The following is a 144,179-nucleotide window of genomic DNA, read 5'->3' as shown; positions in this document are numbered from 1 at the left end:
GCTCTGGCAGCATCCCTCCTCTCTGGAGCTGTGAGCTGGAGGAGCAGGAGCTGCAGGGATGGGGGAGTGCAGGGCAGCAGGGCAGGGACTGTGTGGGCAGCTCTTGACCCCGTGCTCTGCCTCTCTTTTCCAGATCAGGGAGCTGGGGAGTGGAGGGCAAGGAGCAAATAGGACTGAGGCCAAAGGCTTCAGCAAAGGAGTTGCCTTCCTCTTACAGACCAATTCAATTAGAAACACTTAATGGAGACTTGTTTCATAGCTCCCACTCAGCCAGGCAGGACTAAAGGACATGCAGGACTTGCTGCTACATTACAAGTCCGGGGTCTTCACCCTGGTCCCCTGCAGTTGTCCAGGCAAAAGCAAGAAATAAATACAGAAAAAAAAAGGTCAGGTTTAATAACTCATCTGGAGAGATGGCAAACCTTTGCTCTGACCTGGCACCCTTCTAACCCCAATTCTACTCTGTCCTTAATAACAGAACTAACTGGAATACCAGGAGATGATCAGAGTTCTGATGGATAAAGCAGCAAAAACACCCCTGCTTTTAGATGCTAACTTCTCCTGCCCCTGTGTGCATCAGCAGAGAAATACATACATGTTTGCAAGCTTTGGAGAGTGTCTGCTTTTCCCTATTTAAAGCCCTGTAGAAATTCTCCAGTCAAGATGAGGTTGCCTTGGAGAAGTGGGAGAAATGGGAGAAATGGGTTATTTTTGCCTTTTGAATACATTTTGTATGTTTCCCAAAAGATATTATTAGGCCTTAATATTAAAAAAAAAAACCAAACCACACAACAAAAACAAAACCAAAAGAACAAAATAAACACTAAATAGCTTAAGGTGGTTTGATAGCAAGCAAAGGCAAGCAAGAGCTGAGGAAACTGTCTTGTCCAAATTTTTTCCCCCTGTTCCAGATAAATGGCTTCCTTGTACTCTGCACAGTGCTTGCAGACAAAGTTGCAGTATTATTAGTAAGGTTTATTATAGCATCTTGCCTTGAATGGCAGCAGCAGAGGAATCCCCACTGGGTGACCCGGGGTGTAGATGAGTGTAGGAGCTGTGTGATTCATTGTACACAGCTCAGTGTGAAATAATCACAGCAAACTGTTTGGCTGGGGAAGAACTGGGCCTCTTTCTGTCTTAGGGAAGCTAAGACAGAAAGCCTCTGATCTAGATGGCATTTCCCAGGGTTGAATTATGCTTCATGACCCTGTTTCCCAAACACATTTTTACCTTTTGAAAGTGTCCGTACAGTGAGACTGCCTAACACCCCAACCTTTAAACCAAAGTGCTTAAAAGGGAAGATAGGTCAGAAAGAGCTATTTCTGTTCCTCAGCTATGCAATCAAGTACTTCTAGGACATGAAGTACATAGAATAATGGAACCACAACATGGTTTGAGTTGGAAGGGGCCTTTAAGGTCATCTCATTGTACCCCTTGCCATGGGCAGGGACACGTCCCACCAGACCACTTTGCTCAAAGCCCCATCCAGCCTGGCTTTGAACACTCCTAGGGATGGAGCAGCCACAGCTTCTCTGGGCAACATCTAGAGCATTCATTCATGTGAACGAATTTTCAAATAATTGCCTGAGAATAATAAAATGTTTCCCTTTTTTGTGTCTTCAGAAGTTATTTCAAACTGGGTGGACTATATTTCTTCTCTGACAGCACTTGCACCAAATCTGCTGCATTCAACTCAGAGCTAAACTCAGTCATTTCATTGCTTAAAAAGTCAGTAATTATTTGATCACTAAGTTGATGTATCAGTGAACTTTGACAGTTTAAAAACAGAAGGCCCAGGTAAGGGATAGACAGCAATCTGACTGGTCTTGTTAAGGCTGAGGTGCCTCTGAGTATGGCATAAGAATGAGCTTTAAGCACCTCTGAAATCTTAGTTTCAAACCCAACAGTGCTTGGTTGTAATACAGCAGGTACTTCCAGAGAACAGCAGCAAGAAGGAAGGTTCTGCCCTTCCTCCTGATCACACTGTATTCAAGATGCATGGACCAGGCTCTTCTCATCTCTGTGAGAGATACCAGCAGGAACAATTCCACACCCACCGCATTCCTTTCCTTTATGGAGAAATGGATGCTCAAGTTGTCCATAATTTCCATGTAGGCAGTTCCATCATTGCAGCAGTTGTTTTCCTCTTCTATCAGGTAAGAACACATAAAATTAGTTCTATTTCCTCATACTGAAAATCATTCAAGAATGAGACCAAAGCAAGAATGACATCCTGAGGACAGAGGAGAGCATCCAGACAGTCCTTTTCTCTGTGACCTCGACCTCCCTGTCTGCTGTACTGCAAATACTTGTTTCAGGTTGAAGTACTCCATTTCCTTCCTAAAATCTCTTTCTTGTGCTTGTAATCAGGGCAATATAAAATGTTCCTTTTAGACCATCTGGAAGCCACAGGAAACATCAATTAACTGCATATATTTGAATCATAAGTACATTAGGCTAGAAATTTCTACATATTCTAAAAATGAAATCCTATAAAGATTTTAAGCTGTGCAATATTTAATTAAGTGGTGGCTCCAGAGTGTGCAGAGCAGAATCATGTCCCTGGGCCATGGAGCGGGGTTTGCCACAAACCCACACAAGCCAGTCCCCATCAGCAGTGCAGCTATAAAGTTTCTTTCACATAGCGAGCTCCCTGTCTAGCTGGTGCAGCCACATCACAAGCATTTCATTTATAGCCTCTTTTGAAATGCAGGGGATTTTTTTGGGTGGCTCCAGCTGAGCTGCTGAAAAATAAAGGAAGTGTGCTCCCTACTGTCTGGAAAAGCTCTCAGTGGAGCCTGCCAGTTTGATTCAAGCAAACTGGTCTAAAATAGCAGCAACAGTTTAAAATGTAAGCCAAGCCCTTTCTGTGTGTGCCTGCAACCCATGAGGATGTCTGTGTGCATCAGAGCCCTGCTCTCAGCTGCAGCCAGCCCAGCCAGCAGCCAGCAGCAGCCCTTGGGTGGCCTCACGTTGCAGTGGGAAGGTGAAGAAGAAGGAAGTGTGCCATTCCCACCCTTCCTGTGGGGAGCATTGGCTTCAGCCTTGCTCAGTGACCTCGAGCAAGTCACCCCACCTCGCTCTGCCCTTCCCTGTGGCCAAAGCAGGATTTGAATGCTGTTGGTTGAGCACAGTTCCATGATCACTCCTGGAGCTCTGACTGTGAGCTGGCTGCTCTAAGAGCAGAGAGGTTTCTCTGCCAGCAAGGGCAGCACAGGAGCCAGCACACCAGTTACTGGTTGCAGCGTTCCCTGGTTCCCTGGAGAGCAGGAGGGAGCTCCAAGTGAGAGGCTGACCACTCCACCACCACTTCCGTGGCAAAGCCTTCTGTGCAACAAAATGGATAATGAACAGACTCTACTCTACTAACGTAGCGGCTGGATTTGCTGTGTTGACACTGCCCTGTTCAAAAGTAGGGTGAAAAGTCACCTCTGTTTGACTTTAATTTCACTTGGGAGCAAGCCACAGGAAACCCTAACTACTGTTATGGAAAGTGTATGGTGGAGAAGGAGTTGGCTAAAGGGATGTGGCAGTGGCTGATGTTAAGGTGAGAAATATGTCCGAGAACAGCTGTTAGTGGAGATCATCAGAGGTGATAATGAGTAATATTTGCATTAGTGAGCTGAAATAAATATTAAGGGCATTACAAATGGCATCTTTTGATGACAGAAAGGTATGAGGCATCATCCACGGAGAAAAGAATTAGGGATGCAGTATGAGAAAAACTGAGTGAGTTTAAGGAACTGGAGTATCAATAAAAATACTATGAAATTCACAGTACATAATTTACAGTACAATGTTCAGAGTCTCACAATGAGGAACTGATGACAAAACCTTTTCTATAAGCTGTGAACTCATCTGCTAGAATTGAGTGAAGCAGATAAAGACCTGTGCATATGAGGTTATTATGGGATGATTACATGCTGCCAATGTGATGTAGCTGTGTAAAAAGAAAATGTGGTCTTAAGCGGTGTCAGGAGAGGCACTGACTGTTGTACAAACTGACAGTAAAACGTCACCCCCGTGGTATGCAACAGACCCTGATGGAGACGGATGAACCGCGCTGGGAAAGTCGCAGCGATCGCGGGGGAGGAAAGTGCGCTCCGAAGGGAGGCTCCAGCATTTTCCCTCGCACAGCCAGGTGCAATGACGGCAACGCGGCTCTATCTGTACACAACCCGCGCTGGAGACGGACGGGACCTATATATGTCCTCTCCCAATGCTGTTCCGAGAGGGAACGGGCGCAAAACCCGCAGCAAAGTGAAGCTGGAAGTCAGGCGTCAGAGCTCTGGGCAGGAGCGGCAGATGCAGCAGGAGGGGACAGGCGATGCTGCAGTGCCATCCTCTGTCCCTTTAGAGCATCGCAGCGATCTCGGGAGCAGGAGCGGCGCTGCCAGGGTCCGGCAGGACACGCTCGGTGAGGAAACAATCCGTGTGTGCTGTGTTTTGGTCACCAGCAGGGCAGCAGGTCCTGACTCTCACCTGGAAGAGCAGCTGGATGTGCAGCTGTCCCAGGAGGACACCAGAGGGGACAGAGGGACAACACACGAGGGAAAACGCAAGAGGGACTCTTCCAGCTGGCTTCTGCTAACAGCTGGAAGAATCTGTATTATGTTCTGAATGAAATCAGCAGTGAGAAATAATAGCAAAATACCCACAACCTCTGCAAGGGGGGAAAAAAAAAGGAAAGGGGAAAGGGGAAAGGGGAAAGGGGAAAGGGGAAAGGGGAAAGGGGACAGGGGAAGGGGAAGGGGAAGGAAAGGAAAGGAAAGGAAAGGAAAGGAAAGGAAAGGAAAGGAAAGGAAAGGAAAGGAAAGGAAAGGAAAGGAAAGGAAAGGAAAGGAAAGGAAAGGAAAGGAAAGGAAAGGAAAGGAAAGGAAAGGAAAGGAAAAGGAAAGGAAAGGAAAGGAAAGGAAAGGAAAGGAAAGGAAAGGAAAAGGAAAGGAAAGGAAAGGAAAGGCAGAGTGAATAAGCCCAACTCCATTCATATGTCTAACATCAACTTCACCATGCAGTGTCTGAGCTGACACTTGGTTTGCAGCAGACCCTCACACACCAGACCGTGCCACCTTTTGCTCTGATAGTGGGGACAGCACAGAACAAGTGTCTTTCTGACGCTCTTCCCTTTGGTTGTTATCTTACACGAGGCTTTATGTTAAAGAAAAACTGCAAACATTTTCACTTCAAGTACATGCTTCGGCTCATTAATCCTCAACAGTATTGATTTTCTGTCATGTTTTTCCCATGTTAATTGTTCCAAATGGAGAGGAGCTGCCAAGGCTGCAGTGCTGATACATCTCCCCCTAACCACACACCTCAGGAGAGGATGGAAGGTCCATTTTTTAGCTACTAAGTGTAGCTGTAACACAACTTGAAACCAGCTGTCTCTGTTTTGCATTTGCAAATGTTTTTCAATGTAGGTTGATGTTAGGGCCTGCCAGCATCTGCAGCAATGCTGCCAGCAGCTTATTAACAGGCCAATTGCCAATTGCTCAACCTTGTCATATTACACCAGAGCCTAAAAGTCTCTGCAATCAGAGCATCCATTTTCAACATCCTTTGCATATATTTATGATATTTTCTTCTTTTAAAGTGCCCTGCTATTACTCTGTTAAATATCCATCAACCATTTGGTGAAGAAAAGCATTAAGAATAAAGAGAACTGTCACTCAGTACCACATTTCTGAAAGCAAACCTGTATGTGATAGATCTTTACTTAGCACTGTGTCCGAGTTGCTGTGACAGGAGTGCCCATCCCAGGAAGAGCTTTCTGGGGTTTGCCAGGTAAGGAGATCAAACCCCTGAGACCCCAGGTCCTGTCAGCTGCATGCAGCACTGACAGCCCTGGGAAGGATGCTGTGGAGGAGTGGGGGAATATGTCCCTCCTCACAAAATTCATTGGAAGCCTGGAATGCAGAAAAGCTCACAAGAGCATGCAGTCTGTCTCTCTCTGAGCACAGCCAGTGCCTCCACTCCTGCCTGCCCACCATCCCTGACGCTGCTTCTTCTGACCTCTGCAGCCCCTCCTGCCCTGTGGGACAAACACTGCACAAGCTCCTGGGCAGAGTGTTGGTCCTCATGCCAAAAGTGCCATTTGGAAAAAAAAACAAACCACAAAACCAAAGACCCTGTGAAGTGGTCACCACTGCTGACAGCACTAAACTCCCTTGTTGCCCTGATTTTTTAAGATTCTCTAAGCCTTCTGATGTTTACATTCTTGTAATGAACTTTCTTACACACTTTATGTAAATAACTTATTGTTTTGCATTCTTTTATAGAAGAAGAGAAACTTGATGGACTGTTGGTTTGTCCAGCATCATTGGAGAGGTGGCACGATCACCCTCCAATCCTCTGTCACTTTTGGAAAACTATAAATGTTAAAATCAGAAAATAAATGGCCTCTCTTTGCCTCGAGAACCGCAGAGTGATCGTGTCATGGTTTTTTTATGCCTTATAGTGACACTCCCTGACTGTGAGAGGACACCCAGGCCTTTCAGTCTGTCACCTTAGCCTGGCATCCTTGATACCAAACCCCCATCTCTGCAGGATCATCCCATGGCACCATGCCCATCTCTGCACTGGCAGGTGAGGGAGAACAGCCCTGGTGACCTGAGGGGAGAAGGCCTGGATGAATTCAGGAGAAGAGCCCTGTGACCTGAGGGGAGAAGGCCTGGATGAATTCAGGAGAAGAGCCCTGTGACCTGAGGGGAGAAGGCCTGGATGTCTCCAGGAGAAGAGCCCTGGTGACCTGAGGGAAGAAGGCCTGGATGTCTCCAGGAGAAGAGCCCTGTGACCTGAGGGGAGAAGGCCTGGATGTCTCCAGGAGAAGAGCCCTGGTGACCTGAGGGAAGGAAGGCCTGGATGTCTCCAGGAGAAGAGCCCTGGTGACCTGAGGGAAGAAGGCCTGGATGTCTCCAGGAGAAGAGCCCTGTGACCTGAGGGGAGAAGGCCTGGATGTCTCCAGGAGAAGAGCCCTGTGACCTGACAGGAGGGAGGCCTGGATGTCTCCAGGAGAACAGCACTGTGACCTGACAGGAGGGAGGCCTGGATGTCTCCAGGAGAAGAGCCCTGGTGACCTGAGGGGACGAAGGCCTGGATGTCTCCAGGAGAAGAGCCCTGGTGACCTGAGGGGACGAAGGCCTGGATGTCTCCAGGAGAAGAGCCCTGGTGACCTGAGGGGATGAAGGCCTGGATGTCTCCAGGAGAAGAGCCCTGATGACCTGAGGGGAGAAGGCCTGGATGTCTCCAGGAGAAGAGCCCTGTGACCTGAGGGGAGGAAGGCCTGGATGTCTCCAGAAGAGCCCTGGTGACCTGACAGGAGGGAGGGCTGCTTGTCTCCAGAAGCAGCACGTGCCTCCCTTAGACATTAATTAACCATTCCCTCCTGTGCTGTATGCCACAGATAATTGCCCTTAATTTCACATGCTTATGCAAAGGAGAAGTAATGACTCCAGTGCCTTTGTTAGCTGCCAAGGGCCTCATTACTCTCAGGGGATGCAGCCCTGGACGGGTGCTGAGGTGCACCATGGCAGGGCACCCTGACAGGCCCCGCTCTTCACACCCTCCCCTTTCCCCAGGGCTCTTGGGGGCATGTGGGGACTGGTGGTGTCAAATCATCCCTCATGGGGGCCCTGAGCTCCTGCTGGGACATCAGCCCTGGAAAGAAGGCAAGGATTTGCCAGCAGGCCTCTGGCTGGAGCCACCAGTGTTGGAGTGGGATGTTTTCAGCCAGAGAGCTTTCTCCAAAGCATTCAAACAGAACCACCTTTGGTGGGGGGAAGAGGGCTGAAGGACATCCCTTCCAAGGATGCGTGCCAAGACCATGGGGAAAGTGCTCCACACATTTGTTTATAGTGTTGAAGGTGTAAGAGACCACACACCAACCCACGTGGGTCCCATGTAAAAGGGTTTATACACCCCAGCAAAACCAGAAATGAGAAGAAATTCAGATTATCCACACTCCTTAAATCCTTTTCTGCATCTGTTACTCACCTTTTACACTTAACCATCCCCTCCATCCTACCAGGCATTCCTGTTGATCCCTTCCCTTCACAGCAGCCCCATTCTGTCTTCCAGCTCTTACTTCTTTGCCTGTAAATCTGCTTTCTGTTCCCTCTCCTCTTCATTCATGACAGTTCAGGTGATGACAGCCATGAACACAGTGTGTGAACCTTGTACTATGCTCAGAATGGGTCAGGAAACAGGAAGCTGGAGATGTTCCACAGGTAATTCCCTCAAGCTTAGTTTCTCTGCCTAAGCTAGAACAACCATTCATTACAATACTCCTGGCTGATCTGAATGATGTCTCAAGCACACAGAAATCCTTCCCTGGACACTCTCCTACCCCCCTCTTGCTTCTGATGGCTCAGGAAGTTCCTGAGCCAGAAGTGGCTTCTTTGTGATAGGACTCAACTGCCAGGGACCGTCACTTATTTGCTAAGGCTGTGAGAGAGCAGGCAAAGAGGTTAATAATACAGTCAAATTCTCTTTAAAATTATTTTTATGATATTTTTTTTCTGAGGGTGTTTCATGTTATGCATCTGTGTCTTACCTGCTACAGATAACAGAGTAAAATTCTCAATTGCAAGGTGAAATATGCAGAAAATGGCAGCCAGACATGTTTACTACTGAAGGAATCCAGTAGTGCAATATCTGGTCAAAGAATTGGGATCTTTCTGCAGCCCATGTTTACAGCTCAGCCCGAGTTGCTGAGATCTGTGGCTCTGATCCAGCAAAGCACATATTTGTCTCTCAGCATGTGAGTAATCCCATTCACTTCATTTGTAGCACTTACGCACTTCAAGATAAACAAATATTTGTGTGACTTGTCAGATGTGGGTCTCACTGAGCCAGAAGCAAAGAAAGAGAGGTGATTATTCAGTTCCACGGGGAAGAATGTTTTGAGATGTTTTTCTCCCCTTCATCCTTGCAAAGGATGCTGTATGAATCAGAACCCTAGTAAATGCTCAGTTAGTGTTCATAGTTCCTGCCACTGAATCTGCTTTGGTTGATAGTGACAGGAGTCTTTAGGGATTACCTTTTTTTTTTCTTTAAATGTTTGCAGTATCATGCTCCTTTTAGATCTCAAGCCTGGGAGAAGTCTTCATGGGTGCTTTTCATGGTGTTCTGTCACTCCTATAATTAAGTAAGCACCCTTCTTGAGCTCTGTGAGAATATGCTGAACTGGTCCTTGTAAAATGAGGATTTTTTAATGCATTAATACAGGTGCCAGTGTTCACACAGCTGCAGCTGGTGTGTGTGTGTTTATGCAGATAAGAGGGAGAAGCCTCTGTTGGCCGCACACTTGATCTCCCTGCTGAAATGAATGACGTGAAGTGCTGTAAGACACATTATTGCCATTCCTGCCCCAGGCTGAGATTGCCAATGCTCACATTACAGGACACCACTTGACCCATCTCCACTTCTGCACACAAAGTACACTTCATGATTTTACTACAGAGTCAGCTGATCATCTTTCATAAATTCCAAAAAGAACAACATCTTCTGAGTGGCAGCCAAAATAAGGACTGCTGGGGAATCTGATATTTGTTTCATGTTTATATCAGGAGGAGTCAAGCAGTGATAGATCTTCTATCACTTCATTCAGGTTTCTTGCACTGGGTTATGGGATGAGAAGCCGGTTGTTCCAAGCAAAGTTGTGCAAACTTGTAGAAGCTGGTAAACTCACAACACACAAGAATAAAGAGTTATTAAAAATCTCCATTCTCAATTGGTATCTGTGCTTAAAACTGAACATCTTCTCTTTCACTTTCCCCTTTTCTCATTTTGGGGAAAACAAAAAAATACATAAACCCAGATTTTAATGCATTTTTTATTCACTTTCTGTGACCGAGTTCATTCCAGAAGCTTTTTGGGATCTCCTGACTTCTGTTTCTGCTGGAAAGACTCTCTACCCTCTTTGCAATTTGCAATTTAGTTTTTCTCCATAGCTACACCATTTCTTTGTGTTTGCCCTAAAGACAAAGGAAGAATGCAAGACAGTTATATCCTTCACTATCTACTGCAGCTGCAGCTGGAATAGTAAGAAGTGATTTCTTCTGGGGTACATAAGTTAATTTTTCTCCAAGAGCTCAATGATGTACAATTAAATTTTTGGTTTAATGAGACAGAGAAATGTCATATCATTCCCATGAATTACAAAGGTAAAAAGCACTTCCCAATGGGCCAAGTCAGACTTATCAAATTTTAAATTAACCATCATTATCGTTCAGAAATTATCACAGATTATTCTTCCAAGACCTGTTAAAATGAAAATTTAAAAGATCACATGAATAATGCCATGTGCACAGTTTTAACTCTTGAATTTTAGGCCAATAGAAGGCCTTGGATGGAGCCTAATTAGGCACATGGGCCATAAGTGAAATGCAAAACCCCAATCACTGTCAATGGAGCCAAAATTCCAGTTCAAACCTCTGACACTTTGATCCTTATACAAAACTCTCATTTTAACCACAATTTTTTTCATTTATTTATGGTCCAGTCTAAGTGCCTTATATAACCTGGGCTGCTCTCTTACTCAAACATGACTAATTGCCTTAATTGTACCAAGTTCCTGATTCAAGGACGTCTGGTACAGTAAGGACCACAGGCCAAACCTAAAGTACATGAAAGCTATTTTTACCAACCTGAAACTTCTGATCAAATGAAATTGTGCTTATAAAATACCCTCTGTGCTAATTTAAAAGAATTTTGACTGTCTACATAGAAAGCATAATTGCCATGTTAACTGCCAAAGTGGTCAAGAAGAATGGTCATTTCATAGAAACTTGTTTGCATTACTCATACTTTAATTTCTTTTCCATTTCTTCTAGCAACTCTATTAATCTATTGTTAGTCTTCAGATCTCTTAAACACTCTTTGCAATGCTTTTGTTCAAAGGCAGCCCTACATCAGTATAATTCAGTTTACCCTAACTATAACTGAAAAGTCTGTGGACAATATTAAGTTTTAGTTCTTTTCATAGTTGGATAGATATTATCTTCGTCTTACACATTGAAAATCTAAATCTCTGGTATTTCTTTTTGTCTGCTTTGCTTTGCTTTCATCTACAATGTTTTCACATGTACAATCTGGGGTTTAGCTTCCAAAACCATAATTATTTCAGGAACAGTGAGGGTTAAGTAGTGAATACTACAAGAGGAAATTTAACCTAGAGATTTCTTCCTTGACATCCCGCCAGCCTCCGCTTTTCACATGAATTTCTCTCCTGTTATCCCAACATTACCCATGTCTGACCTGTTCCCCACCCCAGACTCCCTCATCAGGTAGTTTCCACCATGGCCTGGGCAATTTGTGGGCTATGCAACCAGCCCATGAAGGGGAGAGTGAGTCAGCCTAGAAGTATCTGAGGGAAAATGAATCTTTAAGATATGGCACTTTGAAAAGGATAGATATGGGTTATCTGAATCATAGGTTATACCTGTAAAAATATGGCATCAAAGAAGCTCCATTAACAAACATTCTCTCCACCTCTGCTTGCACCTTTATCTGACTGAGGAGCAAATTAAGCTGCAGCAGCAGGAACAAGCAGCAAGGCTGATAGTACAACGCTGAGCACCTCTGAAGCACCACAACCCCCAGGGACCACCGCAGTGTGAATGCTCTGCAGCAAAAATTCCAGATCAGATGTGCTCTCTTGCCCTTTTCAGAGTCTGCATAGATCTTCAATGCTCTCTTCAGATCTCTGAGATAGCAAATTCCCCAGTCTAGATCTGCAGTGGTGGTGTGTGGATCAGCTTTCTTCACGTTAATGGAGATTAGGCACGTAGGAATAATCAAACCTCCCAGGTTACTTATTCCACGCCTTTGCCATTGCTGCTAACCTTGCCATCCAATCGCCAACACAATCTGTTTTAAGAGCACTTATCTCATTTGTGAGAATATTCCAATACTTTAAACAAACTAGTTTTTTTTTTAAAAATTATTTTATAAATTTCCACTATCTCAATTTTTCCATTCTGAGATATCCTGCACATGCAGATTGTGGTTTCTTAAAATGCTTTCCAACTACTTACTTTTTTTCTTTTTTTTTTTTTTTTAATTTAGGAAACATTATCCCTAGCCCTTTAATTAACCACACTGCCCATCTGCTCCAAGCTCTCATCAAATAACACCATTCTCATGGCTGTGCTCTTCATCTAGAGTTCAGAGCTATCACACTATCTGGCCTCCACGATAGGCAGCCTGCTGTTCCGGGCCAAGGAATCATCTCTGCTTCCATTCCCATGGCTGTGTTACTCTCAGGCACTTTGCTATTAAAAGGCTGCTTTCTCCAGTGGATCATTATCCCCATCGTGAGCACAGGCAGGATGCAGCCTGGTTCTGAGGACCCTACCCAGGAGCAGAGACAGGCAGTATCGGTGGGAGTCAGTAGATGGCTCTGTTTCAAGCCATTGCAGCAGGTTTTGGGTCTGTGTGTGTCTGTGTGGGATGATCTTTCAGTCCTGCTTCTTTCTTTTTGCAGAGTGGGGTCATATCCAAATCCACCTCTCCTCTGCATGCATCCACTGCAGGCAAACTGTCCTAAGAATAGAGCTCAAAATCCAAAGCAAGTCAAATATGTCAAAACATGACAATCCCCATATATCCCAGGTACTTTTCAGTCAAATGCTAAGAGAAAGTGCTGTGACACCCCTGAGTATTAATTCATCAGAATGACAAAATTAATTACCTCCATCTCCCCTCAGTTTGTCCTTGCTGATGCTGCCCAGAGTTTGAAGGTGCTCAGAGAGGTCACAGCTTTTTAGTATCACACTTGAGACATTGATCTTTGTTGCACAGCATCATTTTTAATTGCACTTAACTATAAGAAGGGCCATACTGGATTAGATTAATTACCCATATTGTCCAACATACTGTTTCCAACAGCAGCCAACAGTGAATGCCTAAGGAGCACTATAGGAACATGTCAAGGAACTATGAGATACCCTGAGTAATTGCAGCCCTCAGCCATTCCTGCTCCAGGGATATTCTAATTTGGAGTAGTCTTTATCTATTCAGTAACCTTCAACAGATTTTTCTTGCATGACCTTGTGCAGCTTCCTCTTGCCTCCATTTGAGGCTTTTCCATCAGCAACACCCCGCACCAAGCTCTACAGCTCATCTACACCATCTGCAGTGTGCCCCTTTTCATTTGTTCAGGGCCTTTCCCTGCCATCTTCATGAGCCATGCCTAGCTCCTGGATTAGAAAGCTGAGTGAACAGGCAGGCTCTGCTCCCCTTCTTTGTGTAGCTCCCCATCTAAGAGATTTGTGTTTCATTTTGTTCAGTATGCCCATGTCCACATCAAAGGTCCTGTATGAGGGCTGGAGATACACCCTGGCCAGGTAATTCACATCTCCCTGCACCTTGCTCAATTACCACAGCTCAAAAATCAGGATATTCTACAGCTGGGCTAAAAGACTGAGGGGAACTGTGGTGCAGTTCATGACATGGCTTATAAACCCATTGCTGCCAGCACCACTGCACTGTCTAGCCCTAATAATGGTTTTTCCCCCTCCATTTTCCGCCTTGAGCACCAGTTCAATTTGATTTCTGCCCATGAGCAAGAGCAATTCTCACCACAAACTGGAACCAGGTCTTAGACTGTGTTTCTTGTCGGGCCAAAATGACATTTGGTGCCATTAAAAGGCAGTTTTAATGGTAGTTCCTGCTGAGTAATCATGGACACCAGGCACGTTGTACCTTTGGAAATGTCTCACTAACAGCAGCATGGGGGAGGAAGGAAGTGTTCCCTGTGGAGCCTGACACATCACTAATTCAAGTATGATTAAGTCTGCCTATCCATCAGAGCCCTGTTCCCTGCACTCTGTCCTTCTCACTCCTCTGGCTTTACCTGTTCCTTCTCTTCTCCAGGTTTGTGCCTGACTCTGCTCCTGGCTGTGGTTCTGTCCTTTGGGAAACCTCAGGACCTCTGGATTTCTTTGCATAGTGTATTGAAAAATTACCAACAAACTATCCTAGATCTGCTTTTAGCAAGTGAAATTTTAAAGTCCCCACATCTAATCTTCTGCATGGTAAAAAAGCCTGTCCAGAGAGATATGGTTACACCAAAATCCATCTGTGAAGTGCTCAAACTAATACTTAAATACCTGGAAGTAGGGGACACTGGCACTGGGCACATTGCAGAGGTTTCAGTTCTTGTCTTTGATATGAGAAAACATGCAAAAGCTGGCAGGAGACCTTTACTAAAGAGTATTTCAGCTCCTCTGGTTGTTTTGCTCTGTGGACAGGCTGCAAGGCTTTGTGCTGAACTGCAATAAACAGGAAGCATTAACAATAGCTCTGAGACAAGAAGGCTCCCCTGAAAGTCTGTGGCCCAGATATTTGGCTGGTGCTAATCAGAGCCATTCAACGGGGCTTTGGGGAACTGCAGTGAGTACATCAGAACTAGTCCCAGCTCACATGTGGAAAGAACGGGTGACAGCAACAGAAGGTGCTGGGGAAACATTTTATTGTCCAGCTGGGTGTTTCTCAGAGGTCAGAAATGAGCTTGCTTTCCAACCTCATTGCGATCTATGCAGTAAATATCTGCTGGTTTGTTGGCATTTTTGAATCCCCCACAGTAGATGTTGGCCTGGTGCATCCTCTGGAAGGCTGGGTCACCCAATTAATCATTTCACCACAGGAAAATTATTCTTTTCTCTGTCAGTTCCCAAGTAGCACCCAATTTATAGTGTGCAAAACAAACCAAAGGAGCCTGGTACCCATGGCCAGCTTTGGAAGGAGTGCAAAAGGTGCAAGGCAGGAAAATCTCTAATTACTGAAGTAAGTAAATAAACATACATTTCCACTTCCAGGGGTCAGCTCGCTCAGCTCAGCCACCACTTGTTCCCGCAACAGCATTTTTATCCTTTATCTACTTCATCTGGAGGCAAGGGATTTTATCTTCAGGCAGATGCTGGTGCCTGTCACAGGCTGGCCCAGGCTCTCGGCTGCCTTTAGGTGCCGCTACAGCCCAAATAAACACAGCAGGGCTCAGCCTGGCCGTTCTCACGAGTGGAACCCAGCCTTTGCTCAGGCTGCCCTGCGTGTCAGAATCACCGGCAAAAAAGCACCGAGTCCATCACAATTACACCGAGCAAGAGTCATGAAACTCTCGGGGCTCCCCGTGAAAGAGGCTGCTGGTTTGGTGGGTTTTTTTAATTTTTATTTGTATTTATTCCACAAACTGTTAAATTCAAATGACCTGATCTTTGCCAAACTATTCCTTTAGCCTGTGTTTTTTGGTAATTAACTCCATCCTAGAAATGGGGCACTGCAGTTCAGCTGTCCTGTGCCTTGTGTGGGCAGCCCCACTGATGTCCATCTGCTTGATCAAACACTTCCCTACCTCCAGCCTTGCAGGTGCTGTGGGTTTCAATTTATTCCTTCAGGGAAGTGACAAAGTTCCTCCAGGCTTTACAAAATGTGCTAAAAGCAGTGATCCTTCATCCTCACCAGTGCAAGAACTACGAAGATTGAGGCGAAGTGGTAGGAGAGCAGGATGGGTCTGCACTCTCGAGACTTCTGTAGGTTTTGGTCAGTGTCCCAAGATGGCCCTCGCTGCAGCTGCTGGCTTTTCCTGATCAGGGATCAGTTTCTCCATCCTATGCAGCCAGTTTCTCTGATCCTCTGCTGTGAGAACAGCTCCTTTGCTAAAAATGCTTACCCTCCTGTTTCTCTCTTCTGCCCCAGTTTCTTCTCCCCCTTTACATTTTCTTAAAGTGAGAGCATCCTGGTTTCTTTTTTCCCCATCTGAGTATTCTCCCTTTCTCTTCAGACTGCAGAGTTTCAGATCCCAGGCCAGATTCATCCTCTGAATCTCTGGCATTCAAGCAGAGCCTGGAATGAGAGCCTCCTTTCCTTTCTGCATAGCATTTTGCCATGATATGGATGGGAAGAGTGGAAATATCTCAAGAATACTTCCAGACTACAACAAGCTCAAGCATAACATTCAATAATGCAGCAATTTCATCAAAATAACCCAAATTCATCAGTTATGCAAAGACTCTCCACAGCACACCAATTAGTGAGGTTAAACCAGAACAAAACCCTGTCCCTGGGATAGGCAGTGACTTGCCCACAGCCCCGGAAAGAACAAGAGGGAGATTTGTTTTGTGCCCACGGATACACAATTTCTGCCCTTGAAATCATTTCCTCGAAGGAAAGGGATAAATTAGAGGCCCTGCTTCCCTCTCACGATGAGGAAAGCTCTGATGTTGTTCTGCCTGAGGCAGGCCATGAGCCAGGTTGGAATTGTTTATGTGGGCATCTCCTGCTCACCTGTAGGACCAGTCCAGAGTGTAGGTGCTGCCAGGGGATGCCTGGGCAGCAGCAGTAGCCAGACCAAGACACATCAGTCCATGAGCATGTGCCAGACAGGTGTGGCAGAAACCAACCCTGTGGAACACTTCTTTCTATGAGTTCGGTGCTCTGGGGGCATCCTCAGGAGTCTGATGCCAGGACCAAGGCAGTGGGGCCTGTGGGTGTGGAGGGAGCATCTCTGGGGAACCAAGTGCAAGTATTGGTGCTTAATGCTGTGCACCCAGCTCTGTAAACTGTGGCTGTTAACTGGGCTGGGTAAGGGCTTGCTTCTCTTATTGCTTCCTGTGCTTTTGTGCATTGTTACTTCTCAAGTTATTCAAAACATCTAAAGGAGGCTGAAGCAATTACACGGCAACTAAAATAAAGTCCTAATTTTGTAACCCACTTCCCCCCTTCACCCACACAGAAAAAATCCACAATGAAATATAGTGCATGAGAAAATACAGAATATTCCACCTACCCTTCAACGGAGCATGTATGAGCACAGCCCTACCACAGCCAGCACCAGGCTAGAGAGCTTTTCATTAATTTGGAATATATAGGGGCAGAAGCTTGATAAGCAAATAGCAGTGTTCCCAGCACACCAGCCAAGCCCTATGAAAACTAAAAACAATAAATTTATTGAAAGCTTTTTTAAAATTGGAGGAAATTATTACTCATTTGAATTCTGTTCATGTTAAGGTCAATGGTCTTTTTTTCAGATTCTGATTGTTAATATTAGATGAAAGGACATTTCCTTTACATTGTATTTATGAACTCTGGTGGCACAAGGAGGATAACAGCCACATACATTGCACACCAGAAACATTTCTCAATTTTGCATTGTTTAAGAATTAGTTCATTACTCATTTTTTCCTTTGACCTTAAAGTTAAAGCCAGGGCTATTTAAATACATTGGACCTGATTGTGGTTCTAGAATTTGTGTGTGGATACATGACTTGCATTCACTAAATGCAGCTTAGACTGTGCACATGGATAAGACTGTGGTTTGAAAAACACTGTTCTGAGGGGATTCAGTTCTGTCATGTTCTGTATGATGGAGGCAAAAATCCCAAGAGGTTGTAGGATGGGATGAGTATGTTCAGTATCTTCTGTTGAGATTGACAGAACAAGCCCTGTTTATGCCCCTAAGGTGGAACACCACAGCATTCAGCTGAATGTGCCTGGCTTTGCATGCTAAAAGTTGCCTGTATTGCATAATGCTGTGGGTATTCAGGAGGAAATTTTTGATTGCTCAGGTGAGAGCTTTCACAACTCCACACGAGCACAAAATTATGGTCTTAGATTTGCTGTGGCTTTCTGCGAACAGCAAACATAATTTGACAAGTGAAGGTACCCCAGAGCCTTTTGTGTGGTCTGTTCCACGGAATAATTATCCACAAAACAATATACTAGTGACACTTCCATTGCCCCCCAGATTGCCTCCTTTCACTTTGCTGGTGTTGCTGTCATTTTCATGCTAGTCAGAAGCTTTCTGTTCATGTGGCAGAAAAAAAAAAGATGCAAAATTCTCTCAGATTTGCCTGTGTTTAGGTGCTGGCTATTGCTCAAGGTACATTCTTGCTCTGTGTGATTGCTAACAGGGCCCAAGGAGCTATCAACACTGTCAAACTTCCACTCAACAGTGGAACCATGTCAGATCTGCCCTGATGTCTGTGAGAACCAGGTTTGGCTCTGGGTTTTCCAAGTGCTCCCTCCCTTTACATCAGCTGCCAACTGTGTGTCTTTGTCAGCCAGACAACAGAACTGTGTGCTGAGCTCCAGCAATGCTGGCAGCTCTGAGACTTCCACCAAACACCTGTGAGCAGTGGCTTCCTCCTCACGTGGCTGCTGAGACACTGCTCTCATTTTTCTGGTGACAGTGACACCAGAGTATGTCCTTTTCCTCCTGAAGCCATGGCAGCCTGTGAGCAGTTGAAACACCATAACATTTTAGCCCAAATCCTTTCCCCCATCTTTTCCTTTTCTTTTAATGATAGGATGAATGTGGCCTTCTCTTGCCATGTCCTCATGCACACACTTCCATCCCAGCTTTGACAATTCTGAAGGAAATGGAGAGTATATTGACACTTGTGAGTGGTTTGGAAAGATTTAGAAGTCTCAGAACCATTCTCCATCACAACTGATGTCAACACAGCAGCAGCTCAGTCTGTGTGCTGCAGTAATTGTTAAAGGCTTCTAGAAAATGCATGAAATTAGTAAAGGCATTTTCTGGTTTGATTCAAAAAAACTCTTGTGTTCTCAGAGTCAGAATTTAGCAACAAACTCCATGTTTGGCTATCACTGAGAAATGTTAAAATATAGAAAAAAATTATCAGCATTCTAACAGAACGAGGCAGGCAGCCTTCTCCTTTCTAATCTCCTCTGCTCACACATGATGCACAACAGCAAAGCTGCACAGAATATTTTGAACAATTCTAGTTTGTGAAGAACTGTAAAATTGTAGTTTCAAGTAAAGTTTTAGGGCCTCATTCAGATTTCAGAGTTTTGGCCTAAAAATAACACAGGTTGCTAAATTATTAGCAATTACCTGGACAGCCACAGCTCATTTCAAAGTAGCAGTAATATTGCCATTGTGAGAAACAGTCATGGATTTTATGTGAAAATTTGCAGAAAAGGCGTTTGGGCAGTGCTTTGCAGTTTTTTTGAAACAGTGCAAAGAACACTATTTTTCCCATTAGCCTTCCAAACTCACATGTCTAAGGGCAGCTTAAAGTGAAAGACACAGTAAGGGCATCTTGAGGCCGCCCCCGCTCCAAAATAACAATAACACACAAATAGTTCAGCTATTGAATAGGTTTGGGTAATCCTTTGTACTTTTAGTATTTCACCATCTGCCATGTCTAAAAAGAAGTACATGTAGCCAGGAGCAGTGTGAAAGACAGGCAGGCGAGGGATCATGACCCCTGCTTTTGACCTTGATGCTGAGCACTCCCATCTCAAAAGAGATCTAGGGCTGCAAACCCGTCACTAGCCCTGCCCTTCGGGGCCAGACAATTGGCAGGGCAGATTCGTCTCTGTAAAAATGAGAAACTGTTGTGGGGGGCTTAAGGGGAGGAGGGAATGAACACCAGAGAACAACAACTGCATTTCAAATAACCTCACTTATTCCTCTCAGCCCTCCTATCAGCATTTCCCTTGTCTCATTTCCATACCGAAGGCAGATATAAAGCTGTGAAAGATGTTCAAGATGTGGCACCCATTTGGAAACCTCCCAGGCAGTTGCACTGACATGTTTTTAAAGACTGCCTGTAGGTCTTTCGTCTGGATTAGCTGCACATTCTTCCCTTGGCTCCTTTTCTGTACTGAAGAGCTCCCTCACTTTTATCCATTGCAGGACAAAGTTCCCCTTAAATCCCCACCTTAGAACTTGCTCATTTACACAATAGAAGAGACTTGCTTACCACCACTTTGCATCTGTATTTACACACGAGGGGCACCTGGATACAAGTGAAGTTCCTTTTGGGGATTGACTTCCCTTTGCAAATCAGGAGTACATTCCAGAGCTTCACTCACTTTAAGTTCACACCAAATATGCAAGTTCAGCTGGCTTGTTCATGGGAGTAAGGCAAGCAAGAGCTGGCCTCCTAGTCGACCTCACATACGAGCAAGGTCTGTCTTTTTTATAGGTTTTTCTTGAGTGCCAGAAGTAAGCAGAAGTTTCTACTTTCAAAGGAAGGACTGGTGGATGCAACACACTGATCTTGCTGTCCTGGTCTACTTCTCTTTCATTTGATTGTTTTTTCATTATTGTAGAAGAAAATAAGATTGATGGAGAAAAAAAATCAGGAAGGTCTATGCCAGACACGTAAAGATGAGGTGTTCATGTTTTGCAAATTGTTTCTTCTCCTGTTTGCTCATAGATAATGGAGTTTTTGACATCGAGCCACAGAAAAACAGAAAAAAAATGTTGCCTGCCTTGGCCAACCTATTGAAAGAAATAATCTCCGCTTTCCAGTTTGTTTCCATTCCCCTCATTAATCCTTCTTTCCTGCCCAGCTTAACTCTCCCATCCTGTTATCTTCACCTCATGATGTTTCACCCAAGACAAGGCTGATGCCTACCAAACAAATTCCTCTGAGAGACCTGGCAAAAAGAGAACATGACAAGAATCTGCAGGCAGATAGAAACCTGAATGGCTGGCCTTAAGCTATATTGATATTTCTGTAGTGATATATACAGAGACAGCAGTAAAAACCTAGACCTTTGACTCACTAGGGCCAGTTACTTGTTTTTAGATGTGGCTGCTAATCAGTCTTTCAAAGGAAGATGAAAAGTCCCTTTATTACACTGAGCTCTGGTGTATTGCTATAGAGAGGAATTTTTCCTTGACCTTACAAATCAGCAAGATATGTCATGCTTATTCTGATATTCTGGTATCCAAGTACCTACAAATATTATCAATCAACATCAAATAACCAAGTCCTACTCAAAATCCAGGGTAACAAATACATGAATGAGACTACGTAATTGGGTTTTTGGTCATCATATGTTGTCCTTTTAAAATGTTGTTTTCCCTTCATCATGGAAAGGTTGAAATAAATGATCTGATTGTCTCTGACCTAGTGAAAGGAAATAAGAACAGCTGGGTAGGTCAAGAAGGAGATGAGTCATGTTACATTCAACTCATCAGGAAGGGCCAGAAATCTGGACTACAGGAATTAGGACAGCTGAGAGGGAGTAAAGCAATTGCAAGTGTATTAGACTTTTATCCAAATCCCTTCAAATGGCCTTTGGTTCTCGCAAAGTCAGCAGAAAACTGGCAATATATTGCTGGAAATGCTTGACAAAAGTGGAAAAGAAATTGCTTTTAACAAAATGTTCAGTGGAAAATGTCAGTGCTTCATTTGAAAATATGGGCTGCTGTCTTAAAACCTGGAAGGTTTTAGCAGAGAAATTGTAGCAGCAAAATACAAATTAATTTAGGTGAAATCAACAATCTATCAGAAATGTTAGAAGATTTCTTAACCTGACTCAATGTAGACTTTTTGGATTTCTTATCACTGAAATATATTGTATAGTCCTAAATCAATGCACTGCAATACTGGCAAGCATCAACAACAACACATATGCTTTCATTTTACTATTAGTGGCATTAATGTTAGAAAGAGCAAACTGTGCTCTTTTATATGTATCTGATTACTTCCATTTATAAATATGGATTTGCTTTAATAGTTTTCTAGAACAGGACACACCCTGCACACTTTTCCCCCTATAAATCATGCATAAAATCCTTCCCCTGGCCAAAACTGACTGCAGAATGTCTCCCGATCACTTCCACTATTTCTGCTTCTTATCCACTCAGTTGATTCCACAGTGTCCAGAGGTTATGAATGTCCTAGTGATGTCCCAAACCAAAACCAAGCCACTGTGGACGAGTCAAAAAAGCTGAGTCCACAAGACCACAGATAATGCTCAAAATTCAACTGTGCAGCAAGGCAGCAAAATAACTGAAAACTTTTTTTAGGTCAATGAAGATCAGGTAAAATTGGAGGCAAGCAAAGGCAGGCAAACAGTTTTTGGATTAAGCACATGGGTTTTTTGCTCTATGATTTTGCCTCAGGTTCATTTTGAAGTTTATAAGTTTTTATTTTTTTTAATTATAGCTCCAGTGTTTGAGGTTTTATTGGAATTTGGGGGGTTCTTTTTTCTTTTTCCCGGGTAAAAAGAATATCAAAATAGGATAAATGCTCAGACAAACTGGCAGGAAATATTTTCTGAAACCAAGGGGAACAAAGATGAAGATGAAAGTAGCAGCAATTCACATTGTCTTAACTAGTCACTCCAGCACTGAGGGTTTTTTCATGAGGAACAAGAAGGAATGCAAATCCTCTGAAGGACCAAGGACCGGCGCTGTGCTGCCCAGCACACAAACTCCTTCTAGCTCAGTGCTGAATAGCTGCATGTTGGGATGCACTCAGGTACCCCACAGCATCAAGAGAGCAATGAGTGCTTCAGAGAGCGACTGTTGTGGAGTCTCCATCCTTGGAGGCACTCCAGTCTCAGCCAGGGATGACCCTGAGCAACCTGATCTGGCTTTGAAGTTGCATTTGGCTTTGAAGTTGGCTGTGCTGTGAGTGGGCGTGTGACCAGGTGACACTGAGAGGTCCCTGCCACTCCGAGATGTTCTGTGATTCTCTCTAAAGCTGCTCAAATTAGCTCCCTGTGCAGCCAGAGTGGCACAAAGCGAGGCAGTGATAATGCTTTAGCACAGAACCTGTAGCCAGCAGCACGAGCAATGTCTCTCTTTCCAAGGGTGAGGACAAGATGTGAGAGTTGCTAAAGTGATGAAGATCTAATGACATAAACAAGGCAGTTGTTTGGAAGGTGAGATAGCATCTCTTTATTAATCCAGCTGATAATGGTGGGAAAACAAAGATAAGGTTGGGGGAATGTAAGACTTTTTCAGGTCAGCTTTTTTTCATGTCAGGTCATCTTCAGTTGATCTTGTAAATAATCATAATTATTGCAGTGCTAAACTACGGAGAGATGGTGACTCCATGCATATAATTACTTCAGAAAATTAAGAATGTGAGATTAGGCTTTAAAATATGCATTAAGGAGATGTACAGACTGACAAAAAAGGAAATTTGAGTTTGTTTTGAAATAAAATACAATGTAAAGGGAAATTCTGCAAGCTGGATTTTTAATTTACTTTCAAAAGTAATTTTAATTTTCATTTCCCTGGGAGACTCCAGTTTGCACAGAGTAGAAAACTACAGTCCATTTCATTGGAAATAGTGGTGACTGGGGAAGAGAATTTCTTGTCTGGGACAGCAGAGGACATTTCAAGTCAGAACTAAGAACTTTGCTACCAGTGATGGCCTTCAAAGAGCTCTTGAAAGATGCACTTGTCTCATGTCAGCCCTGTGAGTCACTCTTTTACACAAGTAATAAATGTACCCAGATTATATATACTTAAAGAAAGAAGCCAGGTTTTATATCTTGTTTTGTTAAAGATGTCTTATTTCCTCAACTGTTCAACATGAAGACATCTCCCCAGTGCTGTGTGGCAGCTGTGTGTATCCTGAATCCAGAGGGCTGTCTGACCCAGTCAGGGCAGGCTTGTAGTTCAGACAGATCCAAACCTCCCATAGTTTTGCCCTTAGATTACCCTCTAGATTATTTGTGAAAAAGTCCCTGCCATTCAGCAGCAGAATAAATTATTTGTTTAGAGTTTGAGGAGAACCCCAAAGCTTTCTTTCCTCTTGTTCCATGCAGCTCAGCACCTCTCTTTTGCTGCCCTCATTCTGTGTGGATCAGCTGAGGGTCACGTTATCTCGACAGGTTCCTGGGGGGCCTCTTGAGCCTTGTTTCCAAGTGTTGGTATTTTTAAAGAACCCAAGATTATGTGAGGGGTGGGCTACCTGTGTCCAAAATAAGGCAGGCATTCTGAGAGAAGTCGAGATGTGCTGGTTGGAGAAGGCACAAAAGACCCACATCCAAAGCCCAGCGGATCAATGGAAGGATGTGCAACGCCCATATCTGATGAAGCGCGGCGCAGTGAGATGCTCAGAAACTGAAGACTTTGATACCTGAGCCCTGTAGCAAAGATTCCCTGGATGCCATGAAGGTGAATTGAGGTTAGCAGGGAGCAGATAAATACAGGAGGGTGCAGACTTCCATACACCTGATGAGGGAGCACAGTTTGCTTTCATCTCAGCGGGGCCCTGTGTTTTCTAAACACTTCAGATGCTGCGTTCTTGTTTTGGTTTGGTTTTCATTATTAAAAACGCAGCAAATGAAACCCCCAGAGAAGAAGCTGGAGGGAGGGCTGCTCCCACATTTTCACCTCTGGGTGGATTGCTTGACCCTGCCCACAGTCCCACCTCGAGTGAGTAACAAAAACATAAATCCCTGTGGGACATGGGAAGATGCAGGTTTTACGTACCAGCAGAGTGTGCCTCAGGAAAAGGTATGAAATCATTGCCAAGGAATTTCAGCGTTTATGTGCAGCTCCAAAGTAATCATCTTCTGTTTATTGCCTGGGTAAAACCCTATATTTCTTGGGTGCTGCATATTTGAGTTCCTACCTATAACAGACAAAACAGGCATTTTGTTCTTGCAGCTGCTTTCTGTATACTCAGAAGTGCCCTGTGCTCTCTCAGATTTTCCCTTATTATCTCTTTATTGGCATAATTTCCTTCACTGAAGAACTATAGCAACATACTTTTTGCACAGGAAACAATGACATATACCAGGGCTACCATGAACATCCTGTTATATGTAAGAAATGCTCCCTATCTTATTTTTCAACTAAGAATACTTCCAATTTTCGGACTAAAATGGCTTGAAAACTCATTAGTTTACACAAAGCTGTCCTGTCTTATCAGGCCTGATATTTTTCTGAGGATAAGGCTATGAAATCCATTCTCAGTGAATTGTGTCTGCAGGGTATCAAAGGCCCTGTAGGGAGGGAAGAAAGTTCTCTATAACTCTCAGCTCATGATTTAGGCAGTGACACTGGTGCCAGGTGTCCTGCCTGAGGAGAGCAGTCAGCAGCACAAAGCCCCCTGTTCTCTGTGTACATCTACTACATGTTCCAGTGATGCACCAGCTTCAGCACACTTCCCGCAAAGAAACAGCTGATGGAGAACAACTTTTTTAACCCCTCCACAAACTCCAAAGACTTAAATCTTTAAGAATATGGTCTCTTCAGTATGGGATGAGAAGCAGCATCTCAACTGACAAGTGATTTGTGCCTAACTTGTGACTATCGGTCCTTGGGTGCCAAGGCAAGGAACACCCAGGCGAGGAAGATTGTTCATGTCCTAGACACAGACACCCTCAGCCCTGGCAATGGCAAATTAAATGAGTTGAGGGCATTACAGACAGAGAATCTGTTCCTGGGTGGTGCCAAATCTGACTTGAATAAGGCTCAACACAAAACACCATTGACTGGAGAGATTTACTTCAGCAACAAACCTTGGCATTTCTTATCACAAGCAAGTTGTGTACCAGACAGTGCTTTAAAAAAATCAGATCCATCTGATTTTTTTAAAGCAGTGTGGCCAGTGCCTCCTGCACAGCCACAGTACAGTCCATCCCTACACGAATTTGTGGCCACCATTGGCACGACTCAAGCTGTCCAAGAAGTTTGCTGATTAATCTCTGCATGCCAGCTAATCAGAAGCCACCTGGGTGCAGGTGGTGGGTGCATTTGCTCAGCCCACAGCACCCAGGATGACTTGGATCACCCTTTCAGCAGTGTCCTATGATGGAAACCCCATAAAATGTTGGCAAATACAAGTGTGCACCGTGTGAATGTTACAGCCACCAAATTTGTTGTGGGTCCCTGTGACTAACCAGAGTTCTAAGATTTAAGTAGGGATTTAATTTTGTAGTATCTCCCAGGGGCATGTGAGAAAGTCATCCTTCCTATAATTCCTTAGACCTTGGAGGGAACTGAGACTCGTTCCTGTAGTTCTTCTACAGGATTTTGCTAGAAGAAGGTACCGAGATTTCATACTTGAGCACTCTAGGGCTAAGGAGAGCTGACCTAAATTCCAATCTTCCACAGACCCTGACTCACTGGTTCTAAAGATATGCTGGGGTCTGCTGAATGGCACCATCTCTTCCCTGGTTATACTCCAGGAGTCTGGCAGGGATGACATGACATCCCCTGTCTGCCCTTCCCTTCATCCTTCTCCTCCATCCTCTGCCTTCCCAGCCCAGCGCTTGCTGCCTCATCTGGCAGTCCCAGGAGCTGGGCACAGCCTCCCTGCTTCAGGGTTGCACTCCTGGACATGCTCCTGCTCTTAGGGGGCTGCAAAAGGCTGCTGTACCAAATTAATGCCTCTTGCAGTCTCACTCTCCAGCCATGCCATTTCCAAAGCACAAAGAAAGGTTTGTTAACACAGCAGCAGCTACTGTGATTTTTAAAAATCACACCTTTTGCCTTGTGCTGGGAAATCTGTGGGCGTTGGGGCGAGGTATATATACACATGCACTCACAGTGTGTGCATGCCTGTTATAGAGGTTCTGCATATCTACATATATATGGATCTGTATCAACTTACACATATGTGTACATGCACAGGTTAAGCCTTATCTGTACAACAGGCTAATATGCCCCCTTTTTTTAAAAAAAAAAACCAAACATTTATTGCTGACTTGTCAGGCGTATTGCTTTGTGTTGTTTTTTTAACTTGGCCAGTTCTTAGAGTACAATAGTACATTGGCCATCTGTGCAGAGGAGAAGAGGGGTTTAATGAATAGACAAAGCAGGGAATGATTGACTGATTGGGACTCTTTCCCAGTCTCATTCATACCAGCCATACAATGGAATCACTCCCCATTTACACCGCCAGAAGTGAAAGGAGAATCACGTCTGTTTTGAGTTCATTCCTCAGAAGCTCAGATCATCCTCCTGGGCAAAAGACTTTAAAGCACGTGCTGCTGAAGCCAGGCTATCTGGTTTATTCAGAACATGCCCCAGCCTTTCATACATGCTAGTAAAATTAGCTTCTCCTCGGCCCCTCTGATGGTGTCATGCAGCAGACGTGGCCTTTGTGTAGGGCTAGGACAGTTTGTGTCCGGACAAACTTGTTTATGCAACCCAGTATGCCCCTTCCTTTTTTTGTCCCCATATATAATGACAAAGTTCTAGGCATGTGGGCAGATCACTTACTTTCCCCTTTTGTCAGAGTACAAATTTACAACAGCCTGTTTGCATACCGTGCGCTGGATTTTAATCAAGTTCACTGTAAGGAGAGATAATAAAAATGAGAACCATGATTACTTCACAGTTGATTTCATTTGAATAAAGAACTGCTCAATGACAGATGGTTTCTAGAGCTGCTCTATATGTGAGCTGCCATGATGTTGAATAGTAAGGAGAACAAGAAAGTATGCTGCTGTGGTCTTTGGGTCCTTACTTTGTCTTATCTATGTTCATGTTTTATTCAGAGAGGAAATTAGACTCCACACCATTTTTTATTCAGAAGAGAAGGTTGGAAAGGAATAATACACAGTATGCAAACCTGCCAGCTTCTCTCGGATCAGGTCCACATCCCTCTACTTTGCCAATACAGCTTGAACAGTATTCTCCAGCAGCAAAATGCCTTACTGTGAATGTAGCTCATATCAGGGGAACTGTGCTTTTGGCAGTGTGACTTGTTTCACCTCCACCCGCAGCCCAGGGGCAAATGTGTTAGCCCAGAACAGTAAAGCAATGGGTTTTGTTTGTAAAAACCTGCCTGAGGAAGAGGTGTCTCTATGCACTGCCTGATGTAGCTACACCAGTGACACTGCAGCACAGACGAACTGAGAGTCTATTTCCACTGGCTTTGAATTTGGCTATTTCTGTGGGTTACTTTTGCCATATCTAGTGCAGTATTACACAAAACTGCTGAGGACTTTGTTCTCAGAGTTTTACTCTGGCAGAAATGCTCCTCTGGCATATATTGAGGGAGTATATATAACCTGTACAAACCAAAGATGCTTGGTGACATATCCTCGTATGAATGAGTGGTCTTTCATCACCAATTTACAGCAATTTTAATCTCTCCCTCATTACATGCTTACCTGATCTCACCTGCATTATTCTGAGCTGCAATGGAATATCATTGACTTGGTGAACTAAAATGTTAAGCTTGCTTTGCATTTGGAACAAGTTTACCAGAAAAGGCAAAAATCTACACTTTTCCAATGAATATCTAGGAATGTCAAAATTTGTCAGGAGTAGGAATAGCTTTTCTTAGACCACCTACTGTGCTTGGAAGGGTTAGACAAGTTTTTAAGGACAGCACTGAATGTCAGAAAGTTCCAGTCTTCAAAAACAGGTAAAGGTTGAAAAGTGTTGCTTTGAAATCTGTTAATACAGCAGGAAGAGATATCACTTGAGATGAAAGGCAGCTGGTGCCTGTGGCTTGCTGGTGTCAGGAGGGACTGCTACTAAAAGGGGAGTCCCGAAGGGCATTAGCCTGTGTGGTTCAGAGGGAAAGAGACAGGTAATTTATCACCTCAGGAACACAGAGGTATTTGCTGAGAACAGTTACTGAGGGATTAGAACATGCCATAAAACCACTGTCTTTATTGCATCCACAAATTTTGCATCCAATAATGATTAAAGCCAGGAGGTGAATATTTCAGCTCCTCAGGCCTCATTAATGGGAGTCTTTCCAGTGGCTTTTAAATGCTTTGAATTGTTCTCACATAGAGCACATTCATCTTGTGAGCTTTTGGACTAAACTTTTTTGGCTGTTGAGTCATGGGTTCAGTTAGTGACCACCTGTGACTCTTGAGATCACTGTGATTATTAGCTTAGGCAAATGCACTTGTCTTCCATTCCTCCTTCCTGTCTCCATTTATCCTACCGGGGTATTCACCTGTTGTGTACTGTCTAAATCCTTGATTAGGAGGTCTCTGGGTCAGGGCTTGTCTTTGTTTCCTTTGTTAGATCTCTTCTATATTAATCCCTTTCACATTGGCAGTATATGAAAGGTGGATTCCTCACAAATTCTTATTAAGTACCCAATTAATAAGAGCAAGAGCGTGTTAAGAGCACAGCACAGAGACAATGCTCCATTCAGATGCTGCATGAAATCTTGATGCTGATACTGTCACTTGAGTGAAATCTGTCCAGGACTGGGAAGAATCCCAAGATAAGCACTAGGAAAATATTATTAACAGAGCTGGATATATTTTATTTATTTATTTGGAATTTGGTGTGTGTGTGTATGTATAATAAAATAACAACTGCTTTCTTTGTTTTTCAGTATTCACCATTTATGTAGATTTTAGAAATTCAGACACAAATTTATCCTGGGTAAAAAAAAAAAAAAATTGGCCTAAAGATTAGCCCCTGAACATGAGCATAATATGGGGCTTCATTCTGCCTTACAACTTCTCTAGAAACACAGGACATACAACACAGAATTTTATGGTCATTTGCAGAAAGAAGCATCCTCTCAGGGATAACTGTGTTTCTAGGGGACTCATCAGTTCCCATGTGCCAAAGGATTAGTGAAGTTCAGACATCAGACCCAAAACCTGAGTAGAACAGAATATCTAAGAGCATCAGTGATCTAGTGAATAGCAACCTAGCAAACAACATCCCTGCCCATGGCAGTGGGGTTGGGACTAGATAATCTTCCAGCCCAAACTGTTCCATGAATCTGTGACCAGGGGGAACATTGTGGCCGATAAACACTAAATAAGAGAGGGCTGTATTGGTCCAAGAGATGAGCTGGGGGCATGATGACACTTAGGGGCCAGGGACAGCAGGAATTAGCAAGGGTGAACTGACTGTGAGATCAAGCAAGATGAAAGTGAAGATTCTGGTATTCTTGGTTGTGAGAAAACCCTGTGTTTGACCTGAAATGCCAAATTAAATAAGGTGCTGAGCTACAATATTTGCTTTCATAATAGATGGCTACAAATTTCCAGAAGGAGGCTCACATCTGAGGTGGGTCCAGTGGGCTTATATGGAGAGGGCTGAGAAACCTGGCTCTGCTTCCAGGATCCTTCCCCCTGCAGGCCTCCAGGCTTCCTTCCCTCTCTCCACATCTCCATACACACAAAGAAAGCAGGTCAGAAAGCACAGCCACACACGGAGCGCCTTGAGTTCCTGACTGTGCCGTGGCAGTGCCTCCAGCGAACATTCCCACGCTGCACCTCCGGCTGCGGCAGCGAGGTGATGAAGGCCTGTCTCTGTGCGCTCCCAAAAGGGCTCCCAAAGATACTGGGTGCTCCTGTTGCCATTCATTGCCCTATAGAGCAGCCTTTGGGCCGCTCTGAATGGTAACAGGTGCTTCTGGCCCCATTGTGCCGTCCCAGCTGTCAGGGATTTCTGGGGACCAGTGAGTGAGATTGTGTAGGAGTTGCTTTAGTGGCTCTTTGCCATTCAGGAATTCTTTTGCGCCAAGGGAATCCTCCAACAGCTGTTTGGGCTGGCTTGGTGACAGCTTTGTGCTGCCGGAGCTGGGCAAAGCGGCCCCAGCTGGGCCAAGGATCTGGCTCCTTGCGTGTAACTTGCTTATTTAGGCCTGTGGCCCTGTTTTGGAGGTAATCGCTGCTACTGGTGGTGAATGCAGCAAGCTGCTGAAGCCGGTGGCCTTTGCCAAGGAGCAAAATACCGACTGATGTAATTGGAATGTGAGATCTGCAACGCTTGAAAATTCTGCCAGAAAGCAGTTAAATGGAGATGGCATCTCATTAAAGGGAAGAATGGGGTCTCTGTGCATGTGTTCTGTCCTTAGACTGGGCAATGGATCCCCAGCAAGTTTCCTCTGCAAAATACAAGTATTTGAAAGAGAGGATGGGGAAGAGCTGGATCTGTGGGTGCAATGGGTAGGTGCAGAGCTACATTCAAGGATGTGACATCCAGGTGCAGCAAATGAAGGCCTGGCTGAAGGCTTGCAAACAAAGATAAGCTTTGCCATGCCATGGTTTTGGTTGTGCATGTGACCTGAATGCCTGTCCTCATCCCTTTGTGCTATTGCCTATTCAGGAGCCACGAGGAGCAAATCATAAGGCCAGCTAGCGACTGTCTCCATATCTACTGAGTCACGATTGGCAATGCACGCCCCGAGGATCAGCTGTTTGATTATCCAGAGAGCATGTGGCTTTACTCAGCTGCTCCAGGCAAAAAAAGCCAAGCAGGACAACTGACTGATTGTCGGGAAGTGTGGACAATGAGGCAGGAGCGGGAATCCATGTGACTGGGTTCTGAGTACAGCCCTTCAGCACCCAGTCAAAACAGAATGGGCCCGAGCTGGCTGATGACCTGCATATGTAAAAATATTTGTCCTTATTCAAAAGGGAGTGGGACAACATATACTGTGAATGGAACAATGCATGCAAGCATTTGGAAATCCAAGATGTGCCTTGCAGCTAAATCATATGAAATGACATTAGCTTCCCCAGTGTATTGTTGGTTGGGTGATCAGGTTCCAACAAAGCTGCAAAGAAAATAAAAGTGGCACAAAACGAACTCTTGCTAATGAGCAAGCCCATTATTTGTCAGCTGCTAAATATGTAAATACTGAAGCAGATTAAGCAACAGTAGCTTAAAGATAGGTATTTTTCTGTTCATTTATCTGTATTTTGTAGCCTAATGGATTAAAGTGTAAAGCTGACAGGCTGCTTTAAAGAGATGTTCCTTGGGGGACATTAAAAAGTCTTTATGCATGGCACTAGACAAAACACCCACAGCACTGTCTTTGCTTCGAATGAAAAATCAGCTTTTTTTTTGGGTGTGCTTTCTACAACCAGCTGCTAAAGAATACTCTTTATTTTGGTAACTAGGCAAAGGAAGGATTTGCAATAGAGTTAGACATCACCTAGGAATTACAGTATTTGCCAGTATTTGAAATACGTTTCCCTTAGGACCGTTCACTTCCCTCACCTCTGCTGCAAACACAGTTACGGAATTTTTTGGCCTGGGTTCATCCAAAATAATGCCTTGAATTCCCCAGGGAGGAGCAGTAATTGTGATCCCACACTGCTCAGCTATTTCCTTCTGGACCTTAGTGAAGACACTGCCTGCAGTTGGTGCTCCTGAGGGATGTCAGGCTGGATGGGACAGGAAGGTCTGTCCCCAGACAGCCTCCCAGAGCTGATCTAGAAAAGACTGGAGTTCCAGCACATCTCCACGTCTGGTGGGGAGCAGAAGAAGACATGTGGTGTCCAGCCTGTGTGCACTGCTCTGTCCAGCTTCCCACGGGAGGGGAGAGAGAGGCTGGCTGGGTTTGGAGCCAGGGCTTGAAGCTATTCCAACCCAAGGGTAAACTTCATTTGCACCCAGAGCCAGCACGTGGGGGGGTTGGAAGGAGAGAGGATGGACTCTCCCTGAGGTGATATCCTCTCTGCAAGGGACTCTCCAGGGTTTTTAAGCGTGGGCTGCAGAAATCTTTTTGATTCGTAGATACATGTTGCTCTTCCTTGAAAGAAAACAATTGCCTGGGTTTTTTTTCCCCTCCCTCCCTGGGCTACATTAAAATCTTCTTCTCCCATGAAGACTTTATCCAAAGAGAAAAGGTTCCTCATTTTATTAAAAAGAGCCCTTCTGGGTATGAGCCATTGGACCGAATTAAAAATAAACTTGGAAAATATTGGCAGTAATAATAATAATAATAAAGAGCCTGTATGATGTGAGAAAACACTCTGTGAGCATATTAAAATAGGAAAGCAAGAGAGAGCTTTCCTGAAGTGGATCCACAAGGATCTCTTAGGGCAAAGCCTGAGCATTGCTGGCCCAGCTCCTGCCCCTGCACTCCTACTCTCATGCTGTAGAGTCCTCCTACATCTCCTGGCTCTTCCCCATCACACAGGGACTCCTTTGCCACATGAACTGGTGTGCCAGATCCATCCCATTGCTCCCACACCAGGGAATGTGGTGGTACTGTGTATAAATCTTGGTGTGGATATACCCTGCTCCACAGTTAGAGCATAGCACAGATTAGGAAGGACAGCTCCACACTCCTCACAAAGTCTGTGTCATCACAAGCTGCTACTGAAGGGAGAGGGCCAGCTATTTATTAACTTTTTTGCAGTGCTTTTTGTCAGCTTGAGCATGAGTAATGTCGGCTCACTGATATTTTTCATGCTTTAATAAAATGCATCCAACACTTTGGGAACAGTGTGCATCTACATTTTTTTCCTTCAGTCTCAACCACCCTAAAAAGCAGCAGTACCAAATGCTGTGCAGTTACCACAACCGACCTACAGTCACTGGTGGTGATGGACCAGATAGGAGAAAGAGAATACTGTTTTCTCAACACCACTTTTATCTCACACTTTAAACCCCCATCAAAGAATTTCATACATATTTCTCTACATATTGCAACTTGTTGTAGGGGCTGGACTTGGATTGCCTTTTTAGTTAATTGCTACTTCACTTTACATTTCATTTAAAATACACCAGTTCTAAGAAGTTCTACTAGGAGGTCATTGTCTCAGTAGTGCATAAATGTCAGCTATGTTTTCATTTGCTCCTTTATTTCCTTTTTTTTTTTTCTTTTGGTTAGGATTTTCCTCCAGGCCATTCCTTCTCGAGGTTCAGAGTCCTCGAACCTCTGTTCCAGCTTCTTTACTTTCCAGCTCAGCATCATACTATCATTCATGGTGTAATTCCAAAATGCACACATTCCTTACAGCTGAGATAAGAATCGCTGGGGTTTTCTTTGAGGAGCTGATCTACCTTTGGCCTCACATGAAAATGCTGCCCTTCATAGGAAATAAATTTGCTCTGCTTTGATTCACAAATTCATCTCTCCTGTCCTTGTGGAGCTAATCCTGTAATTGGATCCAGGCACAGAAGCTACATGTACACTGGTAAATTAAACATGGGCAGCAGCACTCCTGGGCACTGCAGCCAGCTGGAAAAGGCAGTGCCTGTGCCTGGACTGCCTGGTTAAAGCTGTTCACATGGCAACCACTTACTGGAAATGGACCCTGGACTGGTCTAAGCGCTGTGCCTGAGAACAGAGTTAGAATGGGCAAATGCCCTGAGAATTCGTGGATGTTCCATCCCTGGAAGTGTTCAAGGCCAGGCTGGATGGGGTTTTGAGCAACCTGTTCTGGTGGAAGGTGTTCCTACTCATGGCAAGGGGGCTGGAATGAGATGATCTTTAAGGTCCCTCCCAACCCAAACCGCTCTAGGATTCTAGGATTCTATGAAATTCCTGTCAGGATGCTCTAAATGTCGGCTAGTACAGCAGACTAGGCACAGCCCAGTACCTGGGGATGCTACTGCCATACCTGAATTTACGAGTGCTGCTGCCTGAGTCTCTTGCTGCAAAGCCCACGCTGTGGGAGCAGCCCTCAAGGACCAGCTCACCACTTTATCTGAGTGAATGGTAGTATTGTGGTGCACGTCTGCTGGGTGTTACAGCACACCACTGGTGTCTCAACTGCTTGTGAAGGTGCTTTTGTCTCAGTTGTGGTAAGATACACCATGAAGCTTAAGCCATTGCTAAGTGACACATATTAGCTGGGTGCAGAGTAGGTAGGTATGCAGATAGCTAGACTGATAGATCAGAAATCCTCATCCTCTGGCTCTTCTCCAAAGTCCAGTTAGAGAAGATGATGTGGAAGGGACCTCAAAGGGACCTCAGTCCTCACTGGAGATCATTGACATAAAAACCCTTACACAAGGCCACCCATGAGTCCAGGTACCCCAGGACCTTCTCTCTGACGGTGATCTGCAGCAGGTTTGTAGAGTCCAGAGCAGGGCACCATGCAGTAATCCTCCTGTGGGCATGGCCTCTTCACAGCTTGTGGCAATCAACAACTCACCCAACTTCTGCTTTAGTAGACTCCAAAGGAATTTTTCATCATGAATGTTTCTGTTCCTTTTCTGGAACCAGTTATATTCTTGGCCCCCATAACACCCTGGGCAAGGAGTTCCACCAACTCATTAGATGTGGTATGAAGCAGTATTTCTTCTTATTTGAGTTTGCTGCTTGATCATTTCTTTGCATGTGTCTCAGTTCTTCTATTGTAAGAACAGCTGTCTTTATTTACCTTTTCTGTGCCATTTGGGATGGAAAACATTTTTTCTCAGATGTTGCCTTTCATCATCACTTTCTTCCCCATAAGGTAGATTCCTTTCTACTTGTTCAGTCTTTGCATAGAAGTTATTTCTCCATAAATATCACACCATATTCTGTCACAGTTACAGATGTAATATAGTTCTGTTCTGAGCTTTTGAGATGGGGGGACCAGGCTATTTGGATTGGAGTATTTGGATTGGAGTAATGGTTTAATAATATCTTTTTTTTTTTTCCCCTGTATTCTCTTTCCTGTAATTACCAACATCCCATTTGCCTTTCTGATCACTACTGAGCACTCACTGGTGGTGTGATAATCTCACAGTACTGTCCCCAGTGACCCCAGTTTCCCTTTCCTGATTGGTAATTGGTAAATTAGAAGCCCTCATTACCTATGTAAGATTCAGATTGTTTTTCTCTGCAGTGCATTACTTTGCACTTTCCAACACTAAATTCCATTTCTGTTTTATCATCCAGCCACTCAGTAACACCAACCTCTTCTGCAATTCTTTGCTGACAGCAGTAGTTCTGACAGGCAGGACATACAGTATTTGGTGGAAACAACCAAAGCTGGCTCTTTATGACACCTTCAATTCCTCTCTTTTAAAAAATAATCAATTCAACGAGGAGCCCATGCATTTCTTTGCAGACTCTCTCCTACCTACATGCTATTGCTGTTGTCCGAAGAGAAGTCTTGTCGTGGACTCACCATTCTTCTCCAGTTGAGGTTGAATTAATGAATTAAATCTCTTAGCAGGTTGCTGGGAATGGGTTGCTGGGAATGGGACTGGACTTCTCCTACTCCATAAGGGACACACTGTGCTCCACTGGCCCCCTGCAGCAGTTTTCATCTCCACACATCAAAGTACTTGCAAACATGGGGGAGTATCAGTGTCTCCAGGTGACAGCCAGGGAAACTGATACCCCCTTTAGCAGTAACAGTATGCAGTGTTCTAGAGTGGCCTGAATGCTATTTGTTGAATAAATTAGTTAATGAGTAACAGCAATAGTTGCTAATTAACATACTCAATGAATATTTATGCTGGCACCTCGCCAGTTGCACATCTTATACAATGTGTCTTTCACTCTCACTTTCCCCTTATTTATTTCATACCGTGAGCTCCCATCGGAAACGACCTATCCTGGCTCTGCCTCCCCAGCATCTGTCACAGGGAAAGCCAACTTCTTCTTCCCACCCTGCAACAGCCAATTCTGACCAAATGTAAGCCTCAAAAATCATCCCCAGCTCTACTCTTTCACTGCTTCCGTAGGCAGCAGTAGATCAATGGCTCCTCCACAGCACCCCTAGGATTTACAGAGTCAAATTGTATAGAGGAAAGAAGATCCCAGCTCATGGAATAAGACAACCAGCAAGTGACCTGAGGGATTCAAGGTCACAAATACACATTTTTTGCCACTGTCGAAGACCAGACTCAGAAGAGTCATGCCTTCAAAACATAACCATTCTGGCATATTTAAAGCTTCATAATGAAAATCAATAACTTAATCTCAAAGTGGAATCCAATCTGCAACCTGCACAGCTCAGGGCCCATTGCTGTACCCCACAGCCTGGACTCATTCCAGAGCCTGGAATAGCCCCAAAGCATCTGCATTACACCCAGCTCACCAATCAGGCATCTCAACTCTGTACTCCCTGGAGCAGGATAAGGCAAGGATTGGTGTTTGTAATTCAAGAAATGAGGTGTTCCTGTCATCTCTACTTCTGAGATGTCCAACACATCTGGTCCTGTGAAGAGCACTCTATAGGCACAAACCCCAAACTTTGGTGGGTTTTATCCAGTACTTCCCTTAAGGATGAGACCCTAAGTATTATCCCTCCACTAATCTTGCCCAGTTGCTAAAAAGTAAGGCTGATTTTGAAAAGTCAAACAGCCAGTGCTGGTTGTGAAGAGTCACAGAAAATCCCTCTCTACCAGTGACTGTGATCTAATATTAGCAAAAGATGAAATAGCAAATAAAAGTTTCTTGATTAAAAAATGCAAACTGACTCTTACAGGGCAAAAACCACAGCCTAATAATGTCTATACAGTAATGGACATTACATTAGTTACTTCCTCTCAGGAAAGACACTGCAATCAGTGTACATAGTGCTTGTAAGTACATAATTCAGGGTCCAGCAGCACTCAGAAAGCAAAACTGAGCATCAGGATCTACTAGGAAAGAAACAGAGAAACAAAAAAAAGACAGCTGTTCTCATCCCTGTGCTGCTGTGTACATTGATGGTGTGTACCCCTGCAGGCAGGGCTGCTCACTGTGCCCAGGGAAAACAGAGCAGGGCCAGAAATGTTCACAGGAGATCAACAGGGATGATCAAAGCTATGGAAAGTCTTCAAAATAAAGAAGCATCACATGGGCTGGGACTGCTCAGCTAGTGAAGAGACCACTGGGACAGCAGATGAGAGAGGTGTGTGAAATCAGGAATGGCCTGAAGAATGGGATAAAAATGTGTCTCCCATCGTGTGAGGACTGGGGAGACTTTACATGATTAAGTGCCAGGTTTGAAGCAAACACACGCAACACGAGAGCACTTTGTGACACCTATTGCCACATGATGTCGTGGAGGCCAAAGGTATAAACGAGTTCCAAATACATTTAGAAAATTCTTGAGAGAAAAGTCAAAGGCCCCTAGACTGCAGAGATGAAGATACAGCTCTGGATCAGGAAGTCCCTAGACTCCAGACTGCCAGAAACTGGAAGGATGAAGTGGAGGAAATATCTCTGTACTTGTCCTGCTCTTGTGCTCTTTTGCTGAGCATTGGCTACAGGCTGGTCAGAGACAGGATGCAGTCTAGGTGACCCCTCAGCCTGACTCAGCACTGCCCTTCCTGCAGCCTGGCTCCCTTCCAGCTGGGCTCATTCACATGATGGCTGCTCAGAGGTTGTATTTCTTCGTGTCCTGCTGTCTTGTGGAATTTGGGTTATCCAGAACACAGGATTTTCTCTGCCAGCCAAGACAGACCCTCACTGGGATCAAGGCAAAGGGACACAAGTTTTCAGACACAATGATCAGAGCTGTGAAACTTGGCACCATGAGGTCAAGGGTCCTGGTGGAGCTGCAAAAGAAAAGCAATGACAAAGAGCTGAAACAGAGCTGCCATGACCTGACCAGCACTCTGGCAGGACTCATCAGAGTGCAGAAATCACACTCGGACTCATTTCTTCTGAGACAGTCCCCATCACAAACCAGTACCATATGGAGTGGGAATATGAACATGTAAGTAATTTTGGATCCATGCCATGCCCAGGACTTAAACAGTTTCTGCCGACTTCACGTTCTACCAGGGTATAACAGCTCTGGGTTTTGCTCTGGAGTTCCTCACCAAAGAAAAGAGGGGGCGAGCCTTGCTCCAGGCTCACACCAGGCTCTCCGAGACTTCCCAGCCTTCCCATGGCAGATGCACAGAGCTGTAGGAGGTTCAGATAAGGCCTCGCTCCAAAATTTAAAAAAAAAAACCAAACCAAAAAGCCAAAACACAAAAACCCACCAAAAAACCAAACTGCTTGAGTACCCAGGTAATGAGCAGCACCTGTGCACCTCAAGGCACATGGCGCTTCCCAGCTGAGCCCACAGACCTGCTCCACGTGCTGGAGACGGAGGTGATGCCTGCACTATTGCAGTTTTGGGGTGAAAAATAGTGCAGAAAATCCCTCCTTTGCCTCACTTTGCAAAGCTACAGCATTTGTGAACACCGTGCAGCAGATAAGCAGTAAGTGCATCATAGCAGGGCGGCTGTTTTTGAATTACTAAAAATCTCAGCACACAAGCTTTGTCTGTGATAAGTCTAATCTTCTCATCATTATCATGCTAGAAATCACGCTGGAGGCCTCTATAATCTGACTTCATTTTGCATTAACCATAATTGTGAGAACTCACTTTCTGCATGCGTGTTTGGGCAAAGATTGTTTGCCAGTGACTTTATACAATTATTTTACTCCCAGAAGTATGCCAGAATTATTTTTTTTCCTTGATTTAAAAAGAGAAGAAAAAGGAATGATCCCAGAGGAAAAAAGAAAGTGAGAAGAGAAGAAAGTTCTTGTACAGCATGACTCTGAAGTGTACAGCAGTGGCACAAATTTCAGAGTTAGAGATACTGAATAACCAGGCTTCACCAGTCAGCTCGGTGTGCATGGCTTCAGTGCACCTTGCTGTCACAGGTGAGGTCCCCAGACACCAGCTCTCAGTGGGGGACACATGCAATGACTTCACCTTTGTTGCTCTCTTATCAGTACAGATACAGTGTTGGGTTTGGACATCCTTTTCATTTTCTTTCACTTCTACCAAAATCCACACAGTCTGCTCACTCCTAACCTTTTCCTCTACAGACTTCCAGGAGTTTACCTTACCTCTGGGGACTGATCCTATTCTTTTCAAACCAACACAAGACCTTGCAGGAGGGGTGGGCCAGGACCAGGGGCTGGGCTGGGAGCTGCAGGGGAAGCTCTCTGGAGTCAGTCAGGAGCTACAGGGATCAAAGGGCAGAGCCAGTATTTGCAGCTGCAAAGCAGACCTGATGCTGATCCCAACTCTTTTAGATCCCAGTCTGATACGAGAAGAGAAATTTTCATAGTCTTCCCATTAAACACCTTATCAGCAATGTTAAAGCATCTGGAGTGACGGGGTGCTAAGGAGGAGAGACTCGTCAGGAGGGGTTTATAAAGAGGAACACCTAAGAACAAGAAACCAAAGGTATTATTATGCCTAATGAAACAAAGGCATTTGATTAATTACTGACATGGCAGAAGTACATTTTTAAAAGTGATTACTGTAACTAGAGATGTCGAATGTGATAAGATGCACTAAACAACATACAATAGTGCAGGAGATTTATGAGATTCCCCTGCACCTTGGCTGCAGCAAAGTTCATCAAATCCCAGGAGTTCACAGGAAGAGACCTGAAGAGCTGTGAGTCTTCTGCAAGGCCCTGGAGAGCCACATTATCTAACCAGGACTGTCAGTGATGCAGATAAAATACTGGGAGTCAGCTAGGAGGGGTAGAAGGCAGCCAGGCTGCTTGGGCTGGTGGTCTGTTCCCAGTACAGGGTCGAGGGTGGTTTGGTCCTGACCAGAATGTCCAGGGAATTGCCTAACAGGGGGCACATGAAGAAATCGTGGTGCTCAGGCTTTGATGTGCCACTTCTTCCTGGCAGCCCTCGTGGAGCAGTTTGGAGGTGGCACGGTGTTCTGCCATGGAGGGGTAAAACTGAGTTTTCCTGAATGGTTTTACCATGAGAAGAATTTCAGCAGACATAAACTTAGTTGTCTGCTGGTGCTTAGAACCATTCTGGCCATGCTGGAGTCATAAAACTTCCCTCTCCTTTTACTTTGCCTTCCAGCACTTGGCCCTGGGCAGTTTCCTCATGGAACATGATTATTCATGAGCCTCTTCCTCTGCAGGGGAGGGAATAAATCCCAGCTCCATTTGCCACTGCGACCCCAAGGAGATGGGGACAAACTGGCCTAGGGAGGGGAAGCCCTCTGAAGACAAACTCTTGTAGCCTCCTGCTTCTGGACCAAGTTGTCCCCAAGAGCTGGATCTACTTGCATTATAGAGACAGGTGATGGGAAATGGGTAATTTTTCACCTTATACCTTACCAGTTGCAGCTCCTGGCTCAGAATAGTCACTGGTGGCTGGCAGAGCAAGCTGGGGGCTATCTGCTCTGTGCTGCCCTGCTGTTATCCTCTTCCTCAGACACCAGCCCCTGGCTTCTCCCTGAGAGCACCAGCACACAGCCAAAACTCAGGTTACACATTGCATGTTAATTTGTAAGCTAATTTTGCCCTCTTGGCTCTGCTGGTGCTCTGGCTCTGAGCTGCTGCTCACAGTCAGAACCAGCCGTGCATATTTAGACAGTGACGGTAAGGAGGGCAGAGCTCAGGACAGGCAGGCAGCTGGGACTTCAGCACTTCCACCTGCACTGAGCTGAGAATATTACCTAGAAACACTGCTCCCCTCTGCATTCTGCGTGGAAATAGGACTTTATTGATCACAGGGGTGCAAACACAATGTGCCTGAAGTGGCAAACAAATGGTGGTCACAGAAAGAAAAACAAGTTACATAGGAAAAAAAAAAAAAAAAGTCAGCTATAAGAAGGCAAGTTGCAACAGTGAACACTGGGGACTTGTCCAAGGGCCAAGAACTAACCCAGTGTTCGTAGGTGCTCTTGGACAACTGTAATGTAAAGATTTGGAGCCAGATTCTCTGTCAGGGTGAGAAAGCAATGAAGTAAGTTGCACTAATGTGATTTACAGCAACAGAGACTCTGCCACTAAAAGCACAGATCCCTCCAGAAGAGCAAGGGGCATCTCTGATGAGTCGCTGCATGACAACAACTCCTTATGCCCTGGAAAAACATCTCAGTGATTTTACTGGCAGACACATGCCCGAAGGGAAGTTTCAAAAGGTGAAAAAAATAACAATATCCTTAAGCTACCTATAACAATTGCTAATTTCCAGCTACTTTCTCTTTTAATCATCGAGACTGGCATATGTTGACACTCCTCTATCATTGCTGTTAATCAGATTTTACTATCTCTGTTTAACTACCACCTTCATAGGCCCCATGGCATTTTTTTGCTTTTGCATGACAGCTCCATTACCTTACCCGTGTTGCCCCGCACTGACACGGAGGGTAATTGAACACCTCCAGATAAAGGTGCTAATAAAAAAAAACCTGTTTGCAGATGCCCCGAATGCTGCCGAGTGGGAGGGAGGGAAGGAGGGAGATCCCGGGGGCTGCCCTTGCCAGCAGAGGTCACTGCAGAATGGGAGTGTGAACGCTCACCCGGGACCCATTTCCAGCCAAATACCTAAAAACGAGATTCTCTATTCCCGGGCATGCACATGATAATCCACACGCATTAGGTATTAAAAAAAAATAAAATAAAATTTAGTCTTGTGGAGATCTGAATCCAAACAGTGCCAAAACCTCCAGGCAGCCCAGTGAATCTCCTCAAGCTCAAAACAAAAGTTTTTCCAGCATTCACTTCTCCCAGCTGGCCAGATCACACTGGTTTTAGGGGAGGGCACCCACTATACCCAAAAATGGTACATTTTCTGAGCATAGCAAGACATTTTAATATCATTGCTAGCAGATTGGCTACTGTTGAAAGCAGGTGGGCTGCTGTTGATAGCAGATCTATTGTGTGAAAATAAAAGGGGGCGATTTTTCTAACTTATTCTTGTTCTTTATCTCAGTTTCAGAGGTGCTGACATTGAATGCTGTAATCTCAGTGAGATTTAATCCTGATTACCCAGTATGGAAACATTTCTCCCATTCATCTCTCTGGGGTACATAAACACACTGTGACTATGGACCATGTGGATTTCCCAGGGCACCCAGGGTCACACAGGGGTTGTCAGAGTAAGGACTAAAGGCACTTTGCACGGAAGGCCAACTCTGCTGTACATTCAGTTTTGCCATGGGAGCTTTCATGATGGTCACCTGAACTGCTGTATAAGCCTGATACAAAATCATCTCCCATGAGATCTTCTCCATCTTCAGATATTGCAGAAGAGATTTCAGGAAGTCATTCACTCTAGATTTAAAAGAGAAACTGAGAATCCAACTTTACTCTAGTTAGTAGTGGCTAATTACTGTCAGTATTTTTACTTGCCTTCTGTTCTGGATGTATCTAGCATCAACAACCAACCACTAGATTTTATTATGGGTTTATTTTCTGCTTGGAACATCTGTTGTATTTTCCCCATGCTCATACTTGTAGACCACAAGCATGTCACCCCTCAGCCTTCCTTCAAACAGAAGAATTCCACTGAGTTCTCACTCTTCTGCCATAAAGTTTTCCAGATCTCAGGCTGCTCATGTACCTTTCCCTGATGCCTTTCCAACCTGTCAACATCTCTTTTGAAGTGTGGGCTTGAAAATGGGACAGTGTTCCCATGGCTGCCCCATGCTGTTGTGCACAGAAATAAATCCAGGTCGTGGCTCCTCCTGTGCATGTTCAGGACATTCTGCACAGCAGCATCACACAAGGAGATGACATTCACCTGGTTGCTCACTGTCACCCCTTACCTCTTTCCAGCTCCCCTGTGGTGCAAGGGATGGAGTCCTTTCCCAAGTGATCTTTGACCTCCCAGCACTGTAACGAAAGGCCAGCCTTGAGCTTGGAGAAGAAAATGGCTCCCCTGATCCTTGGACCATTTGGCTTAGGACCAAGCCCAGGTTTATGTTAGAGCCTCAAGGGAGACTCCCCAGCTGCAGCAGCACAAAAAGGATGGAGCTGGGAGCAAGGGTGGAGCCTGCATTCCTCAATCTAAAAGGAGACTTTTAGTCTATTCCTCACCTCCCTTTCTTTGAAATGTCTCTCAAGAGATGGTTAGAGAACAAAGGCAAGGAATGAATAAAACACACATTATCAGTACTTTGCATGAGTCCTGCAGGGAAAGGTGGCAAGCTCCCTCCTCTTCTCCTCCCTTTCTTGTTCCTCCCTTGCCACAGTGACTTTCTGGCTTGGAGTGACTCTCTGGCTTGGCATCCTCCTTGCCATTCTTTGCAGATCTCTCCTTGGAGACACCAGAGATGCTGGCTCCCTCCTCAGTGGGCCTCACTGCTTTGCTGCTGCTTATTGACATCCCAGTTAAAATTGCCTCATTGGAATGACACAAATGGCAGAAGCAGAGGAAAACACACAAGAATGGGGACAAAATGCTGCACAATGATAAATGAAAAGCCATAAATGTTGTGGGGTGGTGCACACCATTGACTCATTGGTAGAAAAGCAGAGCCCTATCACTCACTGCCATCAGGAAAACCTGGAAGGACTAACATTATACCTTTGAACAATGACATTTAAAAAATTAATATATTCTTTTTTTCTGTTTCTTGCAGCATATTTTTGAGCATGACATTGTCCAGTGCTGCACCTTTTTTTCTTCATAGGATTTTAATGGCAATTACTTCCTTTCCAACCCATAGAGCTTTATACACAGTTTCTCCAAGTATTACACCATTGCTGCCATGCAATGGAAAACCAAGCCCTACGGATGGTTCAAATTGTTCAGTTATTTGTATAGGCCAGAAAATCTTTTGAATGCATTCTTTTATTAGCTCTTGGGGGGTTTGTGCCTTTTCCAAGCAAGTTCTGCAGAAGATGAGCATTTGCTAGTCTGCAATATGCCAGCACAGCTTCATGGATGATGTAAAGCCAAATCTGAATAACGCCATTACTGTTAATTTGCATGGCTGCTTAACATTATCACAGAAAAGTTGGATAGGGATGGACTGTCAGTTGTTTTTTGTTGTGCATGAACTGGGTTCCAAACAAGAAGTGGTAGTTTGCATGCAATAGATAGTAGATCTATGGAATTGCTTGCCAAAGGATGTTGTGGATGATAAAAGTTTATAAGGGTTCAACCAGTGACTGGACAAGTTCACAGCAGAGAAAAGCACTGAGGTTACTAAACAGACAAACCACACCTTGCTCAGGGAGTCCCTGACCTGAGAACAGCTGATGCTGGAAGGGGAATGTATCTTACAGGTTTTATGCTTCCTTCCTCTTCCCAAGACATCTGTTTATGATTTCAGTCCAGAGCTGGATGCCAGGCAAGGTGGACCTTGAGGTGACCTGGTACAGCTGCTCTCCTGGTTTTATGTTTGTGGTACAGGCACTGGTGACAAGGAAGCTGTAGCTCATGGAATGAGAGAATGGTCTTGGGTTGGAAAGGACCTTAAGAACCATCTCGTTCCAGCCACCCTGCCATGGGCAGGGACACCTCCCACTAGACCAGCTTGCTCAAACACATTTACTGAAGTGTTTAGTTTTTAAGAGAAAAATTACTTGGATATTTGTATTTACTTTTACCATTACAGTATGCTTTGGGTTATGCATGGCTTTCAAGAAGTAATGTTGGTTAATAGCACTATTACTAATATTTTCTGCAGATAAATTTTGTCTTCTTTATTCACATTCTTACAAGAAAATTAGGACAGTAAAAAAAAAAGAAAAGAAAAATTAAAAACAAAGAAATCAAGTACACGTGTTATTTTGACCCAAAACAAGTCCATGACAGCTAGTACACACAGACATTTCAACAGGCATGTTGGCTTTATAATCCCTTTTTTTTGGCGTCAGCGTAAGTGATGAAAGGTAGCCATGTGTCCAGATAACTCCATATGAGTGATTAGAAAACCTGGTCATTTTTCCCATGGCACAGGCTCCTACCTGCCTTTTTAAAGACAGCTTTCATCCCAGATGCTTGATGAATGCCAGCTTGTTGCAGTATTAGCAGTAATGTCATATACCTGTGAATGTGCAGCCCAGCCCTGCAAGAAGCAAGTGCCAGGGAAGAAGATGAAAAGCAGACCCTAAAAGCCTGAATACTCCAGATGGGCAGGCTGTCCCCAGGGATTAGCTCTCCTCTTGTTTCTATCAGCAAGCAGAGGGAAACAGTTAAAAGAAACAGGCCTTGTTTGCATTAATATTTAGAGTGTTTTGCCCAAAATGTAGCTAAATAATGAATTCGAAGGTACTAAACACTGTTGTGTGAAGCTGCAGCTCAGACGAAACAGAGGAAGAGAGGTGGCGGGAAGGCAACTTGGGGAAGCAGAGACTCTGTTGGCCTTGTGTGCCATCAAGATCTTCCTGGAGGATTCCACAGAGATCAGACTGCAAGACCATGACAAACCTGACAGCAACCTCAGGTAGAAACACTGATGCCAAATAAATGACCACTGGAGAGCTTCCAGTGAAGCAGGTAAGTGCTGCCCCTCAGCTGACAAAATCCAGCAAGGGCTTGTCTATCCAGCAAGCCAGAATCATGTGCTGAACTAACCACTGAAAGCAGGAAAGATATCACTTTCCTGAAGGGATGGACACACTTCCCTGAAGGGATGGACACACTTCCCTGAAGGGATGGACATCACCCGGGCTTCCCTAAAACTGGTCAACAGAACAGGAGAGGAATGGGCTCTAAATTAACACCCGTCTATGGGATGTTCAAACTGCAGGTGGAGAACTGAGCTCCAGAACTACTGACAAGATGCTTCTGGGGGTGGTGAAGCAGCAAATCTCACTTAGCAGCTTAGATTAGATCTAGATGCAGACACAGATATTGTTGGTTTATTAATGCGCCTGCTCTCGAGCTGGGTGGCAAGTCCCCGGAGGGGCTGGAGTGCAGAGGGTTGAATAGTTTACCTCTGCGAGGGAGAAAGCAAGTGTGAGGCAAAGCCCCCGCACTGCTTCCCTCTGTGTTACTGCTTGGATCAACCAAAGAGGCTCCTCCAGGATGCCAAGCCCCACAGGCCACATCCGATGTCCATGCAGAGCCCCTGGCCCTGCACTGCCTGTCCTTCCCCAGCTGCTCCCACCATAGCCCTGGAGCTGGCCTGGCATTCCCAACCCTGCACCAAACAAGCCACAGCTATTCCTCCTGCTCTCCCAAATTAGGATATTTCCCCTGGGGACTGCTGTCTGACTGTCAGATTTTCCAAGCTGAGGCTATGCCAGCTTTGCATTTCCTCTTTCCTCATACACTAACTCAAGCTTTGTCTGTAGGGAGATTTCTCTCCTAAAAGCACCTGGTGAATATCCTAGTTTTCCTAGGCTTCTGAGCTAGGGCTCAGGCTCATGGTAGCCATTATACCTGATGAAATCACTGGGCATGCCAGTGTCAGCCAACAGGTTGCAATATCAGAGCATACAATAGCAATTTATAACCATGAATAAAGACTGACCAAAGACTGAGGTGCCATGTCTGATGCACAGGTGTTCCCACTGCAGAGAAAGGTAGTCAACACTGATCTGCAATCCTGATCCTCCCAATTCTCTGTCACCTGTTTTATTTCTGTTCATGCAAGTATTTTGTTCATGCAACCTCTGGCGAAAGAGGTTGGTCCTGGATCTTGCTCAGGTGCAGCCACAGCAGTGTCCTTGTCTGTGCCCAGGCCAGAGGCAGAGAGCCATTCCTTGCCACCTGGACAGTTCTGGAGCCACCACATTTGTCAGTGGTCAATCCTCCTTCAGTTTCTGGATCATCTGGAAGAGCATCAACGCAGACGAGTTCTGAGAGTGAGTCAGAATAAAGGGGTTTTTTTGTTTTTCAGTGACTGGATGCTGGCTGAAGTCCTGCTGGAGCCCATAGGTGGTCTATCACAGCCAAATGGTTGGGCAGGAGGTGCCATTGGGATTATCTGATGGGAAACTGAGGCCGGAGGTGGGTTAGTGACCAATGACCACACCAGTTCACCAGGGGCACAGCACTGGAAGTGCACAAGTCTTATAATGAGAAAGATCACCCAATGATGGAGGAAAAGGAGGAAGATATCCTGCCTTAGCCTCTCCTGAAGATCATCACAAGTCTAAGTCCTGAGTGTAGGTTGGAAGAGGGCTCTTAATTTTGCAATGAGGAATGCAGAGACTGGATTTGATGCTGGAGAACTCACCACTGGAGAGCTGGTGACTTTCCATAAACAACCCCAATGAGCCGAGCCTGACGCCACTTCACAAAGAACTGAATTTCATTCTACGCAGATATATTTGTTTTGGAAAGGTGTCTGTAAAGCTGAATGTGGTGCAAGTATGCTGCTGGCGGTGAATTTTCTGGCAGAGTCCCTCTTGGCATGTAGCATAGTAACCAGTCCAGCCCCACCATTCATGCTGGGCCTCAATCACCAGCGTGTTGCTGCAGCTTTGTGCTGGTACCATTCCAGCAAAACAAGGGAGAGGCTCCAGAGAGTTCCTGAGCAATGCCATGTCCTGCCTGCATGGCAAAGCCTGTGGCAGAGCTGCCTGCCAGCGGCTGGCTCTTTGCAGGAATGTTGCTCCAGCCATGTCAGCATCCTCTCAGAGTCATTTGCCATCTGCCTGCCCGTGCCTTGTTTTTCTCTCCTGGTCCTATACCAGGTTGGGTGGGCAGGGAGGAGACAGTGAAAGGGAATAGTGGCTTCTGTGCCTCATCCAAAAAAGCAAGAACTGTGGCCCAGCTGTGCTGCAGAGTGGTGATGACAGCAAGGCCACAGTGGAAAGTGAGGAGAGGCACAGAGCCCTGGTAAGGTTGGCATCTGACCTGTGCTCAAGGTTAGCAGAGCCCTGCCTTGCTGGAGGAAAGAGACAAGTGGCGTCAAGTCAAAGGTGTGTCTTGTACACACAGGCAAAAAATCATTTTGAAGCTAAAACCCTCAACAAAGGCTTGCAATAATGGGATTTAGCTCTCACCACTGTCACAACACCCATGTGTCACCCAACAATGTCATTTCTCCCTGTTTCAATTCCTTCCTCGTGGAATGGGAAAATCTTCTGGCTCCAGCCATTTGCTGCTCCTGCCTATTTAAACTGCAAGTTGTTCAGGCCAAGCATCATTTCTCACAAGGTGTACACACACAACAACATATTCCACTGCATATTCCATACATCTAGGAATAAAAATGAAAACTTAGGATTCCCGTGAAACTGACAATCTGGATAAGGGACATGCTCACCCTGCAGGCTGTGTCTACCAGTGGCTGCATATGTGGCCAGCACTTTGAGAGACATTAATGTGATGTTTCCTTATGCCCTCAGTCTCTTGGACTCCGTGTGCTGCCAGACATCCATGGCTACAGCAAGTCTCCCTAATCACTGGCTGCTGGCAAACACACAATCAGTCACCAGCCACTTTTGAAGTGTGCCAGACACATCGCGGAATATGTGCTCCTCTCAACCCATCTGCACAACGGGCTACAGATGCCAGCTGCTTTTCTTGGAGTGACATGGATGGGATAGAAAGAAGGGGAAAGGAGAAAACAGAGTAACTGAAAACCATGCTCTTCACATTCCTTTTAACCTATTTCCTTCTTCCCTGCATACTGCTTGCAAATTGTTGCCCCAATTCTTCTCTCTTTTTCATTTTTCCAGTGATTAATTAGGCCATCATTGAGTCAATGAGGTTTTACTCACATGACAATAAAATAGGAAATGTTCCGAAACTGACTCTGCAGTTTTCTTTGGGAATATTCACAATTTAAAAAAGGATAAGCTAGAAAAGAGCACTGGGGATAAAAAACTTAACCTTCTTGTCATTTAGACTTTCTCAACACTGCTCTGACTTCACTGACCCTGATGACAGAATTATCGTGTTGCAATACTATTAACAGAGTGATGGTTTCACCAGGATCCTTGTGCAGGATCATACAGATTTTGTGCCAAAATTTTAGGAAGGAAATTCACTGAAAATTTTTATCCCCCCTGTGCAAATCCACATGCAAATTCTCTTTGTAAAAGAAACATAGCTGGGTATGATTCTGCACATGAAGGCACATGAGCATGGCTGAATCACCTGAATGAATCCCACTTCAATGGGATTGAACTAAAAATGCTAAACAAAGTGCATTGGAATACTTGGACATAGGAAAAAAGAGGAAAGAGATCTCACCGTGTGCAACTTTTCCTTTTGAGAGCAAAATGAATGAAAGCAAGCAAAGAATAGTTATTTCAGGTGCCTTCAGTTGAAAGGTGCTTGATGAGCTTGATCCTGGGAACTCTGTATTTTTTAGAGCACAACTTTTTCTGAAATTCTCAATCAATTTTCATCTCCCCCATCAAGCTCCCCAGCTTATCTGGGGGCCCTGCACACCCTCCCCTCATGTGTAATGAATACATCAAGATTGCAAACAGCAGAAACCACATTTCTTCTGAGCAAGGTCTGTCTGCACAGACACACCATATGAATGGAACTATTTTCAATTCACAACTCTTAATAATTTGGTGACAGAGGAACAGAACACAAGACTGCTGGGTACAATGAGCTAATTGGATAAAAGGCATGTGAAAACACCATACCTATAATGTACCTTGTTAGCATATGCAAATGACATAATTATACAGGCAGTTAGGCACAGTAATATATTGTCCATGTGAACTGTCCACATATACTTTCGAGATCAAGAAATAAAAGTAAATTCTTTAAACATCCTAATTGGTTGCCAAAAGGAAATTCATTCCAACTAGAACTCAACCCAGTGTAAAGTAACGTAACTCATTTGATCTCAATGAAGATCAAAAAAACACAACCATATCCAGAGAATCTTGGATTACAACACATTGTTTGTATACATTTACTACATAAAGTTATTATGCAAAAAACAATCTTAGTGAGATGAAGGCTCTGTGAAATCATTCAATGCTATTTCTTACGTGTTATTTGTGAGTCAAACATTGCTCGGTTCATGCAAGAAGACACCAGATCTTCCTATAGTCTGGGTTTGCATGCAGGATTTCTGCAAGCCAAACGGATAGTCAGATGTTTCTCATTCCCTCAATTGCACTCAGTGATTTTGCACTTCAAATTTAGGCCAGCCTCTCACCTCTCAAACTATTAATATACCTCAGAGACATTTTCTAGGGAATTATTCAGGTAGACAACATTTTTTCTACTTGATTTGCTATGAAATGACAAGCACTGTTAAACCAAAGGTTAATCATTGATTGAGTTTAATGACACTAAAAGAAACAGGTCATGTGAGAAAGCAATTGCACTTTCATTTTTGCTGTCACAGGTCATTTATGGCTTTTGATTCAAATTCCACCCCACGCAAAGAGTTGCTAACAACATCCTACTTCAAATTCTAATGTACTACAACTGCAGAGCAAGCATGTGAGCTGGCAGTAATCAGGTCATTTGTAAAGCATACACAGATTCTTTCATTCATCCTGGCCATTAAACTGTTTGAAAAGATTATTTTTTTTGTTGTTCTGCATTAAGAGGCAGTGCTTTTGACAACTTGTTTTACAGAGAGGTGCCCATTTTTATTTGTGTTCAAGGCTGTTCTGCCATTTTCGTGCATTTAAGAACCTCATACTCATCATCACCTGCAGTTCTTCCCAGTTTGGATGGACACAAAACCAAACAAAGCAACAACAAAAAACAAACAAACAACAAAAAAAGGAAAATAGCTTGAAAATAGATAATTTAGTTTCTCTGTGACCAATAGCTCTTGTGCCCCAAAGTACAAGAGGATCTGAAAAGTCAACTGTAAGAGTTTATTATTCTTTCAAGGATGGCTACATCAGCAGGGAGCTGCCCAGACAGTAATAGAAACTCCTCCTGATCTCATCCTCCTTTGTGCCCTTCCATATTCATTTGGTTCCAGGTCATGACTCTTCCTTTACACCACCACCAAGCAGATGAGAATCAAACCTTCCACTTGCTGAGGGAGAATTAGTGGGCACTGTTAATCCAATATTCATCTATGCTTTGGCTCACTAGACAAAATAATTAGCCCTCCAATGAAGAAAGGACCCTTTAGAAACTTAGACATGGGCAGAAAATAAGCTCTAAAATAAATCATGAGGCTTTATAAATCCTCTGTCACCTTTCTTTTCTTCCTTTTGATCCATGTAATAAGACAAAGAAGGGCCTAGTCCTGTAAACTTTTGGGCACTTACATCAGAACCCACATAATTGTACAAGAATTTGCACATACTTACAAGAATTTTCAAAACTGATCTTTTTTGAAATAAGAAAACCATAAAGACAATGACATAAGCTCGACTTAAAAATTCAGGATTTTTGTTACAAAAAGCAGTTATAGGCAAAGGGGAACTGTACTTTCAAAAAAACTAATGGTTGGACAAAGGACATGAGATTGCCTTTATTTGTAGATTGTGCACGAATTCAGGGTGAGCTGGTTCTTTGGAACTAGGCTGTTGCCAGGTGCAAAGCTGCAGAGAACAGTTTGTCTCTGAGGCATAGCACTGATTCTTCCTGCAATGGGCAAACGACTCCAGGTGTGATTTGATGAAAATGGGCTGTTGGTAGAGACCAACTCCAGAGTATCACCAGAGCTCATATCAAAAAATTGGCTTTAAAATGGTAGTAGAAGTGATACAACAAAAGGAATGCCTTGAAGCACTGAAGTGTTTCTCTTTTCAAAGAATGCAGTGAGGATTGTTCAAATCTATAAAACACGAGGAGAGTGCTTGGTCTGCAATAGCAACAAGATTTTTTCCCCCTTTAAATCTGGTTCAGGAATGACCATAAAAAGTCTGCATTAAAACGTCTCATTTTCAGCGTGGCAGAGCTGGACCATTGCCACAGACTTTTTGAAGAGTCACTTCACATCCACCTCTATTTTCACCCTTTCAACCCAATTCTGCATTGTTACTGCTGAGTGGTGGAGCTGCCTTTGAAAACATACAAAGCAGGTGATTTTCAATTGTATAAAGCCATGTTTGACTTTAGGCATTTGAATTCACGGGAAGAGCCTTTCAAAGTGCCTAGTCCAAAGCATAGTGAAGTCAGTGGAAAATCTCCAGGTGACTTAACTGGACCTTGGATCTGGTCCAAACTGTGGAGCCTCAAAGTCTGGAAGTCTCAACTGGGCTTGAAGTTAACCCTGATTGTTCAAAAAGGGAATAAGAATTTTGTTAGGTCAATCTCCTCCACACATGCTGTGGCCTATTTTGCAATGGCTTGAGAGTCTTCTTGAAGGCTGCAGGCATTCAGCACCTTACAAAATGACCCCTCATCTTAGGATAAACCTTCCAGAAAAGCCACTGCAGGAGATATGCAATGGTTTCATTACATTGTCTCAATCCAGCTCTGCCAAAATTCACCCAGCTGTACAGTCTAGTCACCTTTAGCCAGAAGTTGTGGTTGCAACTCATCTGCTAAATTTAGCAAGCCACATGGAAATTCACTTCTAGGGGACTGCTCCCTCCAGGCATTGGCTACTAAAAATAAAGGAATAAAAACAGAAATACAAAAATTTAAATTAAAAATATGATCTGACTTCCAAAACAGTTCTTTATCCATGAAGTTCCCACCCAAGGAACCAGTTACATGTTTCAAGGGACTATATTGTTTTAACAAACTGTAAATGCCACACAGTTAAAAGAGAGAGATGCAGCTAGATTTAGTTAAACAATTGACTAATAACTCAGTCAACATTATTCTTACCCTAGGTAGTAGTTATCAGCTTGGACAGCTGTTACAGTCTTTCACTGTAATACTTAAAAGGCAAACCACCAAATTCAATACCATATTGTTTGTGTAGTAGTGTTTGTTTAAAGGTAAATCACTCATAAAAGTGTAATTTCCTGCTGATACATAATGGTGGATAGCGGCAGGAAGCCGGTCAGAGCAGACAGACCCTGAGATATGCAGTGCTAAATTGCCAGCAGCAGCTACCCCAGCTCTGAAATGACTGTGTTTTTACACCCAGACACACCTAAATCAGCATCAGCATATTAGGCCTTCTTGCAGGCACCTCTTTTCTCTTTGTGCAACAGCACATGATAAGAAAAAGTGCTACAATCGACACAATAAAGTCATGTTTCTCCAAATAAAGGTTCCCTTCCTGCTGGGGACACCCTGCTGGGCAAAATTCCCTCCCCAGTCTGGTTTTCTTACTGATTTTCCAAAGAATCATGCTTGTATTTTGGGAATCCTTCTGCTTGCTCTCAGCTGACACACTACCTCATAGGATTCCATCGTTTTTGGAACTGCAAATTGAAGCTCCCAAATTCAAGCATTTTGCTCTCTGGTTTCCAAGTGTCAGTGGCACAGACAGAGAGCAGCTGCTGTTGGCTTTGGGAGAGCTGCTCTAGATTCATGGCAGTATGACCAAAACCCCAATTGACTTGCCAGCATGTGCTGATCCTTCACCCACTGGCCCCTCAGCCTGTACAGGGCCTGGCAGTGTGAAAGCCATGGGGATGCTCCCAGGGATTAAGCCTGGGACACTGACACATTTATCAATCATGGGATGAAACATGCCCTGAGAGAAATAGCTTTGTGTTTCCATCTTGGTCCTTGGAGCTGAGTGCTTCTTGTCCAAGTTCATCTGCCTAAATCTCAGGTTTCTGAGTCCAAGCCAGCTCACTACATGATTAAATTATAATCAATGAAAGAGAGACAGAAGATAATTCATGCTGGGCATTCCATCTACTGGGGTTTTTTTTTGGCAGAATGAATCAGCATCCATCTCTCAGACAGTCCCTAGTGCCCAGGGTGGGTGGATATGTATTTTACTTTCCTGCATTTCTCTGAAGAGATTTCCTGGGATGCCATCAGGATGCCTTGATGGCCTGCTGCCAGAGCACTCCCCAAGTGCCATAAGAATGCACTGGATAAAATCACACAGCCTCCTGTAGCTCAAGCCCACGCAGAGAGGGGAGGAAAGGACTCTCACTGCATCTCTCACCCTTTCTCTGCCAAAGCCTAATTGCTCAGAGAGATTAAGAGAATAAAAACAATGCATGTCCTCTGCTCACTCTTGCCCATCTATACCTGAGAAGCTGGACCCAGACAAACCTGGACCTAAGCCACAGTGCTCAGAGGAAGTTTTGACAGAATGAGGATGTTGAGCCTCATATGGTAGGAAGGGCAATTGCTGTGGAATTTGTACTGAGATTCTCTTGTTCCTCTTTTGGACAGGAGAGACTTCTGATATGTGTATACACAGATATTTTTACAGAATTCATTTTAGCAGTTCATGGAAAGGAAATAGGAGACCTGCAAAGATTACAGAAGAGTGAATTACTATGCTAAATTTAAATTCATAAAACATTAATAGAAGGCTAAATTGGAAATCAGTTCCATCTTCCTCCATCTGCCAAGCTCTACTTTCTCAGCAGCAATCACGTAGCTCAGGGAAATTCTCCCATCTCCCTCCATTAGGGTTTGATGTTATCAGCATTTTCCTGTCATATACAAGAAATTATCTTTAATTAGCTCAGCTTGCAGCTACACTACCCAGACTTGGAAACTTGTTTTGGGATATGAGGAACTAGTTGTCTTCTCAAGTGTCTTATGAATCATCATCAGCAGCAATAAATACATCAAAGTCCTGTAGCTCAGGATGTTGCCTGGCATAACCGAGGCCAATGCTTATCCCTGGAGATGGAGCTCCAGTGCCCAGGCCATGCCCACAGCTCCTCATCCAGCCCAATTCAGCCATCCTTTCCCCTAGGCTGCCAGCACTGAGAGGAACAAGAACAAAAATAACCTTGTCTTCCAGTGCCAGCAAGTGTATCCCAAATTATGACCGAAATAGAAGAATTGCTTGCCTAAAAATGCTGCTTTTTTGCCTACTTTTGGTTTGGATTTTTCTTTGTTTTGTTTTAAAATTCATGTGCATTTAGGAACATGTGAGTTTCCAGTGTAGTGTGAGCTGCTCACATTCCCTGAAGTTCAAGTTGTTAGAAATGAAGGGGGATTCATTTCCTGGTAAGTTGGATAAAATCCTTCTGTAGGTTGCATTAGTTCACAATAAATATAGCACTTGTCAATGCCTTCCTCACCCAGAGGAAGAGAAGATTGTCTATTGGTTTCCTCTTCATTAAACAGAGGCTAAAATAAAATGTCTTTGTTTAATTGAATGCCTCTGCAGACCTGCTCAGGCTAAACCCCTGTTTCTTCAAACAAAAAAGATGACAAAGGAAACATGGATCTGCCACGTAACCTCGTCATTTGCTTGGAGGGGAGGAAGAGCTACATGCCAGTCACAGCTTCCCTCCGTGCTTCAAGGACAGAAGGAGCAGCTGCCAGTCTGGGGGCAGCAGGATGGAGGAGGTTCACACACTCTATAAAAGCAGAATAGCATTTGGAGAGAAACTGCAGTCAGCAGGGGAATGGTTTGGAAAAGGCTGTGAGGGGCACAATTTTGTCATGGCAATTCTCTTTGCTGGACCATCAGGCTTCTGCTGTGATATTCATCACCCAAAAAGTAATCTTGAAACCAAGAGAGAGTTTACAATGACCCAGGAGTTTGTGAAGACATGGAAATCTGGCATCACTTGTGCAAAATGCACCTATTTGGTAGAAGGATTGAGCTACTGACCTGAGTCAAGGATTGGGTAAATGTTTGTCATTTCAAAAAATAAATATTATTTATTATAATAATATTTATAATAATTTTGCAGGTTTGTACTGCAACCCTGAGTGAGAACAAGACCTCTTCACACTTACAAAGGCAGACCCTGCCCCTCAAAACTTGCATTTGAAATCAGTGAGAGACATGTTGTATAGCAAAGATAACAGAAATAAAAAGGGAAGGGATTAGATTGTCGTAAATCACACAAGAGGACAACCTCTGTGCCTGAATGCTGATTTTAGAATGCTAATGATAGAAGGTAGGAGTATGGGGAAACAGTTACAGAAATCCCCCGGGTGTTCATGGTTGATGATGAAATTCAGGGTTTCTAAATAACACTCTGTGTTATTCGTAACAGAATTCAGAATTACACATTGAACAATAACATACATAGAACCATGGTTTCACAGTCTGTAGTCCAAAAAGCACAGGAATCTCAGACTTTCATTTTTTTAATTTATCCTGAATTTGCTCTCCTTTCAGTTACATTTGGGTTTACTTTGTGGGAAGCCACTGAGTTATACCAGAATGGAACTCAGAAGAGAGCAGACCAACAGCAAGTCCCCTGCCATGCAGTTGCAGTGGGACTCCGCCTGCTTTGCTGCTCTAAGACATTTGACAGCCTGTAAATTATGGAAGCCTGAATCTCCTCATCCCTTCCTCCCCACCTTGAATGGGACAGCACAGGCAAAGCCCCACGCTGATCTCAGGCTGTGGCAGCCCATGCACTCACAGCTCATGATCTCATGATCATTCAGTCTGACCTTTGGAGCAAGCCAAGGTGAAGAAATTCATGCAGAAGCTTCTGCTCAACCCTGTGGTCTCAATTTGTGGTTGCTGGTGGTTTAAAAAAATATGGCTTGGTCCAGTCTCCTGATGATGGAGAATCACCACATCCCTGGTCAGGTGTTGTTGTGGTTTGCTACACTCAGTGAGTCAATTTAACACAAATCCTCTCAAGCCTCACAGGCCTCCTATCCACTTGCAAACCTGGAAATCAAGACAGTTTGCAGATTCTGTTTCAGTACAATACAAATTAAAATCTCATGTTGGGTCTATTATTCAGCCTAAAGCATCTACCATAATATGTGAATATTCTCTAAAAAGTGTCACTGAAGACTGGAAAACCTATTTTCTACCTCCATCACAAAGTTACAAATTGAAGTATTAGCCAACCCAGATGTTGCTGTTTAAGCCAGTCTTGGCCTCAAAGAGACAGTCTAACTTTGCTAAGAGGCTCTTGAGGACATTGAAACTGAATTTATTTTCCTATTTGAAAACCTCTCTCACTGAAACACTCTGAGAGAAATCACAAACGCAGGAAACAGCAGCTACAGTGCCGCATGTTTGTCCGTATAGAAGGAATGTGATGATATCATTTTGGAATGTGCTTTCTTTCTCAGGTTTTTGTTTTGGTGGTAGGAATGTCACTTTCTTAAAAAGTAAAGCACATTCTTGGCTGTTGTCTCCCTCCCCCTCCCTCCAAATTTTGCCTATGAATCAATATTCCCATCTTCTGCCATGTGTTTTTCCCAACCTGTCAGATACCGTTCTCATGTTAGTAGTACAACCATCTGATGTCAGGCATCCCAACAGGCAATTATAAATAGTCATTTACTATTAGTTTGTAAGGTTTATTTCCACAGATATAAGCTTCAAGATGTTCTTTGCTATCTGTAGTAGAACCCCAAGACAAACCTTTGTTGTCTGAAATGATCTGTAAACACCTCATTCTTTCAATTTTCAGAGGAGCCCAAGGGCACATGATGTTCAGTTCTCTGCAAGTCTGACTGGGTACCTTTCTCTGACAGCTCTGCCTGAGACAGCCCATTTCCCAGTGGACATTTCCTTATAGCCAGAGTCAGTGCAGATGAAATTGGCCAAACATGGAGATCTACTTTGCTATGATTCTCTGTGGAACTTTCTTATTTTCCCCATTTCTACCTAATCCATGTGCTATGCACTGCTACTACATCCCCTATTACATCATGATCTTAAAATTCGACTTCCAATTGTTGTTAAGACTAACTTAAGGATAAGTAAGATCCTAAACCAGTTTCTCAATGCTCTCAAGGGACTGAGATGCTGGAGAACACACCTGCACTTCCAAGAGGCAAACCCTGCCTCATCATGCCAGATTGTTGTCCTTCCATCTCATGAAGCAATGAAAATTCAAAATTAACCAGGAAACTGACTTCAGACAGAAGAATCTGAGAGTTTAACACTATTTTTTTCTCACCTGAAGAGATCCCTCATTGTGGATTTCAGTGTGTTTTGCAGATGATCAGGAAAGGACAATCCTTTCAGCAAACAACACAGGGGAAACTCTACATGGTTGGAAGGCTCCCTAGTCCACATGCGTGATGAAAATGGCTTTCTGAAAAGGCAACTCTTGTGCCTCAGGAATTTGTCCTGCAGGAGTCCTGGACCTCTCCAAGTGGCAATTGGATCCTTGCTGGTTGGAAGAACAAAATGAATTTATTGTCCACCCCAGCAGCTGGACACACAGTATTTAAATTTTGATATTGAGAAGGGTAGTGCATATCAAACCAGTGAGTTGCAAGAATCCTACTTATCCCAAAACCCAACATGTTTTCTAAAGTGTGTGCTTCAGCAATGAACATCTGGTAAGGAATACGGAAGAAGAACAGCAGGGCATTGCCAACATGGCAGGCAATTCAAAAGCAAAAATGTTGCACCCTGTGTAAATGAAGCTGATTCCAGAAAGCTGTCTCGGAATCTTCTTGTCCAAGTGTATCTCATGTCTCAGAGATGACATGGTGTGACTTCTGGGTCTTTATTCTCAGAGAACAGCAACATTAACCTCAGTCACACTGCAATTTCTGATCAGGATCATCATGTTAATAGGAATGAAGCAGTCTTAGTGAAACCCAACTCACTGATCTAATGTTCTGTCTGATCTCCAGGGTCATTTGCAATGAGTGCTACGGTGTTTTTTTTAATCACAGAAGTCCTTTTATTGAAGAATGTTTGACAAAATGCTAAGGGTCTGTAATTTGCCAGAGAATCAAAACTATCTGTATAATCAAGGACACTTCAAGATCAAATATTGACTTAGCATAAGCAAAGCTGTTGCTACAAAAGAATTTAAAAACCTGGCTGGGCAGATGTAATCATGCAAGCATCAGCCAATACATTTTTGTAAGTCTCTATACTGGCTGCAAAATGCTTATGCAAAACCAGAGGCTTCCTACTGACTTAAATCAGGATTGTGTGTGGGTGTAAGGGTGTGCCTTTGCTGGAGCAGTTTAGATGTCAGAGGCCAGAAATGCAGCTCTGTATTCTTTAACAATTAGATAAACCAGTAATAAGTTCATAATTGCAATTCCACAAGGTAATTTCATGTGCCTGGGAGATGACAATATGCATACAATTAAAAGAAGAAAGCTTTTCATCCCTGCAAACTGTATTACTGAATTCTGCAATCTTTTCTATTTGCAGCATGCAGAAGGGAGGGCAGAGGTCACTCTGCACAGGGTGGAGGTACCAGGAGAGGAAGAGGGAATCCCCAAGGCTGTAAATTCACTGAGTTCAGTTCAACACAAAGTGTGGAAATGTAGGTCTCTCCTATGCTACCATTTCTTAGCAATTTTCATCTTTTCAGCTGTATGCAAGAGGAAATGTCCTGGGATAAGGTTCTTAGATCTGGTGTAACAAATAGAGTATGAAAAATCCCCTTTACTCTGACCATCTTTGAAATGACAAAGCAGCTCAATTTCTGAATTATTATACTTAAGCTGTCTTTCAACCTTCCTTTTTCCCCTGACAGTTTTAAATCTCTCTGTGGGTGGAGGTCTAATGTCAGCACATGCAATTCTATACTTTAATAATTTTTAAACTACAAGATCAAAGCAAGTAGGTTTTTATTACTCCAGTGTCCGATACTTCAACTTAACTATTGAATATCAGGCAACAGCTCTTCTCAATGCACCACATTAAAATAAATCTTTCCAGCTACACTTCCCTTCCACCAAGAAATGTATTAAACAAAAAAAAAAAACATTATTAGTCATGTGAAAATAACAAACTTGTTTCTGCATTTACTCTGGGGGTGTGCAAGCAGCCTACTGCCTAAGAAGAAGCTCATGGCAAACATCATTAATATTCTCATCCTATTTTCATTTCTAACACTTTTCTTCACTTTCCCTGCTTCCACACAGGATCCCAGAGAAATTAATACCTGGCCTGTGGCCAGACTGTCTGGGAGAGCAGTCCCCTGGGGTATTATTCCTCTGGCTATGGCAGTGCAGAGCCAACAACATGAGAAGAATGAAGGCATCTTTCACCTCCCGGTGTCAACCCCTCCCCAACTATGCCCAAATCCCATCTATGGTCTCTCTCCACTACCCTGTCTGTGGGAATTCTTCCCATCCATTTGCTGCTGTCTCACTCTCATGGCTGGATCTCACAGGAGTAGTTTTCTGAACTGGCTGCACAATTGTTCATCCTTTTGTTGACACAGCCAGTTTTGCATTTTGGACAGTAACTTCAAGACAGGGCAGAAGGTTGATTATTCCTTCATGTTTCTGGAGAAAAGGTGTCACTTACAGTTACACATGACTTGTTAAAGTACTCTCTACTGCTCACAGGGGATTGACATATTCCTGCTTAGCCCAGAGGAACCTTAACAGTGTCTTACTGTGATTACAGCATAAGCTCTGAGCCAACCCTTCTGCACATGAACCCCTTTGGGCACGGGGGCAGTCCCACTGACCCTCACCATTCCTCTGCTTTGCATGCACACAGATGTGTTGGGCAGCATTTCCACCAGAGCCATGCACATACAACGTCTGCACTTTGTTATCCTCCCAAATACTTCTCTGTCACAAGCCGTTCCAATTAAGAAGGCATGCAATAATATCCCTAATTACATTTTACTTTGATGAGAGATCTAGGCATTTTTTGGAAAACACATGTTGTATAGGGTTAGGAGAATCTTCATTTCAATTCCTTGCATATTTTGGCACGAGCTGTGTCTCCGCCCTCGGTGGGCTCCAGGCCCTGTGGGGCACGTGCATCCCTTCTGCTCCTGCAGCCCAGGCTCTGCATGCCAGACACCAGCAGAGCAGCACGGGGCTGGTTTTTGCTGACTAACCACAACACTACATCTGTGAGCTCCGACAGCTCCGACACAAGAATTAAAAAAGACCCTGAGCAGTCTGGGGTCCGGGGGTCGGGATGGAAGGGTCCTGCTGTAAAATGCTCCCTTGGAGCTGTCGGGCTCAAGCAGGCACTTGGAAGGAGATTTATATTTTGTTGATTACAATGGTAATAAGCCACAAACACAAATTCAAAGAGTAAGAGTGAACCAAACCCATGTTCCCTTTGAGTGAGATAACATCTCTACCTTTTACACGCCTATCTATTGATGTGTTCCTGGATAAAATGTGTACTTTTAATTAACTGAAAGTACCTGCCTTTTATATTTGACTTGGTGCTAAAAACAAAGAAAATCACACAGCAAAAATGCTATGCTGGCTGAGTGCATTTTTTTTTTTAATTTGTGCTGAGGAACTGATGTGTACGCTGCTTTCCTCTCAATCAATACACATTAGTGTGTAATTGGTGACTATAAAAATATCCCCCCTCAAGGTGTTCAGTGTCAATTAGCATCACTTTGCTAATTCTCTTGCCAAACAGGTACAAGTATTTATATCTTACGTTTCTCTGATGCAGGCTCCATAGGTAAATTTATTTCTGTTAGTGAAGCAGCTACAGGGAATGTAATTATCCCTAAAATTAGGAAGGAAAAGAAGAACACCTAAAAGCTAATGTGTCGATACAGAACTGAAGTTAAGTACAAGGAGAACAGATTCTTTACTGTAACTGTTTAATACGATTCTAGTATGAAATATTTCTCTCTATTATTTCAACTATTATGTCAAAATCATGTCCATTTAACACACATATTTATAAGTATGGATGGAGGTATATATATTACATTTATCTATGTATACTTCAAGAGTGCTGTGTTTTTGTTGGATCTCAGAACCATTTGGTCAGCTCAGATCCCTTGATCATACTAAAGAAGAATTTTAGGTCAAGAATTTATATTTACAGTGAACCAAATATCTGAGCAAACGGGTGTTTCATAAGAGCTAACTTTTAATCTCCATCTGGGCCCAAGTTTCAAACACTTCTTCCTGGATATCCTCTCTCTGCCCAATAGCTTTGCCATCTCACTCTCTCTTTCAACACCACGCTGTTGTTTGGCCAGAGAGAAATGTTGTTTCTCTATCTCAACCAAGGATTTTGCCAAGTCCTGTTGCTTCCACTTCTGTAGCATATTTAGAATTCCTCCAGCCCTCTCTATCTCAAAATTCTTGGCCCTGCACAACTGTTTTATTTTGGCTGCTAGAAGCCCAAACTAACCTCATCAGATTTTGGCTGGCAACACAGATCTTTTTAACCATGTCTGTTTTTCCCTGGGCACATCCTTGTTTACTGAGTCTGCTGGTGGTGGAACCAATACAGTAAAACTCAGCACACAAAGATACCAAGGAAAATCCATGCTGAATCTTTAAAACAAATAGAAGTGCCACAATACAGAGGACATGGCTTAGCCTAAGTCTCAAATTTTCTTTGTTGGGGTTTTTATTTTTGAGGATAGGTATGTATTTTTACTGACGACAGCTTCTTTTTAATGTTTCCAAAATGTAAGCATACAATGCACAGTTTTCATTTTTTCTGCCCAGTTTGCACACAGGTGAATGCCCACAAGCAATTCTCTCTGGATAAGGGCAAACATGATGCAGAGATTCTGCGATTCTCTTGCTACATCTGACTGAACTGGGCTATTACAGCTAATAATGCCTGTTCACGTATTAATGGACTGCTGGTTAATGTACACTGGTAGATAAATGCTGATGTTGGTATTGGTGATGGCAGTGATAAAAATATAACAGTATAAACACAGTCTTCTGCTGCAAATCACTCTTTCCTTTATTACCTCTCCCAAGTGAAAATCAGCTTTGATTCCAGTAGCAAACTTTTAAGCAAAGCTCTGATAACATTTATCCTAGACCATTTTTATCACTATTATCTTCCTTCTCTGGTAGGTTAGATAGAGCACCAGCTCCAACAGTTTTCCTACATACAAGGTGCACAAGGTTGCCTTCATTAAGGAGTTGCTTCAGTGGTTTAATAAAAGACAGAGTTCATCGTTCTTTTCTTCTTTTTTTTTATTTTTTAGAGCTTTTTATAAAACCCTTTTTCACTGCACTTGGAAAATGTGACTGTACAATGGGAAAGGGCAGGCCCTCCTTTTTTTTTTCTTGTCTGAACACAATGGCAGGATAAGGGAGGCACCGCTCATTACAAGGAATACACTTTAATCAAGTTGCCCAGCACCAAGTGTTTGTCTTCCACCACTTTAAATGCCAATGTTTCTTTTCTCTCTGGGAAAAGAAACAGACAACACTTCTAATTTTAATAAAAATCTTTCAGGATGAAGCAAACAGATGACCTAATTTGGAGGATCTACTTCTTTGCCTGAGTTGCAAATAAAGGCAAAGATGACTGGCAGGCTCCCATACAGCATTGCTGCAGGAGATTTAACACTTTCCTGCTCAGTTTGTTGGCTGGGAAGGGTGGGATGGATTACCATGCTGTTTGATTCCACTTTCCCTGCCCCAGCAACAGTGTCCTTACTATCACATACTGCTTGGCTTGAGTGGGAACTGCAAAATATGCTGCTGTGACTAAAGCTCCAGTTGGAAAGGTGGAAATCTGATTTTATTAAACACATGTGGATGCCTGTTGAAATTACTTCTGCAGCTAAAGCCAAGACTTCAGTTTCACAACAGTCTCATTCTCTGGTATGAATCCATTGTTTCCAGGTTTAAGAATATCAAAGCAAATCTGATGTGCTTCTTTAACCTACAGTACTGGGTGTCTAAGTAGACAAAGACAAGAAATTATAATCATAAGAAAGAGCCATCTTTCACCTAAATAATTCATTTCAAGCCTCCATGTTTGTGAATAAAAACAGAAAATCATTAAAGACTCCTAGGGCAGGGAAATTGAAATGCTTATTTATGGTGAATCCTCATGGCCAATTCCCAGGATTTGGAACGTGAGTGCTAAATTTTTTATGATGTTGGCTGACAGCAGATAACATTTGAGGGCTTCAAGCATCTTGTCCTGTCTGGATGTATCATCCAGTAACAGCAGAAACTTATTCTCTGTGACCAGGTAGAAATAACTGGAGCCTGAAGACTCCTGTTCTGTCCTAGAATTCATCTCCTTCAAAGCCAGATTTCCCACCCTTTTCTCTCAGCAGTGCTGAACTCCCAAATTCAAGGGAGGGAAGTACAAAAGGAAGGGTGAAGATGCAGAAACATGAAACCTAAGTCCTCTTTCACCTACATCACCTTGAATACCAAGGGATCAGCCCTGGTGTCCCTTAGCTGCAGGCACAAAAGGTGCCAGTGCCGCAGTTTGACCTCCTGAGGCTCCCTGCTGGGAACACAGGAGGGACACCAAGTAAGAGGACACAGGAGGTGGTGGAGGACTGGAACCAATGTATTTTCTGCCATGCACTCCTCACCAGACAAATCCCTAGTTGCTTTCCTCACAGTCTGCAACAGATGAAACTTGGTGTAATCTATCAACTTGTCTATAAATTACCAAAAAATGCCATGCTAATTATGAGCCATGAGGTGGTTTCTCTCGGAACTTGTGCTTCCCTGGTGAGTGATGCCCACTGTTGGAAACACACTTCTTAATTTTCATTTAAACTTGCCTTACTGCAGCTTCTTACTGCAAATTCTGGCTATTGCAATGCTATAGAGCATCTCCCTGCAAGGGTGAATTGGGCAAAACCGAGGCACTCCATGATGCTGGTTTTTTTGTTTTTTAATTTTGTGAACAGATTCTGGGACCTGCTCTTCTGCCTGCCTGCCCTAGAGCATACAGCAGGCACTACTGACAGCAAAGAGCTGCTTTGGAGCCCCAGGGTAATGTGCCATGCAGCAAATGTACAAAAATGCATGGTCTGTTGTATGGATCTTGCAGTGAAATTTGGCTGAACTATGAACACCTTGAGGAGAGCATTGACTGATGACAAGCATGGGATTCAATCTTTGTCCCAGATCCATCCATGAATGGATCAGTCCTCATTTTCAAAAAATCACTGTTTATTCTACTTGGCCACTAATTGCTACTATTAAAGCAAATGGTACCATGTATGGTCTTGCAGAGTATCAACAACCTCGAGCTGCCAGGCACTTAGGTGTGTAGCAAGGTGCTGCATGCAAACACCTCCACCCAGAGGATGGGCATTTCTTTGATTATTGCTCTGCTTTACCTTTGCCATCTCCTAGGGCAGTTGGCCCCATGGGCTCTATCCACAGACACCAGCTGCCTTCCTGTTTCAGCCAGCAGCTGCTACCAGCTCTGCACTATTCATTTGGCAGAGTTTTCACTTCTGAGAAGGTTCTTATGGTTTATGGGCATTTCCTGTGTTGGAAGGACCGGGAATGAAGGTGCTTCCATGTGCTTTTCACCCATACATATCCCCTGCGTGTCACATTGAATATCCAGCTCTCTGAAGCCACATCCCCTGTTCGCTGCTGGCATTGGGGAACCGCTTGGATTCCAGGGTACAAGATGTGATTTGCTATGTACTTTTCCTTCCAGACACTGTAAACCACCCACCTTGAGATTTATTTTATCATTTCTTTTACCAGGAGGATGTTGGATTAATATTTTCTCTACCAAAACCAGCCAGACTGTCAGTAGAGGGTCTGTCATATAAACTGGATGGGAGCCGGACAGGCAGGACTCCTGCATGAACAATGGATTGTTCTGGAGAATAATCTGTAGAAATCCTGCTATATCTCACCCACAAAGAGGTGTCAGAGATCCCAAGCTGGGGCTAAGGAATAACTCTTGGCACCCAGGATAGATTCCTGAAGACTTCACTTTGCACAAAGCAGCCACTAGGCTAATCAACTCCAGCATAAGGGTTTCATATAGATCAAAACAGTTCAAAACAAACATCTCACCATTCATCAGTTACGCTCTTTTCTCTCTTTTTTTTTTTTTCTTGTTGTGAGAAAATGGGCAGAAAACAAGTGGAGAAATATAAATTTATTGTCCATAGACTGGAAATACTTTTTTTCCCGGTCAGCTCCATTCCTGAGTCAGCTATCTGTGTACACTGCTAAAGGAAATAATGGAAGTTGTCTATACAAAAGAAAGGGAGCACAAATCAACAGGAGAGAAAATTGAGTTTATCTTGAGCCACTGGCAAAAACAAAGCTATCAACCATGTGAAACAAGACAGGGCTCAGTGCAGAATTGCAGAGCCCCTGTACTGTATTGATGGTATCTAGGTTGTGTGACTACTTTGCAGCTCTTTTGCCTTTAATCTAAATAGCGTCAGTCTTCAGATTGCTTCTCAGTGTATGTGTCTCAGACACTACTGCATTGATTTCCATCTGGTGCATGTTTTAAATGTTTCCCTCACAACCTTAAGCATTAACTGCCTTTTTTTTTTTTTCTCTCCACAGAACTTCAGATTCTGAAGCATGCTGAGGAAAACAATCACAGCAAAGAAGCACCAAATCTCCTGCAAGCTCTCCCCTGATCAGTGGGCATACAAAGATCTACCAGCAGCTGTTAATGTTGCGTTATGGATGATTAGCAGGACTTCCTGTATCTAATGAACATGGCTCTTTCAGTGAGGAGACACAGTACAATGCTGTCCCAGGAACATAAAAACGATGTAACATTCAGTCAGGAATGCATTGACTACATGGCCTGGAATGGTGAATTGATCTCATGCTTCTGTAACAAAGCTCTCATCTGTAGTCCCCATGCACTGCTGGCACTGGCACGGCTTCAGAACGAGCCTGACAATCCTGCTCCCAAAAGGAACTGATTAGGAGGGATGTTCTAGGAGTTATTTGATACAGGCAGCACAATCCAGAATGCCATTTATGCAGCAAAAATAAAATGATACAGCAGTCTTTAAGTATTTTTATGTCAAAGTACACCAACGGCATCTTCTAACTGACAGTGAAAATAAGCATTTAACACCCCTATAACCATGGTGTTCCTGGATTTGAAGCAGGTAGAGTGGATGGACAGATGTTTTGGTGTGAGCATGGCACATAAGAGAAAAAGGTTCAGTTTGGTTTTTGCTGCTTTCCTCTGGATTTTAACTGGAAATATATAAAGGTAGGTCCGTTTAAAATCCCTCTGCTCGTATCTCTACATCTTGTTGCACACACCAGGCATCCAAGATATCCAGGGATATGTGAAATAAAATGTAAAGTTGTGAGATGACCTATATGGTGAAGGGAATAAGGATGATGTAAATAACACAGGCAGCTTGTAAGAAAAGCTTTCAGGATCTTTTGCCAAATATCTACCTTATGGCAACAGTGCAAGGAAGGGGGTGAAAATGTACTTGGAGTTTTGCTTCATCAATACTATAAAATAAACCCAAGTTAAAACGGGTGTTACCCAACCCAATTGTCAAACATCGCTGCTGCAATACAAAGACAAATGTTTATTGGCTTAACTTTGAAACTGCAGTAAATGCTCTTCTATTCAATTAGATAAACAAATACAGGACACAGTATATAATAGGGTCCTTTCATGTAAATTATGCTTTCTAAGTCACGTGTAAAAGAAAAATGACTTTAATGTTTATATTTCTGTAAAATAAAAAACCATCAAGGTTCTCCTTCTACTATATTCTAAATATAAAAAAAAATAAAGAATGTTTAAATGATGTCCATTTTATGACAAAGTCAGCAAAGCAAAGAAGCATATCCAGGCTGACAATCCAGCTTTTCTTCTCACCATTACAAGAGAGAAGGAGAAAAAATTCTTTATTCTGCTCTCATTTACAGTAGCACAAATCTCCAGGAACTGCACTGACTTCAGTATGTTATTTTGGATTTACAGCACACTAAAAGAGATTAGAATTCAGTCACACATGAGTGAAGAACAGAATATCCACATTCATTCTAAACATATTTTCCTTTCTTGTGTACACAGAGCAGCAATGCTGTCCTTAGCAATGACAGATTATGTGCTGTTTGTTTATCTGCTTGTCTGGAGGTGTTTGTACAGGTACCAGGCAGGATGCCTCGGTGAGGGAAGCACTTTGTTACCCTCTCCAGCAAATGCACCCCGATTTCTGTCCAGAGAGAACTGCCTCCTCTGCAGCATCAGGGCATCAGGCAAGGGGCTAAGACATACTCACAGCATTATGCATCCAGTGATGAAAACCACCTGTTTGTGAGCCTGTTCGATTGTCTCTGCCAAAGACTGACTCTACGTCCCCACAATTGTGGACTGTATATCTTTAAAATACGAGCAGAAAACTGTACTAGTTTTTGGAGAGCACTGTGGTTAAACCATATATAATTCCTGATCTTGATGGAGGAGGGCAATTTCTTCCTACAGGTTGCTTGGTTATGAGAATCTCATATCTAGTCTCAGCAAAAAGGCAACACAGCGAATAGATCCCCACCAGTTTGAAAGCAATGATATCATATCCCCTGCCCAGCACATGCCAGCTTCATACCCTAACACCCCATGCCTTGTCCAGCGTGTTCAGCTGAGCTGCAAACTCCTCACCCATGAGCAGGGAGCCAAACAAACAGCGCCTTTCCTTTGCTCTTGACACCTGTCAGCATTAAGCACATCCGCCTCTCCCGCTCTGCAGGCTTTCTAATGAAGTGGCTGCAGGCAAGGAAGGGGCATTAAGAGAGGGAGCACTGCAAAAGTAAAATGAAAATAGGCTGCTCCAGGAGATCTACAGAGATTAGGGCTGGATATACTTGGGCTCAGTTTTACTGTGGGCATAATAATGCCCACATCTCCAATTGAAATGCTCTAGAAACCTTCTCTGCAGCCTCCAAGAACACAGAACAAAATAATAATTCCAACAAGATAGATCACAAATAGGAAAGAGGAGGAAGGGTTGAGTTTTGTGGTTTAATTTTTTTTTTCTGGACTACAACTAAAGAATTAAAAAGTATGCAGAACATTTATTAAAAAAAAAAGTCAAGGTTTCAAAGTCAGGCACTTTCCCAAGTTAGGAAAGGTCAGTGCCAGCAGTTTTGAGAGTCCAGTATAAAATGCCTAGGATCTTGTTTATCAGAACTTTGATTTTTATGGAGATCCAATCTCTTCCAGACCCAATCTTGTAAAGACCCATATTCTAACTTTCCAGCTAGCCCTCAACAACAAATCAGTTGCAAACCTGCAGATTACTTGCTAAATCATTTCAACTGACTCAGTCCAACCCTTATATTGCTTCCTGACATCAAGTCTCTGATAATGAAATCCTGCTGCTCCGTATCTCCAGCCCACATCCTACACTGCCACTGCACTCTCAGAATCATGGTCTGTGCTGTCCTTCAACCACAGGTTTTTTGAAGAAAAGTTACAACTCCTTGAACTAAGTTGTGGGGTGCTTACCCTGTCCTTCCTCTGAGCTCTTCTCCAACTCACTTCCAGCCACAAGAATCTCACTAGAGCATTTAGGCTGTTTTGTTCTGTGATTCGATACCAATGATCACAATAAAGCTCTGGGTTCCTAATCACTGGTGCAATAGAAATAAGCAGGAAAATTATATAATACGTCTAATGAAGAGGAGGCAGGAAAATGGCCAGCTGTGTCTCTGCACCTTTCTATTACAGAAAACACATATACATATATTTATATTTAAATATGTTGAAATAGAAACCATGTACCTGCTCCCTATATCTGGTGAAAAAAAAACCTCTCTGAATATATTTTTATTTTGGAATGTCTCAATTTACCAAACAGAAACATTTCATCCAGACAAGTATTCAATTAAATTCCTTTGAAAAACAGGCAAGCTTCCACTGGAGCTATGCCAGCCCCAGCTTGTGAGCAGCCCAGCTGGTAGTCTCCTGAGGACCAGGGCTTCCAGCTCCCCCAGTTTCAAGAAATCCTGCTAGACAAACTGCCTGAAGATTAAGGACCCTTGGGCTTGTAATGCCCCCAGTCCAGGGCAGAGTACCAGGCACAGCACAGTCTTGTGGTGACTGGGGAGCTCAGAGATACCAGGCTCATGGCTACAGCCACAGCCAGCACTCCAATATCCAACAGCTCCGGCTCCAGTCCTTTTTTAGAGGCAATTTCAGACTCTTGGAACATCAATGTTCCCTGAGAAATCAAAATACTTTTCTCCTTCCAGCTCTATTGCACACATATGTGGCAAACAAAAGAAGATCCTTTGTGATCTTTTGCTCTCCTTCAGCTGTTCCTTATTACTGTACATTCATCTTGTTTGTTCTTTTGTGCAAAATATTTTGCTGCTTTTTTTGTGAAAGACACCATTTTTCTACCTGCACTTGAACAGTTCCCAGCATAATGAGATCCAGACATTGGTTGTACATGGTTCTGTAACACAAACAACACAGTGTTATCATTTTCTTTTTTCCCTCCTTAGAGAGAAGTTTATTGAAAAATCAAAGCCTTCCCTCTAATCATTTTCACTCTGTTAGCTGTAGGCAACATTTGTTGGATAGTAATTAATACAATATAAAAATATCTAAATTTTGCATGCATATTGTTTCTTTTTTTTTTCACAGACTGTGCGTTTGTTCTTCCCCCAGCTGAAAAGCTAAGAATGAGAATTTACTTCCCATGTTCTCACCTCCCCTCCTCTACTTTATACCATATTGCAACTTGTCATATTATATCGTGAATAACTTAAGAACTATTTGACATATTAGTTACACATTTATGTTGCAGAGCTTTTTTCCTTCACTATTTTTAGAGAGACCAATTTTACATGTCATGATATCTGTATCTATATTTATACTGAATATGTTTAATTTTTTTTTTCTTACCATATTTAGTTCAAGGCTTTTACTGATGATAGGCAGGAAAAAAAAAAAGCTATTTATCAGACCTTCATTTCACAAGGCAGATGGATAAATTTCAGCTCCTCTGGGAAAGGACACTATTCGAACTAGACCCGGGTGCGTTTCCTACTACAGCCATGAGATAGTTCCTGATTTTGCAAAGTAAAGACCAAGATGGTTGTTCTCATTAAAAGAGATACACTTTTTTCTGAAAACAAGGTGGAGCTAATCAAAACATCTAAGGGAAACAAACTGACATATTCCTCTAACTCGCTGTGGTGCACATCAGCAATACCACACACCATGCCTGTCTTGATCATGCTGTTAGTCCTTACAAACCAAATTCAGGAATAATTGCTCCAAGTTCTTCAGAATGTGGCTATTCATGGATTAAAGCAGCCCTGAACCAATTGATGGTGAATAAAATTGTTGGAACATATTATTACGTACTGCAGTGTGGACCTCTAATTTTATATTTTGTAATTGAAATGTAAATTATTTATTAAACCAAAAAGTCGTCTCTCAGGAAAGTTACTACTAAAATCAAAACAAATTTCTCTAGGGCTCTATTTACAATGCCAAAAAATTGCATAAGCACAATTCCTGACTTTCATGAATGTAACCAGGGTGGTTATGCCCCAGAACTGAATAATTAAAGGTGAGATATTGGCAGCTTCAGGCTTGCTTTTCCCCAGGAGCCTAAGGGGTAAGCTTTAGAAGGCAAACTTCACAACAGCCACTTCATTACAGCAAGAACATGCATCTGAACCCCAGAAAGGCACTCAAAACTAACATCTCTGTGGCGATGCAAGGATGGCCCACATGAAGAGGATACAATTTCATGCTGTCAACCATAAGGATTCCCAACATGAGTTTACAAAATAGACTTTATTTGGGACACTTTCATCCATCCTTCTCACTAAGCCTGTACAGCAAAGGTGTTCAACTCTCCTAATACCCCTATGTGACCTGAACAAAAACTGCATGTGGCCCAGGGAGCTGAGGCAGAGGAAGAAGTTCTGGGAACAGTTTCTAGGCACAAGACAATGGCTTTGTTGGCATCCCAGCTGGATGGGGCTGATGTGGGCACACAGCTGGATCAAGTGCCTCTTGGCTTCAAAAGCCTCTGCTGGCATTCTTCTGCCCAGAGTTGGGGATCTGGGTTATTTGTCACGCCACAGCAAAGCCCTTCTACCAAACATGTGGCATCACCTCCACTTAAGAGCTCACAAACCATTAAGTTTGCCATCATTCACATTTCCATCATTTAAATTTCCCATTTTTCCCTGCAACCATGAGGGTTAGAAATATTTTTTGAAAATGGAATTTGAGAACTGCAAGTCAACATGCCTCTAGTTGTTGGGGCTTTCATACTTGTAGTATCTTAGTAACTACCGTACTCACAAATATCAAAAGTAATGATACTCTGCAATATATTACAGAGTCCTCTGGAGATGAAAGGCTCGGGACCTAATGATTTTTTGTTCATGAGCCACGGCATGTCAAAGAACAAAGTGAGCCTGGCAGGGATTGACGGAGATTAAAAGTACACGCAGACACGTACACACACACAAATCACTATGGAAAATGTGCTGCCCAACTCTGCACGAGTGAACCCAACAGCTCAGGCACCTTGCTAAGCTCCAGTGGGAAGAGGGAAGTACTGCAAGGGACATTCCTGGGTGTCCACTCACTGTAAGCCTGGGCCGAGCTGAGAGGTGTGCTTGGCTGCCGGGGCCACGGCGAGCAGACGGAAACATTCCCGGTTGTGTCCCAAAGCAAACAGCAATAAAACAAACTGCTAATGAGGATGCAACCTGACCCTCTGCAGAGTGCCTGCCCAAGGACCGCGGGACTGTAAGGGGAAGGGAGGGACTGTGCCGGCAGAAACTCCAAGCTCAAGGGGATTTTTTAAAAGAGCAACCAAAAAAAAGTTTGGGTACTTTGCTGGTAATGAAAGTTACTCACGAAGTAACCCAGAGCAAACACTGCTTTGAAGGAAAGAGAAGTCTGTTAAACAAAGAACTTTACTCTGCAGAAAGAATTCCTTTTTAACGCTAATGTTGACATTTCATTTTCTGCAAGAAATCCCAGTGAATCTTCCCTTACGACCCTTTACTCCAGAGAGAACACTTCTCTTTTTTCCCTCTCTGCCTGCTGATACACTCTCCTTTCCAGGAAAGACACAAATTTTTATTCACACTTTCTGCTTTTATTCATTGGGCTGTTAATCACACTGTTACACAAACCATTCTCAGAGCTATTACAGCCTAGGGACAAACATCTAGATTTTAGTATTTTACAGCAGGAGACCAGCAGCTCCAGGAGACTGAAGAACCCATGAGCAAACGACCCATGACAGCATTCATAACTTTGTATCTGTTTTGTTCTTTTGGTTTGTTTTTTGTTTTTATTAACAAGAAAACTATCCAGAAGCCACTGTTAAGGGAGAAAAAGGAATGTATTTAATGTAGTGAAAGGCAACCTGTCATTCTGACACATTCTTGGTTTTCTGGAAGTCAAGTTAACAGTCATACTTGGGAAGGAAGATGTGATGGCATAAGGCACTTGGTTTGTGGAAGGACATCAGAGATAGCTGTTTTGATTACAAGTGCAATGATAAACCTGGATAGTGCCCTGCAAAGAAACTGTGAGAGCCAAGAGTAATCCAGGGTGTAAGAGGTTTGGGAAATGATGAACTCGGGAAAGGATTGTAGAAATGTAAATGATACTGGAATAACGCTAATCAAACCCAAAAGATTCTGCAAGCAGTTAAACATGCACTTAAGTATTGCAAATATCTCATTGAAGGTAACAGGCATGAACACAGTCCTCAAACACTTTGGAATTATGGATGTCTGTTTTCCCAAGTTTCTGGACACATACCACTGCTAGTATTTCTGCTTTTAAAAGGAGCAAACACACAGGGATGCCAAGGAACACACAACAAAGTAGTTAGGGCAGTTTACTGAGCAAACTTGCCACGTCCTTTGGAAGCCAGGTGGGAACAGAGCTCTCCTGACCCCTGAGTGAGGGACTGAGCAGCATCCCTGCATTGTATCATCTCCTAATCCTTGCTGTGAACACACTGCACCTTGAGCCAGGCTGGGGTCACTGTGCCAGTCAGCCAGAAAAGCACTGAAAGGGAACAGGAAAGCAGGAGTGTGTCTCACCCTCACAAAAGTGTTTCCCCTTTGTTATTGTCCCTTGGAATAAATGGTAACTGAGAGAAATTTCCTTCTTGGGATTGTTCCTGGACTAGCAAATGCAAAACCACTTGCTGCAGAGGGTATATGAGCCTTAATAAAGAACTGTAATGGAATTCAGGTCCAGGCACTGAATGATAGTCCCACTATGCAGAACATATTTTTCCTATTTATTTTCTTGCTCAGATCTCACCTGTAAAACAGGAACATTAAGGCAACTCCTCAATCTCAGCCTGTTAAATCCTCAATTCAGCTGGCATACTCACAAAGATTTTCCAACAAAGGAATCAACAGCTTTCCATTGCAATTGCAACACCAGAGTATCCCGAAATGCATTTTCCTGTGACACTGGGCTCAACTGTTCCAGGTACATTAACGAGATCAGGTCTGTGACACATCACAACCCCAAAAGCTTCCCACCTAAGCCTAGGAATGGAATAAGCAATCCATCACACAGTGTGACACGTTCCCCAAAACACACACACACTCAAAACCTGAGAGTGGTGTCAGAATGTTTATTGAAGAGGGCAATCTGACTGGCTGAATCGACCTGGGTAGCTGGTAACTTTTAACATAAGCAAACAGAGATACTGTAAACCTGCTGTGCATGGAAACTGTGTTTATACTTAAATTGGACTTGGAAGACTGAAATAACGTACTAGAAAAATATAGCATAAGTTCCCAGGAGCTCTGAATGACCTTGAGATCATTCTGAAAAAAACAGAAATATGTAGACATATACAGTGATGCAAACAGAGTTACACAAATATTTTCAAAGTCAGCTAATAAAATACATTTCCTTGCCTATTTTTTATGATAGCTTTGCAAACATACTTTTAAAACCACACTTTTCAGCCCCACCAGGCATTTTTTTTGCCACTTGCGTTATCAGAACTGATGGTAAGCATTCTGCAATGTAAGTGCTGCCTCATTTACCTCTTAGTGAGTTTTGTAATTGCTGGATCTGTTCCTTTTAGATAGACTGCTGAAATTCTTACTACCACATGACAAGACAATAAACTTCTTAGTGATGCAGTGGAAGTACAGAGGAAGACAAAATAAGAAAAAAAAAAGATACAAGAAACTTCAGATTTTTCTCAGTGCGGCCAATACACTGACAAAATATTTTGATTTATATGGCACCTAAATCTCTGTACATAGGCACATCTGCATGGAAAGTGATCACAAATCAGAGAGATAACAACCACCACAAATTGTGAGCTTTGTTGCTCATGAAACTAGACCGTAATTATTAGGAGAATTAAAGCACCCAGAGTAATGTAACCTAATGTTGCATAACTGTGATCAAATGTCTACAAAAACCAGGAAATTGCTAAATCTAATAGTATTCTGCTTAAAAAAATAATGAATAAAAGGGGAGGAGATAACTATTTTATAACTTGAAAACAGCCAGGGGAGTCTAACCGAGCTGCTTTTATTCTTCTGCCATGGGCTGGGTGCATGATCAGTACTGGAAGCTGACTGAAAAGGAAAGTTGGAGATGCATCGAGCGATGGATTGCAGGTTATCCACGAATCTGTATTTGTACCTGCATTTTCCACACCACTCATACAATCTCCATCTGGCAGGAAAGCACCACACATGCAGGCAGGCAGAAGGGACTGTGCTTTTCACAGCAAGGTGCTCGTCCTGCAAAGCCCGATGGTGTCCAGGAGTGGGATGACCTGGGAGCACCTAGATCGCATCAAGGCTTTGGAGGAGGGCGCGGGTTTCAGTTCAGTGCTGGCATACCCCATAAATTTTGGTGTAAAGTGTGGGAATAACTAACCCTCTGAGAACATCCACCAAGCTCCTGAGAAAACAGCATTGTGAAAAGGTTTTCTGGAGAATAATTCTACTCCGTGACCGGAGGTTTTAGTGAGGTGGGTGAGGGCCGGTCTCTTCTTCCGTGCCTGCAGTGAGAGGAAAAGAATAAATGGCCTTAAGCTAAGAGAGGAGAGATTCAAAATAGACAGTAGAAACATTTTTGTCACTGTTATAATTGTCAGACATTGCAACAGTCTTCCCAAGGAGATGGTGGAGCTCAAGAGGTGTCTGGATGTGGCACTGGGCGATGTGGTTTAGTGAGGGTTACAGCGGCAGTGCTGGGCGAACGCTTGAACCGGATGATCTTAAAGATCTCTTCCAACCTTGGTGATTCTGTGAACAGAGGCGGCGAGGCTCCTGTGTCCCGGTTTGGGGGGGGTGAAACTCAGCACTCCGTGATTCCGGCTCCCTCTGAGGGCAGAGGCCGGAGAGCGCCGCGCCCGCGTCCGTCAGCTCCGGTGCCGCTCCCGGCCCGTCCGCCGGCGGCTGCGCGGGCCTCTCCCCTTCCTCCTCCTCCTCCTCCTCCTCCCGCCGCGGCCGCTGCCCCCGCGGCAGGGATGGAGGCCATCGAGGAGCTGGCGGTCCAGCCCTGCACCTCCTCCCTCTACCTGCGGCCTTTCCGCCTCTCTTACCGGCAGGTGAGTGGCGCCGCCGGCCCGCCCGCCCGCCGTGCCCCGTCCCTGCGGGGCCCGCCAGCCCCCGCCTGCGCCATTTTGGAGCAGCGCCGCTGCCACCTCACGGCACCCCCGGGGCGGCCGCGCTGTCCCCGGCGCTCCCTCGGCCCGCCCTCAGGTGGGGTTCGAGGAGCGCAGTGGAGGTGGCCGGCAGAGCGTGGGGTCACTGCCTTGGTGTGCCGGCGGTTCCTGCGTCCCCATGGGTGTCCCCTGTGCTTGCCGCCCGCGCGGGGCTGGGGCTGTCACTGTCACTTTCACTCCGTGCTGGTGTTTGGGGTCACCTCTCTGCCGACATTCCAAACCCACCTGGACTCATTCCTGCTCCAGGTGACCCTGCCATGAGAGGGGGTTTGGACCGGGTGATCTCCAGAGGTCCCTTTCCACCCTGCATATTCTGTGATTCCGTGAACAGCCTCAATGCCCGCAGGTGGGAAGTGAGGAAGGAAACCCTGTCCCTTATCATGTTTGTATCAACATGAGTCACCTTTCACAGGATCGCCGAGAGCTGGCGCTTCCGACAGCGGCAGGAATGCGAGCTTTGAAAGGAAAGTCACTTTCCCAGTGCAAAGCATTGCATGTTCCTCGGGTGCTTTCCTTGGGCCTGCTCGTTGGCTGGTCCAGGATGAGCTTTTATCCAGGCAGAGTGGTGGAAGGGGAAATGAAGGAGAGTTTGGACAGCCCTAGAAATGGATGGTGGAAAACACAGCTCTCATTCCTCCTTTGCTTCGCTTCTAAGCACATCAGTTAGAAAGGCAGAAGAGGAATGTATTGAGTCCAACAGTGAGATAAACAACAGAAAATGAAAAGCAAGGGTTCAAATAGGTTTCATCAAAGCAAATGAGCTGATTTTTAGCATTTTAAAAAATACATTTTATACATGATTTTCCCAAAGAAAGCTCTCTTCTCATTGGTTGGGATAAATAAACTATTTTGATTCATGAACACCTAAGAGCTTTATACTGACCTATGTCTTTTTAGAAATCAGAAGTAAACCTGAAAAACATTCTTTCACATTGTGAATTTTTGCTGGCTTAGCTTACAAGTGATGGGTCTTACTACTTAATTTAATTTTCACTTCTGAGTCATGCTCTATTTACATGAAAAACGAGATTTAATTAAAATGTTTGAAACAGTATTGCAAAATTACATTTAATTGAATAGATGTGCCTTAGATGTGATGAGTATAGTAAAGAAGAAATAAGGATATGTTTGGTCATGTGCTGTGAATTGACAGAGATCAGCATTGCCACCAAATGAAGTAGACTTGCCCTTCTTGCTACTTCCTCTCCTTGCACAAGTGTCTGTGCAGCAACTGAGTGAGCTGGACCAGGGTAAAACCTAATCTAGCAAAAAAAAAAAAAGTCAGTTTTAAGCCAGACAAGATCAGTGATTCAGTTCATTATGCTGGCAGAGGGGAGGTGGTAATGTGGTAGTTAGGGATGAGTGTTTGGGGCCTGGTGAGAGATTGTTTCTCTTGGCTGCAGCACTGTCTTAAAATGAACTTGAAAATGTAGTTTCTATGGCATCTGTGCAGAGGCTGGCTTGGGTCCAGCCCACTGAGAGCATGAGCTCAGTGTGAGCACAACTGTCTGTACCTGACCTGAGAAACAGGCCCTAGGTTTATTGAGACCCATTTTGCATTTAAAAACTGACTTACTAACCAGAGGAAATGCTAAATATTTTCACTAATTTGACTAATTGTTTCAAAAGCATTTAGGTCTGCTGAAAACCCCATTAAACAGTCAAGTGTCTGAAATCCAAGAGAGTTAGATGCCTGTTGTGCTTAAGAATTTTGAAAATTCCACCACTCCTCTAAAACTGACAATTGTTTCAAAAATCTAGCCCTTGATCTTAAGGCTTTTATACTGAGTAGGTCTTCCCTTGTCCAACTATTTTAATTCACTATCTGGAAAAAGAAAAGAAACTTTTTTTCTTCCCAGTTCCTAATTGTTCCTAAGTAACATTAATTTCCCCCATCCATGAATTCCCTGCACTTGCTTGCTGAACTTGACCCAAATCTAATAAAAAAGTCTTTCTGGATAACAGAATAATCTAATGGGGAAAACTTGAATAATGGCATTTGTTGCACTGTGAAAACTGAAACTAATTTGGATACTGAAATTATGCAATATGTGGAATTATTATGTAATTGGAAGGCTTGGGGTGGTCTTATAGGTACATTTTGTGAAGCTATGACATATCCCCTATAATTCATTGTAGTCCAAAGAACATTCATTGATGCATTTTTTGGTGTTCACATAATATTAATGAAGGATAATTGGGGCCTTGAAGACTGAGAATTTGAAATCTGTTTTCAAAAAGGTATATTCCTAAAATAGTCATTGATGTTTAACATAAATCTTCTGTCCAAGGACAGATAGAAAGTGAGAGGTTTTTTTAATTAATTTGTTTTCTTTCACAACTACTGCTTTTCTGTACAAATACAAACTTGAAAGAACTTTTACATACAGTGTAGAATTTTAAGATTATTTCTAAGCATTCCTGAATGCTTAAATAACAGTATTGATTTCTAGACATATCAAACTTATGCTACTTTTGTGAAGATAATTTGAGTCCTGCTACTATATCTAATATAGCAAGATCTTTAACATAAACATAAATTTTATTATTTTAAGGATAAATTTAGATTGGTGATTTATATTTCAGTATACCTTGCTAGTCTGATTTTATCCATTCAACCTGCACCCAACTCAGTTGTAAACCACTGTTGTTCCAGCAGCTTTACAGAGCACTCCAAATGTGTAAGACATAAGAAGAGGATTCATTTGGGGCCTGAAATCTAAACAAAATGCTGAGCAAATTAGCTCAGTTGGTCAGAGTGTGGTGCCAGGGTCCCAGGCTCAGTCCCTGTATGGGACATTCACTCAAGAGTTGGGTCAGTGATCCTCATGAGTCCCTTCCAACTCAGAATATTCTGTGATTCTGGAAATACTTTTGTAAACCCACACAGGTTACACATCTGAAGGAGGCTGTGGTCACACCTGGTGAAGAGTGGAGCCACAGAGTCAGATCATTGCCTACCTGCTCTCAGGGGCATTTTACACATTTACACTTGCAGGCCCAAGGATTGCATTAATGTTTTGGCCAGCTGAGTGTTTTCCTTGGACATACAGATGCTCAGACTGGGAGCTGTGGACCAACACAAGAACGGAGTTGTGTTTACATAGAATCCAGTCAGGCAATTACTGTCATGTTAGAAAAAACCACAGCACTGTCCTTTCGGTTTGTGCTTGACTCCCAAGTTCCCCTGTCTTGTAAGAGGTTGAGTCATCCTTTAGACTGTATTTGGTCACATATACAAATACTCTTCCAAAAGTCTGTGGGAAAAATGTCCTTTTCTGGCTGTTTCACTAAAGTGAGGATTGTAAGAAATCGTGGCAGTTCCTGAAGAAGGAATGGTGGAAAACCATACAGCAATTTATGCCCATGGTGGATTCTGTTCTTCCCATGAGAGCTTTTCATATGAAGCGTTTCATCATCCTCTCCTTCTGCCCATCTGTATTTTAAATGAAAGCAGTGAGCTCTGAATTTTTTCTATAGAGCATAAAAGTAGTTGTATACCCTTCTGAAAGACTTCCAGGTTTCAAACCTTGCAGATTGAGGGACCCTGCAGCTTCATGTTGGGCATCCAAGCTATGGAGAATAGCCTGGCTTGCTGGACAAATCACTGTACCAGTCACTCATTTAAATTATTACTTCTGTCTTTGTGTAGTGTAGAGCTAGAAATGGAAGTGCAGCCAAGGAATTGTGGAATTCAGCAAATTGCAGTCAGATTTCTGTGAGGGCCAATATGGAGGAGTAAAGTACAAATTAAGATTATATTCTTCAAAATGGGTGTCTGACAGAACTTCAAAAGGAACTTCAGCTTCTATTTGGGATTTTCAGCTGACAGCTCTGCTCCAGGTGGGGCCCTTAGTCAAATCAACCATGTTTGAAGTGATGTGGCCTGGAGTTGAGAGATGGACAAGGTACCTCACTTAGCCTGAGGAATACTCTCTTCATTTTGTCAGTAGGAACCTTGTGTTCCTATATATTTTGATTCTGCTTGGTAGTGAGAGAAGAAAATTCATTTTTCTCACATCGAGGATAGCATCTGTCTAGCTTTAATGTGTGCTTGGCCCCAAAGTGCAAATTGATTTGTTATCTAAATTGGCTTTTTTTAAAACATACATCACCTCCTGAAGAATTGGCTTCTTTACCAGGAACTCCATGGTAAATCTCTTTTCACTTTTTCCTATTGAAGTTTTTCTGCTTTTCATAAATAATTTATTCAAGAGACCAGAGGGATGGCTAATGAGAGATTAACTCAATGCCCAAGGGCTAGGGCATTTCCCTGGGATGTGGTAGAGTCAGGCTGCAAGATCTCACTTCAATTAATATTGCTTCCCACATCACAGGAGAGTGTGCTCACTGCTGGGAAACACATTTGTGTGTAAATCTTCAGCTCTCTTTTGTGTATGCTAGCCAGGCACTAGCCTATATATCAGACAAACCACCCCCCCCCCCCCCAAAAAAAACCAAAAACAAAAAAAACCCCAGAACAAACCCCCCCCCCAAAAAAAAAAAAAACCAAAACCAAAAACCCCACCAAACCCAAAACAAAAAAAAAAAAACCCAAAACACCCAAGTTTAAGAACTCTGCTGAGACTCCTAGTCATGAAGTCAACTCTGAGTAGTCAACAGTTAAGGGAGTAGTTATTACGTGAGCAGGATGAAGTATCCAAATGGGATTTGGATACAATGAAATCTTAATCAACACCTGAGCAGAGAAGGATTTCAGTGGTTCTGCATGTTGGATTTGAACCCTTACACACGGTTTTGACAGAGCTATGGTGGATCTTGCTGTAGCAATTTAAGAAGTTTCTGCATTCAAGTTTTTCCTGTGCTAATGGTTCTTCCCCCCGGGAATGAGCAGAAGGTGGCTTTGCTCCAGCTCTTGCTCTGTTGTTCCAATTCAAACCCACTGCCATCAGCCCTTCCAGCCAGATCACTGAGCTTTACACAGAACTAAGTGAATTGCCTTTGCATATTCTTTTTGGTGACCTCTGTGCTGGGGACTGCACCCTTCAAAGGGGAGGCACAGCATCCATCAGCTGGGGGGAAGCATCTAGCTGGTAGAATAATACCTTGAGCTCTTATAGAAACTTTTGTCCAGAGCTCACATAGCAAAGCTTTTATGGATCTCTCCCAGACTACTCTGTATACCTTTGTTTTTGAAAGTTGCTCTGGCAGGGGAGCTCTTGCCACTGTTTCCTTGCATTCTATAAACATGCATGTGCGTTCTGCCCAGGAACTTTTAGAAGTTTGTCACCGGACTAGAACCAACTGTCAGTAATTTTCCCAGTGTGTTTGTGTGCGAGTTTGTGTTTTGAATCTGTGGAATGGTGAATGGGCATCTGTTTCAATGATGGGGGTGGGATAAACCTCAAAAACTCCATGCACATCGACTGAACCATGCAGTCAGTAATGGTGAATTGGAACTATTTGCTCTTTTCTGAGCTTCACATTCCTTCCACACTTCAGAGTAGGTCAATGCCTTAGCATCACATTTCCTCTATTGATTTATTCCTTAGAATAATTTATTTTAAAGTTAAAAATGAAAAATGCTCCCTTCAAGCTCATTTTGATGCATGATGTTTTTCATTCACTGTTAAAAGAATTAAATTATTATGTCTTTGAGTTTTAAGTACTTCTAAAGCAATTTTCAAGGCTGCTGTAGATTTTAACACCTCATGAACTTTGTAATGGGTAGAAAATGTGCTTTATGAGCAGGGTACAGTTCATCAGTGAAGAAAGAATTTCTTCTGATCTGAGTTTGCTACTGCTTTCTTTTGTGACCATGAGCAACCACTGTGTCTTACCGTTTTAACTGTCTTGGAGATGTCATCACAATTAGAATATGTGTATACATGGAGAAAGAAGTGAGGCCTGTATCATTAATGCCATGAAAACTTTGAAGATGAAAAAGCAAAGCAGGGCAGTGTAACAATAATATTAACAATCCTATTTTGCATTTAGGAATTTTTGCATATGGTAATAGCAACATGAATGTGCCCAGCTGCCTGAAATATTCTCTGGAACTTCCGTCTGCTTTTTTATAAACATAAAACATTCTTTTCTGTTTTGACAGTTAAAAATTATGCTGTTGAGGGAGTAAACAGATTTTTAAGTTACCTGTTCAAACAAGTAAGTCTTCTGTTGAATCTTCAAAAGGTTCCAGTAGTAGGAAATATGTTACCAAGTAACACATTTATTTGCAGTTCATTTTTTAAAGCAGTAGTGCAGTGAAAGGAGATGCCATTTTTTCCCTGTGAAGTTTGTCTCATTTTCTTCAGCTTGTCAAGTCTGTTATGTCAGTGTTGAGTATTAATCTTAAATGGAAACATACTGCTTCCAGCTCAGGGAGTCCCTGAGCTGCAAATTGCAGGAGTCTGAGAGTGTTTTAACAATATATTCTTACTTGGGCATCTTGGCTTCTGTCAGAGATAGATCCTGGATGAGACTGATTTTTGATCTGACTGCTGCTGTGTCAACAGTCAATGTGGTTGAGGTGCAGTATAATTTTTTCATATGGATGAAAGAAAGAAAAGAAAGAAAAGTTTTTGCAGAGACAGCATTAGGGAGTTGAGTACTGAGGGAACGTAATTTCCTTTGAGGGAAATGGTGTTTGCTGCAATTAGAACGCAGACTTAAGAAAAGGAGCTAAGGAATCCAGGCATATCTGCTTCTGACTCTGCCGTATGCTTTGAATTCAACTCTGAAAATTTGTACAAGTTATTTTTGTGTAAGACATTTATTAATTACTGTAGGGGAAATGAGAAGCATTAGTTAATAAGTGCAGTAGTTGAAAAGAACACTAGTACTTGTTTTTGTTTCAGTGAAATTATGTCTTGTTAGTCTTAATTTCTTTATCCAGCATGCTTTGACAAGTGAATGTAAGTTTTAAGTAAATGCATGTAAAGTAGTTGACAGTGACAAAACTTCGTATTTTTAGGTCAGTCATACTACAATTTAACACACTTGTGACAGCAAATGTCACATAATGGAAAGAATAAGGCCTTGTTGAGCACCTTTTGTAGCTGAAATGTGTCTGCACTTACATAAACGATCAGTAAAATCTCATTTAATGCCATCAGACTACTTGGGTTACTGCACAGTAACTGTGAAGTTAAGACGGAGGTACAGAAGTTGTAGTGAGCTTAAACTGTACTTCTCAAGTTCTGATATGCTGCTCACTGAGTGCCATTGGAATACTTGTAGGTCATCCATATGAGGCAGCTAAGAAAAGCAGATCAATTGTTAGCAGGCTTAATGTGCTAACAAGGCCTGCAGTTTCCCTGGAAGATGTTTCCAGATCTGCAGAAGGAGAAGTTGAAAACCATCAGCTCTGGCTATACCACTCCAGTAGCCTCATCTGCAAGGACTTGTCTGCACAGGACTTTCCTGATTAACTCCATGTCTCATTCTACAACAAAGAGTCTGGTTCTGTTTACGTTAAACCATTTTCAAAGTACAATTGCACTTTGAATTCTTACCCTACCTTAATCCATGTTAACTTTCCAGTGTGTGCCCTAAGGGAGCAGTAAACTAAACTGGATGACTGTGTCCACACAGGGGTTTAATGGAGTTTAAGTAGCAGAATTCAAGTTCATCAAGGTACTTACTTCAGATTGATTTTCTTGATGTCCTGGTATAGACAAACCCTAAGAATAAAAGTGGTTTAGTTCTAAGTGAATGAACCATGTTATAAAATTCATCACTGAAGTTTTATTATACTTTTGTGTGTGAAATACAGCTACTGTAGGGTATAAAGTAGTCTTTTTTGTCTTACTTGGTACCATCTCTTTTTTAGTAATTGCATTTAGATCTGAGAAATAAAATAGTGCTCATGTTCTTCCAACAACTAAATGCTGTATTTGTTTTTCAGTTTGGATCAAAATTCATGTGTTTGCTTAACTAGCTGAAACTTTTCCTCATACAAAAAATCTGTCATCTGAATCACAATCCCAGCTATGACATTATGTGTATTTGATATGTCTTAAAGTAGATGAATACTGTAAAATTTTAAGTGTTTATAGTAAATCTGAATATTGTGGAAATTAGATTTTCTGTAAATGGCTGTATTCTTTAAAATGTCAGGGTTTGATGTTCTATAGGGGATGAAATGATCCTACTCTATTTCTGAAAACAAGTGTATTTTAAATCATTTTATCTCAACTGCTGCAGTATTTAAAATACATTTGTATTTTCAGCTGTAACTCATAAAAGGTCAGCTCCCGTGCTTTCAAAACTCTATACAACTTGATACTGCATAAATGAGCATGTTTTACCCAGCAGGCATATAATGTTATCTTCCCCTCTGACTTCCACTCAGATTAATTATTCTTCATAATTTTTAACCAAAGTTAAAGAACTTAGCTTTTCGGTATTGTCCTTCAGACATTGATCAAAATCTTGTTAATATAGTAACGCTAAAGTTTACTGAAGTTTAAACAAAGTAAAGCTCAGTTTTTCTTAGTGGTCAGCTCATGTCACACTAAAGCCCTGATCACTGATCAAAACAGCATTAATTATTTGTTTCACGTTGAGGTTGCTGTGTCAAAATCCTTTAAATACCTCTTGGAGCAGAGAGGGAATCTTACAGCCTGTGACAGAGCAGCTGGTGTGGACATGGGCTGATGCCCCAGTTGACAGGTTGTTGGATTAGAAAGAATATCAAAGGCAGTGAGTAAGATTAGGGATAAGTGAACATCTGACAGCAGTTTGCAGCAGGGGAGAACAGATGATAAACAATGGGAGCGGGGTGCGTGGGGGGGTGAGAGGTGAGAAGGCCATGGGAAAAGTGTGGCGGCAATCACTAAAGCTCCAGGTTGCTGAGCCTCATGAATAGAACAGGAAATGGGATTTGCTGGGACAGATGTGCTGAGTGGTGATGAATACATTATAGGGAAATGAGGCTAAACTCCTGAAGGTGAGAGATGTTCTTTCTCTTGAAATAGAAAATATGGGAAAAGAAAAGTTTAGCCCTCTGGAGAAGTAATCATTCTTGAAAATTAATATGAAAGAAGTAATGTTAATGCTAATTTTAATTAAACTATTACTCTGCCAGAGTGTTCACGATAAACTCTAAGTCGTGTACTTCCAGCATAATCTTACAGTGCTATTACATATATAGGATTGAAAGTGTTTATTTTAGTCATGAGACTGCACAAATGGTGGAATAGTTTGAATGATGGAACAGCCTGGAATGGAGGCTCTGACTGGATAATGCTTAGAAGCATATTCTGTATCTGGCATGTATTACATAGCACTCACATAACATATGTTTGATCCTGCCACTGTTAAGAGACTTGTACTGAGTGATCTTGTGAGGTCCTTCCAGCCTTAACATTTTTTCAATTCTGTAAAGTGATTGAATGCTTGTAGAATATCATACATTACTCCTCCTGTTCCTTAGGGTATTGTTTCTTTACTTCTTGGACTTCCTTAGTTTATATTCTTGATGGATCCTTTTCCAATATTTATGATACAGTTATGTCAGAAAGCAAACAGAAACTTTTTGCATCTTCTCTTATAGTGTTGTATGTCAGTTTTCTGACTTAGAATTTCTTATGAGATTTTTTTCTTTCAAATTTCTGTAAAGAAAAACTCATTAAAAACATCTCACACTAACATTTTAATAATGTATTACTTTAGCTGAAGGGAGGACAAGCAGAAAGTATAATTGTTAATGTTCTGAGAAAGTACCAATAAGATTTGTTCACAAGATATCTAGAAATTTATTCCACAATGTATTCTCACAGTTTGAGTTACAAATACAAGCTTGGTAAAATAATGTAGAAACACAAACTGTGAGAGTCACCAACTGGCAAATACAAAGCTCAATGCTGTAAGGACAAGAGGTGACTTAGCTGTAATGGGAATGCCCACCATCTGTCCTTCCTGACCTCAAATCCCTCATATGTGCTGCCCCTGTCCTCAAGTTGAGGAGACATGAGGCTGGCCTACTTCAGTCCCTGTTTGCTCCAGCCATGTGTCCTGTAACTGTAGCTCTCATTTGTAAAAGAACAAGGGGTTGTAAACAGAATCTGGGATTGATGTGTCCCATAGCCCTGCTTCATGGAATTAGCCGTTCACATTTGAGAAAATCCATGTTCAGTATCTTGATGCAGTGACATCACTTGAATGCAGCAACTGAAGAGTTGGTAGAGCTTTGGAGTTACAGATGTTCCACAAATTAGTGATCAATGAAATTTGTCCTTCAGCCAGCCATAATCAAAGAAATAAAATTATGGTGAGCACAGCAAAACAGAGATTAAAAAAAATCCGCTCCACTGATTCTAATTAGCATAAGTACTGTCCGAATAGGTGTATTTTCCATAAAACTGGGATTCCTGCATTTGCATGAAACTATAACCAAAGAATTTACCATTTGTTACAGGCAATTCCCATTTTAAAGATCATTTATAGTCAGCTTGCACAGTTCTTTACTTTATATTCCAGTATTGAAACTGTTATAGAGTCACTGTCATGCAAGTTTCAGAAACACTGCAGTAACACATAGAACTGTAGATAAATCACTAATCAATTAATCACTAATTCAATCAACTTACTGAATGCCAGTGGTATTTAAGTAACAGGTACATGTCTCACTAGTAGTGCACTCTGTTAGAATGGATGACAGATTAGAAGGTGTTCACAAGTTACTTGAATCTTTCTGTGCATTACTTTTTCCCAATGGGAAGATGATAAGAGGACTGCCTCTGTGGGAATCAGATTTCAGTTGAGTCTATCAAAATTGAGCGGTAAAAGTGAAATTAAGAAAAGAGCAGAATCTGGAGCTAGTTGCATCTGTCACTTTGAACTGATTTTTGGGAGGGGGTGGGGAGGAAGGAGAGGATGAAAAGCCCTGAGGATCTTTGTGAGGAGGGTCTGTGAGAAAGTCTTAGGAGAAAAATCTAAAGATTGTTCCTAAGCCTTGGCTTCTGTTAGCCCCCTGCTGCTGTTCTTCATCAAGTTGTTTTAATGGCTTTCAAAGCAAGTGAGTGGAAAATGGTTTCTCTGGAACTTTAGGGAGACTGAACTGAAAACTGACATTGCTTTATAAGTAAAACACATCAAAGATTGATGGAAGAATTGCTTGTTAAACACATTGTAGATTTAATTAAAAAAATGGCTGATATCATAAAAGAGACATCAGATCATCATAACTACCAAAAGGTGAAAGTTTAATGGCTTGTCATCTGCTCAGGAACCTGTGTTAAGTATCTCTTTCATAGCTTTTGTGACCCTCTGTATATCTGCAAGATGTTTTTTTTTTTCCACGAGTGTTGCGGTTTTTTTCATCATGTATAGATGGAAAAGTACCTAAGCATAAAAATACGTAGGTGGTCGTTACTGTGCTTTTTAATTTTCTGTCTGTCTTAAGGGATGCCTTTTTCTGGTATTTTTAATTAACTAGTGCTTCAAATTCTTATCTAGTTCTGAAATAGTTGTTTTTCTTTGTGTTGTAGTGCATAATATTTGTTCTGTGTGTTCAGTGTGTGCAAAGTGCATTTGTATATCATCTAGTAATTGCATGTTTCTTCTGGAACCTGCCCTCTTATTTTCCTCTCCTCTCCCCACTGACAACTCCCTCCACAGTCCTCCCAATCAGTAAATAGCATGTTTTCTACTGTTGTGTTGTAGATCTGATATGAAAAAGTAAATTAAAAAAGTGTACATTGGAAACAGCATTTCCACTGAGACTAGGAGCCTCATTTTTTTTAAACCAAATGCTTTTTGTGATCTCATGCTGCATAGGATCACGGTGCACTTATAGAAAGCAAATGCAAACAATTCTTTTTAAAGACTGGAATAATTCCTCAGCAAGCTGATAAAGTAAAATATCCATCTTCAGATTTCAAAAATATTCAGTGTTGTAATTCCAATTTTAATTCACAAGTTCCTTCTAGAGTAAAACAGCTACATCTATGCATGATTCTGACTCCAGATCTGATTCTACGAAATGCAGAAAATTGTTTTTCCCAAGAGCCTAATATGTGGTGACTGCAATTACTGGATTTTCTGCAAATGAAAAGGCTTAGAAATGGTATGTTTCACCAAAAAACATGTCATTATTTGAGTGAAATATGTAAGATTTTCATGATGTACGAGATCATTTCGATAGGGAGTAAGAATATTGACTATCCGATCACCTACATAGAATTTGGTCACTTGATGTTACTGTTTTAAGGATTCTTTTCAATGATATTTGTCATTTTAGATGACATTTTAATTAGCTCTAGTGGTTATGTGTGAACTTAGAATGGATATAGCATTTTGGTTTGCTGCATAAAAAGATTCTAGACAATAAGTGGGTCTGGCCAGGTATTAGAATCCTTGTAATGAATTTTCTTAACTTCGTGAAATTCCAACCTTGCTGAATAAAATGGCATTTTAGCTCTTCTCGTTGATGGGGCCAGGTCATCCCCCACATTGTTTCTATTCAATTCTAGTTTAAGCACATTCAAAAGCAATTTGAGTAACTTTTTTTTTTTTTATTTGTTAGGTAAGCTGATTGGAGTAGCAGCAGTTCAGTGGGTTTTAACCAGAAATTATATATTCTGACAAACTGAGCTGGAAGTCAATATGGAGAAAAATAGGGGAAACCAGTAAATTTATATATTGACAATAACATTATAAATAATAATAAAAAATAGGCTATGATGCTATAGATCTTTTATATATTCTTATTCAGAACTGCTGAAACAAACCATCACTGTTGACTTTGTTTAGTTTCATTTTGGCTTCATTTTGGTTATCATTATGCCACTTAAACTTGTTGAGCTTTTGAAGCAGCAGGATTAGAAGAAAAATTGGCTTTCAAAAATCAAATCTATTGGCAAATCTGCCATAGAATTTCATATGTGTGTCTGCACTTAGCAGTCTGCTTTCAGCATTGTACCATTTCTGACACTTAAAAATATTGGACACAGGCAATTTCTGGCTTACTTTGCAAAGCTGTGTTGCTCTTCAGAGTGACATTTCCATAGCACTGCAGTTTGTACAGCCTAAAATTTTGTCTGTAACTCATCTGATTTGTACTGTTCAGATAAATTAAAAAACAATATGAGATTATTTCATGTAGTGATAGGTCAGGGAAGAATGGCCTTAAACAGAAAAAAAGAGAGATTTAGATTTTCTATTAGGAGGAAACTCTTGGCTGTGAGAGTGGTGAGGCACTGGCAGAGGTTGCCCAGGGAAGTTGTGGTTGATGCCCCATCCCTCGAAATGTTAAAGGCCAGATTGGATGGTGCTTTGAACAACCTGGCCTGGTGAAAGGTGTTCCAGCCCATGGCAGAGGGTCTGGAAATTGATGATCTTGAAGGTCTCTTCCAGCCCAAATCATTCTGTGAATATTGGCCTCCTTTTCAGTGAAACCGATCAGTAATCATTAGTATGGAAATTACTGCTGTAGTATTTTACAGGATAGTTCCACTAAATCTGAGACACTAATGTCTCCCTTGTTGTTTCTGTAAACCACCCATATTTCTTGACAAGGAGAGGTGGTTGACCTGTCAGTCTGGAGAACCCTGTTTCTTTTTATCTCCTTACTTTTTCTTTGATCTGTCTAGGAGTTCAAACCTCTTGGCAGAAATCTGACAGGTCTCACAGGAACATATGAGCCTCCCTAGAGCATTATGGGACACTCCATAGAGAAAGATTAATTTGTTAAAGTCATAATATGAATGTTAAGATTTAAGTGTAAGAATTACGTTGGGGAGTGGGAGAGTAGAGATTTAATCACACCCAGGGGCTGAAAAAAGTTGGGGAAACTATTTCATTAAATGGAAAAATTGTCAGGATATTTGCTTTTGAAGTATTTCTGAAAAAAACCTAGATGAATGCCAGTTGGTATTGTGTTTTCCCTCCCCTCTGTACACTCTTCTGCGCCCATAGGATAGAGCAGTGTCAGGCCTTCCAGTCCTGCCCTAAGTAGGATGATAAACCACATCCAACAGTTGTGCCTTGGGGAGAGGATGAAAGGAAGAAGAAACTGTTTGCAGTGGTATGATATGTGTATGTTTTAGTGAGAAAAGTGTGTCTTGCTCTTGCAAGGGAACGTATGGAATTGCCTGTAGTAGTTGGGAATGTTGAATCTTCATTCTCAGACCAGCCCTGCTGACCCTGTGGGGTGAACTTGTGACCTTCATTCTTTGTCTAAGATTTAGGCTCTTCCGTATATGCTGAGTTCGTGCCATTGCATGCTCAGAATGAAGTCTTAGAGCTTAAAGTGTCTTGGTGTTCTACTGAAGGAGCCAACAGAAGCGGCAAAGAAACAGTTTTAACATGCTCACAGTATTCTGCACTGCTGAGGAGACATCCTCAAAAATCCTGGGATTCTGGCTATGAACATATTTAGAGGAAGTGGTAGCCTTGAGTTCCTGTGAGATTTGATGCAGAGGATGTGTCCTCCTTGCTCTTACTTTACCATGGAGACACAGCAGTGCTGCTCCTGGCTTTGTTCTCAGCTTTGTTGAGACTCAGGATGTCCCAGGTGCTGCCCACTAACCTTGGTCAAGCTTGTTAATACTGGATCTTTGTTGGCAGGTACTAGCCTGGTGTGTAAGGCAAGGTGTACAGTTCATTGAGCTGTATTTTCTGCACTGATTGGAGTGCTGCATCAGAAATACTTTGGCCTGTGTAAGTTATATATATAAATGAATAGACTTGTGAACCATTTAAAAATCATACTCATGTGATCCGTGATATTGCTTATCAGGTGCACTAGGAATACCAAGTAACGTGGCAGTTATGCATAATGGATTGTTTTTTGTGTTGTTTGGAGGGTTTTTTAATCCAATTTTAATGATACAACAGTCTATGGACAGGATTTTTCTTATCAGCATTCTGCTTCAGGTGACACAGTCAGTAGTTGTTTTTTTGTTTTTTTTTTTTTTAATTAGAGCAGCATTCATCAACTGCATTGTTTTTGAATGCAGATTTATTATCTGTTTAAATGTGGAGTGGCCCAGTATTGTGGTAGAAGAGGGATAGTTTTATTTTCCTGCTGGCTCTTTGTCAGCCAGAAAAGATTTTAATCAGATCCTATATACGTTCCCGTGGATTGTTAGAATGACTAAAGAGGTAATGAGAAATATTAGACAATTGATGGTGGTGATTAGCTTTTGGCTGAAGTACCAGTGGCAAGTTAAACTGTGGTTTTATGGTGTTGTCAGTGTTGTTTTCCTGAATGACATAGCAAAATTAATGATGAAAGGACAGTTTCTTTCCTTCCTCTCTTGGATGAGGGTCATGACCTAGGTAGCAAAGACGAAGAAATTATGCTTGTAGGCGTAGTGGTTGCCTTGGGACTGATGATTGTAAGATTCATTTACTCCTTCTACCTATTTGCTTTTCTGCCTGCTGTGCCTGCAGAGATGAGGTGAAAGCCCTAAATCCCAGCAAAGCCAGGGGGGTGGAGCTCTCTCTGAGCCAGAGATCCTACGTGAGGCTGTGCTGTACCACTAACTGACCAGGGAATCATGAGCTGTGGACCAAAGCTGCATTTGCCCTGTGTGTAGCATTTGGAGAATCCTCTTCCTAGGCAGTTGAAAGGTTATTTTGACTGATGAGTGCACAGGATGAGTACAGGAAGGAGCTCCAGAATATTCAGTGAGAATTCTCATCAACTGTGGGGTCTTGAACTTGCAATGGGTACTTTATATTGAATTTCACTCTGTCTTGAAACAGCTACTACAGACAGACATGATTGATCTGGGTATGTTATGATGAGTGCAGAATTATTGCCCCTGCCTGTCATTAAATATCACTAGTCTGAAATTTCAGTCAGGCCCTTTATCTTGGTAACTCGTCAAAAGGAGCAGCTGCCAGTGGACAAGAAAAGATGAAAACAGGTTTCCTGGAAATGTTTTTAATTCTTTTGGTCTCTCTAAACAAAATAGCCAACAAAATTAAACAAAATTTATTTTTCTCACAGTTATGTGAGTCTCAGTAAAATTTAGAAGTTTGGAAAATGTTGTCTTTAGTAACTTAGGAGTTTAAGTGCCATTTTCCAAAGGAATTTTCAGGAATTGGTCTCACTTAATTTCACTAACGCTCCATCAGGTAGTAGAGCGGGAGTAATTCTGTAATCCTAGACAAATATTGCAGTGTAAGTCCCACCACAGAAATTACATTATTCAATAAAGATGTTTAGATGCAGCTGGGGGGTTCTGGCATTTGGCATTTGAAATTGCAGTGGTCCACAGTAAAGTCTAAATTTAATTTTTCCATCTTTCTAGTGAGGGTCTTAAAGGTGAAGGTTATTGAATGCTAAAAAGTGCTTTTGTAAATCTCATCTTTTGGAGTTATTAATGAATTATTATAAATTTGGAGTGGGTCTGTGAACCCATGTCTGTGGTCCCCAGATTAATTTATTACTGAACTTAATTAATTTATTACTGAATTACAGAGGCCATGTTTGTTTGTTCATTCGTTTGTTTGTTTCCAACTGCAACAATATGCAATAATTTAAACACATAAGGAAAACTCCAGAGAAAGTACTGAGGCACAGAACACCCACAAGTTCTCAGCAGCCTTTGGCTGAGGTATTTCCCTGGCTTTTATTCTCTGAGCTGGAGCCAGCAGATGTGCATCCTATATTTCTCAGCCTTCTATTGTAGTTATTGCAAATTGTGTGAGATTTTTTCTTAAACAGTATCAGAAAAAGTATTGGTAAAAGATTAGAGAAAAGGCCTTTAGTGGGGAGGTTTTCAGCAAATATGGGTACAAGTGTGAGATGTGTAATACATCTGTTTGAAAGCACAGCACTTATTTACAGTAAAGTATTTTGTTGTCACATCAGCTGAATGCAGTTTCCAAATTATATTATCTCTGTTAAAACTTCTTTTGTTGTTAGGAATATTTTTCTTATCCACATCCAGCCTAAGTTAAAAGTTTTATGTTTTCCTATATTGTTCTAGAAAAAATAGTGTAAGTAATTTTGGATATATGGAAGGCTTATGTTCCTTTTATCCCTGCAAAATAAGAAAGTGTGTTACAAACTTCAAAGGGAAAACACAGTTTAGTAAAAATGGCGAAATACATGCAGCAAAATTCAGTAATATAAAAGGAATTGATGTAAAAGAACAGTTAAATATTCAGTTTAAATTTTATCAGTTGTATACAATGAGAGAGGAATCTGAAGACTCTACCTGTTAGCAATTGGTTCCTTTGTGCAGAATTGGATTTGACTTACTAGGAAATCCCCATCTGTATCTCAACTTATAACCTTAAATTATATGCTGACTTGGCAGTAAAATGATGTGAGAAAAGTCATAAATTTGACCTTTGTGCATATTGTGTTTCTCAATGTCCTTATTCTTTGTAGTATAGATTTCAGTGCACTGCTGTGGATTTGCCTTGGAATAAAGTGTGTTTGATCTGTACATGCAATTGTTCCTGATAATTATGTATATTAAAAACAGAAAAACAAGGTGAGAAAGGAGTTTTGATTGTATTTAATGTACTTATATATGCTTAATTCTCATGTTTTATAAATTTCATTCAAAGGTAAGCGATGTTAATGATAGCTGAATGCCAAGGTAAACTGCAACAACTCCATTGTTGAAAAGTACACACAAAAAAACAAACTGTGACCTGAAAAGTAAACTTCCAGAGGATTATAGGAGAAAGTTTACTTACACATCAGATATCTTAGTTGTAATTGTTCTGGCAGTTGATGTACATAAAATGAACAAAGTGGCTTGGCCCAGTATTGCATTAACAGTTGAATAAATTAATGCATTCTCCATTGTTTATTTTACCTCCCAAAGTGTGAAAAAATTGCACCTTTGAACAGTAAACTCTATTGCTATAACCATCTGTTTGCAGTTTCATTACACACTCCTACCAGAATAACCTTCTCTTTGAAGAGAAAATTGATATGGGTTGTAAAAATTATGGTCTCTGACCTTAGGTTTTATGTCCCTTGAGGTATCCTTGGTGTGGTCCCCACTGGTAGATGTTAAGGTTTCTTCAAGAAGTACCTTTATGTCTTCCAGGTAATTTCAGATAAGAAACCCATGCATCAAAGGGTTGGCTGTCACACAGAGCTGAGCACTCCAGTCTCTTGTTCAAGCCTTAAAACGAGCTGAGTGAGACCCCAGCATCTTTGTCCTGCCCTGCCCAAAGCTGCTGGACATCTGGCATGATGTCCTTTAGTGTAAAGGATGTTTTGTCTGCATGAACTTCACTAGCTCAGTCTTATTTCTGAAACTGTTCATATTGTCAATTAAAGCAAATTAGCAGCACTAGTATTTAGCTTCAGGTAGAATGTTCACTTTTAATTCTGGTAAAGTGTCATCAGTTTGTGTGATTTTGGGTGCATACTCTACAAGGGCACTAAACTGAGTCATTTCCAACTGAAATACTTGAATAGGGAAGTTAAAAACTGAAAAATGCCATTATTTGTAATCATGATGCTTTTAAAATAAACACTCTGGATAGTTTAGTAATGAAATATTACAAGCTTTGTTTAAAAAGCAAACACTCCCCCCCTTCCTCTTGAGCTTAAACAGTGGCTTGTTTAAAAAACCCAGTAAAATTCCATAACACTTAAACTCTTTTGAAGTAGTTTTTCAACATCAGCAAGTAATTCTGCAAATTGCTTTTGAAGATGAGGCTTCATTTACTCCAGCGTGTGCAGTCTGATGGAGTGGATTAGTGGGTGTGGACTGAAATGGTAATTTAGGCTTTTTTGTGTGCATGTGTCTCTCTGTAGAACACTCCCTATCACACACATCTCTGTCCTCCTGGAGTAGTTGTGAGAGGACCTAGGCTGTTCTGCTTGGTAGTCACTGCTGAAGACTTGCAGTCTGTGTGATGGCATTGCATTCATGTTGACTAATAACTTTTCATTATTATTTTTTCACTTTCATTCTACTAAATAATTCTTTCATCATTTTTTTTCCTAGAGGAAAAAAAAAAAAAAAATTGATTAGCTGAGTTCCCAGAACCAGCCCACACAAATATCAGTGGCGGGGTGAGGGTAAAGATGTGCAGGTGAGGTAGGAAAAGGGGCAGCCTGGTTTTTGTCTGACTTGCACTGTTTTGGGACTGCACCCCAGGACAGAGTGACTTCAACTTTGCATTTGAATCAGTAGTTATGTAATAAGTGAGCCCAACATAAGACAGTTCCCTAATACTGATTCAAAAGGAAAAAAAGGTCACTCAACTAATGCAAATTGAAATTATTTTATTGATTTTAATATTCTTGTAACTGAGTTTCATGGTTTTATGCTAGCTGAAAGTGCTTCCTTTCATTTTGAAAGATAATATAGAACTTTCTATGAAGTCTGTAATTATACAAAAAGAAGACAGCATTCTCCCCTGCTTGCTACAAATCAAACCTTTCAAGTAGACAAAAAAATTATGATAAGTCATTATTTCAAACAGATTTCAGATGCAAAGTAGTCTATTCAAGACAGGATTTTTCTTTTAAATGAAAAAGTTGAATATTAAATGTCCTTGAATTTTTGACTGTTCATTTGCACTTTTTTTTAATGGGTGAAGATTTTTTAGATACAGCATGGCAGTTCTTTAGCTTCTGTATACAAAAATCCACCCCACTGACTCATTAATCCAGTGAAAATATTCAACAGGAAGAAATAAAGCTTTTAAAGTGTATTGAATAGTTATTGAACAGGTATTTTATTGTCATTTGGAAAACTTCAGGAGTCCAAACTTGCTTTAGCTCTCTATCTCAGTTTGATTTCTGTTCTTCATACAGGTTTCACAGCATTGTGATGACTACCAATGCTTTATTTCTTAAAAAAAAATTCCAAACTTTGTATTTTGAGGGTGATTTTTTTAAATTCACATAATTTTTGTATATGCTGAAAATACTATGAGAAATGTTCAGACAATGCAAGGTAATTTGGCAAGACTAATTGTCTCTGATAGTGAAGTGAAAAGAATAAAGTCCTGAGTTTGTCCTGGAAGTGCAGTTTCTGCAGGCACATCATTGTGGGCACTGAAAACATTTTGTATTGATTCTATAGAGCAGAGAGTTCCAGCATTAATAATTGAGCTGACAAGAAATTGTTTACATTAGGTTATCAGTGCTCATGTGTTGCCGCTGAAAACCACTGCAGATGTGACATCAGGTTCCATTAGGCTGAGAAAAGAAACGTAACAAGGAAGCCTCAACTGGTAGCAGCACTTCTTCAGCAGTGAGAGGAGAAAGGAGGGGAAAGGTTCATTTGCAGAGGGATGAAGACATAACTTTTATGGCTTCGCCATAGGGGAAATCCACTCTGTTTAATTCTGGATCTGGGACTTGAGTAACACACATCTTTCCTGTTGTAGAACCGTATCTTTTATAAACCAGAAAGTTCTGAATTACTGAGTTGCTTTCATTGCAAATTTATCTCTTGGCAGCTTTTACTGGCCATGAAAAGGTGAATATGGCTGAAAAGCATTAAGCTGAGGCACTTAAGGAAATAAAGGTGGCGGGAGGTAGCAGAAGCTGGCTGTGTTGGTGCAGATTTTTGTCTTCATGAGTCAGTTTCTTGACTGCTCATGTGGAGTAACCTGACAAAAACCCATCTAATAAAATGAGAAGTTCAGTGTTCTCTTGCTATGATGGTCTGAGCAACAAGTAGACACCTCCACAGGAGAATGCATGGTGAATTTCCAGATAGAGGCATTGCTTTGCACATTGATACTAAACTGTGTGAATACATTTGTAGAAGATGGGTTGAATGTGAAAATAAGTGCAATAGAAAAACAAGTTTTACACTTTTTGAAAGAAAAGCATAACCCTCAAATCTTTAAAAAAATTTTTGAGAGCAGAAAAAAAAGCAAAAAATTTGATTATTCCTCTAGGGAGTTTTACTGTTTTGGTCCATGTAAATCATTAAACAGGGACCTCACTCTTGCTTGACTTTGCTGACTCCAGTTTAAGACCATTATTTGCCAATTATTTCTCTTATCTGTTTTTCTGCACCTATAATATAATTATTTTATTTCATGAAGAATGCTCATTATTCCTTTGCATTAAGGACATTAACTGCTTTTGTGTCTTAGGAGTGTGGAAACAGAGTAAATGGAGCAATGAGGACAGAGTTATTTTTATGTTATAATTGCTTCAACTTCTCCAGCTGGATTTTTTTTTCACAAATATGGAACATTTACTTCTTGGTTGACTGCTTTAAACCCAATCCAAATGGTAGAGACTGGGGGATCATGACTGTTGTTTATCATTTTAACCATCATAATTAGTGCATGTAGCTTATCTAAATCAGAATATATTTGTCATTTTTCTTAACTGCCTCTGTTTGTTTACATCAACTTTTGTCTGGGCTCTAACTGAATTGTAAGATCATTGAACAGGAACTGTTCCCACTATATGTGTTTAGTGCCTTTCACAATGGGTCGCCAAACCTCATGTTGTCTCTCCTGTAATGTAAACAGAAAGAAGTTAATCATTGTCATGGACAGATTTCTTTTCTTTCTCTTTCAGTGGTATATGGGACGTTAATTTGCTTATTTTGGACATATTTTGGACATATGTCCCCTGCATTTTAAGTGATCTGCCTTCGTGGCCTGTTACCTTTTTCTTCAAAAATATGTAATGCAAGGTATAAAACCTTTTTACTGAGGTGGTTTTGGTATAACTTTACAGTTCTTGGTCACTTACAATTTCTCTGCCCAAGCAGAAGTCTGTGGGAGATGACATAAGGCAGTGTCTTTAATGGGTCACTTTTAAAATTATTAAATACTTGTATAAGGCAAATAATATAGGAGAAGCTTTAAGTCAGTTTTGGGTAAAGATCATTTCTCCTTCACTTCGTGTTGTCTGTCCAGAGCTCATTTCAATGAGTCATTAAATAGGTGACAATCAAAGTTTTGTTAAATAAAACTCCCAAAGAGTAACTGCAGGAAATCTGTTACTGTAAACCTGTGTGTGGAGGATTTATTTTATACATGCTTGTGTGATGTTGTGAAAAAATTATTACACAAAGTTAAAGGAAGCATTAGAGAAGTTTTGTGCGTATTCTTTCACTTGTTACACCAACATGTTTTCGGCTTACTCTTCAGAATAAAACTTTTTACAACCTCTAAGAAGAATAAGCCTTTAATTGCACATGTTTAAAACATGCATGTAATGCAGTTCGTCTGCAGCTGTTTCAGAAGCTGTCAGTTAATTCTTTTATACATAAGCAAGGCAAACCTCTCTGCAGCTGCAGGCCTTGAGTAGTGGTTCATTGAGACAAGGCAGATCAGAGAAGATCAGTGCCCAGAAAAACTTCAGCCTTTTTACCAGGTAGCCAGCTATGACATAGTGCTTCTATATTATGAGAAATAGCGAATATTTCTTCACATTCACCCTCTCTGTGTGATTCATGGTTCTACTGTGTTTTCTTCAGACTTCTGCTGTGTCAGCCCTTAGAGTAGCACTGTACCAAGGTTACCATAAGCTGTGTGCCATGGACCACAGCATCCCTGTCTTTCTCTTCCTCACCTTGAAACTCAATAGCATCTTATAACTGGAGTACCACAGTCTCTAATTCAATTAAATTACTTGTGAAAAGGATCCCATTCTTTGGGAAGAATCTTGGAATGATCCTTGAGGAAGGGCCTATACCTCTCTCTCTAAAATGGTGTTTAAACACTTATTCCTTCCATTTAAAAAAGCTGCATCTGCAGAGAAATTGTGAGTCTCTGGAGGGCTGTACACCATAGCCAGACTGAGGGGATAGGTTTGTTTGGGTTGGGGGTATTTTGAAAGCCCAGGATGGTATCAGTCTGACAGTGATGAGTATTGGTACCTCTGCAGACACATTAGCTCATGTAAGAGCTGGTTCAAGAGCTTCTCAGGTGGCAGACTGTGCATAGGCCATGCCCTCAGGGAAAAGAAGGAGGAAGGCATTGAAGCTGCCCCCAAGAGTAAAAACTTCCAGTGACTTTTGTCAGAGCATGTCCAGGGTCTGTTGCATGTGGAGCATACCCATTATCACCCCACAGTCAGTGCCAGGGAATGTTTCTTTCTACATCATTTGCACAGCAAGTGCCTTTTCTCTTCTTTATTGGTCTGCCTGGGCTAAGTCTTAGGTGAGTTCCTCTAGCAAGCAAGAGTTATCCTTTAGGCATCCTGGCAGTGATTTGACCTTGCTGCTCAGATATTTTATTGCCTCAGGTGGTGGACAAAAGCAAAGGACAGCAATATCCCTGGCAAGTGATTCTTAAGGCATTTTAGCTAGAGGGCATGTGGTAAAAGAATGGTATTTTTATGGGCTGCAGACAAGTCCAACTTATCCATTACAGACAGTGTGAAGAGACTCCTGCCTATAATTATGGCACTGAATTATGGTGCAGGAAGAGTCTAAAGACAATTATTTCAAGGATGGTAGTAGGACAATATGAAGATCAAGTGTGGGTGATATTAACAGCTCTGCGCAGGTAGGAGTCACATCTACTAAACTTGCAGTCACTGTCTGGCAGAGAGCACCTGGCAGTGCCTGCTTGTCCTGCAATCACTTGAACCAGAAGGCAGTGAGTCTCCTTATGCAGACTGTCAAGCTGGGAGTGAGCTGCTGTTCGTTCTGATTAAGTTACCAATGCCATTACCAAGTCAGTCTTACAGACAATATGGTCTTGTGACACACTTTGCACACTCAGGTAGTCCTGAAATGACTATTTGTGCTTGCTTTTTAAAGTTGAGGGAGGACTGTGTTTAATTTGGGTGCCTTTTTGAGCCACTGTCTTTTGCCACCCTTTGGTGCCTTTTGCCAGACTTGGAAGAGTGTTCTGGGGAAGCATTGCGGTGTGCTTTCTCTGTTCTTAAATTTTAGAGACAGGTTGCCAGGCAAGATGGACATCTCGTCTGACCTGGTATGGCTTTCTTATGCAATTAGTACTTATGTAAGTGATCTGTCTTCTGTGTAATGTGAAACGAGGTTGTCTCACATGCTGCCTCTCCTGGAATACAGCTTTATTAATTTACACATACTATATGCACTAGTTGAGTGTTGCAACATCACAGAACCTGATCACTGAGCACAGAACTAGAGTGTGATTACTTTGTGATTAAAGATTTACCAAATCGATTATGTGTTACACAAGGTTGTTGCAGTATCAGAACTGCTGTTCTGAACAGATTAAAACTAGTGTAAAATACTTCTGACATATTTATCTTCATAAAGATCACAGGACACATTTCCTGTTTGAAGAATAATTTTTTTAATCTTTCTCAAACGTCATAAAATAATTTTTTCTCCTTCCTGTCATCAATGCTTAGATCTCCCAGCAATCAGTTATACTCAGTTTTCACTGCATTGAGAGGTACTGTGAATGTTCCTTATTAGACATTGGAGAATGGACTACTTGTAATAATGCAAGTACATGTGCTTATTAAAATGAGAAATGTTAAGAGTTTGAGAGACCCTTTGTGTTTCACAAAGATACTTCTCTTTTTCAGGAATGATGTTGACCACTGATACCTTTAATATTTCCGCTGTCTGTTACTGTGATGATAGCAGAGCTTTGTCAAAATAGGATATATAGAGTGGAAGAGTTTAACAAGTAATCATAGGCACTTGGCTTTTAAAAGCATGAATCTTGATCAGTTCAGCAAGTAATACTTCTGTCTCAAAGATAAGATACTACATGCAGCTTGATATAGTTGGTTAGAAGCTGGCTGGAATTAATGTTCTGTAAAGTATGTAAAGCAGCATAAGAACCATTGGTAACTGTTTACATGCTATTAATAATTAGCAACCTTCCTACCAGTCTGTTAGGAAAGAGCCATGCATTGGGCACAATAGAAACTCAACTCCATTCGGTTGGCTTCAAATTACATTTGACTTCGACAATAGGGCATGAATGGGGCTCATTTGAGTTTCTGCCACTGTAAACAAAGAGATGTTGGAATGTTTCATTTGTTTATTGATTTATTTATTTGGACAGGTGCAACTTGATCATATGAAAAAAAATTTAAATTCAAATATAGGCAGAAAATATCTTAGTAAGCATTGTCCAGTCAGAGTATAGGATACTAACTGATGTCTTGACTTAAAATAATTTAGCCTGTGGCTGGTTTTGAATTCGGGTCTTAGAATAATCAAATCATGTTCTAGAGAAAGTGCTTTACCTGGGCTTAGAAAATAGAAAATCCAATTTTATTTTCTGACTAATTTCTTTTTAGGTACTAAGTTCCTTCTTTTACTTTCTGCTAAAAATTATGTGCATGTCTGTGAGGTAGGCTCTGTTAATGGTAATAGAGCTCATCCTTGGGAAGAGGTCATTCAGTTCTGATGGATCCCATCTGTATGAGGATGATTCTCTAGGGTGTAATTTTCCTCAGCTATTTGAAACCCTCTCATAAGTGCTCCAAAGCGATCAGGTTCTATAATTTTCAAAATGATGGCAAGAGGAAAGAGCTAGGAAGATTGTTGGTGGGATTGTTTGTTAGAATGCAGTATCACAGGACTAATAGTCTAAATTAATGCAAGGAGAGACTTGATTCAGGCTTTTTTTTTTTTTTGCATTTCCAGCAGCTGGACACCTGCACTTCTCCAAAGTGAACATTACAAAGGGAGAATTGCTGATGGTAGCGCCAACTTAGGATTTGGGGCTGGGGAAGGTTGAGACTAGAGAAACAATAGGAAGTTACATGCAGAAAACATTACCCTTAGTACAAAGCTTTCCAGTTCTTTTGTGTTAAATGGAAAATTGCTCAGCAATCTGCTAACAAATCCCACAAATACCTTGCTTACAGGTAGAAATAAACTTACAGAACGATTGAGCTGACCTTGCACATTTAATACCTTAAATTATCTTACCATACAACACAGCCCATGTTGCAGCTGTGTATTGTATCACAGTCCTATCAAAGTTGTTCCTCTGTCTCTCAGCAGGTGGAATGAATTGCGTATACATTCAGATTTGGAAGCAATGGCTTTAATATTTCAGTTCACACTAAGAATTTGCTGTCTTTATTTCCCTTTCAACATTACATTGCATTTAAACAGTGACAGGGCTTCTCCTGTAATGCACACGTTGGATTCCTGTCAGTGCTAACAGAAGCTATGTGCACACACCAGTGGAAGCACGGACTAGAGTTTCTCTTGAAGTGAACAACTGTTTATAATTAGAGTTGTGGGAATGAAGAAAAACCCAGCTAGCAAGCAAACAGTCCCTCTTCCAAAAAGCTTGGTAAACTCATAAAGCTCAGGGGCTTAATCTCTGAACCAGAGTGCTTGTTATCTAATCCCCACCAGCTGTTGTGTACTTGGTAGCCATGACATCTGTAATAGAGCTGAAGGGCCTGTCTATATTGGTTGGCACCTTTACCCACCAACTGAACTTGATTCTTCTCTCATTGCTCACATTTACCTGCTTTAAATCATTAACCAGTTGCTCAGGGTTTGATCATCCATTTAACCATACTTTATAATAGAAGTCAAGTGCTGCTTTTCACATTAAGCATATTTTGGTGTGTAGGTCTTCAGCAGGTCTCGTTTTTGTGTTGCTTATAAGAAAAAGGTATCAACCACAAGAATTTCCTCTGGTTTCATACTGATTCCTAACACAGACTTAAAACTGACTTGGGAGTGAAATCTCTTGAGTTGTATTTGAGCTGAAAAACACCATCACGCTTCCAGTAAACAGAATAAAGAATTATATGCATCTCCATTAACTGATGTGTATGAACTGCTGTAGGTAACTATAGAAGGTATAATACAAATGTAAGCAAGGTATGTGTGTTCATTATAATTGTGAAAGAGCACTTGTTTTCAGAGATCACTGTCAGCTGTGCTGTAGTGGATATTGTTCTTTTTAAGCTGGCAGAGGACAGGAATTGGCCCATCTTGAGAAAATCAGCCATTTTACGTCTCCCAGTTCTTGAGTGAGTGCTGTGATTTCAAGCCTGCTGCAAGACAGTGCCCTCAGCACCACCAGCAGTGCAGAGGAACAGCTGCTGTGCAGAGTGGAGTGTGACCCCTTCATGTTAGGTGTGGACAAAACTCCTATTTTAGTCCTTGTAAGGGACCAAAGGGTCCTTGTAAGGGGTTACAGGGAAGGGGTCTTGTTCCTGGGTCCCACATGGCTTTAGTTAGGAGGAAAGTGCTGAGCTGTTCTCCAGGTAAGAGCATTTCTGGACATGGAAGAACATACCTGTGGGTTATTTTACTGGTTAAAACAGAGCTGTTTATGGCTTCCTGGCACTGTGAATGGTTAGATTGGGCAGCTGAAGTTGATGCTGTGGCCAAAACTGGGCCTGAAGGCTGCAATAAATGTCTGCTAATATTGTCATCATATTATTGTGGGTCTAAGATTTTGAACTGTCCTAAGACAGTTCTCAGTGTCTGTAATACTAGCTGTCAAAATCCAGAATACTGGCCTCATAAATAAAACTAACTATACTGAGTTTTGAAAGAAATGCCTCTCAAGTTTTGTTAAATTTCATTATAGTAATTATTCAGTTGGAGTTAATTTGATTGATTTTTAATTTTTTTTCCCCTCCAGAATGGCACTAAGAAGTTCTGGGATTTTATGAGGACACATGACAGGTAACAATGGCATCTCATTATTTCCTGTTGTCTTCCTGTTGTATTTCATACTGTATTCTCATTCATTGGTCAAGTGTTGTTGATGTTTTCTTTCCTCCAATTTCCTCTTCAATTCTCACTTCTTGTGTAATACTTGCAGGTGGTTTTCTACTGTTTAAGATAGAATTAGCAGAAATTTTAAAATCTCCTTGTGGTTTATTGTGTTTTCAGTAAGTTTTGTCTTTGCTCGACTGTTCCAGTATTAGAGTTTTAACACATAATTGTGCATTAGCACATTATTTTGCACATTATTTACACCTTGCATTATTAACACATTATTGTGCATTTTAATGATTACATAGACGATGGAACTGAACGTTTGGATTGTATGAAATCCTCTTTGTTGAGTGGGAATTTATTACCTGAAGGAAGGAGTTTCTTCTGCCTTTCCAAATGTATTTCTCTGATCAGAGACAAAAAGCAATTAACTCCTGACTTCAAAGATCAGTTCATACAAGATTATAACAAATAAGGTGTAATAAAACAGACCAAGTCTCAGTGTTATTAAAAACTAAAATATTTATATGTATTTTAAAAAGTATTAATATTTAATCTGTTTGCTGAAAATTTAGGTGCTAGAAGATAAAAATAAAAAGCAAGGGTAACAACTTTTTCCAAAGATAAGCTTTTCTAAATCTATTAAATGTAGAAAATGTAGCAAAACACTAAAATGAATTGTGACATAACCAGAACCACATCAAGAGATGTGTTTTTTTGTGTGCATTAAATAACTAAAATCAGTTGCACTTTGGGAAATTCTTCTCTGTTGGAGCCCTCTAAGTCCTTACGTCTTTACATGCATGTGGGTGCCTGAGAGGGATATAAAATTCTAGCGACACCTTTTATCTACATAAGGATTATGAAGGCAAAATTTTCAGGAGAATTGGGGAAGTATTAGTTGGATTAAAAATGCCTGTACTGCTTGAGAATGAGGACAGAAAAGGGAGTGATATTTCAATACTGAACTTCACACTTGCTTTTGGAATTTGCCTGGAAGACAGTTCTGTCTTTGCACTTTGTCTGTCCATATGGGCATGTGCCTGAATTTATGATGGCAGATACAAAGGCTGAAATGATAATTGATTGCTGGAAATTTAATATATTCCCATTCAAGCAAGTGAATCCAGCCTCAAGTCACAGTGTTGAGAACATGACTTCCAGATGAATTTATATGACTATTTTTGTTTAAACTTTAGTTTATCACTGTGTGATAATGTGTGAATACATGCAACTAACTGAGTGGGGTAAGTATTAAAGGATCAGTTTTCCATGAACTTCTTGGGAACAGTATTTCTGAAGGACTTTTGTGGACATTTTTAAAATAGTTGAGAACATAACTTTATAAAAAGGCTACGGCCACATGTCACGCCAGTCATCTCTGGTCACATAACATTTGTTAGCTTCAGATGCACAACAGCTGCCACCCCAACTTATTAGTGACTACTGTTGAACTGCAGAACGTCTAACACTCTTTCACAAGGAAATTCATTGCAGCTTCTGACACCAAAGGTAGTAATGTGAACTTCCTGCATAGCAAATCCATGGGTTTATTACTTTTTTTTTTTTTTTGTGAATAGGAAGGCAATTATTGCCCAATACATTAGTCAGATTCAAGATCCCTTGTAATACTTTAAAGCCCTACATTTTGATGTATTTTAGTAGCTGTGATGCTTATTATATGGAAAAGTCATGTTGACTAGTTCCTGAAGATTATGAAGGACTTCATGCTGAGAGAGCTCTTACAGGTTCATTACTGTCAATGAAAGATAAATATTGAAGGAGAGGTTTCTGGGACACAGTTCTGTTGGTCAGGATTTCCTGGTGTGTACGTCTGCTTGAAGAAAATTGTAGGTGTTTTCCAGAATTGAGATCCCTTTTCCATTATACTTTTTCATTAGTATTCATAGCTTACTACTTAGGGAAGTGCTGTAAGACTGTTAAATGCTCCAAGTGTCTGAAATAAGGCTGTTTACCTGAACTGAACATGTTCTGTAAAGATCTATAAAAAACACATGTATATATTATATATTTACATAGAATTTATATGTATTATGCATTTTGTGATGATGAATGAAAAAAACAACTGTGTAATCCTATAAAACCAGACATTGTGCCTAACCCATGTCTTTATTTGTCATCCTCTTTCAGCAGCACAAGTAAACATGCTTAAGACTGACTTCCTTGCTGCGTGGTAGTGAACTGAGAGCTTGTGTGCTGGGCTCCTTTGGGACCCCAGTGTTCTGTCTCATTTCAAATTAGGTCAATATAAGCCAATATTTAATAGATTTGAATCAGAAGATACAGGAAAGTATATACCAAGAGAGATGAAGTTATTGTTGTTTAAATGTATCCTTTCCAACTGTTGAGATGAACAGCTGATTAAATTATACAAAGACAAAAACACAGGGGCTGCAGCAGCCACTTCATTTGCCTCAGATGTGAATCATCTTTTAAAACCTCACTATATGTTACAGTGGGGAAAGATTATTTAACCATATATAGTCTGGTGGTGCAACTCTAGCACAAGGTAAAATAGCAGAATTGGTATTACTTTTCCTTTTTTTCCTTTTATTTATTTTCTTTCATTTAGTTATTGCAGATCTACGTGAGTCTGCAGTATGTGGTTCCTGAGCTCTCTTAAGATCAAGATCATTCAGAGCTAGACATCAATCTTGAAGTCACTGCTGTAATTCATGTTGAACAAATAATTGCTTATTCCCAATCCCTCCCTGCCACTTAAAGACAAAAAAAAAAAAATGTGCAATTTATTACTGGTCACACAATAAACTATGTTAAGGCAAACCTTCAGAACCTTTGCTGTCAAAAGTCAGCTGTGTGTCAGCATAGACAAAAGAAGCAGCATTTCTTACCATATTTAGATTTGCATTCTAACAGAAGGAAGATCCACTACACAAGGACATACCTATGGACAATAGTTTGGTCCTGGAATGCTTTGCCCAGAATCTCCATCCTTAGAGAAATCCAAACCTTGACTGGACAAGGCTCTGAGAAATCAGGCCTAACTCAGAAGTTATAGTGACTTTTAACAGGAGATTGGATCAGATGATTTCCAGAAGTCACATCCTGAAGGTTTCTATGATTTTATAAGCATATTAATTGCTTAATGAGTGTTACAGTTCCCATCTGAAAACTGTCAAAAATTTGCAAACTTGTCAAGAAATCTATCAATTTCTAAGCCATTTTTCTGTTGGAAAATAATGAGCTTACTATTGTTCTTGTCCTGTGGAGTTAGATTTAAGTTAATATTTCTTTGAAACATGCAGATGAACGTTATCAGAGCTCATTGGAAGGTTTTACTATGTGATTAGAAACAACAATTAAGTTTACTAAAAATGAATGAAGTAAAAATCCTTGATTACCTCTTCTCCACTGTAATTGTTGAACAAGTTTATTGAGGTGTTGCTGCTAAGAGTTACATAATTTTTGACCTGTTGTGTCAGGCACACAGCAAAAGATGCTTTCTGCAGTTATGCACTGCTTACTTTTCTAATTAAATGTAATTTTCCCTTTAATACTCAAGATTATGTGTTTGGTCATTATTAAACATATCCTGATGAAAATCAGGCAGAGTGCAAGCAATGAAAATTCAGATACAAAATGAATTTCACGATTCCTTTTAGACTTGGGTCTGTCAGAGCTGGTTAGCAATTTGTGGGGGTGGATTTGTGGGCTGTAGAGCTGGTAATTTTTTTAAGGGCTTGGCTTTTAAAAATTAAAGTCTTTATCAGGAGAACATTTTCCTTCTGCAAATTTGTGGTGATTTTCTGTTAGAAATAGAAATATATTAAATTTTACAGAGTAACCATCAATACCTGTAACAAAAAAATATTCTCCAAAACCAGACTCAGGTTACAGTTAATATTCTTCCTCATCCTAATTTTGCTATATATAGTACAGTAAGAGCCTGAAATGTAATACTTAAGTTCTACATTCATCTACTTTATAAAGCAATAGACCACGTTCGTTTCAGGTTTCAGCAGCTCCCCTTAAACAGATTCAAGGCTTTTAAAAGGCATGATTTGGGAACAGATGAAGGTCAGTGTACAGTCATGTGCTCCCTTCTGTGCTTTGAGTAATAACGCTTGAGAACAGGGACACAACTGTACCTTTTCCTAGTTGACAAAACAAATTTCTGTCTACCTCTCTGTTTGAGAGTATGAAAAATTCACTGTAAAGTTCACTGCATTTAAAAGAGAACAAATTTGAGGAGATTGAATTGTGTGCAAGATAGTTATGTGAGTTCCTTTCAACTCTGAAAATATCATGTGATGAATAAAAAGCATTTGAACTAAAAAACTTGCAGCTCTACATGTGCATTGTACCCCATTCATGCTGCATTTTTACCTGAAAAAACATATCACAGTGACTCAGCAGGAGTTCCTGACTTAAAAAATTCTTAATGGAGGAACCTGAAAGTTTATCCTTGTATTCTTGCTTTATAAGATTTGCCTTTTGTGGGTGTACCACTCATCAGTTTTTCTGAGTCTGGACTGAAGGCACTTGAGACAGTAATTTGTGTTTGGACTTAGGTGTTTATCATTTCTTATCAGTAAAACATTATCATTAGTGTGAGTTCAGCAGCTGTTCATTAGAAGGCTCAAAATGGCTAACAATCTTTTGTTACAAGGTCTTTTAAGACTAAACTATCCAATTAAGAACTGACACCTGGATTATTTCCCCTTTTAACCCAATAACTGATCCCAAAGAGCCCACAATGCAGACTTTTCTGCCCAATTACAAAATGCCACCCAAACCCATGAAGAAGAAGGAAGAAGAAGCATGAAGAAGAAACCCAGGACAACACCCTGTGCCCTCCATCTTGCTTCCATCCACAACATACTAAAAATCCCAAAACCTAAATTTCTCACCAAGCATGTACCTACACTACTCTCTATAATCTATTTCACACTTTTGTGGGTTCTAATCTATCTCGAAGTCTAGGAAACTTTCTCCATGAATGAGGGTCAAAGTCAGTGCTCCCCTGGGGGTCAGGGCACCCCAGAGCAGACAGAGAAATATTCCCAGTGTCCTGGGCTTCCACAGCCTTTTTGTTTTTTCAAATAAAGAGATTAACTTGTTTCACATTTCAAACAAATTAATTCATAATCTACTTTGCTTTCTCTGAAGAAATGACTTTTTATTTTATCTATTGCAAAGACAACTGAAAAGTGTAGTTTTCCATCAGGAGGGAATTTACAGGGTGAAGGAAACCAAAACAACCTCCACCTCTGCTTGTTCCCTCCTGCAGGTGCCAGTCCTGCAGGCAAACAGGAGGAGGTTCTTGAGGCAGGTTAGAAGTGAGCACAAGTCCAGAAGGAGGAGATGCAGGTGTGGAGGCTGTGTGCTGTGCAGTTACCTGGCCAAGGGCAGCGATCAGGAGGTCCTGCCCAGGGCACTGAGGATCACAGCCCAGCAGCTGCAGCTGCATCCTGGCCAGGGATGGTCACCAGAGCTGGGCCAGTGGCCTGCAGGAGCCATGGGTGCTATTCTGGCTCAATGGCTGGAGAAGGGAGCTGTGGAGACAGGGTGGAAGTCATGTGTCCTGACCACATTATAGGAGTGGATTAAATTCCTTCTCCTATTTCATATGCCAGATCATTTGGGCTTTATGGAAACTTAATCCTGTATGTATTTTTCTGGTTTATGTCCTAGTGTATTATAAGACACCATGAAATTTAACTCAGATGCTTCCTTTGTGCAAGAATTATCACAGTAGCTTTAAAATACAGCTTTTTAACACCATTACAGGTAAAAAAAAGAAAAAAAAAGTTTTTCTTGGGTGGCATATGCCTTTTACTTTCTATGATGTGCTGTTATTCTGTAAACCTTGTCTGTCTTTGTAATGTCTCCTCCAGGGTGTCAGTGATGTGGAATTCTCTTGATTATCTTCAAAGATAGTGTGGAAGATAATGCACTGTTTAAAATCAACTGGAGGTAGTTCAACAAACAAAAATAATGAAAAGTTTAGGGAAATAATAGCTGAGGGAAGGGAATGAGCGCTGGGCATGTTCATGCAAAGGATATCACAGTTCAGGAGAGAAATTACCACTTATCATAAAATGTGAAGGAACGTTACAGAACAGGCCAGAATAATTTAATTTCATCAGTAATCAATGACATAATGAGAAAGGATGTATGATGTATGATGGGGAAAGTATTTTTAAAATTAAGCACTAAGAAACTGTTTTTACCAATAAGCAATAAGATAATCCAGGAAGACATGTTTTGTAACCAGTGTCATTGAAAATGCTCAGGTCTAGGCTTGATATCTGTCTATCAAGAATGCTATCAGGATAATGATAATTTTCCTGGTATTAGAAGGAAAAAATGTAGTAGCCTATTAGTTTCCTTCAACCCAAGTAATTACATGATTTGTTTGCATACAATATTTGCAAATAAAATGCACTTAATGCTGTGTTTTTTGTTGTTCATTTTTGGGGTTTTCTACAGTGAAGACTTGACAGATCCTCTGCTTTTGTGCCAGGAATTCTGCAGGCGTATTTACTGTCTTTTAAAATGAGTTACCATGTTGTTACCTTAGGATCCAATTTAAATAAAAGCATAGGAATGAGAGAAACGTGAGATGAGATGTTGTAAAGTTATCAGAGAAGAACATGAAGTCATAAATTTTTACATTCTCATTTCATCTTCTTAAGCATGAAAGTACCCTATAGCATCTAATCTCTGCTGTATCACTGAAACAGGGTAAAATGGCAATAAAATCTTTATAGAGGGAATTACTTCATTGGGAAGTTGAATATTTGCCTAATTCTAAGAATAGAATCCATGAAAATTCTTGCAACTAAGCAGGTACACGAGAATTTTGGCTGGTTAGTCATTAATTTGTGAATACAGGTTTCTGGTATCCAGATTAGAAATGTCTTGGGTTGTTCACAAGTTTAGGGATTTAATTTTCTGGTGTTTCGATCAATATGCAAAATAAATTAATGTGTTCATTTTCTTACAATCACTGAAATCAGAAAGAGTCTTCCCTTTGCTTTCACGTGATTTTGATATAAATCTGTTGTGTGTGCAGGGTGCCAAGAGTTTGTACATGGTCTAGACACAGCAGCATGATCATGGCCTGCATTTGGGATGGGAAAAAATAATCTTAGGAAAGCTAGGAAATGTTCTATAGTTGGAATGCCTGTATTTTAGAATTTTAGCTGAAAATATCTCTTGGAAAAGAGGGAATTATTTAAACCTTATTCTAGAAAATTGAGGAAAAGGTGAACAACTATCAGTTTCTCACTGATGGTACTGAGAGTGTGCAGTTGTACCTGGCAAAAGGTTGTGTTATGCACATCATACTTGGATTTTGGTAGGTAATAAACAAAGTTGCTGGTTTCTCTTACCTTTTGCAGAACACTTGAACTTTTATTGTTTTGTGAGCTGTCCTTGTAACCTGATGGTATTTTAAATCTTTGACTTGTGCCATTTCAGAATGGAATAGAGACATACTTAGGCTTTTTAGGTGGATTATTTATTGGTCTTGCTGTGTGATAGCATTTATAAATGGCAGTTTCACAAATAATTAGGAATTGGAACAAAAGCCCATCAGGCTCTGACATCTGTTGCACATAATTCCCATAAAGCTGTATTTAATCAAATAAGTTAGCATAAAACCTGAATTTATTTATTAAAATATTTTGTTGAAAGAATCCCATTGAGATGCAATGTGTCATTTCTAAGGGTATCCTGGGATACTGGCCAAGATATGACACTTGAGGAATGTTATTGAGAGCAGTGTTCTTTGATGTCTCATTTATTTTGCAGTTGAATTTTCTTTCTAATTTTTCTTTGTTGTATGAAAATAAGTTGCTGAAAGAATTGTTTATTCCAAAGAAGTTATCCTGATGATATTCTCTGGTTGGCAATACAAGTTGCTACTTTACGAGTAGATAAAAAATGTGTTTTAAAAGTGCATGTATATGGGTTTGTTACCACTTCTTAGTTCAATTTTACGCTGGTCTGATGATTAACCAAATATATGCTTCCTGCTTTATGGTGTCATGAACAACTTCCTGCTGCAGTTCAGTTTACTTGAAACCAATCTTCCTTTTGATTTTTTCCAGAGTAACGTTTATTTTCTCAAGCATACAGGGCTCACCACTCTATTCTGGGTTTATTTAGTATTAAATATTTATGTTGTGTTGGAGAAAGCATTCAAATTTCATCAGAATACAGAAGTCTTTTAGACATCTCTAATTATCTGTTGCCAAATCCACTTTATCTGTGATTAGTATGAAAGGGTGAATGTTTTTGTCAGGAGCTTATAGCTTTGCTTTTGTAATGGGCTGCATTTCTAAGCAGCCCATTGGATTGGTGTTGGCCTTTGAAAGATGCAAAATGCTTTGAAGGAAGACTTAAATGAACCACTAAAGATTGTGCAAGCTCACACATTTAATCTCAGGACTATCTGCATTATAGTTAAAGCTCTGGGAAACTAAAGGAATTGCACTGGAGAGTAATCAAAGGGTACAGCTTTATTACATCTCTGTTCTGAAAACGAAGGGGCTGTTTTCTCTGACTTAAGGTACTGGGTGCCGTGCTGATAAAAGGAAGAAGACAGCGCTTGAGACGCCACATTGGAAGTTTTCAGGATGTGTCCAGCTGTGAAATTGATGGTTGATTTGAATACAGAAGTGGCACAGGGGCTACATACATTTTTTTCTTATGGACATCAAAAATAATTTTGAAATAAGATGAAGTAGGCCCTCCTGAAGGTTGACTCCTCCCAAAGAATTGCTTTTGAGTGTTGGCTCTCAAACAAGTTTAGGTGGTTTTTGATTATCACTTTCAAATTGAAAGCACAGTCATTTTAGATTCAGACAAGGAGGGGACATGTTCAGAAACGTGAACGTGGTTGTGTGGAGACCTTGCAGGATCTGAAGGGGACCCACAGAGAAGCCAGAGAGAGACTCTGTCAGGAGCTGTAGTGACAGGACAAGGAGTAATAGGTCCAGATTCAAAGAGGGAAAGTTTAGGTTAGGTACTAGGAAGAAATTTTTTACTGTGAGGGTGGTGAGGCGTTGGAACAGGTTGCCTAGGGAGGTTGTGGATGCCCCAACCCTGGAAGTGTTCAAAGCCAGGCTGGATAACACCTTGAACAACCTGGTCTGGTGGGAGGTGTCCTTTCCTGTGGCAGTGGCGGAGTAGAAGATCTTTAAGGTCCATTCCAACCCTCTAGCATTTTATGAACATACTTTATTTGTGATCTGGGGTGTTTCTCAAAAAAGACTAGATGGAATTATAGGCTTGACATGAAAAACTATGAATAATCAATTTGTCATCCCTCTATGAACAAAGAAAGCCAAATTCATATAAGTTCAAGAAGAAAAACAATTTTATACTTTAAAGCTAAAAACAATTATGGGATTTCTGAATTGTTTATTTATTTCTTACTAACTTTTCATCTAGTATGATTTGTAAATCTTGACATTTTCTCCTTTATGAGCTATGTGGGCAAAAATATGAAATGTATGTTTTATATTCACATGCTCTCCAGCAGAGATGAATGCATCTCTAAATACCTCTGTGGTTGCACACTACATTTGATTATTTTCTTCTGATTGTATCAAAGGGATTTTTAAAACCAAATATCTGTTGAGAGTCAAGGAGGCTGATTAAATCACTTACTTGCTTTTATTCCTGCATGCCATTTTTGTGTCTCTTTTGGAATCTGCCATTCCTTTTTCTTTGTCTTCATTGAGAATGGCATCTGAAATACTGCAGGCGCTGTATTATTAGTATTGGAGGGGTTTTGGTAGTTTGGTTTGGTTGGTTTGTTGTGGTTTTTTAGAAATCATACATCATTAGTTCCTAAAGTCTCCCTCATGGAGCTGAGATTATTGTTTGTAGGCAGCACTCACCAGTATAAGCTTTAAACTAATTTTGAGATACTTATTAATCTTTAAAAGTAGGTGAAAGTGGCTGAGGTTAATAGCTGAGAACTCCTGGCTTTCAATGTTAATATCAGTCTTTTTTTAGGTGCTTTATCTTCCACAGTTCATTTCTGATCACAGTTTGTGTGTGTCGCACACATATCCACCCTTGACACAAGTAGCTCCCGAGTTGCTCTTACAAGGATTTAAGAAAGGTCAATTTCTTTGCCTGTGTTACCTCATCATTTACCTAATGTATTAGTATTTTAGGTATTAGTACAGGTTTGTCATTAAAAGTCCTCATCTCCAGCCCTGAGAGTCTTAGCTCACTGACAGAAGTACAGGGGTCTTGTCCTTGTCTTTGCTATTGCTGTACTGTGGGGATTTTCTAGAATTATTTTTTAGTTAACAAATTCACATTTGTAAAGTCAGTGTTAAGGCCACATCTAAGAATAAAGAAAGACTGAATCCATCCTTATTTATTAAAGGATTTTGAAAGTTTGTCTCATGAAAAGCAATTAGTAAGTGTCAGCAGTTGCATGTGGATTAACTCTGCAGCCCTAGAAGTACACATTTAAGAAGCTGTGGTAAAGTTCATTTGCTGATCTCAGTTTCTGGGATGTATTTCAAAAGAATTAACTTTGCACGGTCCATATGTGTGTGTGCACACTTTAACAGGATGTCAGTTTTCATCTGTCCCCTACCTCAGAGCTGCTGTGGTCAAATGCTGTGAGTCTTGTGCTGCTCCATGAAACACCACCTTCCTTTCTCAGGTTTGAGATTGTGAAGTTGTAGTACTTCTAGCTAAATGTCTGCTGAGCTGGAATATCACAAAGCATCAGTTACTGTGATTTCAGTAAATACAGAGCTGTACTATGTTGGGGGAAGCAAAAATGTGGAAGAAGTTTTCTATGGCACACAATGGAGTCATTTTCTAAACTATTCTCACTGGTGTTTTCAGCTGTAAAGGTTGTATTCAGGTGGGTATTTTCTCTTTTCATAGGAGTCTTAAAGGTGGAGGAGGAATTCAGGTTCTGCACTCTTATGTTGCAGTGTCCTTGGGTCAGCTTCTGATTTCTGCACATTGCCTTAGTTTAAGGAACTCAAATATCCATCAAAGAATCCTAATACTTATTTCACTGGGGGCTTTTTTTGCAGTTTAAATGGTTAAATGCTACATGAGAGCCTTGGCTGAATAGTTGGAATCCCGTTCAGAAAACATTGTATTAGGTGCCAAGACCAGACACATTTCAACTGCAAACCTGAGTACAACAACAGTACAGGTTAAATGCTCTTTGTATGTGACATTTTAGGCACATACCTTTCTCAAAATACTTTAAAGCTACTCTAATTGTTCCCATGTTTATAGAAAGAACAATATTCTACATCATTGCACAGTAAGCTGTTTACCTGCAACCTTTCTTTGGGGAAAACTACTGTAATTAGAGTAGTGATTTATTTTATGTATAAAGTGAGTGGAAGCTACTGCAGTGGGAAGTTGAAGACGAGGTTGGGCTGAAGGTTCAGTAGGTCTGTGGTCTTCACCAGCTCTGGAAGACACTGTACACCTCCTGTCAGGTCTTAGTAAGTTCTTTTTCTGTTTGGTTGTAGTCCCTAATGCAGCCACGACAGATGTGGTGTGGAGGAGCCAAGTCTCCTTCACTGGACAGTGGTATTTGCATTCCTGAGCTCTCCTTTGACACCTCTGATTTCCCCCAGAGTCAGCTGCTGGAGGAATAGCCAGCAAAGATCCACACCTCTGGAATATGGTAAAAGTAATCTGCCACACAGTGTAAGGATTAGCAGGTCTGAGCTGAGACAGTGTTTCCTTAGTGCAGAGGTGTTACAGCTTGTTTTAAGGCGTGGATGGAAGCTTGGGATTTATCATGATCCTTTTATATCTGGGTATTGTTTTTCTTTGTAAAATATAATAAAATAGTGGCCTTGTGCTCCTGTTTGAGACAAGAAGCCTGTTGCTACATTAGGATCTTTGATGCCCATTTTAGATTAAATTCTTGTATAGTATTACTGCCTTCTTTTAGGGAATGTGGCTGGGCTTTTTTTTTTTTTTGCCCTCTCTAGTGCTTCTGTGTGTTTTTCCCAAATGTACAACTTTGACTTCATTTCTGTATCTTTTGGTTGTGGAGATGTTCACAAAAGTCCATGTGGACGTTTTAATTTTTTAATGTTTACTCCTCACTTAAAAACTGTGTATATAATACTCTAAAATAGATCTGGTTGTAACATTTTGAAGGGAATTGCCTTGAAGCATCAAATACCTCTGTAATATCCCATGGTATGGCACCACTGAAAGATGTATTTGGACTTCCCTAATGGATTTGTAGTAGTTCTTTTTGGTAGCCTGTATCATCTGTAAAAATAGCAATCTCAAACTGATTTTGTAGTGAATTCTTTGTGTGATGGTGTAAAACTCCAGGAGATAAATATTTTCCTTATAGGCCAGACCAAACATCTGAACCCACATTTTGGGTTGTTAAAATGTTTCTCCATTGAAAATGGGAGAGAGGCTCCTCCACTTAGCTCAGTTGAACTGTCTTGCTCTAACTTTGTGTAATACTCAGATAACTGTCCTGAATGCTGCCTTCAGTGGGTTTTCAGAAGTTACAGACCTGGTGACCTGTGGAAACCGTTCATGTTATCTTGTTTCTTGTGAACAATGAAACAGCAAATGGCATTCCCAATGTTACCCTTCCTAAGAAGGTATAATTCTGAACTTTCTCTTCCATGACTCTCCAGCTCTGACAGGAAATATTAGAGCTTGTGTGTTGTGGTTTGTTAAAAAATGTAAATTTCTGTTCAAAATTGTTTGTCAGTCTCTCAGAAAATTAGAAGTAATTAAATTGAAAGTTCTACAGATTTGTGCCATTTCTGTACCCTCTCATCTCAAGATGGTGTGAGAAGCAGACAATTGTAATAACTTGCTGCTACTCCTTTCCAGCTAATTTGATCTTGTTCCTTAATTCTGACAGATTGTTTTTAATTTTCCCATCTGTTCCATAAAAATCTCAAGTGATTGACTCCTAGGAAAAAAATAATGTCTAATAGCTGAGCCATTTTTAATGAGTTGGTATGAGTTATTTAATGAGACGTGCTGAAGAAGGCAAGCCAAAGGAAAGATTGGGCCTGGGGTGGTGGATGTAAAGAAAGGTAAAGGGCAACCATCTGCTTCAGGAAGCTTCCACTCTTCATCAGCAGCTTTAGGCTGCTGCTCTCTCCACTTTCCGGCAGTGCCTGTGGACAAAACAACAAAGGTTCAGTGGCAGTAATTCCTTTTCCCCTTTATGTAGAGCAGTGTCTGCCCTCAGACAGTACTGCTTTGGGGAGCATCGGTCATGGAAAGGAAAAAAAAAAATCAAAGAATAAAAGAATAATATTTAAGTAACCTTAAAATTTTATGGTCTGTGGCTTAATTTCATTTCTTCCAGCACAAACTCCCAGATATTCCAGAAAGAACCCTAGTGCCAGGAAACAGAGTGAATGTTCTCCTCCAGCCTCTCTGAAGGCTAAAACCTTTGCTTTAAAATTGCCTGCAAATGGTATCTCCCAGGGCAGGAAGCCATCAATATGCAGTACAGGTCTTTGAGAATAGCAAGCATGAATATAAATACTAACATCTGGACTTCTCCCTTCTGTTTTGGTTTTTATATATTATTATAATAAACATTAACATTGTTTTTAATAATCATCAGATAGCATTTTCTTTGGCAGCTTGAGACTTCATTATTAAATCAAATAGTGAAAATAAATATACAGCTCTTTTACAAGGAAAGTTGAAAGTTTGACTCAACCCTGCAAATATGCCATTGTGAGTCTAATCCATTGTAGAATTCATAGAATAATGAATTAACGTCTCGATTGCATACAGTGAGGCAGAACAAATGAGAGAATGCTGCCATGGCAATCAGCAAAATATACACTTGTTTTTTCAGGTGGGCAGTGGGCTACCAACTAAGGAGAAAAACTTTTGTCTGCATTTTCTTAAACTAGTGAAACCTGGGAGTGTGTTAGGCAAGCAGAGAACATCAGTACTCTGCACATCCAGAGCATGTCCAAATACTTAGCCCGTCAGGTGTCCCCATGACACATACTGCAAGCAGCCAAAGAAGCACTGAATGTAGCAGGTGAAGCTACTGGATTAATTTGTTCAAAATTGGACTTGGATGGTGTCTGTTTTGAAACCTGAGCTCAGCAAGTAGCTGCAGATAGGAGATGCCGTGTGCTTACACAGAAGTCACTGGCTCTGAATGAGACTAGACTGTGCCTGAGGTTTTGACTGTCCTAATTTGAGACTGATGTTTTTATTTGTAAGAATTTTTGCTATCTAGTACAGTGTTCTTAGAGTGGAAGAGGAGGTGGTGGTGGTGGTGGTGTTCCTGTTGGGAAGAAGGAATTGATTGGTGCTTATTTTGCATGCCAGGAGACAAAAGGGACTTAATTTTGAGCAAAATTGTCATGGGCTTTGGGAACATGATCCATTACCTATCCCTCTAGACGGATTTTGGACGAGGACCTTGCTGTGTTGCACCTTTAGTAATAAATCTTACATGTATTTACGTAGTTGAAATTAAATTCACAAGACGTAAGTTTAATAGTTGTGCATTAATCCTTCATATAGCATTGATCTTTTGGTGTTTTTATCTTCCTCCTCAGTGTGTCAATCCTGATCTTTAATACTTCTCGGCAGTGCTTTGTTGTGGTGAAGCAGTTCCGCCCAGGTAATCCTCTCTTTTACATTTACTTTTGCTCTCTAGTGAAGCAAGCTTTTAAGGGTTTAGCAGTTAAAAGTTGGTGCATCTGTGGTGATAAAATCTTTGTTCTGAATTCTGTTTCTTTGTATGATAGCCCATCCTTTTCAGTCAGTCAGAATTTCTAACCAGGGAAATTTCCATTACAGATGAAACGAATGATCAGGGTAGTCTTACATTCTGCTCTCAGGCTGGTTATTGTCCTTTTTTGGATGAAATTACAAACAGCTCTACAATGATCATGCAAGAAATTGCTTTAATTTGAAGTTCTTTCTTGACCTACTTGTACAGAAGCACAGTATTTTCCTTTTTGTTTTGTTTTGTCTTAAATATTCTTTTTATTTGTACTATCTCACTGTGCATTGCATAGTTGGGAATTTGAAATGAGGGAGATTCAGGGCTGTATGCTTTTTCACCAGTATGTGGACATCTTCATTTTACCAGTTATTATGAATTTGGGTTAATATACATTTTTTTTCTGAGTTTTTGTATCAGTTCTTTTAACTCAAAGCAATATTTACTTTCTGGAAGTTAAAAACTAAATGCGTATTTGCTGCATGTTAATTAAAAGAAATGACAAGGTATTTCACTGACTGTTGCTAAGAGACCATTTCAAGACTGCTCATGGTAGACTTTATAGAAAACTTTCTAGGGTAGTGTCACACTGCCCTTTCTTCCTGACAGTGATTACAGCCTCTCCGGTGCTGTGCAGCAGTGTTACATTGAGAGTGCATCCTTCTCATCAAGTGCTAATTGACTTGCATAAAGTGTTTGGTTATTTGTTCATCACTAATCCACTGTCTTTTATTTGCCAGCAAATAAATGGCTCCCACAGCTCTTGCTCTCTTTGAGGCAATCTAAGGGAGAAGTGCGTGCATGCATATATATATATATTTATGTATATATGTATATATATATATATGCACACACACATACACATGTATACATATATGACTGAGCAGCAACACGTTCATTGCACTATCTCTGTGTTAGTGTCAAATCAGCCTCAAAAGACTGGAGTTAAACCATTCCAGAGGCTGGAGCTGCTCAGACACCTGGCCATAGGCACAGTGGTCAGTCAGATACCCCACAGCACTTCAGCGATCACAACCATGCCCTGCCCTTACTCACATCCCTATATTTATAATTATATCACCATTCCATGGTTATTCTCTGCCCTGGTGCCTGTTCCACAAAGCCAAGACAAAGGCTGAGGCTTTTCTCCTTGCCAGATCCCACCAGGGTCCCACCAGGAAGGCGATCACTCCTTGCTGGGAGGGAGCAGCTGCCACTCGCTCTGCAGGCATGTCCCCTGTACGTGTGCTGGTGCCACGTGTGCTCGCCTTTCCCTAGGCTGTGCTGGCAGGAGCAGCTTTTCCCACTGATGTCTGTGCTGCTTGTAAAGGTGCTCATCCCTCCTATTCTGTTTGGCAGCAGCAGCCCTTACGCAGCCGCAGCAGAGTGGCTGCAGACAGGAGGCTTTGAGGATCAGGGAGCTGAAGGAGTTCATGCTGACTTGAGGGTGGCAGAAGCACACAAGCAGTGAGGCAAACAGTGTGCTCTGGGATTAGATCATCCTGAATGATCATGAAATCTCACATTTGGGAGGAGCAGAGAGAAGAAAGATAAGCATGTATCTCTGTATATGTACCTCATCCATGACTAATTTGCATAGGTATTGGTCAATTTTGGTAGGCAATTGACCACACATTTTCAAATATAATAAAATTATATGTTGCTAGGGTTGGGACCTATGAACATGTACTCTGGTTTATTAACTGTAAGTATAATGACTTTTCAATGGATTGTGTGTTTGTTTTTCCACTGACTTAAAATAAGCAGTATCAAAGATTTGAATCATGAGCCATGTTCTGTTTCAGGAGGTAGGAAACACCTGTGCAGTCAGAAGTTTAGAGAGGAGCCAGCGCCTTCCCAGACAGCCAAACTCCACTGGCTCCTTAGTCTTTACTGTTTTTTGCTGTTTAGGGACAGCAAAAAAGTCCCTGTATGTGTCACCTGCAAAGGCTGCTTTTAATAATGATGTTATTTGCTCCCTGTGGTTGAACCATGTATCCCATGTTATAGAAAGAAAGGTGACATCAATTCTACTGGAGTTTTCCCTCTGAGTGGAAACTTTCTTACAGCTGAATGGTTCCAGGGTAGTTAGCCCAGATGTGGATTCCATCGCTTCCTTGGGAAGCCTTTTCCAAAGCCTGACAGCCCTTTCTGTTGTCATTCTTGCTGATGTGCAGCCAGAAGCTGCCCTGGCACTGGCTGGTTCCTCACCGTGCTGCCGCTCGTGGCCGTGTCCATCCGGCCGTGGAGGAGACTGCCCAGCAGTGGTGCAGAGGCAGTTCCTGGCCAAGGAAGCGTCAGAAGACAAGGGAACAACGGACATGGGACAAGTGGGTGGGTGACTGTGCTGGGGCTTCTGGATTCTGCTTTCCAACCTCTGAGCATTTGCAGTAAGATGACAATCTTTGGTGAGGAAGAGGAGTATTGCTACGTCTGGGGTCACCATTTATTACTGTGGATCTTCTGGGCAGTCTGGACTTGGTGAAGCGAAGGAGATCTTGACTCCATTTCAGAAGGCTGGTTTATTATATTATGATATATATTACATTAAAAAGACCACACTGTAACTATACTACAAAGAATAGAGAGAAAATAATCATCAGAAGGTAAGACAGGAATAGAAAAGAATGAATAACAAAGTTCTGTGACTCCTAGAGAGTCCGAGAGCTGCTGCCTCCTCGATTGGTCAGCAAGTAGAAACATCCCACGTTGACCAATCAAGAAAGCACCTGCTGCCTTCCACAGTAGCAGATAACAAATTGTTTACACTTGAAGCTGAGGCCTTCTCAGCTTCTCAGGAGAAGAAAATCCTAACAAAGGGATTTTCACAAAATATCACAACCACAGAGGAGGGTCCCAGGTTTCCCTGTGAAGAGTGTGCCTTAGCCAGTAGGTCACGCACTGCTTTTCCATCCAGTTCTTTATCATCCAGTGCATCACTTGTGCAGTCAGTTTTGCACCTACAAGATGGCTATGGGAGATTCTCTGTTCCCTGACATTAGAAGGCAGCTTGGCTTTCTAGGCTTTGCTTATCTGTGAGAGTTGAGTTTGAACCTTTACAAGCCAGGTGATATTAAATTCATAATCAGACTCCTTGGTGAATGCTCTAATATTTGGTCTCTTACAGAAGTGGCTGGTGCTGCTTCTTTTCTTCCTTATCTACAGAGAAAAACTGTTCCTGGGCTTAAAGTGTGGCCATATCACAGGACTTTGCTCTGTAGAGGACTGCTGGATTAGGTCCTTCTAGGAATGTGGGTTTTGATCTAGTGGGGCCCAGTTGTGCTGAGGGAGAAGGAGAATGGCAGGTGCCTGATGGAATGACAGGATGGGTTGCAGGGATACAGATGACTTTTAACACTTAAGTCACAGCTTCATATGTCTGTATCCCACACTCTTACCTGCATCCTGTTTTAGTGCCCAAAGCCTTTAATGGGATGCATGTGTTGTTCCTTTTTTAATTATCTGATATGGGTATGTCAGTACTAAAAAAGAAATAAAACTTTCAGAGGATTTGGCTTGTCTCACAGAAATCTTGGATGTGGTTGTCATTTATGATAATTTTGCTAGCTTTTAGAAGTTTTTGGAATAATGACAATAGACACCCTTCAAGGAGCTGTCCCTTAGAGCTGGCAGGGAATATTTTTTTTCTGGCTTCATGCTGCACTTAAAAAAAAAATCCTGAGCTCTAACTCATGTCTCTCAAGGAAGAAATGGAAACTCCAGTCCAAACCTATTTGAATCTCAAAGACCTGGATATAGCTAAGACTAGCAGCTTTGAAAGTTTTAACTTCTGGAGAAAGATTAGATTTTGCATACTGAACTGCTCTGGATATCTTTCAAGTGCAGATCTTGCTGTTCTACACTTCTGAGGTGTCAAAACGAGCACTGCAGAAAGAGCCCAGGCACAAATTTCTGGGGTGTAGGCTCTGCCTCAGAGACCAAGTGCTTAAGAAGTCATTGTGGTACTTCACTGTTATGCAACAACATTTCTCCAGAGACCTTTTTTAAAGAAATACCAAGCTACAGTATCTGGAAGGACAAAAAATTGCCTATTAAACCTGAGTTGTTCTTTATCAATTCTGCAAGATTTAGAATGGGAAATAAAAGAGAAACTAATTTGAAAACCATGTTATGTGTATGTGAAATATGTATGTGAAATATTTTAATGGAATAAAAAGAGGTTCAAAGTTTAAAATAGTTTTATTTGGGGTGGTTTATAACACTCTCTTGGAAACCTTTCATGAAAAGCAAGGAGATAGACATAAGGAAATTTCAAGGAAAAAACAAGTGGAATTATGCCTGTATATTAAAGTTGCAATGATCTGGAGTTGTCTGTCAGTAGGGATTCTTTGTGTGTTGACATCCAGTCCTGCAGTTCTCACTCAGGCAAAATGTCTGTTGACATCAGTGAGAGGTTTTGCTTAAATAAGGACTAAAATCTGACATTTGCACTTTCTTTAGGAGTGCATTACAGTGGCAGCTGTTTGTAGATTAGTTCAAGAAGTCTTTTTCAGACTCCACACAGGAATCTGTGCAAGGAACTGTGTGTTCAAAAGAGGATTTTTTTTCAAACAAACATACATGCTTTTCATACCCTTTCTAAATAACAGCTGAGTTGACAGGCTGAAAGACTCGTCATTCTGCACATGGTACTTTATGTGCAACCCAACTTTCCTGCAAGATAACTGCATAGTTTAAATTAAATCCCAGTATCTGCACTGCCCAACAAATGGGAGCTGTATGGTGCTTCTGGCACTTCGATTTCTCGGATGAACTAGCTTCCTTTTTCAATTTTTATTTATTTTAAGGTGTGCATGAATTCATTTCAGATGATGTAAGTACAAATAAGAGTTTAAAGAATAATTTTACAGACATGGCAAGTGAACCTTTGTTCTTTAAAATTCCAGTTTTGTGTGTCATTATTTTAACAGATAACACAGCTGAATTCCTTGTTACTCTCAAGTACTCTCATGGTTGTTAATTTCCAGGCAAAATTTGTCTGCCACCCTTTTTTATATTTAATATGAAGAGTCTAACATACTGCCCCTTGTTTCTTTCTCTTTTCTCTTTTGCTTTTGTTTTTTTTTTTAAGCTGTTTACATGTGTGAAATAGAAAGGCATCATCCTCAAGTCTTTGAGAATCAGGACAAGGAGAGCTTCCCTTCCCTGGAAAATCCCTTACCTGCTGTGGTTGGAGTGACCTATGAACTCTGTGCTGGCATTGTGGACAAGCCAGGCCTTTCTTTAGAAGAAATTGCTTGTGAGGAAATTCTGGAAGAGTGTGGCTATCGTGTTTCCATTGCAGACCTCAGGAGGATCACTTCTTACAGGTAAATGGCAGCAAGTTACAACACTTAGCATTTTGTCATTTCACAGGCTGCTGAAGTGGCCTGGGTGTTCCCTCTTGCCATGTCTAAGCAGAGTGTTGGAGGAACGTGGACATCTGAAGGTACAAGAAAAGTGTAATTTTTTACAAGTGAGAGGAGTATTTACAGAAATGTAAGGAAATAGAAATATAGAATCAATATGATAATTATGGGATTGAATTCCCAGGAAGAATCATACCATTGTGACTTATTCCAAAGATTGTTAGAATAGGAAGAAGTTGCATTGGGCTCTTCAGAGTTTGGTACAGCACTAGAAAACAGCCCATCTTTACTATATTGAGTGTTTTTCATCTCTGATTTTTATTATTCAAATTAACAATAGAAACTGCCCAAGATGCTCTCTGATTAACCTTTAACATGATTTTACAGAAGCATGAGAACCTGTGGCATTAGATCTCTTCATAATATTTGATCTGTAATTAAAGCTTCTTTGAATTGGACAGTAGTTATTGTTATAGATGAAGATTTTGCTGATTTGACTGTGAAAATTATTACATTGTAATTTTGCAGGGTTTCTAATAGTTTAGGCTAAATAGTTTAGGCTAAACTAAATAGTTTATTTATTTCTAATAGTTTCGTTTATTGAAATAGTTTATTTCAATAGTTTATTGAAATAGTTTTAATGTGTTTTAAAACATTTATTAGGAGTAAAGGGGAAAATTAATATGTAAGTGGAAAAATACAAAACATGAGTTGTTGGTGAAAAAAAACCCTCAAGAGAAACTTTGCACACAGCTTTAATCCTATTATATCTCATTCCCAGCTTTTAGTATTGTTATCCACAATGTATGTATGTTTGTATTTTACAGAGAAAGCAGCAGGTTTTTTACTTTCTTTATTTTACTTGACAACTCCATTGAACTAGGCACCGTCATTGGTTTTTAATTTGGGAATTGAATACAAATCCACAGCTGTCAATCCTGGCAAATGTTATTTCCTGCTGGATTAACAAGCAGTGCTTCTGTTGAGGGGAGGGGGTGGATCACAGGAGCTGTCTTTTACAACTCATTGAAACCAGATTAAGGATTTGTTCTACTGAAAGAAAAAGTGTCTTCCAGATTTATGAGCAAAAGCTGTCTATAGAATTTCGTAGGTTGGGTGACACTGACAGGCTGCTGCATGCAGATATATACATATGTATGTGTGTGTATGTATGTGCATACAAATGCAAAAGAGGAAAAGTAGAATACAATTCCAGTAGAAGGTTGTAGATTTAGTGCAGAAGTTTGACTCAATATTAATTACTTATATCTGCCTAAAACTCTCTGTGTTTTGGTGTTGATAAATGTCTTTATATGTTACAGGTGGTTGTTCATTCAGTTGCTTTTTTTTTTTTTAATTGCACTGACTTGTGAAGAGTGTATACAATTGGGGTTTTCTTTGTTGAGACCTTGGCAAAGAGCCCATAATCCTCCATTGTCCATGTGGACACAGCTTTCTGCCCATGGAGATCCATGTTGAAGTCAAAAGGGCCTGTATAATTTTTACATTTTAAAATTAATATGAAAGGTTGAAGCCTCAAAGATGATATTTCAGAGGTTTTTTTGTGTGTGATTTCCCATGCTCTATTATTAGGATTTTATTCCAAATATTTTGGTATTCCTATTAGGACTGTCCTGTTTTCCTCCAGCCAAGGATTGGCATCTTTCTGATCCTTGAGGATTTGATGCCAGGACAGGAAGTTATCTGTCCATTTATGGTCTCCTAAGGCCATTTTTTCTGTAATGGCTGCACTACACATAAGAATTCCTGGGCTTTTTCTAAGTGCAGCAGGTTTTTCCAAGTGGTTTTTGCTGCCGTTTCATGCTGTGACTGTCAATACAAAGCACAGGCATAAAGCATTGCATTAATGCATATGGATGTCATTACAATTGCAACGCATCCTGCACTTCTACTCTTATCCCCCATCCCAGCAATCTGTGTAATAGCTGCTCTGCAGTATTTATTGATCCACTGCCTCTGGTCAGAGGTTTGGGGGGCTCTCTCTAGATGGCTTCTCTTCCAAAGATCAGCCTCAGCTGGACTGGCACCAGCTGTGACAATGTGCATCTGTGCTTTCTCTCAAACCTGACCATTCCGTGGCCTCTCTTGGAGGGTTTTGGCATTCTGCCTAAGGGTTTTATCTATCTGTACCACAAGCAACTTTCCCTTCATGTCTTGTCTGAATTTCCCTTTCTTTACTTCAACACTGACACTTACTGCTCTGTCCCCAGTGGACATGAAGTACTTCTGCCCCTTCCACCTCCTTGTTAAAGCATGTTCCCTTTATTTTTTCTTTTTTTGCCAGTGCAAAACTATTTTAGTTGATTTAGTCTTTTTCTTCAGATCATATTTTCTAGATATTCGATCATTCCTTCTGTCCTCTGCCTTCTCTCCATCTGGTTTTCATATTTCTTAAAAATTTAGTGCCCAAAGTGGAGCACAGTTCTTTAGTGGGGGCTTTCCTGGATAGAGTGGAAGCATTATCTCCCCTGGTCTCACAGATCATTCTTTATACACTAGAGTTTGTTGTTTGCCTTTTTTGCAGAGGCATTACATTATTGATATAATTTATCTTCCATAATGCCTCCCTTTCTCAAACCTAGGAGTTGAACCTGATGATCCTTGTGGATCCCTTCCAACTCAGGATGTTCCATAATTCTGCATTGTCATTCACCTCCTGTCCATATTCTGTGTCATCACAGCCTTGGATCTGAAAGCAGGGAGTTGTATTCCTAATGACACCCCTTGCTGGAATCATGGGGTCATGGAGTCATGAGAAGGAAATTGTCTGCCTGGAATAAAAGCAGGATTTGAGGTAGACCTGCCAGAAGGGCATGAAGAGCCAAAGACACATCAAATGTAAAGGGAGAAATGGTTTTGGCTAGGGAGGTCAATACATTTCTATGCCTAATGGATTAAGAAAGAAGGAGCATGGACAATCCATAGGGAAAACTTAGACTATGGGGGAAAATTGACAATTAAAGCCTTGAGTGGAAAAAGAGGAAGAAGAGATGAAGGAACAATGCAGAGAAAAATCATAGGCTGAGAACTAAATGGACCTGGAAAAAGTACATTCATTGTGGTAGAGAAGAATTCTCTGTAAGGAAATGAGAAAGTACTTAGACTATATTCAGCTTTGCTTTGTTCTCTGTTCTATAACTGTATAGTTTAGAGGTAATCTCAAGATAGCAGGGATTTTCCTCATTTATTATCAGGGCCTGTAGCGGTGGTTTTGGGGGATTTTTTTTTAGTGCTTCTCAGCTAACCTGGAAAGTGTGAGCCCATTACTGCCACAGGTAATTCATACACATGCAGGTAACCCACTGGACCCCTTATTAAGCTCTGTCAAAGCTCCAGTGACTTAATTTCATCACATAGAAGTCAGACAGTGAATTAAGCAGATCTCACACTTAATTACCTTGAATGATCCACAGAGGAGCTGTGGAGTCAATGAGGAATCAGGAAAGAAGCCAGGAGTTGGGGAATTTAGGCCATTTGAGTGAGAGTCTTCAGAACAAATTGTTCCAGCAGCAGGAGGACAGTATGGTGTGGGTGAGTGAAGGAGGCTGGGCTGGGGGCAGATAACAAGAAACACAAACATATTTAGAGGAACTTGACTGGAGGAGGACAGAGGAATCACACTTTGAAAATCAGAAATATCTGTTCCTATTATAGAAAATTGCCAGACAGAAGGTGAATTGAAATGCAGATGGTTCATATTGCTGTGTAGACAGAGGAAGGATCATTCTGAAAAGAATCTGTATTGTTTGCAGCCTGTGGGGTGAGTTTAGTATCATCGCTCCACAAATTTCTACTTTTGTGCATGGCATTCAGTAGCTTCATTTTAGCATTGCAAAAAGGTTGGTTTAAATTATGGCAGCAGCTAATTCACTTTTGGAGACTTCCAGGAAGTTTTGGTGGCTGCTGATGTCTTGAGTTCTTGTCAGTTGTGTGTATGGTATCAGTGAAAAATAGCATAGGTGGTTGATGTGAGGGGTGTAAAGGAATTACCTGGTTCAATAATAAAATAACAAAATGAAGCTAATCCTATTGTAGTATAATTATACACTGAGGGTTCATGAAGGTTGAAGGTTGCAGTTAAATTCAACATTTTTAGAACCTCTAAAAGAAATCTGTGATCTTGCCTTAATGTTTGGGGTTTTTTTTTCACAAATACAAAATTTTTTAAGTGAATATCTTATTTTGGACTTACTCATATATCAGATAGAACAATTTTTCTTTCTGTCATGGTATCCCAGCATTTTTCTGATTGAATCCCATGTGCTGAAATTCAGCTGCGAGTTAGTTTCTTGGGTTGAAGTACTTCCAGCTATCTGCCTTGAGATGTGTTTCCTTACAAGACAGGGGCAGGGAAATAAGTTGTTGTCATTGTTGTTGTTTTTCTCTTTGATGTTATTGTTGCTATTGCAAAGTACTTTCTTTTCGTTCTTGAAAATGTTTGTTGCCCTGAAGAATATTTATAAAATTAATTGGACTTCAATAGCACCTCAGAACATCAGGGTAGAGTTGAACCAGAGCTTCTAGTTCAACTTCCTTTTCCCTTCATTACATCTTTATTTTCTCCCAGAGGCTGTAAAAAATTCTTGGTTCTGACCTGGATACAATAGGAGCTGTAGGTTTTCAGCCCCACTGCAAAGAAATCAGATGGATTAGTTTAAAGGACTGACTATATTAAAATAGGTACTTACTTTAATCTTCCTACATTTGATTTTTTTCCCAAAGTGTACAAGAAGAGCATTCAGAGAATTGATATTGGATGCTCCAATTACTGTGCCATGGCTTTTAGCCTCTGTGCAATGAGGTAAAAATGGTTTGTATTCACAGGTTTTTATGTAGAAAGAATAATAGCCCTGAAAATGTTAGAGTGCATTCTAATTAGAAAGATCACCTGCTAGTACACCTGTTGGGTGATGGCATAATGTAATATAATTTTATGTTAATTACCTCTGTGCTTTTTTCCCTGCACCTGCCGCTTATAATGTCAGAACTGTACAAAGGTCCTAAGAAGTGACAACAGGAGCTGCATGTCACTGATCATCAGTTTACATGTTGCATGCCCAAGTGGATCTTGATTTAAGCCTAAATAACAGAGATTTGTGTCACATTTATTTGTAAACATGAATTATGTATTCACTCTATACCCAAATTTTGCATCCAGATGGCTTATGTCTTAGAAAAGGATAAATTGCTTTCAGGAATTTGGACATTAACTGTGTAAGATTAAAACAAAACAAAAAAAGTTATATTTCTGTGTTGATAAGAATGTTGATCGTGTATAGATTTTAATATTTGTTCAATATTAACACATTACAAGAAATTTAGCTTTTAATTGCTGTCTGTCAGAAATCTGAACTAAAGTAATAAGTCTTCACAAGGATAAATCAATTTATTTGTTCCCCATGTTGCAGCAGAGGAGAAGAGTATAAAATGCTGTTTATATTCTCATACATGCTTGTTTCTTCAAATTAAAAATACAATATTTACAAACATGATACTTTTGAATGAGACAGTTGGTTGGCATAGGCGAGCACCCAGACATGAGAAAAAGGCAAAGCTAATCTGAACCAAAGCTTTGAATTTTGGCCCTGATTACCAGATGTTTGTGTGTGGACATGCACGCGTGTGCATGCTCATTGTGAAGAAAAAACTCACTTGTGGCTTCAGACACTACTAAACCTTTTTTTTTTTCAAGCCATAAGATACTGTTCCCTCTTCTGATAAAAAATGTATGTATCTTTATGCTCATGAACTTAGGACAAGTGAAAAGTCCCATTTTGTGAACTCAATTTCGAGCACTGTGTATTTCCTCATGCATTTGATAAAAGGGAACAGTTAAACAAAGGCTTTGTGGTAGCTGATATTGCCATGTTTCAAAAACAGACTGGAGTGACAATCTGCCTCCTGTGTTTCCCCTGGTCTGAGGAGGAAGTAGATGGAAATGCTGTAGTTACAGCCTCATGCTGCCAGCCAGTCCCAGCCCTGGGCAGGAGGTGAGAAGTGCTTTGCAGTCATTCTGCAGAAGCTCCTTCTCTGGTGTGGCGTTGCCTAAAAGTGTGTTGTCCAGGGCTTTAAAAGCCATAGCATGATTTAATCTCACTGTTTGAGTGTTTTATTCAAAATGAAATATGGGAAGGCAGCACACACCTTGTTTTGATGTGTTAAACTTATATATAAGTTACTGTTGTGATGAAAACCATACGACTTTGGTATCCTTACTTTGACATGCTTACATTCCTAGACTTGCTGTTGTGAAAGGTAATGGAGGTTTCTAACTGTCTGAAGCAATGCAGAAAGTTCAGTGCTAATAGAGTTTTGGGGTTTAAAATCTCTCTGTTGAAATTACAGGGCTTGTGAGCTTAAGCCCTAATGACTTGACAAGGAGTATTTGTGAGCCCTGTGGCTGTTAACTGGGATGACCATCAGCTCCTCGGAGGAACCAATCCTCAGGATGAAGAGGCGAGGAAAACCGAGCTGTGTTTTGTGTAGATCATTTGCCTTTGTCCCACAGTGGCGAAGAAGTCAAGCCCTGTGCAGACACATCAGAACACAGCTGGAACAGCCAGCTGAGGTCAAGCCAGGCTTAGTAGGTCTGGGTCAGCGCGAGCCGTGACCTGCTGGGTTTGGGCAGCGCGGTGCTAAACCCTGGACTGACACCAAAGCCTGAAGTCTCACCATGGGCTGGTGCTGAGTTCACACCTGCTCACCCTCCCCCAGCCAAGCCTCTCTTGTCCCAGGAAGGCACCTTTATCAGGAAGGTGGCTTTCCCAGGCTGAAACTCATCACTTGCAGTTCGGGTGTGCTGACCCCTGTGATTTCCACAGATGCAAAGCTAATGAATATAGCTGTAATCTGTTAATAGGTGACTCATTTCAGACCATGGCAAAAGTGTTTTATTTGTAGTGGGAAATACTGGGGTAAGGAAAAGTGTATGTCACAGATGTGGGATAGAAGAAGAGGGTAGTAAAAAGAGGAGTATAAATAGGAATAAAGGAACTTTAAAATTCCTTAAGCAGCATACTGAGAAAGTGCAGGTAATTGTGCAAAAGTAGAGAAAATTCCTAGTGACAGATAAACCTGAAAGCACACTGCAAACATAATATTTCCTGCAGCATATTCACCAGTCAGATCCACTTTCTCCCTCTCTGCTCTCTTCCAGTGCCCAAAATCACTGAAATGTACAATGTTTTGCAAGGTTATATCGAAAACCACTTTATTATTTCTACCTGAAAAGCTTCAAAGCAACAAACCTAACTTCTGATTTCTATAAAAGCCAAAGGTACTAAGACAGACAAAATGTGAATAGCATTGATTTTTGTGCAATTTTCTAAGGACAAGCAGGATACATTAGCAGTCTGGAAATGTGAAAGACAGCAGTAAGCAATACTGGAGAATATTTAATTTAGTAAAGGGCAGTCAACGTGGATCTATGCAAAAATGATCAACTGGCAGTGTAAGCCAGAGCAAGTGAAAAAAGGTAAGATATTTGCCTCTTTTAAGAATTAAAGTATATTTCTTTATCTTTCAACTTCTTTCTGAAACCATTGAAATGGTCTTTTAGAATCAGAGACTAATGGAATATACTGAGCTGGAAGGGACTCACAAGGAATCTTGGGTACAGCTCCTGACTCTGCCCAGGACACTCCAGGGGTCACAGCTGTGCCTGAGAGCCTTGTCCAAAGGCTTCTTGAGCTCTGTCAGCCTTGGTGCTGTGACCACTGCCCTGGGGGAGCCACTTCCAGTGCCCAAACACCCTCTGGGTGGAGAACCTTTTTCTAACATCCAGCCTAAGCCTCTCCTGACTCAGCTTTGTGCTGTTTCCTCGGGTCATGTTGCTGCCACAGGAGTGAAGAGATGGCTGTCTGTCCCTCTGCTGCACCTCATGAGGATGTTGAAGGCAGAATCCAGCACTTGCCCTTGTTAAACTCCATATGGGTGGTGATTGCCCCTCTCTTAATTCATTGAGGTCTCTCTGCAGGGCCTCTCTACCCTTGAAGGAGTCAACAGCTCCTCCCAGTTCAGCATCATCAAATTGGGAGGAACTGTCAACTCCCTTGAGGGAGACTGGACAACAAATTAAGGCAGTGAATGTGTTTATAAATAACATCCTGCAACAGTCTGCAGAGTCACCATCTAAATAGTGAAGGGATTCTAGGTAGGCTTAGAAATGTTAGATATGCTGGTTTGGGGAGGAAAGAGTAGAATAGAATGTAATGAGTAACAAAACCAGCATTCTTTAATTTTATTTGTAGCTCACTTGGAAGTTTTTATTACTTTGTAACTAATATCTTGTGGCAAAGTTGCACCAGAGGAGAGAAAGTTGGGTAATCAAGTAAGAGAGAATGATCATGTGGGTATGTCCTGCTTTGAATATGTATTGTTAGAAATTTCTCTTTGTTTCTGTGGTTAATTATATGCCAATAGATGTGAAAAAACACCATAACTTTGGACATCATAACAAAGGAAAGACCTTGATGTCCAGGACTTTCATCTTCTCAAGTATATTAAGTGTAGTAGCTACTCTTGATATTAAGTGTAGTAGCTACTCTTGATATATTTAGTTCATAACAAGGGAGTATCATGTGAATAAGTACAAAGGAATTACACCATATGGAAATCAATCCTGCTGTTTGAGCTGTGGTGGCAAGAACCTGAGTCTTACAGCGTAGCACCTTGGAAATTGGTTTTCCTTTACTTTAGAGGAAAGATGTGTGGCAAGTGAACTGATTTCACAGCTGTAGCTGTTTCATAAGGAAATGACCACAGGTGCTATAGAAGGAGATTATGTTGTAAATAATCAAGCCAGAATGTTCTTGTAGAAGTACTTTTTATATAAATTTGCTGGTTCTGTATATAAGCTTTATATAATATCAAGTGTACATGGAAATGCTCAGGTTAGGATCATTTTTGTTCTCCAGGTGGGGCACCCCAGAGGAAGGTGTCAGACTTGACACTCATCATAAAAAAAATAAATAACAGGGCATTAAATATATTATACCCTGTCCTGTGTTTTTCATGGAACCTGTGGCAACCAGCAAACTGCATTCTTTGTCTTGCAGATTTTACAGTTGGTTAAAACATGGATCAAAAACTCCAGTCCCAACACTGGAATAAAGTGATGAGCACAGAATGACAGAGGTCCAATATCAACCTTCAGAGTTCCTGTAAATGCCTAAGATGGTCAAGTTTCTTTACAGAGATGTACACGAATGATCCGGGAGGGGTGACATATCTTCTCCAAAGTCACAGAATGCATCAGAAGTAGTTTTAGGAAAAGAATTCACTGATTCACTACGTATTCAGTATTTTTTAAAAGTGTATATTGATGTGAGTAACCAATTTCAATAGTCACTACTAGAAACCAACTTCTGTAGTCGCTATTAATTCCTCAAACAAAATAATTGCCAATGTTCTTAGAAAACTGAGAGACAAATGATTAATTCCTGCTATGGGGTGTGATGTGTGCTGGATTAACTGAAAGATTTAGTTGACTAATGGTTGGGTAAATCTGGATATTCACTCTTAAGATCATAACACTGCTACAAATCTGAGAATCCTCTGTATGTGTAATAATATGGAAGCTAATTTTTCATCTTGCCCTAATGCCTCATTCATAGTTTCAGTGAACTTTAGATCCAGATTTAATATGAAAAGTCGCTTGTAATCATGTGAAACGAAGAAATTGCAATTACAATGTGAATATTTTCTTGGAAGAACTAAATGAGTGGATTATCTACTTATCCCTTATTTAATAATACCTAAATTAAATAGTCCTAAGGAAATAGAGGATTAACAAATAAGAAGTATAATACACAGCAAGCAGTCTAGCTGAAGAAAGACTGCATAATCTAAAATATCCTCAACTAAATCCACTGAAGCAAATTTAGCAGGGAGACTGAATTACTTTGGACATGTGCGTGCTTACAGTGGTCCATTTGGGTCAAGGCTAAAGTTCAGGGAGGATAGAGAGCGAGTCTCAGACTGCCTTTCCCTTCTTTACCTATCCAGTGCATGAGTGGAGGACTCCAGCTGTGAATGGACATAATCCTCTTAAGAGTAAAAAATCTAAATATTTGTGTAAAAACAAGCAAACAAATGTAGCACGACAGCACACAGATAGACTGGGGAGCTTCTTCCTGTTCTTTGTGCATCCCTGTGAGTCATCCTGCAGTTGGCTCTCCCTGAGGTCAGCTGGAAGAACTTCTGTTGACTTTAGTGTGTGTAGGACAGCAGTTCACCAATACAAATTTTTTTTTCTTTTTCTATTTTATCCCAAAATCACATATTTCCAAAGAATACATTTGAAAATGGATCTATTTGATATGGAACTGTATTCAAAACTGTTGGTATTTCTGCTTGAAAGTTGTAATCAATTTCTGTCTCAGTAATTCTGTCTAATCAATTTCTGTCTCATACATTAAGGACCCAGGTTGCCATTCCTAGCTCCTTGGTGCCTTCTTTCTATCTAAACCAGAGTTTCCTCTCTGCTTTTTTCCAGGTCTGGAGTTGGTGTGACAGGTTCTAGGCAGACTTTGTTTTATGCAGAAGTAAACGACCAGATGAGAACCAGTGGAGGAGGTGGCCAGCCTGAAGAGGGAGAGCTGATTGAAGTTGTGGAAATACCTTTAGGAGAATCCATGAAGTTTGCTTATGATGAGACTTTCCCGAAGACAATGGGTGTCATCTTCAGCTTCATGTGGTTCCACAACAACATAGCACCTAAACTACCCAAAAAGTAAAGCACCATGATTTTAAGGAAAGCTTTTCTGCTGGTGCTGTGCATGCAGGAAGCTGAAAATCTGCCTGCCTCAATCAACTCAACTTCTTACAAGACTAATTTTTCTTTAAATAAATTTGGAAGTAAAATCTGAATTAAAATCTTCACACAATTTCCATTCTTAGCAAAACGCTAACTGGAATCGCTGGGGCCAGGATTTGCCTTGGAGAGGCAAATATTGATTTTTGTGCAAAGATTAGGTGAATGTGTCCAGATCTCCTTTCTCACAACGCTGTTTAGAGGAGCTGCCCAAGCCCTCAGCACAGCTGCCTCAGGAGCCTCTCACTGTGTCTGTGCACACTGGCAATGTGTATTCATTTTCAGTTTTGGTATTTTTTTGAAGAAAGGAGCAAACCTTAACAGTCACAGATGCCTTAACAACGTTCCTGAGTTCAGCACAGCTTTCAGGGAGCAGCTTTCTCTGTGGTGTGTGGCTCTTGTGCAGAGGAGGCGTTTGCATTTCTGAACATGCAGGCCTTTATTTCATAAGCAAACAGGTCTGTAAATCCTGCTAACGTGTCACTTTGACAATGGAGCAGCTGTAAGATTATGTGCTCCTGTTTGTTCCCATCACAATGCTGGGCAGCAGTGATGGTGATGGAGGGGTGAAGGATGGGGGCTTCTGCTGGAACACATGCTTCTTTGTTTGCTTTATGGGCAATAGTTGATAAATTAGATCAAACTTTGTCCTCTAGAGCGGGACCAGAGAGGTCGAATGCTTTTAATTTGATGATGAGGTGATTAACACAAGGGATTTCTCTGAGCTTTGCTGTGGTCTCAATTTCCTTACCACCCAAATGGGAGGAATGGGACTTACCCCTCAGATAACACTTCTTGGAATCTAATGATTGGAAGTGCTTTATTGTGATTTTATCATGATTTATGAAGTTTACATGAAAGCCTGTGCAACCTGCACAGACTTACTGAGGAATGGCTTTTAAAATCAACGTCTTGATTTAATAATTTGATTTAATTTGATTTAATAAAGTGGTCTAATTAGAACATATAGTACTTGTTCTATCAGTGTAGTTTGGATGTGGACTGTTTATCATGTGAAACTGTTAAGAGCATGAATGAAACAGAATGAAGTCTGGCAATTTAATTATGCACTGGGTTATGTTATTCACTGACTTAATCAACATGCCCACGTTATAAATGCCTCCAGGAGTACTGAGGTGCTAAGTGTGTTTAGAAGAGAACTGCAAATATGCAAACTGAACTTAACAGCTGAAATAAGTGCAGCAGAGGAGTCTGATGGTGTCCAGTGATTTTAAATCACTGCTTATCTCAATAGGTGTATAAATAAAATAGGCTTTTTTAAAAAGAGCTTTTTGAATTGCTGTTTGCTGGTTTTTAGGGAGGAAAGGTCCTTGGAAAGCCACTGAAGAAGGAGCAGCCTCTGCCTATGGAGTCAGGCTATTTCTGGAAGCTCAGACACAGCTGTGTTGAGCTGGGCCTGGTCCATGGTGAGTCAAAGGCTGAGTTATTGTGAGAAGCAAATAAATTCTGTCTGTCTGATGTATTTACATTGGAAGGTGTTTCAAGGTGGGGTCTCCACTGCTCTGTCTAGTACAGTGTGTCCTGATTGTTGCTGAGGCCTTTATGAACTACTACAGTCCATAAAATAAATAACGCCTTTTATTCCAGGCTGTAGTAACCAAAGTTTCTATTTGATTCCGCCAAAGTGACTGGTCACACAGCAGCTGGTGTGCCTACATGTCAAAAATCTTTTTTTCTGTATAATGCGGAAATTGGGAAAAATAAAATCTTTTGCCCCTCCAAGGCGCTGTGACTGTGCCTCCTAATGTACCACACCTCCCCAGGGGCAGCGCCAGGCTTGCCAAAATCTGGCCCCGGTCTCGCTGCTGGTCAGCAGGAGGCTGTTCTCCATCACTCACCAGCCTGGGGGCCTTGCAGGAGGTGTCTGCTGGGGCCATCAGGGTGACACCGAGGAGCCGTCAGCACCAGAGCAGCAGCAGAGGCTTCCCGGGGTGGGGTGAGAGCTGGAGGTCACCCTGTGGGAAGAGGGGGACATGTGGCAGCATGCAGGGGTGTGGGGAGGAAGGCACAGGGGTGGCAGGGTGGCATCAGTGCAACCAACACAGCCTGCAGGCTTCAGAGTGTTTTTAGGCAGTTGAAACTCGTGGATCATGGTGATGGAGGGCAGTGGCATGAGCTGGGCGTTCCCTCAGCACTCCTCCACGATGTAGGCAGCCGGACAAGAAACATTGTCCTCACCTCCCAGTGTGCTCCTCTCCAGGGCTCTACGGGGCACACACCTACAAACTCCTGGGGGCGGCAGTGGCTCTGAAGCCTTTACACCCCAAGGGATGCTGGACTCCATTCCTGCGCTCTGCCTCACCGTCCCCACGCTGTGCAATTCTCAAACACACAAAACAGTCACAGGATTACTTCCATTTTCTTCCACAGTTTGGGAATTTTCCACAGAAACAGCAGTATACTGAAAGCTGTGCATAAAGCAATGGGGGATCTGGAGTTTGAATCTGCAATATTAAATATAAATGTGTCTTCCACCTCTTACTTTTTTCCATGTCATTTTGGTGAGAGGTTTTACAAGCAATTATAAAGGTTTGAAAATGTGGGACAAAGGGCTTGGCCTTGGTGGGGTATTTTTTTCAATACAATAGATGATTCATATTTATAAAAATAAAACCAGAACAATTCAGATGTCATTTCATTCATCTGGGCTCATTTCAAAGATCCTGATTAGAGCAAATCCAATATACATTGGCCAAGCCAGGCAGGGAAAAAGTTCTTCTAATGGAATCTCACAATCACATCTGTGTTTTAGATGCATCCTTTGGACGTGCCACCACACATACATCCGTGGAGGGTGGACAGTTAGCATAAAGCAGGGTCCCCATTTGCTGCTAATGAATACTGGCTCCAGCCTGCAGAACTCTGATCTGATCTCATCCCAGCATCCCCATGAGATCAGCTTCTTTTATTGAGTACAATTGAGTGGTCCACATTTATAGCACAAGTCTTAGGATCTCTGCTGTCTTTACGATGTGACTTTGAGATGTAGAAATAATCTAATGAACCCGAAGTTATGACTCAGACTTCTAATGAAGCCTGGAATGATAAAATCTTCAATGCAGTGTCGCTGTCGGGCTCACTATTGGGTGGCAGAAGAGAAGGCACCAGCACCTTGCAAGTCCACGGATCCCGTCTGTCACTGTTCTTTGTGACCCTGTTTGTAAAGTGGCTGCCGGCCCTGAGCTGCTCCCAGCTCTCACGAGCAGAGATATGATTAAAACGCCTTCTCTAAAAGGCTGTCACTGTAAACAAGCGAGCCGACCTGCCCCGTGGGGCTGGCGGGGTGCGGGATTCCCCGGGGAATGCGGGGATGCTCCCGCGGCGCTGGCAGCGCTCCCGGCGGGGCCGCTCCCCTTCCCCGTCCCTCGCCGCGGCCCCAAAAGCGGCGCTGCCGGCTCCCCTCAGGGCCGGGGCCGGGGCCAGGCCAAGGGCAAGCGAGATAATTGCTCCTGAAATACACGTGCCGACCGCGCAGGGCGACCCGCTGGAAAAATAGGATTTTTGCTAAATTAGGACAATTGCCGAGCACGCTCCATCCCCTCGCCGGGGCTCTATAGATAGATGAAAGGCACACCCAGTTGTGCAATCTGTTGCAGTGGCACACCTGGTGCTGTCTGCAAGTCTATTCACAACCGTCAGCAGGTGCGACGTGGCCTTTGTGGCCATAAAAGTCTGTCTGGGCCGCCCCTGCTGTGCTGCCCGCGCTCTGGCAGGGGAGGCTGTCACAGATTAATGCGGTTGTTTGAAGCTGCTGGGAGCTTGTAGAGGCTTCAGGGGGGATCAGAGCGAAGCCTGTGCGCACAGGATGGATTTGCAGCTCCTGTCCTGGTGGCTGTGCCGGGGTGGAGGTAACAGGCAGGGCAGGGACAGGGGAGGAGAGCAACCTGCTCAGATGGGAGGTGTCCCTGCCCATGGCAGCGGGGCTGGCATCAGATGATCTTTAAGGTCTCTCCCAAAACAGTGATTCTGTGCTACAGCAGGTTCCCGTTCCTGCAGCCCCAGGGATGCTGCCCGGTGCCTCTGGCATCAGGTACCAATGATCTGCAATCGAGCCCCTGTTTGGGCTCAGCCTCCCCATAAGGGGTTTGCTTGCTTTGCTTTGGGATGCTGCATCTCACACAGCACAGCATTAAGGTGGAGCTCCAAGACCTCAGCCCCAGTGCAGACTTGACTTTCATTAAAGGAAGGATGCCATGGACTTTGGAGTAGGTTTTCAGCGGGAGTTTTCATTCCCACTGGGTCATGCAGAATTTTGCTTGATACAAACAAAAAAAAAGAGGTGCTCAAATCCCACCCTGCTGCAAAAGGTACTTCTCAATTTGTCTACTCCTTCAGAGCCACTCTCGCATTTTAATTGGCAATGCATTTTTACAAGGACTTAAATGCTCTCGAGATGAATCATGAGGGAAGAGAGGAAGAATTCATAGCAGCTAAATGGCCCAGATTTGTGGTGCTTGGAGCTCTCTGGCCTGCCTCAGGACTGGCTTCAGTGCATTTCTCGTAATTGGAAATACAATCAGATCCATATTAAACCCTGCCAACCACGGGCTGTATTGCTCTGCTGCTGAAGTGCTCAATATCCTGTACTGGCTTCAGTGTCTAATAAAACATTCAAAAGCAGTGACGCTCAGAGAAACCCCTTTTGGACCCTTGGTTATGAGGAAAATGGGCTGGGAATGGGCAATGTGGGAATGTCTGTCAACCATCGTCATTAACAGTGGCCCTCGTGCCCCAGCCTCATTAACAGAAAAATCCCTGGGCTCCTCCTGTGCCCACCTGTGCGTCAGTTCTCAGGGTGTGGGTTGATGGGTAGAGCATTCAACAGTGAGGAAAGCATGATTTGATCCTTCTATGACAGCAAAGTGTTGCTGTGTGTGGGAAGCCCCTGGGGTTGAAGCCACACGTGTGAGAGACTGACTCCTCCAAATGATGCCATCCCGTGCATGTCCATCATGCTGTGAACACAGCCTGGATTTAACCCTGTTTGCTGGGACTTGTGGAGAGGGGCTTGGGAAAGGAAAAAAAAGGTCAGAAGATCATCTCACCTGGCCCTAGGCGCCATGGAAACATCTGATGAGCCTTGCCCCAGTGCTTTGGGGTGTCTGCCACAGCACTGGCCCCACCCAAGCCCTTTCCAAAGTCCCCAGCAGGTGACGGTGGGCACGGATGGTGCTGAGCTCTGTGCTCTGTCTGTGGCACAGCCCAGCCACCACCTCCGAAGCCACCCTGTGGGCAGGACCGGGGCCATGAGAATCGCTGGTCCCTTCCAGCTCTCCTGGGCCTGGGGATGGGGACAGGCTTTGGGTCCAGGGTCACCAGTCGGGTTTCCAGCGTGTCTGGCCGGGGAGGTGGCTGGTGAGTGCAAGGTGCCTCCATCTCCTGCCCAGCGTGTGGGTCCCTCCGGAGTCCTGCTCTGTTTCGCGGGGAGGGGGTGTTGGGGAAACACTTGCTCGTGCAGCAATCGCTAAAATAACTGTTCAAGGCATAATCACGCTCTTGAGAGTGCTAGAAACAATTTAAGAAATGTTCTTGGGACGAGCGGCGGGCGCTGTGCAAACAGCTCGGCGGGGTTTGTGCGAGGGGCCCCGGCCGCCGCCCGCCCGGCCCCGCAGGAATGCGCTCGCACCGATAACCCACACGCTCCTTCTGCACCCTCCTTCCTTTGGTCCTTCGGGCTCCCCCCGCTCCCACCCCGGCGTTTGGAGGTCCTCCTTTTGCAATAAAATCAGGGAAACAAAACCAGAGTTATCACAAGTGCATGGCACACTTTCTCCAGCACCCCTTTTCTAGTCACTATAAGGGACTTGGGGAGGAGTTCAGCACCCCCCATGGGTCTCCCCAGAGGCAGAACCTGGGTTTTGTTGCTCCACAGGTTCCCAGTCTCAGCAGGCTCTCGGGGGCAGCTCGCTGGCCTGGCTGGGTTTGTGACCCCGGAGCTGGCGCTGCAGCAGGGATGCAAAGGCTTGAGTTACAGCAATCCATCAGCTGCTCATCCACTTGCCAGCCCCACTGCTCCCCTGCTATCAATCATGTGGGAGCCCCAGGGCGGGTTTGCAGCCCGGTTGTTCCTACTGTGGCAGCTTAGCAGGGTGTCAGCAGCACAGGGGAGCCCCGAGCCTGCAGGGCCTGAATGCAGCCGCAGAGCTGGGACCTTCCACATCCGCAACAAATCTCCTTGCTCCTCGGGACTGGCATCAGGATCTGTCCTGTCTCTTCCTATCGTGGCTGGGGTAGCATCAGGGCAAAGCAGCCAAGATCACATTCAGCGTTTATGCTTAGTCATGGAAGTACTTCAGAAAACCCTATTTGCTGGAGTGAGCAACCTTTTGTCTTGTATTGATGCAGTATCTGTAAAGAGCAGGGAGAGGGGTTTGCAACAGGCTGCCCGGAAAAGAAGGGAACAGGGTTTGGCTGGTGCAGGGTGTGTATGAAAATTGCACAGCCTCAGGCTGGCCTCCAAAGCAGCCATAACCCTTTACATCCCTGACCAGCTGATTTTGTAAGGGTGGAGACTGTCCCATCTGCATCATTTTGGGCTGCCCAGAGCTGGAGCAGGACATGGCCAAGCCAGGTACCAGCTTTGTACCCAATGTTCTCACCTGCCACATCTTCCCAGTCATGCTGCCAGCTTCATTTTTCCAAATGGCTTTGTTTTATCTCTAATGTCTTTGTTCAGGGTGATTTTTTACTACTATTTCTTCTCTGTTTTATTGCTCTTCCACACAACGTGATCCCAGCCTCTCAGACGAGCACAGTCAAAATCACACCAATACATCACCATAATCAGATCTGATTGCAGGGGCTCTCTGGGAGCCAAGGCACTGAGCGAAGGCTAACAGGCTTATTGATCACAGCAGAGCAACAGCTCTCCCTAGCACAGGATTTAGCTCCTAGGTGGATTCTAATCTGTACATTTGTTTTTTCTCACTGGCAAAAGCAATGTGTAAATATTCTGCAGTTAATGATACAGGTCTGTTCCTGGTTAATAAATGGGGAAACAAAAAGACTGAAGGGAATGTCTTGCCTTCTAAAGCCTCATGACTGATCTTAATGCCCTGTCCTTTTTCTATCAATCAAGGCTGATTGGCAAAGCTTTTTAATTCAAGTCTCTAAGCAGGATGATCAGCATTACTTAGCTAGTGTTGATTTCCACCTGACCAGGCTGCTCTGGAGAAAGGTATCACCTTATAGTGCAAACCCTCTTACAAGGGATAAGGAAACTGAGACCACTTCCATCCTTCTCGTTAACAATCCTCCCGAGCAGCTCTTGGTGTGGGTCAGGGACTGGGGGTCCCCCAGGAGCTGGGCAGGCTCCAGTGAGGACTGTGGCTCCGAGGGCAGAGCACAGGGCACCTCCTGTGGCCCCAGCCCAGCTGTGTGCTGGCTCATGGCAGCCCAGTCCCAGCCCTTCCTTCCCAAGCCCTGGTTCCAGGCATGGTCCATGGCCTGGGACTGAGTCCCAGAGCTGCTGCAATGTAAAACAAACCTGGCAGCAGGAGCCTGCAGCCCGTGGCACATCCCCCCTGGCTATTTTTAGCTGCTTTTCCAGAGAAACAAGGCTTATGCAACCTGCCTGCAAGTACAGGGGCTCTGGCTACTGCTTACCATGGCACCTCCACCTCTTGGATGGGATAGTTGCTCCAGGATGAGTTTAACAACTGGAGGGGGCAAGCCCATGGAGTTGCAACACAAGCATCCCACAGAGCTGGACCATGAGCTCTGCCACTCACAGGGTGATGAATTTCTCACAGTGTTTCTTCTGTCACCTGTACCTAAACACCCACCCTGGGCTGCCTGGCAAGCAGAGAGGGGAGATGGAAACATGAAATGCAACTAGGCTAACATTTGACAAAATGACTCATTTTTGTGAAGTCGTTTGCTTACAAAACACGTTGTTCTGAAAGGTCCTGTTTCTGGACAAGGTGGGAGAGGGTCAGAGCTGAGAGTGGTGGTTTGGCATTGCAGGGCTGGTGCTCCCAGGATTGGTTTTGCCTTGCTGGCTTCATAAAGCACATCCAGGACCTGCATAGAGCACTGCAGAATTTACACAGAGCATTCACACTTGATACAAAAAGGAGGAACTTTTTTCCCTCTGGTACTATATTTTGATATTTTATATGTAATAAGAGTTTGAGTTGTCTCTTCACGAAAAGGAGAGACTGCTGAGCCCCTGGGAGCAGGGGCGTCTGGAGCTAGGCAGGACCACTCTAAATGTTTCAGGGGGTTCAGGACCCATCTCCAGCCAAGACTTCCATGGCATGAGGAAGCCTTCAGTGCTTGGGAGAAGCCCACAAGGCTGTTGGGGCAGTAATCTGATGACTTTTGACATGCCCTACTGCTACTGCCATGCTCCAGCTGCAAATATCCATCCTATTGTAGTTCAAAACAAAAACAAAGATCTTGTCTGCAGGACAGCAATCAAAGGCAGCTTGGGTCATTTCAGAGCCCCTCTTGTTTTGCCGCCAAACATATCCCATACTGCCATGAAACTCCAGACTGAGCCATAGGGGTGACACAGGGGAGTTAACAGGAGCCATCTGTGCAGGTTGTGAACTGTTTCCTTCCCTTTAACCAGTTTTGGGCCAGCTGGGTCACTCTGAGGTACAAAAGCAGTGCCTGCCTCTTTGTGCCACCTGGAGATGTCAGATCCCATGCAGCAGCATGCCATACAGAGCAGCTCAACAGTATTCCAGGTCGTTATGCAGTGCTCAGCTCTCCCACCAGCCATTTGTATGCAGATCATGGGTGCTTTAGATCAAATAAATTCTTCTAAAATTTCGGACAAGCGAATGCCAGACAATAAAAATGTTAGACAATCGTTCTAAGCCTGTGTGTACACTGATATTCCACTGATACAAAACACATTATTAAGCATAGAAAGAGTATTGCACTAATGCTATAAAACCAACCTGAGTTTGAGTACTCAGAAAGCTGCTTATCTGCTCCTTTGGACTAAGAAGACTCAATGCCTTTCAGTTATTAAAAGAGCTGAATTATGTCTCAGTCTAAACTTGGAAGTCAGAGAAGCCACAGACCTCTCCAAGACCTCTGAAGGAAGTAAAGCCCTTTAAACCCCAGCTCAGCTTTTCAGAAAGAGCATTTAACTCCAGGAGGGATCCCTCTGTTTGTTTGTTTGCTTGTTTGTTTCCAACCAATCTTATTCTCAAGCAATTTGCACTGACACCCTTTATGAGCTTGGGCTGTTCCAGAGCCTCCAGGAAGGTCTCGTTCCAAAGGATTGTGCCCTCCCAGGAGAGATGGATGTGCAGGGAGGAACGCAGCGCCAACCCCACGCTTGTGTCCATTTGACTCCCTCCCATCATCAAACCACCAAACAGCCTTTTACATT

The 144,179-nt window shown here is 41.9% G+C and overlaps 1 protein-coding gene across 1 annotated transcript; it reads left to right on the top strand.

Moving 5' to 3' along the window:
- The first annotated feature begins 75,801 nt into the window (after window positions 1–75,801).
- On the top strand, window positions 75,802–136,552 carry NUDT14 (nudix hydrolase 14). The gene is made up of 5 exons (XM_038138142.1): window positions 75,802–76,204; window positions 103,778–103,821; window positions 118,437–118,501; window positions 123,699–123,936; window positions 134,492–136,552. The coding sequence occupies exons 1-5, from the start codon at window positions 75,866–75,868 to the stop codon at window positions 134,730–134,732; spliced, it is 927 nt and encodes a 308-aa protein (XP_037994070.1). The 5' UTR covers window positions 75,802–75,865; the 3' UTR covers window positions 134,733–136,552.
- Window positions 136,553–144,179: the final 7,627 nt, after the last annotated feature.

Source organism: Motacilla alba, chromosome 5, assembly GCF_015832195.1.
Source record: "Motacilla alba alba isolate MOTALB_02 chromosome 5, Motacilla_alba_V1.0_pri, whole genome shotgun sequence".
NCBI lineage: Eukaryota > Metazoa > Chordata > Aves > Passeriformes > Motacillidae > Motacilla > Motacilla alba.
Note: the sequence above shows the minus strand (reverse complement) of the source record. Positions and strands in the feature narration are given on the sequence as shown.

Coding starts and splice junctions, on each gene's coding strand:
- NUDT14 (XM_038138142.1), top strand. CDS start 75,866: ATGATCTTAAAGATCTCTTCCAACCTTGGTGATTCTGTGAACAGAGGC. Junction 118,502..123,698: donor GGTGAAGCAGTTCCGCCCAG/GTAATCCTCTCT, acceptor TTTTTTTTTAAG/CTGTTTACATGTGTGAAATA. Junction 123,937..134,491: donor AGGAGGATCACTTCTTACAG/GTAAATGGCAGC, acceptor GCTTTTTTCCAG/GTCTGGAGTTGGTGTGACAG.